Genomic DNA, 126,294 nt, shown 5'->3' with positions numbered 1-126,294 from the left:
CAAAGTTCAGACAGAGGGACAAGGCAGTTAAAACACGGACAGGAAAGTGATGAAGACGCAAGAGGTGGATTTCCCAGCTCAAATGCAGGTCCCCAAAAACCGAACAGACACTCAAACGAATAATGATTGAGAATCTTTCAGAACTGGAGCTTCAGAGTAGTGCTAGCAATGGGTATGGCCAACAAAGATGAACACGCTGAGTATTTAGGAGCAATAAATCTATAAGGAAAAGTGAAACACAGAAAAATACGCAAAGGAAATGAACTGTCTGTTCATTTAGAAATACAAAGAATGTTCCATTTCAACATATGCAGGAAATATATCTTTAAGTGATAAGAAGATGTTGTTTCACTCGTCTGTTGGAAAAAGTGGGAAAATATGATGTCAGTGAGGATATGGGGCAGCGAGACACTTATAGGCTGCTGGCTGGCTAGAGGGCAAACAGAGAGGAACTGGGTAATATGTGTTATACCTGAACATGCACGTACAGGTTATACCTGAACATACACATACATTTATACCCGAACACGCACATGCATGATATACGTCAATATATGTGTACATGTTATACAGGAACGCGTGTGTACACATTATACTGAAACATACACACATGCCACATATGAACATGCACATGTGTGTTATACCCGGATGTGCACATGCATGTTGTACCTGAATGTGTACGGTATACAGGAACATGTGTACATTATATACATGAACACGTGTACATTTACAGGTGAAGATATATGTATACATTATACATGAACATACACATGCATGCTATGCATGAACCTGCATGTATATTTTATACCTGAACATGCACACACATGATCATGACCCAGCGACCTCACCTTGTGGTCTGAGAAACCCACAGACAAGGAGATTGAGTGCATTTCACAGGAGGCAAAGGTTTGCGCAACTTAAGCATCACCTACAGGTAAATGAACAAACTGTGGTCATCTGTTTGCTTCTACAACGAGACCCATATCAATCAAAGTAAAATGCCTGCACACACCAATATGTATGAAATGTTTAAATAGTGACAGAGAAAAAGCACATTTAAAATATATAGGTTTATCTATTAGATCAGTTATATCTCAGTGAAATGAGAGGTCATGACAAGAGAAAAAAAGGACTATTTTACTTTATCTACAAAGTGTTGTATTTTTTAAAAGATACAAATATGGCAGGAGGTAAATGTATTAAACATATATATTTATTGTGCTATTCTCTGTATTTTCCTGTTTAAATACTTTATAACTCAAAATGTTTTAAAGAATTCAATCAATATTATCCTGGCAATAAAAATCTCAAATTTTATGCAATTATTGATTAACTGATTTTAAGTCCCTTTGGTACATCAAAAAGTCCAAAGAGTAATGTTAGATAAGTAATCTATTTCATAACAACCAAAATGTTAACATTATTTTTTCAATGTATGCAGATATATATATATATATACACACACACTAGTAAAAGAGAAAAATGCTAATTGACTGTACCTTCGCTATACACACAGCCAATCAGAGTGAGTATGCAAATCAAACCAACAACATGAAGGTTAATTTGCATATGCAGGCAGAGTAGTGTGAAGCCTGCTATGAGGGGAAGGGCCGTGGCGGAGGGAACTATGGTAGTAGTGCTCCAGACGGAAGTGAGGGCTTGCTAGAGCAGAATGTGCTGGCTCTCTGGCGGCTGGTAGTGAAGCCAGGGGCCTATTCTTGCACCAATATCATGCAACGGGCCTCTAGTATATATAGTGTGTGTGTGTGTGTGTATATATATATATATATATATATATATATAATTATTATTATTATTATAAAAGTAGATTATATTTTTAAAACTATTCCAAGTTTTAAAAGTTCTTTCACTTACAGAAAGTCTTAAAATATTTAGTTCTCTATGTATTTACTGTGCCTCAGTTTGTCCAGGTTTTTGGGGAGTTTTTTTGACATGCTTGTTTTGTTCTCTTTCCACTTTTACATTAAAGTAGTGTGAGGGGACCCTAGCTGGTCTGGCACAGTGGACAGAGACTCCACCAATCAATGGGAAAATATCCTGGGGTGAGGATTAACAAGAACAAAAAGATAGTGTGAGGGCTTTGCATTTAGGTGAATCGAAAACCCCTTTAGCTAAATTTTTCTAAAATGTAAGTTCTTTTATGGAATAGTCACTGAAAAGTAACTCACCACATGAATAGCATCGAATATCTCTTCCAAGACACTGCTCTCAGAGAACTCGCCTGGCCTGGAAGGACTAAAGTCACTTCATCCCCCTCCCCTCTCTGCTTTTCAGTCTCATCATGAAGAACTCGCTGTACTGTGTGAGGAACGAATAATTGCCCGAAACTCTTAGCCTGAGTGACAGACCATTTTTTTTGTTGTAAGATGAGAGTACACACTCCATGTTCCTTGAATGAAAGAATAAGAATTAGGGATCTTTTTCTCTGAAATTAGGTTAGAGCGTTTCTCTCTGGGTTTCAAATCTAACTACTTCTGCTATTGTTTGACTCTCCCTTTCAAAACCAATGAGGGCAATCGGAATCAAGGGGGAGGGTGCTGATTGGGCGTCTGAAATGACTGTCACTCTGTATGACCTGACAAATGTATAACGCTCCAGGCTCAGACCTCCATCTTCAGCTGCTGAATGCATACACAGGTAATTCTAATGTTCCCTTTGATGTATGATTCTTAACTGAAGAGCTAGAGCCATTATGAACCAAGAGGACATAGAAGACTTTTCTATCCAATCGATGGGCCGAGCTAGGCTGGTCTTTGCCCAGTTTTCTTTTCACGTCCTAGTATCTTATCAACTGTCAGCGTGGTGCCCAACAGAATCAGTCAGAGAAGGAAAGGAGAGTCTATTTTCCCAGAAACACTTGTTGTGATCTTCCCTCTTCATCATGCCCCCTTTCACTGTCTGCGTTCAGGCCATCAGCATCTTTTCCACAAACGACTGCACTTTTCTCATCAACCGTGCTTCTTTCCTGCTCTGCAGCCTGATGTCCTCTAACATCTCCAAGGCATCTCTCCTCAAGAAAAAGCCCTGGGTTCAGAGGTCAGAGTATGATCTGAATAGAGTCAGTGTCCTTCTCAGTCTGGTTTTAGTTGGCTATTGCAATATATAATTTTTTTAAATTTTCCTCTCCTCCTCACATCTTTAGGTCCCCATCCTCACCTCCTCAGAGAAAGCAAACGAGTCAAAATGAGGCAGATCTAGCAAGCACTTCCCCGCGCGGTGCTCTTGGCCATGCTGGTCCTGCTGCAGAGTAAGTCCTGTTTCCTTCTCCAGCAGGTAAAATCTGTTTTTTGTGTGTGTGTGTGTGTGTGTGTGTTTTAGTTCCTGTTCAAATAGCACTCTTATTGAACGTTTCTCTGAATACACTGGAAGAAAAAATTTCTCCCTCCTTCACATGAAATCATCTCACAGAACGTTTATGTGACCTGCTGTAGAACTTCGCACGTTGCATTATACTAAGTTGTTGCCTTTTATATCTTTTCTAGAGTCCGGCGTCTAGAGGATGGGCTACTTTATTGCTTCATCCACCCATCCATACGTCCAGTCCACCTTCTTTGAAGACTGCCCCTCGCCAGGCAGCGGTTGTAAGGGCTGGCGGTGGCTTTTAACAGGCTGACGCGCTGTGCGTGCGGAAAGGCAAAACTTTCCGCCAGTGTTGGTTTGCGGAATGAAGCAAGCGCCGCGGGAGGAAACGGCCTGCGGGGAACGCGTTAGGCGAGGACTCCAGGCTGCGGAGGGCAGGCGCCTGGTCCGGGCGATTTCCCCGGTCAGGGCAGGACGGAGTCTGAAATCTAAGGTGGCCGACCAGATGCCCCGCTTTCCAACCCTCTGTCCCGGGCCCCGCGGCGTTTTAAGAAATCGGGACTGCGTTCAGCTTCACGCCGGATAAACGAAACGAAATACACTCCGCGCCCAGCCCACGAAGGCTCGGCCTCTCCCGTGAGTGTGGCACGGGCCACGGGAGGTGAAGGCATTTCGGAGGCCGGAAGACGAAAAGAGAAGTGTCTGCGCCGAGTGTTTCCATCCAGCCCCGCCCCGGGCACAGGGCAGCGGAGTGTGAGCTAACGCCCACGGCTCCCGTGACAGACGAAGCAGTCACCGGCGGCGGGCGTCTCCCTGGGCGCGGCCTCTGAGGGCGGCGGCCTCCCTCCGCGGCCCCGCCGACCCGCGGCCCGCGGATTCCACCCGCTCACACGGCCCGGAAGCGCGGCTCCGCCCGCGGGACGCGCTCGGGCGGCTCCCTGCCTTCCCGCGGTCACCTCACCACCGCCGGCCGGAGCCTCGCGGACGGAGCCCGGTCCCTCGTCTTCCCGCGCGCGCGGACGGCCCGTTGCTAGGTAACCACCTCCAGAGCCTTTGGTATCCCAGAGTCACCAGCCACTTCCGCCTATCCACCAATCAGAGGCCAGGAAATCCGTCACGTGGTCCTAGGGGCGGGACCAGGAGCGCTTCAGGGCCACGGTTGGCTGGTGGAGCCCGCCCTCCTGTCCCTGGTACCCTCCGAGCGCTGGCGGGGAGGGGCGGGGCGCAGGAGGCATGGGAGGGGCCTGGGGAGGTTGGGTGGGGCCTAGCCAGGTGGGGCGGGGCCTAGTCAGGCGGGTTGCGGGCTGGAGGGCGTGGCGTGGCGGGCGGGGCGGGGCCTGGCGGGTGGGGCGTGGCCTGGCGGCGGGGCGGGCCTGGCGGGCGGGGCGGGGCCTGGCGGGCGGGCGGGGCGGGGCCGGGCTTCGGGAGCTGGCCGGCTGCGCCCATCTGGCCGGGGCTGAGTGTGCGGCGGCCGCGGCGGCGCTTCCTCCCGCAGGTAAGGAGCCGCGGGCCGGGCGGCGGGCCGGGATGGCCATCCCGGACCCTGTGGCGTCGCGCAGGCGATGGGTCCTGCGGGCCCTGCAGGGCGCAGACCGGGCTCCGCGCGCTCCCGGGCTGCGCACACGACGGCGTCCGCATCCCAGCCTCGCACCCACCTGGTCAGCGCCCGCGCCGCCGGAGCCCCGCATTCCGGACCTCAGCCCTCAGAGGCGGGGATGCCCGTGCTTTCTGGGTGTGGGCGGGGTCCGGGCCGAGGCCCCCGCTGACCTCCCCTCCGAAGACGGGCTGGATCTTCAGGTGGTACCCAGACAGCGGTCAGGGAAAGGAGACATCCGGGAAGACTGAGAAATGTGAGGGGCATGGGTACCTTGAATTTCATGACAGTACAACAGGTCCTGCCCCCGAAAAGAATCAGACTTTTGCATGCAAATACTGAGCAAAATTGAAGCCGAATTCCCCCCCCCCCTATAGCAATTAAAAGTGATTGATTGGAACGACCTTTAATGATTACTTTGGTCATGTGTCAAAAATAAGGCACCCTTGTTTTTGTAACTCCCATATAGATAGATCTACTCATGGGAGTCTTGAACAAGGGATTGAAGAGAAACACTACATTCCTGAATCTCATTTCTCTGCCCATCTCCGTCGCCCAGGTTACGGGTCCTTGTTGAATATTTTTAAGTAAAAGGTTTCCCTGAGGCTTTGTCTCTCCACAGAGTAAATTCTTTGGGGGTTTCTGCAGCTCTCTGCAGGCCTCCTGGCTCATTATTCCTGCTTGTAAATCTCCAGGGGAAAGTCTGCCCACAGGGAGCCATGATGATGCCCCTGGGCCTGTCCCAGACCCCAGCAGGGCCTCGGCCTTGAGGTTGGCTGGAGGGGCTGCACTGAGGCTGGGGCTGGAGGTTGGCTGGAGGGACGGGCACTGGTGCTGGGGCTGGAGGGGAGGGCACTGGTGCTGCCCTGGGAAAGCTTCCTCTCCTGCTTAGTTCCCGCCCCTGGGCCTGGGGGCAGGAAAGAGGTTTGGCTGTCTCTGCCCTGAGGGAGTCCAGTGGTCTGCCAGTCTTGCTGGCTCTGTGATCTGAAGTTAAATGGGGTCATTGGGTGACTGTGGACTCCACAGCATTCTGGGGACCATGCTTTGGTGAATTGCTTGGAGACTGCTGTTACGATGCTACTTTACTGTCCTTGCGTTACTAGTTCCAGGGAGATTTTTCTAAACTGGAATAAACCAATACCGATTTCCAAAAGCACACATGGAGGGAAAAGAAAATAATGTATTTAAGTGTGCTCTACAGACTTACTCTGTATAAAACAGGTAGCTCAGTATGGTTATTTAAAGAGACCTCATGTCCCCCTGTATGGATACCAATAGAAATACTTAAAGAACTGTGAATATCTCTGGGGGGGGGGAGTATTTATTTAAAAAATTTAAAATTCTTTATTCTTTTTGTTTTTAAAAATTAAAGTCTGATATACCAAATTTTTTTGGTGACACATTAGTCACATAATAACTCCACTGATTAGAAAGCCACAGACTTAATTTAGCTTAGAGAAGAGTGTTTTTGAGTTCCTCTGCTCCGAATAGAGAGATTACCACGGGGAGAAGGTTTTGGTGGTGGTTTTCCATAATCTCCATCTTGTGGCCCTTGGCCTGGGCATAGGGAAGTCAGCCGCAGTTCTTCATTGACTTAGAGAAGAGTAGGAATTGTTTTGTTTTTGCTTGCCTCACCTTCATAGATCCCAGATGTCAGACATGGGTAATTAGGTTGTCACTCGATAAAGTGTGCACCAACTCTCCAAAGGACATAGTTGTATTTGCTTCAGCTCTGTAAAGAAGGCTAATGTGAAATTCAGACAATTTGAAGGCTTTTTCTTCCTTCATCCCAGTATTTATTTGAAATCCGATGAATGCGAGGAAGGTAACAGTCAACCAGATTACTGAATAACCAGTTTACCCAGCCAGTCATGATAATGATGTATAGACAAGCATTACTACTACTTTCTGCAATTGGCAAACTCTCATTCTATATTTTGTTTATCTATTCCATTGCGCAGGCTGAGATATTAAAGTGGAGTTCTGTAGCTTCCAGTCTCTCTTTGAGACAGGGACTTGAGAGTATTGTAATCCACAGAAATCGTATTAGGAGATTGGGAGGGATTTCTTATTTACCCGACTCCTTCTTTTCTTTTGTATCAGAAACATGGATTCCACCAAGAGTTGGTTGGCTCTTTCAGGCTCCGAGGCCAGCCGTGGTCCATGATGACCACATGGGCATTGCTCTCTTCCCGCTGATGAGACTGCTCACCTTGCTGTGAGCAAGAAGTTAGACAGGGATGGCTGCCGAGAACGAGAAATCCCACATCGAATTACTCTGCAGAGAAACAAAGCCTGAAGGAGAACGTTTCTCTTTCTTGAGGTTATTTAAGCTGTTTAAGAAGGACTTGTAACCTTGGTTTTAAAATATGGTGGGGAAATGCTATAAAATGATCAGCTTTGGCCTACACCTTTCTATATATTGAAGGTGAAAATCCCATCATGAATGATTGGGAAGATTGCAACAATTTTCATGCGAAAACATAGGCTGTCCCGTTAGGAGCCTGTTGAGGTTGTTTTCTCTTGATTTCAGAGACTAGACAAATAGAACTGGAGAGAAAAAACTAGGAAGGCCAGACTTTCTAGAAAAGACAACCTAAAACGGTAGGCCCAGGCTCACTTGTCAAAGGGATGTCACATTAGCAGCTACTTGAGTGATACTTTTTTTTAAGCCATAAGGATAACAGTCTTAACTTGTTATTACTTTACATTCACTTACAAAGTATAATTTAGTGGCTTAATTACCTCCCCAAACTCTGCAATTCTATTATATTCTAATGTAAGAAATCCATAAACTAGTATAATGGAAACAAATAGTAATATAAATCTTATGCAACAAGATTATACAAGAGAGAATTTGTCAGTGTTATTTGCCTTTATTGGGATAGTTGATCTTTGTAATGTTTGAGAAAATTCTCAAAAGATGTAAGAAATATTTTTCCATGGAGCATCATTGAATACTTGGTTCATAGATTTGAATGCTCAGTCATGAACAACTCACCATAGAGGCCATTATTTTTCTTATGTGTAGGTTTGTTGTTTTCTTCCAGATTGTCAGCATTTTAAGCTGTAAGCATGTACCAGCATCCCTGTAGGCTCACTTTCAATTACGTATAATAAATTCCATTTCATACTAAACACACAAAAAACTTCCTTTCTAATTGGACAGTAGAAAATAAGTCTCATTACAAAGAGCACTCATGTTTTAGATGCTGTAGGAAAACCTTCATTCCCAATAAAAGCAGCTCCACCAGGAAGATGAAGTCTTGGTTAATAAGAAATAGGTAATATTTTATTTAGTTTGGTCCTTTAAGACAGAACATTATGAATAAGTCATAATGAAAAGTTATGACACATTTTATTTACTTATTTAATCTAGGATAGTTTTCCATTGATTTTTAGAGGGAGTGGAAAGGAGGGAGGGAAGGAGCATCTATATTTCAATAATAGCTATCATTAATTATATCAGTTCATCTTTAGGGGGGATTTTATGTTGGCGAAGGTCATTCTTTCCGACAGGCGGTCTATCAAAGCAGAGTAGCATCTGACCCAATCTAGGCATTGGCCCTGCCTTTGCTGATACAGCCTTTACTTCCCAAAGCTGAGGATTCATTCCAGGCCACTCATCATGGTAGGGCTGCACATATTAAAGACACGTTTGGATAGACTGACTTTATGTGGGCTGCTTTCCATTTTAAAGCTTCCAAGATTTGTATTCCTTTGATTTCCTTTGCTGATTTTTTCCCCCCAACTGACTTGACAACATAATTTTTAACATCCTTTGCCCAGAATATGAAAATGCCAGTTTTAGTGACTGTCAAATGGAAACACGGATTGTCACAGATAGATAAGCATAAAGGTACAGCCTGCTTAAAAATCTCACCAATACAATCCAACTTCCGAAGCAGAGAGTTAGAAGGTGCGGATGCTCAGGTCTTCCTTCCTGAGGACCGGTCCCATGGACAGAGACTGCTTCTTCCTGCCACACTTTATTACAGAAATAATCTGATACCTTATGGCAAGTATTTCCATGTTTGCATGATAACGTCTCTCCTAATGGAATATTTACGTCTAACTTCATAGTTGATGAGTGAACATACGTGATTTTACCCCTTTCTGGTATTTTTGGCTGACGTTCAGAATGTCACACTGAAGGTATATGAGTGACCCTATTGTTCAAGAAAAGTGGATTAGTTCCTCTGCCAAATTAAAACGCATTTCCACATTCCAACTAAGGAGATCCTGTAAGCCTTCGAGCACCCAGAGAAAGCCAGTTCTTTCGTTCAATTCCATAGAATTTTCAGTCTGGTGGTTACCATGTGGGGAGGTATGAGAGTGACTGCAGCTGGACGGTGGCATGCATTCGCTTTGCCACCTCTTTAAGCCAGTTTCGTGGTCCCACATATGATGCCCGAATTTGTGGATCAGATTGGGATTCACACTGGGAGACGTGGCTTATTGTATGGCCCAGACTCCAACTGCTGCAACGACCTTCTCCTCTTCTACTTGCTCCCTAATCCAGGGTTTTAATGTAGCTTAATACTGTGCTTACCCTGACCTATTTTATAATCCAAGCTCTAAAGACATGGGGACCTGACATATGTTGGGAATGCCTCGATAGAGTGCCCTGCCAGACATATGGGAGGGACGCTGCAGAGTGACGGAAATTGAAGAGCTGACTCTCCGCTGGGAGAAATTACCCTTTGCAGAAATCCTCGATTACTTTCCTGTTTCTGGATGAAGTACTCGGCTCTCTGCTTCCCTGTGCACGTGAATCCTCTGGGAATGATGCTGCAAAGCAGGCTGACAGGCCCTGCAATGCTGACCCGCTGGCTTAGTGTTTGATCCAGGAATCTGCGCCCTTGGCCCGTTCCTCTGTGAATTCTGACACAAGAGACGGAGCCCCCACCTGGAGATGCACCGATGTAAAGCCTCAGTCATCCCTGATTACGGTGGTTTTACTTTCTCTGGGAGAAAGTGGTCCTTTAGGGTCGTGGACACCAGACAGAGGAAGAAGACCCCAAGCCAGTGAACGAAAGACGAATGAAAATAAAGTCTTCTCGTTTTCTGCAGTTTCCAGAGTTTTCTAACGAGCACATATTGGTTATGCAATTCCAAAAATATATTGGCATAGCCGTGAGCCTATAGTGTATTCACATTTCAAACACTGGTTTTCAACAAGATGTGGTTAGGGTTTTGATTTTTATTAATACAGGCAACACATTTCTACTAAGAAAATGTACACTGCTTGAAGAGGATAAGGGTTCCACAGATCTACGTGGAGTCTCTGTATCATGATGCCTGTGAGCTTTGAGGACACATTCTGTATGTGTTGACTGATTTTTCTTTCTATTTCTCAGACCTGCCAGCGAGCGTCAGGCCAGGCCTTTGCTTCTGCTGCTCCCTCTGCTTAGCTCTCTGGCGAGATAGCTTTGTGTTTTGCCTCCTCATCTCCAAATATTTGCTCAGAATCAACAATTTAAAAATTATAGTGTTGGCCCTAGCCAATTTGGCTCAGTGGACAGAGCATCGGCCTGCAGACTGAAGGGTCCCCGGTTTGATTCTGGCCAAGGGCACATACCCGGGTTGTGGGCTCGATCTTCAGAAGAGAGCATGCAGGAGGCAGCCAATCAATGATTCTCTCTCATCATTGATGTTTCTCTCTCTCTCTCTCTCTCTCTCTCTCTCTCTCTCTCTCTCTCTCCTCTCCTCTCCTCTCCTCTCCTCTCCTCTCCTCTCCTCTCCTCTCCTCTCCTCTCCTCTCTGAAATCAATAACAATATATACTTGATATTAAAAAAAATTATTATAGTGTCAGCTCTATCTCTGTGATTGCTTACCCTTTTCCCTGGAAAACTATGGAAGGGCAGGCTTTTATCTGCTTGCACAGTTCTTTATCTTCAGTGCCTGACTGGCACATAATTGGTGCTCAATAAGTATTTGTTGAATAAATGAACTGAGGAGTGATTATTATAATTTTAGAAAATATAAATAAATTCTCAACTATTAATTAGCTATTCACCTTATAGTCTGTATTCTTTTAAGTTTCTTTTGTTTTGTTTTTTAATTGTTCCCTTATTGATTAACTTATTACATCTGTGTCCTTATAACCCTGTTGGACCCCCTGCCACTCCCCCACTCATGCCCTCCCCCCTCTCCTGGTGTCTGTGTCCATGCAGGCTCATATGCATGCATACAAGTCCTTTGGTTGATCTCTCCCTCTTACCCTCATCCCTCCCCTGCCTTCCCTCTGAGGTTTGAGCATCTGATCGATGCTTCTCTGTCTCTGGATCTGTTTTGTTCATCAGTATATGTTGTTCCTTATATTCCACACATGAGTGAGATCATGTGACACTTATATTTCTCTGACTGGCTTATTTTGCTTAGCATAATGCTCTCCAGTTTCATCCATGCTGTTGCAAATGGTAAGAATTCCTTCTTTTTTTTTTTTTTTTTACCACAGCATAGTATTCCATTGTGTAGATGCACCACAGCTTTTTAATCCACTCACCTGCTGATGGGCACGTAGGCTGTTTCCAAACCTTAGCTATGGTGAATCGTGCTGCTGGTTTTGAATGTTGATGTGTGTGTCTGTGTGTATAAGATTATGTGTGGTGCCTCTTTGCATTATGTAGGAGTGGGATTAAAATGTTTTACTTATTTTTCCAGAAGGGTATTCCGTTCACCCACAAGCAGTTATTGAAAAGTCTCTTCTTTCCCCAGCTGACGTAATATATCAGTGAACACTATGCGGGGATCTCCTCTGGAATCAAATTCTGTGCCGGTGATCAGCTGTGCAGCCTTGTATCCCGCCACAGTCTGAGCTGCTACAGCTCTGTGGTCAGTATGGTGAGCGAGTACACACACTTTCAGCTTTGCTCCTCTTCTGCAAGATTGCATTGCCTATTCCTGGCCACTTCATCTCTTTATGAAGCTTAGAATCCGCTTATCTGCTCACTCACGCCACACTGACCATTCTGGGATTTGATGTGACAGCACTGACTCTGTAGACTAACATCTCAGAGGATCTGTTTGGTGTGTGGCATTAACAGGCACCCACTGTGGCTGACCATGGCCGTCCTTAAATCCCACAGTGTTGTATTTTGGATCCCAGGTGCACATTCTTTTTTATTTTTTTTGTTAATCCTCACTGAAGGATATTTTTTCATTGATCTTTAGAGAGAGCGGAAGAGAAAGGGAAGAGAGAGAAACATAGATGTGAGAGAAGCACATCGATTGGTTGCTTCTTGCATGCACCCTGACCAGGCTGGGGAAGGAGCTTGCGTCTATAGACACTTATGGCGTGCAGATGGTTAGGATGTAGGCTCAGATGGTTCTTGCTGTAAGGAAAACATTATTAGGTCATTTTCCCCTCCAGCCCCATGACATTACCAGAAGCTCTCCATAGCTTACTCGGTATTTTATATAGGCAAATGCTGTTGGAGAAAATGTAGCATCCACCGCACCTTCCAACCCTAACCCATCATCAATGAAAAGGTGCTTGGTTAGGCTCTTTGGACTTCTTTTGAGAATTTTCATAATTTTATTCATCTTTTCTAGTTGCTCTCAGTGGATGAACTAGAATATATATATACTTGTCCACCATAGCTGGGGACAAGTATATTTATAAATAACAATACATATATTTATTTAATTTGTCTTTATTGTTGAAAATATTACAGATGTCCATGTTTCCTCCTATTGTCTTCCCTCTCCCTCTCCCACCCCCTTCCCAAGCCTTCACCCCACTGTTGTCTGTCCATGGCGTGTGCATATAAGTTCTTTGGTTGGTCTCTTCCCTCCCTGCCCCCACCTTCTCCCTGAGAATCCTCATTCTGTTGCATGCTTCCATGTCTCTGCATCGCTTTTGTTCACAAGGTCTCACTGCTATGTGGAATCTAATGAATAAAAGAAACTGACAAACGAAATGACAATCTTTCAAAAATGATTCAATAGGAATCATTCTGACTACTATTCCAAGCACGCTTTTTAAACCATGTCCCTGCTCTCTAGCTCTTCCTTCTGACATTTTAATGGAGGTTTTGATGTAGGTGGGGTAGGTGAATTGCCCGAATTGCAATGACATACATAGTGCTTTTGACAGCTGCCTTCCACTAATTGCGGTTCCTCCAGAGGAGAGTTATTCCTGATGAGAGGAGGCAGGCAGGCGATCCCGGGTCTGCGGCACCCTGTGCACCACCTTCAGGAGGGAGGGGTACGCTCCCTGTGCCTCTCTCCCAGCCCCATCGTCCCCTCTGACTGTCCCACCAGGGCTCTAGGCCAGTCAGAGGCGGTCAGAGGCAGGGATGGGGAAGAGTGATTCTGGGCCAAGGGGGAAACCTTAAGCAGGCGGTGGTGCCCATCCTGGAATGTCCTCTGTGAGGCTTCAAGCAGGGGGGATTGACAACATTTCTAGAGAGCAAGGAGAGGACTTCTGCAGAGAGGGCCGTGGCCTAGTGATAAACTTGCAGCCATAGGCTGTTCTCACTTACCTCCAGTGACATTCACATGCCACAGAAGTCAGCCCCTCTCTCTCTCTCTCTCTCTCTCTCTCTCTCTCTCTCTCTCTCTCTCTCTCTCTCTCTCTCTTTGTCCTCTCTCTGTCAGAACAGCTAGTTTGCTTTGGGGTATAAGAAATGGAACACTCACATTATTCAGATGGTTTTCTTTTTCCTTTCCACCACCACCCCTCTTCCTTCTCCCTTCCTCTCCCCTTTGCTTCCTTGTTCCTTCCCTGAGGTGCAAGGGTTTGATGAGTTCGGCCAGGACAAGATTACGCAAAACCTGCTGCACAGCAGTGGGTGATGCCTCTAAGCTTTAGGGGGGCTATTTTCTTTTTAAATATATTTTATTAATTTTTTTACAGAGAGGAAGAGAGAGGGTTAGAGAGTTAGAAACATCGATGAGAGAGAATCATTGATCAGCTGCCTCTTGCACACCCTCTACTGGGGATGTGCCCATAACCAAGATATATGCCCTTGACCGGAATCAAACCAGGGACCTTTCAGTCCGCAAGCCAATGCTCCATCCACTGAGCCAAACCGGTTTCGGCTAGGGGGGCTATTTTCAAGATCATCTATCCTCCCAGGACTCCCAAGAAATCTCTTCTTTAACATGGCTAGTAGATAACTTCTTCTGGAAGTGAATAAAACTAAAATAAAGTCAAGTGGGTGTGGTTTTGATTCTCTGCTGAACATCTTAGCACTCCATTCAGTCCTGTGCTGTCTGTAAACCATTTCAGGTGTGAGGTTAGCAGTCAGCTGAGCTGGAAGCAAATAGATCTGTAGGACTGACCTTGTTCTCGTACAGCTGTTAACCTGGAAACTTTCTTCCAGCTGTCTTTTCAAATAGCTGTCTGTCCAACTCCTAAGGGTGACAATGAAACTAATTTTCTGCTTCCTAGTTTGTGTGTTTTTGTGCTAACTCAGTAACTTCAAGTAGAAACTCCCCTGTTTCTTGTAAAGTTAAAGCTAAGATTTTTAAGATAAAAACTGTAAACCAAATAAACTATTTGATACAGCGTTTTCTCAGCTACTATGCAATAACATTATTGTTTTATGTATTTTTTCTTGGTTGCATGTTGGCGTCCATTTTCTGGTTTAGCATGATTTGTACAGACACTGTTCCTTGGAAATCGTTAACTCTGCTGTGACTGAAATGTGTGTGCACGCTCCCTTCTTGTCCTGAGCAGCCTTCCTTGAGGCAGAGCTGGTGAGCTGCGTGGCTGAACCTCATTGTTGTTGCTTTAGGTGCTGCCTTGCGATGCCGAGTGTCCGTTTGCCTTGATTGAGGTAGAAACAGCCTATGGCTTGGATGACTTACATTTCCAGTTGGTTTGAGCAAGATGATTGGTATGAAGGACTGCAAAGAGTAAGCCATATTTATGTTGTAGTTACGATTTTATGCTTTTTTTTTTCTTTTTCTTTTTTTAAATTAATTTCTTTATTGATTAAGGTACCACATATTTGTCCTCAACCCCCCATTCCAATCCCCCATCCCCACCCCCCACTCATGACCCCACCCCTCTATTGTCCTTGACCACTGGTTAGGCTCATATGTATGCACATAAGTCCTTTGGTTGATCTCTCCCTTTTATCCCCACCCTCCCTCTGAGGTCCAACAGTCTGACCCATGGCTCCTTATCTCTGGGTCTGTTCTTGTCCATCAGTCTATCTTGTTCAACATTTCCCCTAGATGAGTGAAATCATGTCCTACTGGAAATATACTTATAAGAATTGAAAATGAGACAAGCAATAATCGTAATGCTTGAAAAGCATATGAATCAGTCTGTAGTGAGCTTCTTTCTGGACCACCAGTTCTTTTAAGACCAAATTTCAATGTCGAACAGTTCCTTATGTGTACATGTCAGCAATGATATTTCAGTTCTGGATGGTGGGCAAATGGTGGTAATGCAGGTCCAACCCTCTCTGGTTTGGTCCTGGGCAACTGGCAGTGATACACAGCTGCTGACTGCTATTATGGTAAGGCGTCATCAGCTACCTATTTCTCATGCAATTGTTTCGTGTTACCACATCATTTACATTATGGACAATTTTGCATTGCCAACTTTTGAGTGCAAGTAAGATGTTTATTTGATAGGTTTAAAAGCAGAGGTACGAAGAAGATATGTGCCAATAATCCTAATTGCACATTGAGGAAAAGGCATTTTTCTATCCTGGTTTAAGATGAATTCCTAGCGTTTTCAGATTTGTCTTTAGGCTTAAATATAAAGTGGGGCAAAAATAGCTTTACAGTTGTTTGTATGGAAAATAAAACAATAGTAAATAATAATAATACAAGAATTCTGTGTTTTGCGTACTCACAACTGTAACCCTACTTTTGACCTACCTTGGATAAACTATAATTCTTTTTAATGAGGTTAATATATAAAAATAGCAATAATTTCAATGAAATGATTTTTCATAGAGAAATGCATTTAATGAATAGATGCATATAATAATATCTATAATAATAATACTATCTATATATATAAAAGCCTAAGCGACCGATCATTCGACCGGTAGCCATGACATGCACTGACCACCAAGGGGCAGACACAGAGGCATAGAATCATGGAACTGACTGATGAAGGGAGGAGCAGAGAGGGAAGGAAGAGCTTAACCAAAGATCTTATATGCATACTAGAGGTCTGGTGCATGGATTCATGCATCCCTGGGGTCCCTTAGTGTAGCCTGCGGGGATCAGGCCAAAACCATCAATCCAACGCCTCCTGCCGTTCCTGCCTGCTCTTCCTGCTCACCCCGGGCCCCATTGTGCCTGCTGCCACCGCCGTTCAGTAGGCTTGCTGCTGCCCTGCTGTGGTCTCCAGGCTGTAGCGGCCATCCGGGCGCCCTGAGTCTGGCGCCCATTGGTTAGCTGAGTGGTGCTCCTGCTGTGAGAGTGCACTGACCATCAGGGGAAAACTTCTGCATTGAGTGTTTGCCCCCTAGTGGTCAGGGCACATCATAGTGACCAGTTGATCGATCCTTTGGTCACTTAGGCTTTTATATATATAGACTAGAGGCCCAGGGTCCCTCGGCCTGGCCTGCAGGGATTGGGTCAAAACTGGCCCCGTGCACAGATTCATGCTCTGGCGGGGTCTCTTGGCCTGGCCTGTGGGGGTCAGGCTGAAACCAGCAGTCTGACAGCCCCCAAGGGTTTGCGAGAGGCCGGGGGATTTGTGCATCGGGCCTCTAGTAATATTATAAAAGGAAATGTCAGAAATGCTCTGAGGAAGAGGGCTATGTTACATTTGATAAATTTTTAGGCAGTTAGTTAAGTTTCAAAAGGATTTGCATTGTTACTATGGAAACTTTGGCATAGTATGTTGAAAATAACTATCCAGATGTATTATTGCAATAGTACAGAACTGCTCTTTAAAAATGCACCTTATCAAAATGGATGTGTTTAGAATAACATGATTTCTCTTAGACTTTTTACCCTTTTAATGGATGAATTATAAATTATTCAAATTAAGGCAATTAATGGAAACATTTTTTCATTAATGAGTGGAACATTTTCCTGTAGTTTCCCCAGGGAGTGTTTAGGGGGTGATCAGGCTGGCAGGCAGAAGCGGTTAGGGGCAATCAGGAAGGCAGGCAGGCAAGCAGTTGGGAGCCCGCAGTCCTGGATTGTGAGAGGGATGTCCGACTGCCCATTTAGATCCAATCCTGGGCAATTGAACATCCCTCGAAGGGTCCCAGATTTGAGACCCCCCACCCTTTTCACAAATTTTGTGCACCGGGCCTCTAGTAAGGATTTAAGTTCTTTGGTTTGTTTCTTCTCGTTTTGCTTAATTATCTCTTTCACTGTAAATCTTCAGCCATTTAAAAGCCTCTTGCCTACTTTTTAGAATTATTTTTCTTCAGCTGTGAACCAAATTGGTAAACAGCTCTGGAGCCAGTTAATATGTAACTCTGGAGAAAACCCCTCAGACTGTGAAAGCTGAGCATTCTGCAGGTTTGAAATTGAGAATTCCAGTCCTACTGCAAATCATAAAATGTTTCCGTTTATGAGTTTAACACATACTCCAAGCCCCCTGGACACACACCCACACACACTGCAAGGCCAGCATCCTTTGTATTATGCCCATGCATTTTAAATGTCATAGTGCATTTCTGATGTTGGAACAGGAGGTTTAGTTTCCAGCACCGTCCATATTTCCTCATTGGGAAGGGACATGAATGGTCATCTAATTTGGGGAAAAGAGTGTCAGAGACCAAGAAAAAAAAATGCTTTTTATGAAAACATGTTTCCCCTTATGGTGTCTCTGGGGCAGCTCATGGAGAGTGTGAGGATTCAAGCCCCTCCTCCCACCCCCAGCTCCGGGCTGCCCTTTGCTGACACCCCGGCCTTTACAGATGAGTTCCTGGTTCTGAGATGTCCCATGACAATAGCTGTTGTAGGCACGGTGTGACCCTAAAATTACCACATTGTCTTCATGAGCGTGAGCTTCTCCCGGCTCAGGTCTCCATCAGCTCTTACCCAGACCTACAGGAGAAAGAAAGATTCTACCCTAAATAATGAAAACGTGCACTTGAAAACTGACTTTTATTTTCTCCAAAAACCCAGCTGTTACTTTTCAGGTGAGGTGTCTGTGCATTTTCACCCTGTATAATCAGCGTGCAGCGTGGCAAACCTGTCAGTGGGTTGTGTTTTAAATATTCACAAGACGCATTTTTGAGTTAAAAATTGTAATGGAGATTCGTGGTGTTTGAAAACTCCCATACAGGCGTGAGTTTGATCTTTAGGGTACCACATTGGCCTTTCCCTAGTACACGTTGATGGGATTCTTGTTTATGGCATATGTACATCTACAGTCTCACAGACACATACGTAAACTTGATTTTAACTTAGTTGTAGCGTTTTATTTTTTTGTCAGGTTATAACTAAATAGCTGTGTTTTAAATGTTATTGTGATCATTTTATTTCATAATACTCCTGCATTTTCAAAAGTGAGCTCTCATAGCATGGAAATAATGAAAGTACACTCATCACTTTGTTTGCGTTTCATACACTTACTGTGCAAAGCATCTTCACTGCAATTACAGTGTGAGTGTGAGTGAGACAGTGTGTGTGACTTTGTGAAAGAGTGTGTGTGTGTGTGTGTGAGTGTTGTATGTGAGTATGAGTATGTGTGTAAATATGTGTCTGAGTGTGTGTGAATGTATGTGAGTGTGTGTGAAGGTGTGTGTGAGTAGTTGTGTGTGTGTGTGTGAGTGTGTGCAAAGGTGAGTGGATGTGTGTGTGCGAAGGTATGTGTGAATGTATGTGAGTGTGTGTAGTGTATGTGTGTGTGAGTGTATGTGAGTGTGAATGTGTGTGAGTGTATGTGAGTGTGTGTGTGAATGTATGTGAGTGTGTGTGTGAGTGTATGTGAGTGTGTGTGTGTTTGAACTAACCTTGTCCTCAGGCTGGGGAAATACACGCCATCCCTCTGCAGGGCGGCGGTTGCCAGGCTATGACACCAGCACTTGGCGTGGTGCGGCAGCTCGGCATTCCTCCTCCCAAAGCCTTTCTCCATCGGGTTCGCCGTGAGCTGCACCGCCCGGTGCTCCAGCTTCCAGTGCACGCTTGTATCTGCCACAAAGATAATAGTTCTGAAGCAACATGTCTCTAGAGCAGACGTGCAGTTCCGTAAGTGGTTCAAATAGAAAATGAAAGGTACTGTAGCATAGAGAGAGACAAGGGGACACTGTTTCTCTGAAGCACATGATCACCTGCCACCTCATGTAAAGTCTGTCTTCGGGCCGGGCTGTGGAACATTCTACGGGATTCCTATTTAACAGGCAGGTGCATGTTTCAGATGGACCGCGGCTGAGCAGGTCTGCTTCCATTCCCCTGGCCGATTCATGCCAACCACAGAGATGACAGAAGCTGTATCTCCTCAGAGACTCTAGGCATCACTTCATAAAGGCTACAGAGTGCTATGTGCCAAATATATCTTATAATAATACTGTCGGAAAATAACCTGGAAGTTTCAAATACTTTCTGATTAAATACATAACTCAGATTTAAAAGTCATAGTATTCATGTTTAATAATTCATCGTTTTTAAATATTTCACTGAAAAGGTTAGATTTTTTAAATAAAATACTTTTTTTAATTTTTTTTTTTCCTATGCAGTATTTTCATGGCTGCTGTGGATGATTATTCAGCTGTGAGTTTAGGAAGGACCTAAGTTGGTGAACCCTGAGACTGAAAGGGCATACAAATTACATGACAAAACAAAATGTTTCTATTCTCTATGAAAATTAAGAAGTAGTAAATTAGGATACACTGATAGTTAAAGTAAAAATATATGAGCATGGATTTCAGAGTAATTTACTTGATTTTAACCCATAAAAATGGAGCTGAGGGGCTTCTAGTTTCTAGTCAGGAGTGTAAGCAGCTCAGAAGTCCTTATTTGGGCCTAAAGCAGTAAAACCCGAAGGAACAGAAAGTGGACAACTCTTCTCATTCACAAGAGATGCGAGGTCACAGGACACTGCGGCCCCCACACCTGCAGCCACGGACAGACAGACAGACCACACTCACACACAGTGTGTGGTCTGCGTCTCGGCCCCCTCCGGCCCCTGTTCCTAGCGAACAGCCTCACAGCCCAGCTCCAGCTCTCCCTGTGCAGTGCAGCTCCAGCTCTCCCTGTGCAACACAGCGTCCAGGTGAAGATGCTGGAGTTCTGTGACAAATGCCACCTTCCTCCCGATGCTGGCCCAGTTTTACATTTGAATTTGATGCCTTGAATGAATTGCCCCTTTTTAAAAATTGGTACATTTTACATAAAAATGTATGCTTATCTTACTTAAAAATCTGTATATTTCTGCCCAGCCGATGTAGCTCAGTAGTTGAGGGCCAACCTAGGAACCAGGAGGTCAGGGTTCGATTCCCGGTCAGGGCACAAGCCCAGGTTGCAGGCTCCATCCCCAGTGTGGGGCGTGCAGGAGGCAGGCGATCCGTGATTCTCTCTCACCATGGATGTCTCTCTCTCTCTCTCTCTCTCTCTCTCTCTCTCTCTCTCTCTCTCTCTCTCTCTCTCTCTCTCTCTCTTCTCTTTCTCTCTTCTCCCTTCCTCTCTGACATCAATAAAAATGTATAAAAGTATCTGTATGTTTCTGCTTGGGAAGCTCCATGCGCCTGGCACCATCAGGGCCTCCCCAGAGGTATCGGAGCGGGGATGTGCACCCTCCACTCCACACAAGGCCTCTCACTCCCCGTGCTCCCCAGCCCCTGGCCCATATCCCTGTCCCGTAGCCTGTGACAGCCTCCTGCTGCCCTGACAGAAGCGGCCTGCCTTGGTGTGCGTAGACACGTGCGGGTTTAACTCTGTTCTCTGCTCATGCCCATCGAGATGGATGGCAATAGCAGAACACTGTTTCAGGGCCGAGAGGTGAGGATGGAGGGAGATGGCGACATACGATGGAGAGGAAGGTCATTTCAGGATGACAGTAACGGACTTTCCCCCCCCCCCCCCCCGTTCTGTCCCCAGGCCAGCATGTCCCGGGTGCGGCAGGTGGGGCTGCTGGCCGCTGGGTGCCAGCCCTGGAACAAGGACGTGTGCGCGGCCAGCGGTGACAGGTTTGCCTACTGCGCAACCCTGGCCATCTACGTGTACCAGGTAGGTAGCCGCCTCCGCCCGGCGTCTCCTCTCATCGGGGCGGGGACCAGGTAAGTGATGAGCCTCTCCCCATTGTCCGGTTCTCACGTTACCGCGCACTCCGGCATCCAGCAGAGTCTCACTCAGTGTTTCCTAAGTGACTTTTTTAAATCCCGAAACACCAACTCATTTCAGTTAAAAGTGGGGGGGAAATGCTGCTTTATTCTCAAGTAAATTTCCTTGCAATTGCTAATAATGTCGTCTATTGAAATTTTGGAAGTAATGGTGTTAATCAATCTAGACACTGATGAGCTTCCCGCAGTGGAGACAGGGTTTTGTGGGGCGCATTTCTCGAACGTATGGCAATGTCAGCCCGGGTCCATCAGCTCGACTGGTTGCAGCAAGTACCAAGGTTGAGGGCTCAGTCCCCAGTCAGGGCACATACATGAACCAACCAGTGAACTCATGACTGAGGGGAACAACAGATCAGTGGAAAGTGCAGCTCCCATAGAACTCACAGTTTCCCACCCACCATCCCCCACATGGAAGACAGCAGCAAGCTCAATATATACAGATATCATATCATAATGAAGCAAATATAATGTTCAAAGTGCGTTATAGATCCATTTTAAAGGTTATAGAAAGACATGGGCCCATTTCTGGGAAGGGGCATGAGGGTTTTTTTTTTTGTGTGTGTGTTTTTTAACATATTTTACTGATTTTCTACAGAGAGGAAGGGAGAGAAATAGAGAGTTAGAAACACCGATGAGAGAGAAGCACCCATCAGCTGCCTCCTGCACACTCCCTGCTGGGGATGTGCCCGCAACCAAGGTACATGCCGTTGGCCGGAATCGAACCTGGGACCCTTCAGTCCGCAGGCCGACACTCTATCCACTGAGCCACGCCTTGGTCAGAAAACAGGTCTCTGAAGAGGTGTTTTTGAACTGGGACTTGGGCAGGGAAAGGGACACCTGTGGGCGAGTAGGGGAGAAGTGCATCATATGGCCCAGGGGCTGCAGGCAGAGGCCCTCCAGCAGAAATGGTTTGGCCATGGTGGAGACACAAGGGCAGAGTGGACCAGGAAGAAAATGCAGCCAAATGATACTGGCCAATAGCAGAAGGTCCCGAGGTAGGGTGTTCAAGATCACATTAGCAGTCAGAATTTTCCTGTGACTGCATGGTTAAACAAAGATTGGGATAATAAGTAACTAACATAGTAATGACCAGTAAAACCCCCAATAACAACGTGAAAAGTTCATTGCATGTTAAAGGAGAAATAATAAAATGACACAATATAATCCCAAATATGTCAACAATGATAAAAAGATCGATTGGCTCACTAATGAATGGCACATTTATGAAGGGAATAGGAAAATTAGGCAATTCCTTTTGTCCATATAAGAACACAGTATATGCCCCCATCCAAAAAAAAAAAAAGATCTAAAATAGGTTCATTGCTTCAAAGACTTTGCACATCTTACTAACCTAATAATGAGAGTCGGTTTATTTAACCTAACTGTTTTTATTTAAATATACGCGAAACATTGCAGCAAAAATGTTTTGAGATGAAGAGTGTGTTCCTCATAAATAGATATAGCTATAAAATATGATAAAAATTCAGTTATGCATATTTTAATGTACATCATTTATTTTTACTTGCTTTTAAAATTGATACATTTCATTTCCATTCTCTCATATTTTTTTTCAAAGTAGTTTCTGTCAGCTGATCGAATATACCCAAAAGTAGACCAAGGCTTGAAAAATGTGTTCATATTTTGTTATGAGAGATCTGCTCATTTTCATCGAGGTAGCTTGTGAAAATGTGGTTGATGGAAAGTGTACGATCTGAAAAGAAGCACTGAAATGTTTTATTTATGTATTTCTTTTAGTTGGATCACCGTTATAATGAATTTAAACTCCACGCAATTATGTCCGAACACAAAAAAACTATCACAGCTCTCTCTTGGTGTCCACATAACCCCGATCTCTTTGCGAGTGGCAGTTCCGATAACTTAGTGATCATTTGGAATGTGGCAGAACAAAAAGTCATTGCTAAGCTCAACCACACAAAAGGTATTTTTGGAGCGCGGATGTGTCATGGAATGGGACATGTGTATTTCAGCGGGCAGAGGGTTTTATTTCGGGGAGCTCAGGCTCTGAAGGAGCCCAGCTCTCTCCCGGTCAGCTGCACAAGGGCCACCACTCACGCCCTGGCTCCTTGCTGTGTGTGTGCGTGTGCACTCAACAGACAGGGAATCCCATGAGAAATGACACTCAGTCCACTGGACCATTAGCACCAGTACATACCACATCACTTTGTTTAAATAAAACACGAACGTCTCCAAAACATAGGGTGTGGGAAAGGTAGTTTACAGATGCTGGTACCTAAACTACCGTGTTTCCCTGAAAATAAGACATCCTCCGAAATTAAGACCTAGCGCATGGAAAGATAAGACATCCCCTGAAAATAAGACCTAGTGTAACTTTGGGAGAAAAAATTAATATAAGACACTGTCTTATTTTCGGAGAAACAGGACATTACACTAGTTAATGACTAATAATATAAGAGTAACTCTGTTTTGCATACTCACAATGTTAACCTACTTTTGCCCCACCCTGTAAATATAAAAATAATTAGATAAGATTTTCTTAATGGGACAATTGGCCTTGCCTAAGCATTGTTCCGTTCCAATCCGAATGCCCTGCTGGACGGGTTTTTGTCCTTCAGGTCAAGGTATTATAGCAGGCCCTGGTTCACACCAGGGGGGCTCAGTGAAGCGAACAGTATCACTATGCTGCTCCTCCCACTACAATCAGACCCTCCCATCATGGTGAGGTTAGGGCACCCTGTCTCCCCGTTAAATGTCACAATAAGGCAGCCTCTTGCTGAGCACCATGTGTAGCTCAGTTAGTGATTATGAATCTGGAAGCTACTGCTGGATATATTTTCCACATTTGGCTTCTCCCCTGAAACATTCTGATGACGACTGTGAGGGAGATCACGGAGAAGTGACAGTGTCACTAACTTTGTCTTGCTTAAGGGTTCTTTATGGCATTCTTTCCCATGTGCAGTGACAATGCTGAGACCCCATAGGCCATGATAGGTCAGCCTTGCTTCCAAAATAATAGTTATGCCCGTTGGAGTCTTCGGATACGTTCAACATATTTCCTTTATTGCTTTTTCCTTGTCTTTCAAATTTAGGCCATTAGGAATGTTGAAAATACTGGTAAAATAAACCAAATTTGTTATGTAAAGTTCATCTTAAAAATATTTGCTGAACCACAACTGGTTTGGCTCAGTGGATAGTGTCGACCTGTGGACTGAAAGGTCCCAAGTTCGATTCCAGTCAAGGACATGTACCTTGGTTGTGGGCACCTCCCCAGTAGGAGGTGTGCAGGAGGGAGCTGATTGATGTTTCTCTCCCATTGATGTTTCTAACTCTCTCTCTCCCTTCCTCTCTGTAAAAAAAAAAAAAAAAAAAAAAAAAAAAAAAAAATCAAAAAATATATATTTAAAAAATTTTTAAATATTTTCCAAACAAGGTTAATTTTCAACTAGAAAAATGTAAGTCTTATTTCCAGTTTCATACATCTTACTGTTTTTACTTGCCACAGCCAGTGAACTTCAGTATTAGTAATTTGCTATAATCTGTGAATTTTTAAAGATATCTGAATATTCAGTGAGCTTCCATTGATGCAAGTAAAACTTGCCCTTAAGGCTTTCCATACATCAGTCCGGAAAGCCAGCTTCCTTTTGGTATAAGCTTTGCGATGTATAAAAGCATGGAGCCCGCTGGTGGCTCAGCTGGTGGCATGTCCCCCATGCACCAAAAGGAAGCAGCCTGGATTCCCTGTTTGGGCACATCCTTCAGTTGCAGGTTCAATCCCTGTTGGGGTGCCCATGGAGCAACCAGTTGATGTTTCTCTCTCTCTCTCTCTCTCTCTCTCTCTCTCTCTCTGCCCTTTCCTCTCTAAAAATCAATAAAAACATATGCTCTGGTGGGAATTTTAAAAAATTATAAAAGCCATCGATTGCCTCAATCAAGATTTTTCATGTTTTTCTAGTCCTGTGTGTTCCTCCAACAACCACAGACCCTCCCAGATTTCCCAGTATTGTTTATTTTAAAATATATATATATTTTATTGATTTTTACAGAGAGGAAGGGAGAGGGATAGAGAGTTAGAAACATCGATGAGAGAGAAACATCGACCAGCTGCCTCCTGTACACCTCCACTGGGAATGTGCCTGCAACCAAGGTGCATGCCCCTATCCAGAATCGAACCTGGGACCTTTCAGTCTGCAGGCCGACACTATCTCCACTGAGCCAAACCAGTATTGTTTATATTAATAAACTATGTGTTTCCCTGGTACTTTAAATCTAGCTTTGTGTGCAGTTAATTTTAAACAGCACAATAAGTACTCCTAAAATTCTGTCCGTGTTTTATGTGACATAAACCAAACATATCACACAGTGTCATTGTTCTCATGAAGTAGTCACACACAGTCTACAGGAGACCATGCTATCGAAATGTTCCGCTCACGTACAGATGAAACTGTGTGTTGTATGAACAGCCAGTATACCCCCTGCTCTGCCACCCGCCACCGGCTGCATCGCCCCCACTCCTGGCTGGAGAGTTTTTCCCTCACCAGCTGCTTGTGCCATGGCTTCCTTTGCCACTGAGTACTGTATTTTCCGGTGTATAAGACGACCCCCCTAATTTTACAGTTAAAACATAGGTTTAGGCCTATATTCACTGTATAAGACTACCCCCCACTTCCGAGGCAACACCAGTTCTTTTTTTAGTTAAATGTTTAATGAATGACCCCCGATTTTCGGTTGACTTTTTTTCGTTTCAAAAGTCGTCTTATACGCTGGAAAATACGGTATACAAATAAAACTCTTCACTCACATTGGCGGAATGATTAACTAATTTTGGTAACAATTTAAATCAAGTGTGCATACCTTTTCTTCTGAAATTTTCAAAGACATAGCAATAAGTTCCTCATGCTATTTCTAAGTATCTTCTTAATTTGAAGATCAAAAACTTTGATATTTTATTTTCAAAGAGTTATTGTGAATATTTTTGGTGACTTTCATTTTAAATAGTTCCCTTGAAAGGGCTTAGATTTTGTTTTTCTCTTTCTTTCTAGAATCCAGGGTAAGCAAAGTAGAAGTTTGCGTGTCAGTTTTTTAATCAATATTAGAACTTCCCCATCCAGCAGTTGAACACAAACCTGCAGTTGTAGTTTTTACTTCATCATTACTTTTTCCCAATAATAAAAAAATTAATTTGAAGGAAAAATGTATTAATTGGTTTAATTTTAAAATGTTAAAATTGTCACCAACTTGAGAAATGTCACAATATGCTGTCAGAAAACAAAACCTTTAATGGTGGATAATTATGTGCCTTACTTATCTCCGAGTCTTGTTGGGAGAACCGAGTGAGTGAGCACAGATAGAGCTCCGAGAAGCACTTCATACGGCAGGCCCCTGCGGAAGAGTTTTCTGTTGTAAGGAGATGGCACTGGTTCCTGCCCCTTGTCTTCCTCACGGCTCTTCTGGAAATGTCCATTCAGGAAGCCAGCATTCTCATGGTTTCTCATGTTCTGTGGTGGTTTGGTCATACAGAGTGTCTCATCCCTTACTGGGGAAATTCTGTATCTGTTAATATACCCTGCAACACATCGTCTTTTTAATTGGCCTCATTTATATATTCACGTATTCCTTCATTTAATACACCTGGTGGAGTTCCCCTTACATGTCCAGCCCTGAACTAGGCATAAGATTTCCAGTTTCTGCCCTTTGGCTCATTACAGACACAGATTGACTTTACGGTCAGCAAACAATGACATAAAATTGTTTATGTCATTTTCTCTTCCTGGGAAATAATGTTCGTCTCATATATTTAAACTCCATGGCTCCTTTAAGATATAGTCTAAATCCCGTTTACTTTCCAGAACAGTAGCCCAGTGGTTCACAAACCCTGTGAAATTCAGTCCCCAGACCCTAATTCCACTTCATCCGATGCCCAGTTTCAGTCTGGTGATTCTGATGTGATTGGCTAGTGTCCCTGTTGGAGGAGTCACCATCCCTGTCTTGAGTCATAAATCCACCATAACCCTTATTTCACTTGGGATCTATTTGGTTGCAGTAACAGTGAGGAGATTTACAATGAGATGTTCGATTTTGTCTTACAGTGTAAAGGGGGCATTTACATACATTATTATATTTTCTTTTTCTCTTTGGTGAAGTAAGTGGTCAGATGATGGTAGTTGTATCCAGCGTATGGATGAGGAGACAAGTTCAGACAGAAAATGACTTGTTCTATTCACCTGAGGGAGAGCTGAGGTTTGATTCTAAACTCCAGATAAGACAGATTGTAGCATGAACTCCATTGTTATGAAATCCTTATAGTAACGTTTAATTTCCTGCATGTCATCCTTGTCTTCCCAGTTTTCACTGAAGATCCTTGAAAGCAAGAATTGTCACTACACTAATTTGTATAGGGAATGCCTAGAGCAGGTCTCACACCCAACAAATTAGTCACAATTAATTGCTCTGTTAAGCACATAGTTTTCTAAAAGAAAGAACTCTATATCCTTCTTGAAATAAGCGTGTAATCATACCGTGTTTCCCCGAAAATAAGACATCCTCCGAAAATAAGACCTACTTACAGGTTTCCCTCTGAGTGAAATATAAGGCATCCCCCGAAAATAAAGCCCCCCTAGGCTAAACATGAGAGATTTGGTCCACTGATTCTGAAAGAAATGGAATCACAAGAAATTCACCAGGAAATTCAGGAATTGGATTGTTATGATGATGTTCCAGAAGATGATGACATGATTGTCATTGAATAAATGAGTAAATTCTTGATACTGTAGGATTCACAGTTTGCCTAGTTTGTGTTGACAACTACCGTACACTGTACCGTATACAGGTAATATATTTCCTTTATTTTCATTTAACAATAAATGTGTACCGTATTCTTCTTCATGGAAAAATAAGACATCCCCTGAAAATAAGACCTAGCGCATCTTTGGGAGCAAAAATTAATATAAGATACTGTCTTATTTTCGGGGAAACAGGGTAGTAGTTGTTTACACCTAACTAGATGCTGCCCTTTCACCGACCAAGTGTCCTCCATATGTCCCCAGTGGCCTCCGGGATCAGTTTAAAAACCCCGTTCCCAAGCCAGGAGGCCAGATGCTTATAAACCACGAGCATGCCCTCCCACGTTGCTGCGGGACTCGCACAGCAGATGCTGCAGTGGCAGTGCTGGCCGGAGCCCCCGCTGTGACGCGTTTCCTCTGTTGCAGGGACGCCCACCTCCCTGAGCTGGTGCTGCCACGCGGGTGAGGCCGTGGCCTTCGCCCCCCGCAGGGGCCCGCTGCTCGTCTGGACCATCGCGGGGCCGGACAGCGGGGTGACCGTGCACCGGGACGCCCACAGCTTCCTGTCCGACATCTGCACCTTCCGGTGGCACCCGCAGCGGAAGGGCAAGGTCGTGTTCGGCCACATGGATGGGAGCCTGTCGCTCTTCCAGCCAGGTGAGGACGCTTCGCTCCCAGTGCTCTTTCCCAGGCGCAGGTCCCCTCTCGGGGACACGGCGGAGAGCCAGCGGGAGCAGGATTCCGATGTTAAAGTAACAGCTGTGCAAATAGTACCCAGCGCCTCACTGACTCCACGGGATCCTGGGAAGCTACAATAATTTACATCCCGGGCCTGGCCAGGCATTCAGCCCAGCTGGGCATGATGCACCCCGAGTCAGTCATGCGCCCCGTAGTTTTGCTTTTTAAGTTAATTCTTTGCTTCTGCACACTCACTCAGAAAACGGCCTAGTGGATGAGGACATGGAGTTGGAATCCTCGATGGGCTCACCGGTCAGAACTATGCTCCCACTGCGTGCAGAATACCATGCGGACGCCCCAGGTTCCCCGCCAGGCCTGTGGTCCTGGGTGAAAAAGACAACTTTTTAGACCCCGTTAGTCCGTAACACTGGTTGAAGGAAAGGGTCTGAACGTGTAGTTTATTTTTTAAATTCGAACGATAACCAAATGTACATAGGAAACTCCCCTGAAGGGGTCCCCCCTCACCACAGAGGCCTGCTGGCACCCAGCAGCGCGCCGGCCTCACCAGCGTCTCTGTGGCCGGGGCTCCTGTTCGCACACCAGGTCGCGTTCTCAGCAACGCCACGGAGACCCCACGCCCTCTGAGGGGACACGGTTCCACCGCTAAGAACCCAGCTAGACTTTCTGCTCGCATGCACACCCAGGGCTTTACGAATCCACGCACGTGTGGTGGAGCGAACGCGAGTAAAGACCCCTGGCGTCCGGACCAAATTAAAATTCAGGGAGCCGTTATTGCCGGCGACTGTTCTGCCTTCCAGATGGGGGTCAGAGAGCAGCCCCAGCCCTTTCTTTGTGCAAGACCCCCTTTTAAGCACATTAGCCACATCCTGTTTGTGCAGAGTAAGCAAACCAAGACAAAACACTTTTTCCCAAATAATGGCAGGGCCATGCTATTGGCCACCATGTTATTCACAGGGTCATCCTGTTCTTCAGAAAGCTCACAGGGTTCTATCTTGCAAGTCTATTTTGTGAGGTGCAAGGGGAAGGGGCCATGAGACAGTATCTCAAGGCCTGGCCTGCTGTCAGCACTGACAACCCTATCTGGGGCACGGTCCACGGCCTCTCTGAAGCACGCTCAGAAATCCCCGTTCTCCAACACACACACGGTTAGAGAAGGTGGCATCTGGCCATGCCTCTCCCTTTGGCGTAGACAGGAGTGAATAGGTCTTGGAAGAAAATGCTGCGTTTGGATTCGGACAAGACACTGGGCTGTGAGTTTGAAGCGTCAGGGCTGCAGCCTGACTACTTAGCGCTCAGCTGCCTGTCCCCGAGGAGCCCTCCCCAGCCCCTTGTGAGTGACCTCCTGGCCCCCAGGGGTTCGGTCTCTGCCTAACCAGACAGAAGGTCTGTCCTCCTGCTCCCGCAGGTGCCACTGCCCAGCTTTCTCTGTTTTAGAAGAAGCAGGTAAGGGAACTATTCATGGAGGACTGCCCACAATAAGGCAGTTCACCCATTATTTTAAACCCGTGGTTTTAAAATGGTGATTAGTAGTGTGTTTCATGTTTGTGTGTGTGTTGGGTGGAGGGGATAAGGGTGGGTAGGTGATCCAGGTGGCTCAACCAGTCTAAGAGCACCACCACCTAGTTCCGTATTACCTGTATTTTAATGTAAAAATTCTCACCTGAATAGATGGTTCCAAGACCCAAAATGTGGGGAAACCACTGCGTTATCCATTTCCAGGTATATTCTTGGACAGAGCCAGCTCATCAGAGAACAGTCTCACCTTCGTAACAGAGCTGTTTTAATTGACTTTACTCTGCTATGGCCCCGAGGAGGGCAGTAATCAAGTTGGTGTTGTTTTATCTGAGAAATGTTGTTGGTGACATTGTCCTCACACAACACTGTGTCCCCGCTGGTAACGCACGGGGGAGAGGCGCTTATTTCCGGTGTCAGTTCCAGGAAACCTCGTGCTTCTCGGAACATTGTTCTGTTTGTCATTTTGTTTTATTTTTATCCTGTTGTGCCACCTTTCATGGTTTTTGTCCTCTTGGCTTCAGCCACCAGATAGATCTCAGAGTCAAAATTTCAGCAGCTCGTTGGTTTATGCATCATCCTCATTATGTTATTTTTCGACCGTAATTCTCCCTTGCCCCAGTTTTTGTCTCTCATACAGAAGTTGTCAACCTCATCTTATCAATTTATCGCATGCATTTGTCCTTATCTGACAACTCAAGGGGCCGGATATTTGTGTAAAAAATTAGGACACAAGTAATAGCAAAATAAATAATAATGTAAACTCGAATGTTATCAGCTGTTATTCTAACGACTGGCTTTACATTTATAGATTAATTTTTCTATCTTTTATAATAAGAATGTTGATATCTGATAGAACGGAAAACAGTGACTATAACCCTTTATCATTTTGACTGTAAGATGGGGCTTTGAAGCAACATGATCTGGATGTTATAACATTTTCGTTGTAAATTTTACCATGTTCTTTGTTGCTTTTTTTTTTCATATCCTCCTGGAACATTTTTAATAAGTCATAGATGCTTTACTAATTTTTATTAGTAAAGTTGTACTTTACTAGTAAAATTAGTAAAGTACAACTTAGCTCCATAAATCACTTTTCTGCCTCTTTTGGCCTTGTAATGACCCACTATGTTAATAGTCATTATTATTTCATAAAATAGCTGTTTGGATGATGTTTATTTGGGGGAAGAAGAAGCAAACAAACTTTCCTTGATGGTTATTGTGAAAATTTGACAAATCCAAGATAAAAGAAATCTCTCGTGCCCTTTCTATGACTATATGTGCACTATCATAGATTCTGACTAAAACAACACCTATTTAAGACCCACCGTGCATTTGCATAATATTATATTCTGATGAAGTTAATGTCAAGGCAGAAGCTGTAAGGTTTTCAATTCATTTCATAACGTCTGACAGAACCAAGGGACTCGCTTTTCTTTGCTTTTATAACCTGAAAGGCTGGATAACTGTGTGCACTGATGACAGAGCTATGGAATCTCTCGGTAGTGTTATTTTTTAAGTAAAATAGGATTTTAAAGTGGAGGGCACGCAGGGATAATTGGGCTCTCTGTGAGGGTGTGGTCTCTGAGTGCAGTTTCACGGCCTTGCTTTGGAGCATGAGAGCGTCCACAGAGTGGATCCCCCCCATGGCCAGTTGTGTAAGTGATTGGAAGGAAAGGAGGATTGTTTGATGGGCCTTGGCTTCATTTACTTTGTTTTTGTGGGGTTCTGTTGTTTGGTTAATCCTCACCCAAGGATATATTTCCATTGACTTTTAGAGAGTGGAAGGAAGGGGAGAGTCAGAGAGAGAAACATCAACATGAGAGAGACACATCGATCAGTTGCCTCCCACATGACCCACAGCCCGGGTTAGGAGTGGAGCCTGCAACCAAGGTACATGCCCTTTGACCAGAATCAAATCCGGGACCCTTCAGTCCGAGGGCCAATGCTAGCCACTGAGCCAGACCAGTGAGAGCGGTCCCTGGCTTCACTGAATTCCCCTTGTTTTGCCCCCTGTGTGTCCAGCTGCCCGGGTTGTAGTGGAGTCAGGAGGGAGTGATGGGTATGACAAAGGTGGGACAAAGAGTGACAATAAATAGAGATGTGCTGCTCATGCTATCTCCGCTGTTCTAAGCACTTTCAGCAACTCATCCACGTAATCTTAAAAAAGACAAAACTCTACAAGGTAGGTGTCGTTATGTTCCCTAAAAACAAACCCTAAGCACACGGAGATGACGTGTCTTGTCCAAGAACATGGAGCCCCTAAGTGGTGGGACTAGGTCGGGCTGGACCCAGAGTCTGTGCTTTTCATCACAACAGGACGTGCTTCCTTCGGGTGAGCCTTGTCCTGTCTGTGCTGTGTCACTTGGTGGAATGGTACTTGATGACAATATCGTGTGTATTCTTGTCTTTTCCTTACAGTGTTTCCGTAACAAATAGGGCCAACCTCCCAGGTACTAGAGATCGCCAACGCAGAGCAGCCCCGTCTGACCTGCGTCACTGGGACAAACCCTGGCTCCCCGCCCTCACATGCCATCAGCAGCTTCTTATTCCCGTGCTGCTGGGGTCCGTGGTGTGAGCGGAGAAAATCAGCACCCTCTCAGTTACTGGCCTTTCTCTGAGGATGCCGTTTAAAGTCACTTTCTTCGTGTCCTAACAGGTAATAAAAGCCAGAGACATGTTCTGAGACCCGACGCTCTGGAAGGGACGGACGAAGAGGACCCGGTCACGGCCCTGGAGTGGGACCCGCTGTCCACGGACTACCTCCTGGTGGCCAGCCTGCACCACGGGATCCGGCTGGTGGACGCCGAGTCGCTCTGCTGCATCACCGCCTTCAGCCTGCCCAGCGCCGCGGCCTGTGTGCAGTGCCTGGCCTGGGTGCCCAGCGCCCCAGGGATGTTCGTCACCGGAGGTGAGTGCGCCCACCCGCCCGCGTGTTAAATGCGAGCGTGTTCTTTAATTCAGTCAGGCAAATAATACCCCTTCATTGGTTACTTCTGTGCAGGACTTGTTAAGATTGCACATGTTATTATTTATTATAGTAAACTAGAGGTCCGGTGCATGGAATTTGTGCATGGGGGGTGTGGGGTGGTCACCTCAGCCCAGCCTGCGCCCTCTCGCAGACCCAGACCCCTCGGGGGATGTCCACCTGCCGGTTTAGACCTGCTCCCCTGAGAGCAGTCAGACATCTCTCTGGCAGCCCAGGAGCCCTTGGGGGATGTCCAGCTGATGGCTTAGCTGCAGTCGGACATCCTTAGTGCTGCCAAGGAGGTGGAAGAGGCTCCTGCCACAGCCACTGCACTCACAGCCATCAGCCCGGCTTGTGGCTGGGCGGAGTTCCCCTTGTGGGAGTGCAGTGACCACCAGGGGGCAGTTCCTGCATTGAGCGTCTGCTCCCTGGTGATCAGTGTGCGTCATAGCAACTGGTCATTCCAAGAGTCAATTTGCATATTACCTTTTTGTTATATAGGAGTGTACAGTCTTATTATTTGAAGAAGGCCCATTAGTAGTGCTAAAAATCTTGCAAGTTGAAGATTCTCTTATTACTCTTAAGTCCGGGCATTTTATATCTCAAGTAAAACTTGTTCACATGATGCTTTTTTCTTGCCTAGATTCTCAAGTAGGCGTTCTACGCATTTGGAATGTTTCGAGAACAACACCGATTGATAATTTCAAACTGAAGAAAACAGGATTTCACTGCTTACATATACTGAATTCTCCACCAAGGAAGAAATGTGAGTAAGAGTATCATCAGAGTCTAATTCCTTAAAATATTGTACCTGCTGCTTCCAAATGAAATGGCTGCTGTGGTGATAGAGGCATATCAGATATGTGCTAACTGAAAAGCCAATTTAAAAATCAGCCTTTGACAATGTCTGTGCTGATGGAACCATGAAAGACACACAAGTTAAGCTTTTCTGTCGGGCCTTACTACCTCTAAATCCTGGGAACCAGGATCTGGAGATGCTGAGACCGGAGAAGTAACATTCTGGAGGCTGAGACGGTGTATATCCTGCAATTCTGTGTGTGTGTGTTTGTGTGTGCGCGCACGCGCGGATATTTGTTTCTTGGTTTAGTTCGGGGGTGGGGAACCTTTTTTTCCACCAAGGACCATTGGATATTTTTAACATCAGTCATGGGCCATACACAATTATCCACTTAAAAGTTAGCCAGCCTGCGGTATTTGGTCAAGTGTTTCATTAACTCGCCCCTATTGCCTAGCCAGGGCCAGATCACATGACTTTTCAGGCCTTATGTGACCCGCGGGCCTTGAGTTCCCCACCACTGGTTTAGCTGCTGTGACTTGCATAACACAGGATGACTGAACTGTCACCAATTCGCTTCTCTCATGTTTGTTTTTGTATTATAAAAGTAGTGCATGTGTATTAGAGGAAAATCACCAAACATGAAGAAGCGCATACCAATCTTGTCATTTGTGAGTAATTCCTTTTAGGGAATCTATTGCTAGACGTCTAGTCTTTTACCCTGTTTTTAAGAATCCAGCCAAGTGTGGAATAAGAAAAATTATGTGAAAATGAAGAGTTTAAAATACAGGCATACCAAATTCTAAAAAAAAAGAAAAAAAAAAGAAAAAGATGGCTTACAGATAGATAAGTACATCAAGGGTATCAAAACCACCCATAATGTCAGTAAATTAAAATGTTATAGCAGTGAGTCATAGACTATATTAGTTTTTACCAAATGGTCAATAAAGCTTCATAGAATCAAATGCCTCTTTTATCAGTAGAAGTTCATTCTAGCCTGGACTTCCTGCCATTTGAATTGATTCTGAGAAATAGCATTATCCAAATGAATGCAATATGGAAGGCGATTATATTTGAATGAAAAAGGGAGCATACTAAAAAGGAGAGAATATCTGGGAAATATTTATCTATATTCCAGTATGTAATTAACATAGGTTGGTCTGATAATTTACAGTGGTAGCATTATTTTGGATTATGTTTGCAAATTCTTGTACTAAGGAAAAACTTCTTGAAAAGAAGACACAGTAGGAGATACAGACTAGGCAGGAAATAACTAAACATGGGGACACATGCAATTGAAAGTTGGAGAAACAGAAGCATATGAACAATGAAAGTAAACATGAGGAGGAAGAGAGAAAATCTAAGATGAAAAATGTACTGCCTGCATGGCTCAGTGGTTGAACATTGACCTAGGAACCAGGAGGTCACAGTTCAATTTCAGGACAGGGAACATGCCTGGGTTGCAGGCTGGATCCCCAGTAGTGGGTGTGTAGGAGGCAGCCGATCTATGATATTTCTCTTTCATCGATATTTCTGTCTCTCTATCCCTCCCCCTTCTCTCTAAAAGTTTATAAGAGCATATTAAAAAAGTAAGTTGTAAAAAAATGTATGTCAGATCATTATGGTTCTTAATTTGGGTGCTAAATTAAAGTGAATTATATAATCTCAAAGATAATTATTTTCATTAGCATAGCAATTACTAGAGAGTTGAGAGCTTTTAAAGAAAAAACTCACATGCATGTGTGTCTGTGTGTGTATGGAAGGGGGAGTAAGCTAATATATCAAGATTTTGAAAGAAAATTCTAATTAAAAAATAAGCGTTCTGCCCTAACCAGTTTGGCTCAGCGGATAGATCCTTGGCCTGCAGACTGAAAGGTCCCAGATTCTATTCCAGTCAAGGACATGTGCCTTGGTTATGGGCACATCCCCAGTAGGAGGTGTGCAAGAAACAGCTGATCAATGTTTCTCTCCCATCGAAGTTTCTAACTCTCTATCCTCTCCCTTCCTCTCTATAAAAAAAATCAATAATATATATATATAAAGCATATAATAAGCATTCTATGCTTTATTCTATGGGGAGATAATAAACCAGATATTCACAGCATATTATGATTCTTCACACACTAATTTTTATCCAGGTTGCTCACCCTGCATTTTATACACCTCTTTTCAAAATAATATCCAATTTTCTATATTAGAGGGTGGGATAATATCTGTACTAAAGGAGTCAGTAGGTTTACAGTTGTGAGTTCTCAAAGCCCAGAGTTTATTCTTATACTAGAGGCCCGGTGCACAAAATTCTTGCATGGTGGGGGGGATGTCCCTCAGTCCAGCCTTCACCCTCTCCAATCTGGAACCCCTTGAGGGATGTCCAATTGCCTGACTGCTCTCTCACAATCCAGGAATGCTGGCTCCCAACTGCTTGCCTGCCTGCCATCCTGATTGCCCCTAACTGCTTCTTCCTGCCAGCCTGATCACCACCTAACCACCCCCCTGCCAGCCTGATTGATGCCTAACTGTTCTCCTGCCAGCCTGCTTTCCCCTAACTGCCCTTTCCTGTAGGCTCAGTCACCCCCAACTTCTCTCCTCTGCTGGCCTGGTCACCCCAAATTGCCCTCCCCTGCAGGCTTGATTGCCTCCAACTTCTCTCCCTTGCAGGCCTGGTGCCTCCCAACTACCCTCCGCTGCTGGCCATCTTGTGGTGGCCATCTTTGTCCAAATGGAGGCAGCCATCTTGTGTGTTGGAGTGATGGTCAATTTGCATACTACTCTTTTATTAGATAGGATAGAGGCCTGGTGCATGGGTGGGGGCCAGCTGGTTTGCCCTGAAGGGTGTTCCAGATCAGGGTGGGGATTCCCTTGGGTCGTGGGGTGGCCTGGGTGAGGGGCCTGTGGTGGTTTGCAGGCCAGCCATGCCCCCTGGTGACCCAAGTGGAGGCCCTGGTATCTGGAATTTATTTATCTTCTATAATTGAAACTTTGTAGCCTTGAGCGGAGGCCTGGGCCAGCCAGCGCAGGCAGGAAGCTTGGCTTTCTCCATCATCAGGGACAACCCAAGCTTCCTGCTTGCTCCAGCTCCGTGGGGCCACCACCATATTTGTTGGGTAAATTTGCATACCTGCTTCTGATTGGTTGGTGAGCATGGCTTGTGGGTGCAGTGGAGGTACAGTCAATTTGCATACTTGTCTTTTATTATATAGGATTATGACTGATTAATTACTGTAGTAGTTATAAACCTCCTTGTCTTTCTCCCCCTTCCCCCCTTCAACTCTCCTCACCCCTGAATTTTGGAAAAACTGTAAAAGTACTCCTGAGGCAGAAATGTGATTATTGCCTGCAGTTCACAGATCCCAGTTCTGGCCAGAGGAAATCAGTCCCTGAGGTGTCATCCACACACAGGAAGCTGCTTCCATAAATGTTTACCTGCTGATCTTTCTCTTTTTCAGTTTCAATCCAGCCTTCCACCCCAAATCACTACACGTCCTCCACGAGCGAGGCACTGCCCCCGGGCCAGGCGTCCTCCCTGCCCCCCGGGCACGCCCTGTGCTGCTTCCTGGATGGCGGTGTGGGCCTGTATGACCTGGGAGCCAGGAAGTGGGACTTCCTGAGGGACATGGTATGTCTGCGGCCGTCCCTTCTCTCACACATGGCACTTACTGTGTGACGCTCATGGTGTTTACTTTTACTTGTATATTAATACTGTTAACATTTATTTTTGTAAAGAATCAGCCTGGCTAGTGTGACTCCGGTGGTTGAACAGCTTTGACCCATGTACCAAGCGGTCATAGATTCGATTCCTTATCAGGGCACATGCCCAAGTTGCTGGCTCAATCCCCAGTAGCCTGCCTGCAGGAGGCAGCCGATCAGTGATTCTCTCTCATTATGGATGTTTCTATCTCTATCTCTCTACCTTCCTCTCTCTCTAGAAATGTATATATTTTTAAAACAAATCATAACATTAGGACTTTGCCCCTGGGGTGGCTGAAACATTTTGGAATGATGTACAAAATGAGGATAAAACTATTAAGAATCTTTAAGCTTTAAACATGAAAGTCCAGGGAACAGCCCTGCCTGCGTATCCTCGTTGCCCTCATGGCTGGCAGTGTTCCTTTGCTGTGTGGACCCCGCCAGCCCCCGTCCAGCACTGGGAATTGCATTGCTGCACCACGTTTTGGAAGCAAAGAGAAAAAGAGAACAACCCTTTCCTAGGAGGAAGGACAAATCCATCTCTGCCAGCTACTCCGGATTCAGTGTTCCCGTCTATGAGTGAGCAAAGCGGATGGATGAAGCATTTCTAAGATTTATTTTCTATTATTCAATCATTATGATTCTGTCATCTTCTTTTCTTTTTTAAAAATGTTTTTATTGATTTTGCAGGGAGAGGAAGGAAGAAGGAGAGAGAGAAACATTGACGATCGGCTGCCTCCTGAGCACCTCCCAGGCCTCTGCCCTGACTGGAATTGAACCGGTGACCTTTGGCTGCAGGGACAATGCTCAAGACCAACTGAGCAGACTGGCCAGGGCTCTTCTGTGCTCTGACCACTCAGCCTCCACACACGATAAAATACAGTCTCGGGGAGGTCTCGCGTTTTTGCTTGGTTTTACTCTATGCTTTATCTCCACCACCTAACACAGGGCCTGGCACATAGCAAGTCTTTATTAAGTTTTGTCGCATGAATGATTCCATGCATAATGAATGAGCGAGCGAGTGACTGTAATCATGCATATTGTGTTGTAATTACTATTTGTCAAGAATCATCCTTCTTAATTTTCCCTTGTTTATTAAATGCCCATTTCCCCCCCACAGGTTTGAATTATACCAATCTAGACATTTAAGACTTATAAATGTTAATTGTTTTTCCCTGGAAAAACTTATAAAGGACTCTACAACTATACTTTCCCTTCTTTAAAAAAAAAAAAAAGAGGTAAATAATCAATAATACTGTTATTTGAAGACTACTTTAATTTTATTCTCAAATAAAAATATGGAACATTAGCAAAAATATTGTTTAACAATGTGTAGCTTAGTTATATAGAAATATTCCTTTTATAGATATTATTTTGATTGGTATTATTTGATTGATATTTTGTAGATATTATTTTGATTGAATTTTCGTTCCCTGTAAGCCTTTCCTTCCATGCAAATGCTTCCCCAGTGTGGGAAATTTCTTCCACATTTCCAATTACCGCCTACTTTTAAAAGAATTATGAAAAGGAAGAGAGAAAAATATAACAAGTGTTTTAAAATTCACATTAATAAGGAAGTTACACAATCTAAGTTCAAAAGACTTTCTATTGAGTGCAAATCCTCGTATTAAAACATGTTTTATTTTAAAACACTATGCTAAATTTATAATTCCATCAAAACTAAGACATTTATTTTTTTATTTATACTTAACCTTTTTTTTAAATTTCTTTATTGATTAAGGAATCACATAATTATCCTCATCCCCCCATTCACATCCCAAACCCCTCCCCACACATGCTCCCACTGCCATGTTGTCCATGACCACTGGTTGGGCTTATATGCATGCACACAAGTCCTTTGGTTGATCTCTCCCCCTTACCCCCATTCTCCCCTGCCTTCCCTCTGAGTTTGACTGTCAAACCTAAAACATTCCTTGATCATAAATTATTTCACTGGATCTTCCCACCTTCAAAGTGCCTGCCAGTCAGCGAAGACTTAGTTTTATCCTCATAAAGTCGCATTGCTAACGCAGACCCAGATGGGGCTGCAGGACAGTCACCAGCACAGTCATCCCACGTGATGCTCTGTGCACCAGGCACCTCCAGGCTTTCACGTTACGTGGCATCCAAACCCCCTTCAGAGGCTTGTGAACAGGTGTCCTTCCACGTGGATGTCAGCTTGATTGAAATGAAGGGAAATGCTTCCATTTCTTCCTTTCACCCCTGCAGTCCTGCTGCTAAGAAGACAAGAAACAGTCACCGCTTAGTCTTGCTATATGATGTTTCCAATGAGATCTGAAAGCTTAGCCCTGAATTAACATTGAAGAAGGCACCTGCAGGCAGGCCCTGCCCTGAGTGACATGAGGATGGGAGTAGCCCCGCCCCTGCCCCTGCCCACCTACCCTCCCTCTCCCCACCACTCCTCTCCCTCTCCCAAGGAGAGGCACCTTGGCCTTGAGGCCCTGGTGTGGTTTCCTGAGGCCAGGCTCTCTGGTCTCACTGCTGGATGCACCTGAGTGTAAAGGCTCCCCTGTACCTTTAGGGCAGGTGTGGGGGGCGGGGAGAGAGCCCGCCTGTCCCTGTGTTAATTCTCCCCAGATCCCGGCCTGCTGTAGTGGCTGCTGCTTTGAGTAGGAGGTGAGGGTCAGTTCCCATCCCCGGCGCTGGGGAGACAGGCATGGCAGCTGGCTGCTTACCTGACTCTCCCCAGGTTCCCACAGGCACCTGGTAACTGACCTCCACTTGCAAGTGTGTGTTTTCACACATCTGCACCTCCCACCACACAGCCTGTGGTGTGTGTGTGTGTGTGTGTGTGTGTGTCTGGGATGCGTGTCACCCTGTCAGGGAAACAGGACTGGAGTTTCAAAGAGTAAACTTGCTAGGAAGCTTTGGGACAGTTTGAAAACTTGGTTAAAAACCAAGCCCAAGCCAGACGCGTCCTCTGTCAGTTGAAGCTGTGAAGTCCTTTCGGAGTGTGTCATTGGCATGAAGGAAGCAATAATTCCACTGAAGGATGTTTTCAGTTTTATCTTGTCTTTTATCATGTTCCCAGCATTACATAATAAATGTTAAGAGTCCATTGCTTTGTAAATTCCTGGCATAGTCCTCTGTGCATGACACGTATTCAGAAAAGATGTGCATTGAATGGCAGCTGAAATTGGGCTTTTGGGCATTTTGGCTTAGTTGCTGACTTAGGGAACTGGGGCTGGATAAATCTGGGTCTGGGCGGTGTGTACAGTCTCAGCATGGGGACGCCCCACAGGGCTGCAGGCTCTGTGTCTCTGCTCGCCCTCACAGGTTTGCACTCATATTTAGAATCTCTGGTCCAGGGTTGCACTTGACTGCACACTGTGGGTTGCTTACCCATCCCCTGGGTTTGCTCAGGGGCTGTGCCTGGTGTGCTGCATTCCTAGGGACACGTGGAGACCATCTTCGACTGCAAGTTCAAGCCCAATGATCCCAACCTCTTGGCGACCGCGTCCTTCGATGGCACCGTGAAGGTGTGGGACGTGGACACACTGACCGCAGTGTACACGTCCCCGGGGAACGAGGGGGTGATCTACTCCCTCTCCTGGGCGCCAGGTAAGGAGCACGCCATTCCAGTGGGGAGGACGATTCAGTGGCCTCCGGACTTTTATTTTCCTTTGAGTTACCTTCTTCCCCTCAATGTCGTCGTCTCCCAAGCGCCAAGCAGAGGCCCCGTAGGAAGGACATATTTGTTGGGTGCGTTTTGGGGAGATTTTCTGAGTGGACTTCCCACATGGACACCTGGATTTCTGGACCCTATGGTATCACGTGACCAAAGGGAAAAGCCACGGTCAGTCAGGCTAATTGGGACCCATCTCATTTGAGTTGCATTTGTATAGGCATGTCTTTAACGATACGGCACCTCTGAGGTGACCATTTTCCTTCACAGTGTTTTGCGAATCAAATACATGAAAGCGTTAAACATTTGCCTTCTAACGTTACAAAATGTGTTTTCTAAGTTACGACGCAGAGTTTTCCCCGATGCAGCTGTTTTGTAAATATGAATGGTTATATGTCAGCACAGTTCACTTGTGACCTTGTGATGAATTCTGTGGATTTTCACATTTAAAAAAAAAAATTTTTTTTTAAAGACTGCTTAGCAAATCTTAAGTCTTTTTCAAAAACGACATGTTTGGGAAGCACGTTTCTGGCAAGCATGTCAGAGAACGCCTGTCACATCGCTTGCCAAGGTGATCTGGATTGCATTGCCGGAGCCACCTCCCAGAACGGTGCCTTCATTTGGGACCTCAAGAAGGGCAGGATGGTGCAGCGCTTTACTGAGGTAAGGAGTTACTTCCTGGTGGCCGAAGAGCCTGTCTTAGGCTGCTCGCATGCTTTGGATCTTACTGTAGTAGAGAATCACCAGGTGGCAGTGTGTTCTCTGGATTGGAACAGAGCCCGGGAGGATGTTTATGTGTTAAAATGAATTCTGAAAAGTCAATCCACCTCCAGTGGCACCAGGTCTTCGCAGGAACCTGAGTCCTCCCGGTTACCTGGGCACTTAGTCCGTGGCCGGAAGAGGCGAACCCACAGCGGGGCCAGGGCACTGCGCCAGGCCTCCCGCTGGTGAGCTGCCCGAACCTGACTCTTCAGCTCTAGGACGGGAAGTCGGTTATGTAGTTCCTTAGTTTCCTTTTTGTCCTCAGGTCCTTCTAGTCCATGACAAGCTCGCAGACCTCTCCACCTTTGGTTTGTGGTGTCACAGATGGTGGTTGGGGTCAGTTGTCACCCAGAGTTGACGGAGTCCCACTCATATTTGGGAAACACACATGATCTCGTGACAGCGAGTTAGATAGGAATCAAGGGAAATGCCACAGAATCTGGGATTGCCTCTTGCTGCTTTGAAATGTCATTCGTTTCAAATGATTGCTGTTAATGTCTATTAAGTATAAATCCTCTATAAAATCATGTATATGTTTGAGGCTTTAAAACCATTTATACTGAAGACTTACCCCCTTTGAGGATCAAGCAGCCTCAATCTCCAGGGGTTGGAGAGCAGGGATTTCCAACACCAGGGGGCAGTGTTGCCCTCAGCAGAGGAGACTCCCACAGAGGCCTGGGCTCAGCTCCTGCCCTTTCTCCATGTAACAGGCACACTCCCCTGGAGCACTGACCTCCCCCCCGCCCCTTCTTCCCCCCCGAGCTAGAACAGCAGCACCCAGTGACAAAGGGAGCAGGAGAAGAAAGGAACCGGAAGAGGAACCCTCAATACCAGGCATTTATTTGCCCCAGGGGTCAGATCTGGTGGGCTGTTAAGGCATCTTGTGACCCACAGTAGCTGTCCATTAGTGCTAGAGCCGCCCCAGCCCCACCCCAGAGCCCAGCACCGTAGCACCGTGTTCCTGTCGCCTGGATCCACCGTGTCTTTCTAGTGAAGACCGGGATCAAATGGCTCGGATCTAGGAGGATAAATGTGGGGGAAATGAGCAACGCCCGCTTGACTTAGCGGTCACCGAGCCTCACACAGGAGCAGCAGGATGTGGGAGGGCCGGGGTACCCGCATGGGGGAGCGGAGCTGGCGGGGGGAGGAGGGGAGAGGAGAGGGAGGGGGGTTAGGGGGCCTGTGCTCCAGGTGACAGGGGTGGACACGACCCCATTTTGTACCCATTTTTGTAAGCCTCCCCCTTGACCTCCAAAAAGGTAAAAACAGCAGCCAGAGGTTGCCTTAGTCAAACGGCCATGAAACAGGTAGAAAGGCATGTTCTCTCCCCTAAAGCAGCCAGCAGCTCAGTGCTTGGAAGATTGAAATGTCTTCCGTCAGTTTTGGAAATGGAGTGTCCCCGTTGAAGGATGACACGCCCATGTATGACATCCCCTGGAGTCTTACAGGTTCTCATCACAGCACTGGGCCTGCGTCCCTTTCCCCGCCCTCAGCCTGAGAGTGCGAACACACAGAAAAATGACGTCCTTTGTTCTAGGAATGACCCTAAGTCTGCTCCGCTTGGCTCCCATAACAGTAAACCTTCGAAGTTGAGAAGAACAGTTGTGGCCACAATGCCTGACTGCCCTGGGGTAGGAGGCAGGCCGTCACCCTCCCTGCAGCCCGGTGTTTGCAGGAGAAGGCGGGGAGCAGAGCTTCATCCACTAGCCCAGTGGTAGGCAAACTCATTGGTCAACAGAGCCAAACATCAGCAGTACAATGACTGACAATTCTTCGGAGAGCCACATTTTTTAAACTTAAACCTCCTCTAACGCCACTTCTTCAAAACAGACTCACCCAGGCCGTGGCATTTTGTGGAAGAGCCACACTCCAGGGGGCAAAGAGCCGCCTGTGGCTCGCGAGCCGCAGTTTGCCGACCACTGCGCTAGGAGCTCAGCAAGCACTTCTGGCTCTTGGCCCGAGTCCACAGAGGAGAGGCAGAAGCCACCCGATCCATGCTCTGAAACAGTGATCCTGGGTGAAGTGTGAGAACGGGCACACTCAGAGTGTGTATTCTCTCCCTGTCGTGGTGTGGCCCCAATGCTTGCATCACCCACAGCCAGCTCCTCGTAGCAAAATCGCTCTTAGACGGAGTAAGCAAATAAGAGAACAAGAGGTGCGTTATTTCTTATTGATAGGTGTTTTGCATTTTTTGAAGCACGGAAACAACGGGATTTTCTGCGTTGCCTGGAGTCACAAAGATTCCAAACGGATAGCGACCTGCAGCGAGGACGGCCTCTGGTGAGTGCTGCCGCCGCTGTCCCGTCCACAGAGCAGCCTTGGGCCCTGCCAGTGTGTCCTGGCAGCTGGACACGCACATCCTGATGAGGTTCACGTGTGCACACCTGTCATCAGTACCATGTAGAAGGCCACACAGGCCTCTGCTGTGTTGCTATGATGCGTCAGTAATAACTATGAAACGATGTTCAAAATAAGAAAAAGAGCCCAGCCAGCATGACTCAGGGGTTGAGCATCAAACCTATGAACCAGGAAGTCACAGTTCGATTCCTGGTCAGGGCCCATGCCCGGGTGGCAGGCTCCATCCCCTGTGTGGGCTGAGCAGGAGGCAGCTGGTCCATGATTCCCTGTCATCATGGATGTTTCTTTTTCTCTCTCTCTCTCCCTCTCCCTTCCTCTCTGAAGTCAATTTTTAAAAAATGAACAATAAATGAGGATGAAAAAGGAACCAGCCTTGGCTGCACAGTGACAGCACTGCCCCAGTAACAACGAAAAGAGAGCGATGGCCTCAATGAGGCATGAAGGGCTTTTCATGAAGAGCCTGCACGTTTCTCCTCAGATGCTGGAGGGGGTGGCGGGTCAGGGTTACAGCAGCTCGGGAGCTACTCAGTGCTCTGGAAAGTTCTTCCCAGTGTGGGAGGTGCTGTCATTTAGGAAAGCATAGGGATAAAGGAGCCCATGTGGGAAAACCCGTTTTATAGAAGCTCGGTTCCCTGACCCCATGTCTCAGAACACGCTTCCTCAATTCGGTTAAGCCTGTGGGGAAGGCAGGTTTCCAAAATATACTATGCCAGGCGGAAGTTGCCTTTGGGCTGAAATAATGTTTTAACCTGAAGATGCCGCTCAGCTGCGGGGGCTGCTGTCTATGCGGTGAGACAGACACGCCTGGTTGCTGGACGGTCGTGATTTGTCCCATCTTCGGTTTTGCTGTGCAAGCACCTGCTTTCTTATTCTCACTTTTTCATTTCAGTGGGAAAGGTAGTGCTTATGGAAACTTAAAAGTTCTTCACCGGGATATTAAAATTCTCGGAAGAAACAATATTAGTGATATTTCCCTTGAAAGAACTGTTTGCAAATTGATACAAACCAAAATAAGAAAGCTGTGCCTACGTGTTTGTTTGTTTTTAAGTTTTACTCTTTATTTTATTATTATTATTTTTTAATATATTTTATTGATTTTTTACAGAGAGGAAGGGAGAGGGATAGAGAGCTAGAAACGTTGATGAGAGGTTGGGGATGTGCCTGCAACCAAGGTCCATGCCCTTGACCGGAATCGAACCCGGGACCTTTCTGTCCACAGACCGACGCCCTATCCACTGAGCCAAACCGGTTTCGGCTGCCAACGTGTTTTTGATGGGGTCACACGTGTGTCCGTTCAGGGCTGTGTTTATCTGATGACGGAGCAGGGGTCACCACCCCACCCTCAGAATTCTGGTGGACCTTACGGTGTCTTAGGGGGGCTGTTCCAGAAACGTTTTAAAGCCTGTAATACATTGGTTTGTACACAACTTACTTTTTTCTTTCTGAAGGAATCAGTGGGCCTTGCATTGTGGTGTCATGTATATGGTATTCCAGGTAAAGCACACAGGGTCCTTTTAGGGAAAGGGGGTCCTTCACATTTCTACTTACATCACTTAGAACATGCAGAGGAATATGACCACATGTACGTCTTGGATTTGGTATGATGGGACATGTCACCAGCATTAGAGAGGAGTTATTTTAAATATAAATTCTGAATCTGAATACCTAGTGCACATGTTAGCTATATCATTATGGTTTACAATAGTTGTATACGTTATGCTTTTCCTCAATAAAATTCTATAAGAAATAATTTCTCACTGAAAATGTATCCCCTTTAATGGGTATACCTAGATTACCATAACCAATAATATGTGAGGTAGATAACATTTACATTGATTACCAAAACCAGTAATATGTGACATAGATAACATTTACATAGATTACCATAACCAGTAATATGTGACGTAGCTTACATTTACCCAGCACGTTCGAATGTGCCCAGCGCTGTGCAGGCAAGGCCCCTCTCCTAACGCTCAGGCTGGACTGAGCCGTCCTCTGTTCCCCTGAACGAAGCACTCACAGGGTCTGTTTCCAGTTAGCACGCTGCTCTCGGTTTCAGCATCATCCGGACCCTGGACGGGAGAGTGCTGCACAAGTACAAGCACCCTGCCGCCGTGTTTGGCTGTGACTGGAGCCAGAACAACAAGTGAGTCTCTCCCCCTGGAACCAGGAATCGTTGCCGCCCTGAGATTTCAATCGCCACCGAGTTCAATGTCACCCCCGGGGAACTCTCCTCACTCTTCAGGCAGCATCCCCTTTGCCTAGCCCCGGCATTGCTTACTGGGTCCAAGTGTCTTTTTATCTCATGGTTTGTCCTTGTAAGACTTAGAAACATCAATTCCCTGCTTTCAGAACAGAATTCCGATGCCTTGGGACAGTGGTCGGCAAACTGCGGCTCTCGAGCCACCTGCGGCTTGCGAGCCGTGGTTTGCTGCTCTGTGGACTAATGAGTTTGCCGACCACTGCCTTAGGATGAAGTGTGTGGCTAACTAATGAAAAATATAAATCAGTCCAATCCAGAGGGCGGCCCCCCAAAGTGTTTACACACACTTGGAATAACTATATAGGCAGTGTTGTTTAAAATGCATGTCATTTCCAAAATTGAGCAGTCAGCTCTCAAAGTGGTACCTTTTTGTAGCTCTGTGTTCTTAGCCAAACACTTTTCAATACACAGATTCCCTGTGTCTGACCAACATAACCGTTCCACACTCTCATCTCTCAGTTTCGTAGGTTTAATAGGCATTTGACAGTTGAAATTAAAACTAGTGATTAATGCAATATGCTTTGATGGCTAAGAAAGGTTTTTCTTTTCAAAAAGTCCTCCATACTTAACTATTACACTTTCTACCAAGCCTGCCTAGTAAATTTCATTTTTTTTAAAGATTTAAAAAAAATACTCTAATTGCTATATTCATATTTTACTTAGCATGTTAGGAGATAAGTAACACCTTGAACTTATAAGTTTATTCATAAGGTATCTCTGAATATTAATTTTGATGTTTATATGTACTCTTTTTAAATGTTTATTATTTCATCTCTAAGATTTTATACTTAAGTCTCTGCATATATATATATATATATATATATATATATATGTATATTTATGCATGTAAATATTGTATTATGCAAACGATATTGAAACCAGCCCCTGTATCAGTGGGCTTGGGCAGATGTAACCAGCACATCTACAGCTCAGCATTCCCGTTGGAAAACTGGTGTGTTTCTTCACATAGGACTGTATAATACAGTTCTTACAGCCCCTGTGACAAAGGGCAGCCCGCAATTCAGGCCAGTGCCCTGTGATGTGGCCTCTTGGCCTCTAGGGTGTGGGAGCTGCTCATGGTGGGTAATGGCCCTTGGGGGGCTGTTCTGTTTGGCCCAGGACCTCACCGTCTGCCTAGGAATCAGTGAGAACCACTGAGTTAGAGCATCTCAAGCCAAGAGAGAATCGGCCGACAGGGCTGTGACCCGCCCTATATGGACAGCCCGTTTGGGAGTGATCCCAGCGGGCCTTCCCAGGGGAGCGGTTTGACCCTGGCCGCCGAGGATTGACCAGAGGGCCCGGCGGGTGTAATTGACAACCTGCTTACCAGCAAGCAAGCACATCCCGTCACTCACCACTGGGACCCGCCCTAAGTACCAGTAGTTCTGAGAAATAGTCAGCAAGTTCTCAATCTGGACATTTTGAAAAAAGAACATACAGAAATAGAAATACTGTTATCTCAGGTCTAAGATGCGTAAAACAAAAATGTAACTGATTAGAAGGGAGCAGTCAGAGAGACACATTGTTGGTATTAGGGCAGTTTCTGCAAATTATGTTTTTACTTGTGTAAGATTTAAGTCTCATGTCACAAAGGAAGCTAAAACTTCTACTGTCCGACGTTAGAACTGTGTGCGTTTTAAAATTATCAGCCACAAGTAACACCACATCTGTCACGTTTTCCTATCTCCACGGGCCACCGACGGCCTTCCAGAGACATGATCGCCACGGGCTGTGAGGACAGAGGCGTGCGCGTCTACTACGTGGCCACCAGCTCGGACCAGCCGCTGAAGGTGTTCAGCGGGCACACGGCCAAGGTCTTCCACGTGCGCTGGTCGCCCCTGCGGGAGGGCATCCTGTGCAGCGGCTCCGATGACGGGTGCGTGGCTTCGATCCGAATTTCCCAGTCCACTTCTGTGACCCAACTGGGGTGGGAATATTTTAACTATGTACTTCACATGTGGGCATTAACAAGTACCTAATTGCATTCAATTTAATTGCATTAATTTTTAAAAAAATCAATATAGTCTTATCTCTGAAGGTGATATCAAACAAAATACTTTAAATATATATAAGAAATGAGCACCCAAAAGTAGATTTTGATACACCTGGGTACATCGTGCTGTCCTAGAATAGGGGGAAAGAAGAAGTCTCTTTCTAGAAAGCAGAAGAGAGATGCCTTAGAGAAATACAAATATATATAATGTGTCTCCTTTATAGCGTCATATAATCTTAGAAGTGTCAGTAGTCTGGTATCATCAGATTGTTATAAGTCTGTGACTAAAACATTAGTATGAATTGTCTAAGCAAAGTTGGAATTTGGAACAGTCTTAGGTTGATTTTTAATTCAAATTTTATTTTAGTAACATTTGCACTTTGTTTAATCAATAGATTCAAGTCATATCATGAATCCAGTTATATTTAAGTTTTGTAATGATCTGAGAGTAATTCCACACTGAATAAGCAACTTATTATACTGACAGAAATGTGGAGGGATGACTTACTGTACTGATATAATCACAAATATGAATTGATTTTTCAGGTAATATCCATTGCCATATAGACAGTATTTTCATGACTTACAAAAAATTTAAGTGCTCTAAAATTTTTGTATCCATGTTATTACTCGTATTTTTCTTTGGTTTTATCTGTTTTGGGTATTTCACTTAAAGCAATACATTCTTTAAACATATAAACTGTGAAATAGAACAGGTAGTATCATTAGCACATGACCAGTAAAAGTCAGGAGAAAAAATACTCTATTGCAGTTCACTAGTGCTGGCCTAATTATTTATTTCCATCTTCTATGAAGAACAGAGTCTTAGCATATCTTGAAACATAAAATGCTTTTGTAATACACTGAGAGTAATCATTGTGCTCCAATAAGAATAGGTTAATATTTCGGGTAGATTATAACTCAGATGGTATTATACCCAGAATGCTCTGTTCCAGGTCTGTTCGAATCTGGGATTATACTCAGGACGCCTGCATCAGTGTTCTCAGCGGGCACTCAGGGCCCGTGCGGGGGCTGGTGTGGAACCCTGAGATCCCGTACCTCCTGGTCTCCGGCAGCTGGGACTACACGGTGCGGGTGTGGGACACCCGCGATGGGACATGCTTGGACACCGTGTCCGATCACGGCGCAGACGTGTATGGTAAAGTGTTTCTCCTGCTTTCACTGTGCCCCTCATGATGCCTGTCATTTCTGAGCAGGATAGTGTTCTTAAGAAGTCTTACACTGTTTCATTTTTAAATAACATTCTCATTAGGAACCATACAGACAAAAAAAAACGTCATCAGAAACTTGCAGAATATAACTTTGGCTTACATTGTGGTGTCTTTACCTGCAGGTGTACTTGTGTTTATACACACACACACACACACACACACACACACACACACACACATATTTATACACACACACACACACACACACATATTTGCATGTATGGCTTGGATTTTTCTTCCTCTCTTACCCTCAGTCCAGAGATTCGTTATACAACAGGAAATCAATAACGAAGTAGATGTAATTGATTTAGCCATTCCTCTACCTCTATTCTAGGATATGTACAGTGGTGTTTTATTTTTTAATATTACTGAGTTAAGCATGGAAAATCACATTTCTTATCCTTTGCTCATCACTTCACTCTCACTTGCTGGGCCCAAGTAGGCCAATTCCGATGGCACCAATGGTTCCTCCTAGGAAGTGCCCCTAACCCAGCCACGTGTGTCCATGTGCTTCAGCCGCGTGGCCTTTTCCCTGAGCAGCGTGGGACTGAGCGTGAGAGGGAACCGCACTTCCGGTCATTTTAAATCGAAAGGGCCCCACCCTTGTGGCTAGACCTTCCATGGAGTCACAGAGGGCCGTGTGCTGTGTCGGTATTAATAAACTGAAATGTGATTCCAGCATTGTCATCCAGGGCCGTTTGCTTTCCCACAACGGTTCCATTTATATCCATCATTCATGGGATATGCTATTATAAATCGTTTATTCCATTCTTACGGTGTTTTCAGTCAAGATAGAAACACTTGCCGAAACCGGTTTGGCTCAGTGGTAGAGCTTTGGTCTGCGGACTGAAAGGTCCCAGGTTCGATTCCGGCCAAGGGCATGTACATTGGTTGCGGGCACATCCCCAGTAGGGGGTGTGCAAGAGGCAGCTGGTCGATGTTTCTCTCTCATTGATATTTCTAGCTCTCTATCTCCCTTCCTCTCTGTAAAATATCAATAAAATATATTTAAAAAAAAAAAAAAAAAAGATAGAAACACTTCTTCAAAAGTGCAATGCTGTGTGCGTTCGCTGAGGCCCGAGTAAATAAAATGTATTTCCAATGTCGACTGCAGTTAAGGCCGTTTCTCCTTCCTTCAGGCTTAACGTGCCATCCCAGCCGCCCCTTCACCATGGCCTCCTGCTCCCGGGACTCCACCGTGAGGCTGTGGTCGCTGGCGCCCCTGATCGCCCCGGTACAGATCAGCATCCTGGCGGACAGGCCCTGGAAGGAGATTGTCGGGAACACTGGTACTGACAGCATGCATGAGTCTGCTTTTTATTTGTACTTATTTACTTACTTACTTTTAAGTGTGTTTTTATTGATTTCAGAGAAGGGAGGGGGAGAGAGAGAGAGAAACTTCAATGCTGAGAATCATTGATCGGCTGCCTCCTGCATGCCCCCCACTGGGAATGGAGCCCACAACCAGGGCATGAGCCCAGGCTGGGAATGGAACCACAACCTCCTGGTTCATAGGTCAACGCTCAACCGCTGAGCCACACCAGCCGGGCCAGCTTTTTATTTTTAAACCTAATCTCCCGACAGCCTTTCCTCACTGCGCGATGTCTGTCCTCAGATGACGCCGTCCTGCCAGGCGCGCCGCCCGTGCTGTGCGGCAAGGTGTCACGGGCCATCAAACAGGACACAGAGAAGCCGGGCGGGCATCCGTGTGGGGAGAAGCTCCGGTGGTTTTCGGAGTGTCTGTCCGTGAGTATGAGCGTTTCCCTCTGCCCGACACGGGTGGTCACAGCCGTGGTTGTGAAGTCATCACGTGTTTGCATGTGTCACGGGTTCAGTGCAGCCCTCTGAACACGCCTGCACGGTGTAAGCAAGCAGGTGAACCCGGAGACGGGCGGTGGGAGGCGGCCTGGCCGTTCCTTCTCATGCTCAGTTCCCTGTGCCTGCTCGGCACGGTGCAGAGGCACCGGCTGCGGGTCTCTCCCTCCAAGCACATCCTTGGCTGTTGACTCCGCGTCCACTGTTAGCCTCCAGGTGGCAGTGACAACCTGTGGGCCTTGGTGGCCGTGATCAAAGGGCAGGATGACAGCTTGCTGCCTCACAACTACTGCAAAGGCATCATGCACCGGAAGCACCTGCTCAAGTTCCGCACGGTGAGTGCAGCGGCAGGCGGGAGGGGCTCGGGCAAAAGGGAGTTGTGCGTTCTCCCTATCCTATCTAATAAAAGGGAAATACGCAGATTGACTGTCACTCCAACACACAAGATGGCTGCCCCTATGTGGTCAAAGATAGCTGCCCCCATGTGGACACAAGATGGCTGCCACGAGGTGGCCAGCATGGGAGAGCAGTTGGGAGGGACCAGGCCTGCAAGGGAAGGCAGTTAGTTGGGGGTGATCAAGCCTGAAAGGAAGGGCAGTTAGCAGTGACCAGGCTGGCAGAGAAGGGAAGCTAGGGGTGATCAGGCCTGCAGGGGAGGGCAGTTGGAGGCAGGGACCAGACCAGCAGGGGAGAGCAGTTAGGGGCAATGAGGCTGGCAGGGGAGGGCAGTTAGAGGTGACCAGATAGGCAGGGGACGGCAGTTGAGGGGGGGAGGACAAGGCTGGCAGGAGGGCAATAAGGGGTGACCAGGCCAGTGGGGGGTGGGGGGGATTGGGGGTGACCAGGCATGAGAGTCTGACTATGAGAGCAGGAATGTCCTGAGAACCGAGAAGGCAGCAGCAGTTCTCCTAAGGCAAACTGCGAGAAACCCCACAGGTCACCTGGACCTGCTTGCAATGCTTCCCATGCACCTGCAACTGGGTGACAGGGATGCGGGGGCCACGCTGGGTCTGGCCTCAGGGGCCCGGCAGGCTGTCTTCTGAGCTGTTTTATTAACCTGATGGTACTGCGGAGATCTCGGTGGATTGTCATGCAGAAGTATTCGTTATCTCATACCTGGGTGACCTGCAGCACCCACCACACACCAGCCCTGGGCCCAGGGAGAAGAACTAGCTTAGGATCACAGTGCAGTGTCCGCGGTGAGCTTCCCTGTCAGCATGGAGGGAACTGTGACAGCTGGACACGTCTGACGGTCGCCGTTCCCTGTTGGCTGTACAGGAGCCAGTCGAGGAAGTCCATCACTTACCGCCTGACAGCGGCCTTCATGACATGAGCCGCCCCATCACTGCTGCATCTTCCCCTCACTGCCTCCGGCCTCGGGCCTGTGTCGCCACCAATAACCCAGGAGCTTTAGGGACAGTGGGAATTCGCCTCTGCCGCCCCCTCCCCCTCCTCAGACCACCCAGGTCCACCCACCCACACTGTGAGAGGCAGCCTCCTTCAGAGAGAAGTGCGGGCTTCAGGTCTGCTTCCCTGGCCGAACGCTTGTCAACTGTGTGTCCATAAGGTGCTCTCACGGGCGGGTGCCTGGCCTGCGCTGATGGCACACAGTTCAGGACAAGGGTCTTTTCTTTGCCCCCAGTCTGAAGCCCAGGAGCTGACCACAGTCAAGATGTCCAAGTTCGGAGGGGGCATCGGCGCGCCGACCACAGAGGAGAGACTGAAGGAGGCCGCGGAGATCCACCTGCGGCTTGGGCAGCTCCAGCGCTACTGCGAACTCATGGTGGAGCTTGGCGAGGTGAGGCCATCGGGGTGAGGTGGAGGCCATCGGGGCGAGGTGAGGCCCATCGGGGGGAGGTGAGGCCCATCGGGGGGAGGTGAGGCCATCAGGGGGAGGTGAGGCCCATCGGGGGAGGTGAGGGCCATCGGGGCGAGATGAGGCCCATCGGGGGGAGGTGAGGCCCATCGGGGGGAGGTGAGGGCCATCGAGGGGAGGTGAGGGCTATTGGGGCGAGGTGGGGGCCATCGGGGTGAGGTGCACAAGTTTAGCCATGCAATGTGTCCTGGTTAGTTGGGGGCTGTGTAGCGGGCCTCTCTCTGGATCTCGCTGGTCCCTGGTCTGTCAGGTGTGGGCCATCACAGTGCGTCCTGGGCTCAGGGACCTGCTAGACAAGGTGAGTACTATAAGGTTAGAAAAACATGTAATCCTTTCACTTACAAGACCTGTTCTTACTGAAAAACCTTGGTGGCATTAATTTAATCTACATTTCAACTTCTTTTTCCCTTTTCCTCCTACTACAGTATAGTTAATTCTCCCTTTAAAATGTATTTAAATTCCCTTTCTTAGGTAACATGATTATAAATTATATAACATTTAAAATGACCTGATTAAATGTTAACATTATTTTTAGGCTAATCACCAGTTTCATAGCCTTACTTGCAGTAGAGCGCTATTCTGAAAAGCCTTAATTAAAATGAAGCTTTGCACCCTATCTGATGGCTCAGTTGTTTGGAGTGTCACCCCATACTCCAGAAAGGTTGTGAGTTAGATTCGCAGTCAGGGCACATACCTAGGTTGTTGGGGTACATAACTCATGGCCGACTGATCGATGTTTCTCTCTCACATTGATGTTTCTCTTTCTCTCCTCCCTCTCCTTCTAAAAATGAATTTAAAAAACATATCCTTGGGTGAGGATTAAAACATTTGTTAAATAAAATGAAGTTTTGATTTAAGTAGTGATCTTTCAGAATATTTTTCCCTCACTTCCCTTCCAGACTTGAATGTAGTGAACTCCATCCTTTGAAGTCACAGTCACAATCGGCCTTGGTTGAGCAATGAGCTTCTTTTTTAGGAGTCTGATATTTTAAATATGAAGACCAGCATTACCAATTGCAAAGGAAGGATTTACAATAAATATAACTTATAAAAATGAGTAAGGAAAGAATAGGAACATATATATTTGTTAAACATAACAGTGGAGTAAAATCTCGGTGCAAATTACTTTGAACGTAGGACATAGAATACCATGGAACAAATTACTCTGGTGTCCTGTTGGACGATGAGTTAATATATTTTCCAAACTAAAAACTCCTTCCCCCGCCATCACTTTCTTTCTCTCTCCCTCTCCCTTTTTCTAGCTCTTGTCTCTCTGTCTGGGACTAGTTCAGGATTTTCCCTGCTAAATGATACAATTTACATATCATTTCATTTTAAAACTAGAGACCTGATGCATGAAATTTGTGCAAGGGGCTCAGCTCTCACAGCTATGGTGGCTTCCTTCAGCCCTTACAGCCCCAGCTTAGTCCAGAAGGTCCTGCAGGAGGTCATTTGGCTGTCCGGTCTAATTAGCATATTAAGCTTTTATTATTATAGACTAGAGGCCTGATGCATGAAATTCGTGTGAGAGTAGGCCTGCCTTCTCCTAGTTGCCAGCACCAGCTTCCCTTGCAGCCTGGGCTTCATTGGGAAGCTCATCCAGAAGGACGTCTTGTCTGATTAGCATATTATGCTTTTATTATATAGGATATGGTAATATACTCTGTGGGATGAATGAGCTAGAAAAGTCACTCTGGAAATGCTGACACTCTAAATACCCTCTAAAATCTCGTTTCACCAATGGGAGTTCATTAAAGAACACGCCTGCTGGGCATGAGACTGTGCGCGGGAACGGCTGTGTTTCTGCTCTTCTCCCTGCTGCAGTGGGACAAGGCCTTGTCCGTGGCCCCGGGCGTCTCGGTGACGTACTGGAGGAAGCTAACGCAGAGGTAAGGCCGTCCGTGCCCCAGAGCCCTTCCAAGCATGTTCGCGTAGGAACAGCAGGGGCAGAGCACAGCAGCTTTTGAGATTCATATTTTATGTTCTTTTAAATGATAACTGATTTCGTGTCCTCTGATACAATAAACTGATCGGTTGCAAGTCATTTTGCTGCCCTTTTGTTTGACCTGCCATCCGATAAAGTCAGTGGAAGGCCAGTTCCCCATGTCAGTTCAGTGGATGGAATGGCAGGTCCACGGACATGCTCACTGGTCACGGTGCTGCTATGGAAAGGTAAGTGGTGAGATTTTCTGAAGGTGCCCAGATGCTTGTGGGATACTTCCTCAAAACAATTTTGCCTTCACCTCAGAAAAAGCTCCTTTTCATTTATCCTTGAAAACTGACGCCAGATTTCCTCTGCTCCGAGGTTCACATGGCAGCCAGGAAATGATCTCTCTCCCCAAGACACCCAAGTCTGCGTTCTACAGACCGGTCATTGCATTTGATTGGCAGTCTCTCTTCCTATTAGTTCCAAAGGCCAATGAGAATACTGTTCCTAATCAGCTGTAACCAAGGAGGTGGGGTCACAGGGTAACAAGAGAGCTGTTGGGAGGAACCCCATTGACCCCGGACATTGGGGGTGGTGAAAGGTGAGCTGGGAAAACAGCATGAAATGCGGCTACTGCTCCTGCCCAAAGGCTGGCCATTGGAATGCAACTTAGTGCAAATGCCAACACCAATTAGATAAACCAGGTTCCTGCTCAACACAGCAGGTGAAGTATTACTAGTGGAAGGAACCAGGCTGGTCTTTGGGAAAGAGAAGCAGAGACAGACAGACAGGCCTGGGTACAATAGAGACAGAGGGACCCCCCCACCCCGGGAACCCTCCGGAATCATCAGCGTCAGGATCCCTGCACCTGTCTGGAACGTCCTGGGTCACTTACAGTACCTCCTTTCCTGATCGTAGTTTATGTGCTGGCATCGCTTTTGTTAATGATTCATAAGCAAGTTGCCTTTAGAAGCTCTCTATTCCTCGTTGTGTTCACGGTACCATTTAAAAGTCTCTTTAACAAAGCAGACGCCCACACATTTATTAATTTATTATTGCAGACACATCACTCCAACCTCTGCCTGTCTTCACATGGCATTATTCTTGAGTGTCCCTGTGCCCTCTTTTTATAAGGACATGCCCCATATCATATTTAGAATCAGTCTTAACCCCTAACCCATTATAACCCTATCTTAATTATATTGACAAAGACCCTATTTTCAAATAAGGTACTACTCACGGATACCATGGGTTAGAATGTCAACATATCTTTTGAGGGACACATTTGAATCCACAACATAAGACTATTTTCTATTCTACTCTATTCTATTCTATTCTATTCTATTCTATTCTATTCTATTCTATTCTATTCATTCCTTCAGAGCTTTATTTAGAGTTTATTATGTGTTAATCACTATGCTAGGCCTATAGAATACTGTTTAATGAGTATTTATATCTGGCATTAAAATGAAACTTTTCATTTTTAATGAGACAGAGGGACCCCTGGCACTGGATCTAGTCTACAACTCACCTTCAGAAAAATATATATCGCTTGTGTAAATAATAAGCTGCACTGATTTTAAGGCCTGGCTCGGTCAGTATATTTAGAATCTGAATACATGTAGTGGTCTAAGGGTAAATAAGTACCTATAGTCTCTATTATTTCAGAAAACCTTTGTCTCCTGTCTATGATTTGATCATAAAATCTGTCTTTTTCCAAAAAGTGATGCACAGGAAAGCTTTTATGACATCTGCCTCCAGGTTTGGGTATTTCAGAAAGCCCAGTCCTGCCGAGGGCCTGGAAACACCTGCATTGTAAAGAGAGAAACTGTTCTCCTTTCGCAGGAGAGCCGACCAGCTGATGCAGGAGGACAAGGACGCCGCCATCCCGTACTGCATGGCCGTGGGCGATGTGAGGAAGCTGGTCCGCTTCTTCATGGCGCGGGGCCAGCTGCAGGAGGCGCTGCTGGTGGCCCAGGTACAGGCGCGGGCACACCGCAGGTGGGGGGGAGAGGGTCCTGCTGACGGAGCGCCGTCTGGACGGACAGAGCCAGGGCCGGCCCGGGTGTGAGTGGCCATGCTGGCCTGGCTTTGGGTCCCCACCTGCCCACACTTCTCGGAACCCGGAGCCTTTGCTCGCCGCTGAACGTTGCATGAGCTTCACCGGCTTTTCCTGGTGACTGAGCGCTGAGGCTTCATGTTCACACAGCAGCGTCACCTGCTTTTCTGTGTGTGTGGTGTTTTTGGTTCTTTCAAATTCTAAGGTGGCTCCACATTCTGGCATAAATTTCAAACACGATTTAGGTATCCTTTGTTCAGAATGCGAGTCTGAAATGTGTCCCTCACCCGCAGTCAGCCAAGGATCACTTAAAGTGACAGAGTGTGCCCAGCCCGGTGCAAGCATCAGCCCTGGGACCGGGCTCATGGGTTCCGTTCTGGTCAGGGGCACAGATCTCAGTGCAGGCTGGACCCCTGGCCCCAGTCGGGAAGGGTGTGGGGAGACAACCAATCTGTGTGTCTCTCTCACATCTCTCTCTCTCTCTCTCTCTCTCTCTCTCTCTCTCTCTCTCTCTCTCTCTCTCTCTCCCTCTCTTCATCTCTTTCCTCCCCCTCTCTCTAAAAATCAATGGGGGAAAAATCCTTGGGTGAGTGAAGGCCCGGGGAGGAGTAGGGAGGAGAGGAGGGCTCAGTGGGGAGGGGAGAAGGGAGCATCTGTAATACTATCCACAGTACAGATTACTCTTTGAGAAGAGTGATGAGTTTTCCTTCCTCTCCAGGCTGCGTGTGAGGGGAACATGCAAACCTGCCGAGCGCCCACCCCGCCTGGGCCCTCGGGGCCGGAGGACGCCCGCGGGGAGGACTTCACCGAGTGAGCCCGCGGTGCCTGGGCCCGTGTTTCTACGGGGTCCCCTTAGGCGCAGTGCAGGGCCCACCGCCCACCCTCCTTTCCCTCAGAGGCGGTGGCTGCTCGGCCCCTGCATTTCCCTCCAGAGGGGGGTCTGCGGCCGCTCCGCCCAGTGCACAGGAATGGCAGCCACGAGGGCAGCCTGGGCGCACCTGAGCTCCCGAAGGCCAGCGGGTCTCCGCGGGGAGACTGCTCGGCCAGCACCCACGTCCTAGCGGGGCCACCTGTGGGAGCAGGGGGTGGGCTCACCATGTTCCCTGTGGCCGGTGCAGACCGTGCCGGTGACCTTGTCATCACCCCGGGCCCGTGTTAGTGACAGAATAACGTGCCAGCCTCTTGCAAAGAAGCCCAAAGAGTCACATATGGAAAAGCAAGAGGATTAGAACTCTCTGCTTCTTCCCTCTCATAATCTCATTGCCCGCCTTCCCCCTCCCCTCAGGACTCCCATTTTAGCCTAGAAAATGGGACGTCGGAGCGGTCAGGACCCTTAACCGGGTAAGGGGTCATCAGGTGCTGGCAGCGCTGTGTTGGGGACCAGTGTGCCCTCTGGTTCTTGGGCGGCTGCCCTCTGCCAGCCGGTCCTGCCTCTGCAGCCCCAACACACCCCCAGGCTGTCCCCCCTGCACTGGGAAAAGTCCCGGTCCCCCTGCAGCTCTTCCCGGTCACCGCCCTGTGGCCCGGTCCTCACTGCGCCCCCCTGTGGCCCTGTCCTCACTGCGCCCCCCTGTGGCCCGGTCCTCACTGTGACCCCTGTGGCCCTGTCCTCACTGCGCCCCCCTGTGGCCCTGTCCTCACTGCGCCCCCCTGTGGCCCTGTCCTCACTGTGTCCGGAGGGGGAATAGACTGAAAAGTAGGCCTTTTCCTCACGTGTGGGGGTCTGTCAGCTCCTCTGCTAAGAAAGACGGCTCCCTGATTCTCCCCGTCCGGCTTCCTCCCTAAGTCAGGTGTCCAGCTGGGTCCCTCCGCTCCGCTCCCCAGCCTGGGACAAAGAGCAGGGGGAGGAGGGGTTCCCCGGGGCGCCTGCTGAGCTAGGCTGTCCCCTTTCCCCCAGGCTCCTGCACATGGCGAGCGCGCAGCTGGCGGAGTGGCACTTCCATGGCGGCCGGGCGGTGCGCGCGGCCTGCTGCCACCTGGCCGTGGACGACGTGGAGGTACAGCGCTGGGGGAAGATGTGGGGAGTGGGGGGATGTGAGGGAAAGGGCTGGTGTCTGAGGGAGTCATAGCCAGGTCTGCATGCTTTCCAAGCCCCCGGGTGACACTCCGCAGACCCGAGCTCTGCCCCCACATTTGTACATCCCATCCTAAGCTCCTATTGCGACGAGCCTCTTGAGGTGTCTGTCACAGGTGAGGAGCAGGAGGTGGTAAAGGATGGATAATGGCTGCACTTGGGCTCTGTCCCTGACGTGTGAAAGAGCTGGTTTCCCTTCAGTGTGTTCTTCACCAGTTACACTCTTAGGGTGACCCCCACTGACCCACTGATGGAACCAGGGCAGTCCGGAGTGCAGATGCAGAATCAGGGTTCCTGGCTCCTGAGAACACTGGCTTCAGGGAGTTTATGAAGCTTTATGAAGCTTTTAAGAATCGACACTGTTTATGAAGCTTTTAAGAATCGACACCTTTGCCCTGCCAGGTGGCTCAGTGGTTGAGCTTTGACCCATGAACCAGGAGGTCACGGTTTGATTCCTAGTCAACAGCACAGGCCCAGGTTGCAGGCTTGATCCCCAGTGTGGGGCATGCAGGAGGCAACCGATCCATGATTCTCTCTCATTACTGATGTCTCTATCTCCCTCTCCCTCCCTATCTGAAATCAATAAAAATTTATTTAAAAAAATAATTTACATTTTTTTAAAATATATTTTTTATTGTTGTTTTTTTTTTTTTACAGAAAGGAAGGAAGAGGAATAGAGAGTTAGAAACATCCATGAGAGAGAAACATTAGTCAGCTGCCTCCTGCACACCCCCTACGGGGCATGTGCCTGCAACCAAAGTACATGCCCTTGACCAGAATCGAACCTGAGACCTTTTAGTCCGCAGGCCGATGCTCTATCTACTGAGCCAAACCAATTAAGGCGATGATTAACATTTTTTTTCTTATACAAACTGAAGGACATATTGAGGACATTGCAGAGAGACTGTTATTAATTATAAAAATATGGGCAAGTGCTCTCAATTCTTAAATTCTAACCTTAGAGAGTATCGCCTGTGTGTCCCTTTATCAACTTTTCCACTTGAAGTTGCAGTCAGGCCTCCATACTGGGTAGAAGTAGTGCAGGGCATTCTGTAAGAGGGACTGAGCGTGAGCCAGTGCCCCGGTGCTTCCTGAGCGGCGGGAACGGGGCGGGAGCGGCCTGCCCCGCCTGCGTCTCTGACCCTAGGCCGTTGTTTCTCCCTGGCTAGCTGGCCATGGCCTCCCTGCTCCGCGGGAACGAGCTGGAGCTGGCGGTCTGCGTGGGCACGGTCCTGGGCGAGGCGGCAGCCCCTGCCACCCACTACGCCCTGGAGTTGTTGGCCAGGAAATGCATGATGACCCCATTGTGGTAAGAGTTTCTAAACATAAAGAATTTTATGGTGATGGCATGCATCTGTTCAGGCTCGCAAGTCGCAGCTGATCGCGTGTTGGGTGTATACAGGGTGTCCTATCTTTTTCTTATTATCAGAAGCTAATATATATTTGATACCTACACTGGACTAGGACAGCACAAAAAGGAAAGCTGCCAGAGAATCTCACTCATGAACATGGATGCAGAAATCTGGAACCAATATTTAGCTAACTGGTCAGTCCTACATAAAAAGAATCAAGGGTAACTTGCCTTTATACCAGAGAAGTGAAGATGGATAACTTTAGAAATGCAATTAATATAATTTACCTCATTAATGGAATAACATAAGAGAAGCATAATATTGTCCCAAAGATACAGGAAGTCATTAAATAACAGTCAGTATTGATGTATAATCATCGTATTAAAATCTCTTAAACGAGGAATAAAAAGAAATGTACTTAATCTGGTAAGGAATATTTGTAAAAACCTACCACAAACATTCTTTGTATCGGTCAGTACCAGGAGGTGCCTTTTCCGAGAGCAGGGATAAACAGTGCAGGGCCTCCTTTTTCAGTGAAAGGGGAGATTGTGAAAGGAAGGGGGTGAGAAGGAAGTAGTGGTTGTGGAATGGAACCTCCCAGGCCCATCGGAAGTAGCCCAGCTGGGGCCCATGGTTCTCCAAGCCCATAGGCGTCAGGAGACAGCCATGTGTGCATCTTAGGACTATCAGGACCGCACATTCCCGCACTGCCAATCCTGCACCCGCTCCTCCTTGTCAGACCCTGTGTCTGGGTTTGAGGTTTGGAAGAGAAAGTCACTTTTCCACTGGAGAGAAATAACAAAGATGATTTCCCGGGGGCTCAGCCCAGGCCATTGCCCTGAACTGGGGCACCGCTGTGGGAGACAGACCCTGGGAAGTGGGGGCGGAGGGTGACCTGGGCTTCCCGGTCCAATGGGCTCCCTCTCCCCTCTGCAGAGCCCTGTCCTCAGGGCCGACCCCCCTCGGTGAGGGAGGGACTTTTAGGAAAGATGCGGCTGTTGCTGTCACTCTGAAGGAGTGTGTTGAATAAAGATAGTTTTAGACTTCAATCTTCTCTCTCACCAAAGTACTCGGCGCCTTGAGACGTTTGGATGAGCTTGTTTGCCAGGACTGTGGCCTCTCCCCGCTGTACGCCCCTTGCACATGCTGTACATGCATTGCACACGCCCCACCTTAAGATGAGCTCTCAGATGGGTCTCCGGCCTCAGCGCGGTGACAGCCAGGGTTCAAGGCCACGTGAACGGCCTCCAGAGCGTGCACTGTCCCCAGGGGCCCAGCCAGTTCTGCTGCTGTAACAAACACCCGGTGGCTTTGAACAGCAGAAAGGCATTTCTCAGGGTTCTGGAAGCTGAGACCTTCAAGACCCAGGCGCTGGCGGACTGGGGGTCTGATGGAGTCGGCCTCCTGGTTAACAGCTGGCATCTTCCTGTGGCCTCGTCTGTGAGGGCACCAGTCCCTTTCCAGCAGCTCTGCCCTCCTGACCTGAGCACCTTCCAAAGGCCTGACCTCCAAGTACCATCTCCTTGGGGGGCTGGTTTCCACGCGTGAATTTGGCGGGGGGCACATGCAGGCTGCAGCAGCCATCACGCTGCCCGCCTCCTAGGGGGGCTCACTCAGGAACACTGTCCACTGCCTTTCCGCCCGCACGTGGGGCTGTCAGTGAGCCGGGCGCCCTGAGCTGTGCTCTGTGACCCCGTGGCTCGGGGGTAGGAGAGCCTCGTTCCCCACCAGCACGCGTGGTCCCCCACACTCCCATCTGTGTCTGTAACGCTGACCCTTGGAGAGACCCAGGCGTCCCTCGGTGGCCAACTGCAGTGGGCAGTCACCTGGTCACCGTGGCTTCCCTCAACCCATCCCGAAGCATGAGGTCTGTTCGGAGAGGTGACTGCCTCCATGCTAACGTCAGCACCCAAGCTAAGGAAACGTGTGTGTGTGTGTGTGTGTGTGTGTGAGAGAGAGAGAGAGAGAGAGAGAGAGATGTGTTTCTGTGAAAGCAACAACACAAAAAAACAAACAGGAATAGATACTGAATTTTAAAAAGTTTTAAAAATTCTTTCAATGGTCTGTATATCAGGTGCTTTTAATATGAAAAAAACAAACAAAAAAAAACCGCCTGTTTCCCCGAAATTCCGGGAGTCCTTCTCGTATATACCCGTCGATGCGTAGATATGTGTGCCGGAAACCTGGCGACGTTCAAATTCCGAAAGAGATGATGCTTATCTGGTTGTTCCCGGGGAACGGGGTCTGTAAGTCCAGTGGCTATTAGCAGTACAGCTCCTCGGATTTTAGAGAGTAATTAAGATAGCAGCAGCATCGCAATAGAATGTGTGTAACTTCCTAACCAAGAACCCTTCACATGTCTGTGTTCTCTGGTTAGAGTTGGCATTGCCTGTCTATGGTATTCATATCCAGAATTGTTTTCCTTCTAGCTTTCCATCTGATGAATACAGGTACCATCCACTTTTATAGAAACTGCTTAATTAAATGTTTATATTCTACCTCTGCAATGATAACAGAAAATCAGACACAACAAATTATCTCTATTGTTGTTTTGTGCTCACTATATTCTTGGTTAAATATCTCCTAATGTTTTAAAAATAGCTCGTTCACACCAATGGCTGATCTAGATTTCTCTGAAGGCTTCACACGGACGGGAAGCAGGGTTTGTCTCAGCCCAAAGCTCACCCCTCCTAATTCACACTTGAAGTATCACCTCTTCTAAAGTCGTGCTGAATGTTTATCAGTTTCTTGAAAGTTGAATAACATCTCAAACTATGAAAATCAGTGTTTTCTCAGTTATGATGCATGCAACCAAAACCCCTTCATACTTTTTTATTTTTTAAAAAATATTTTTATCGGTTTCAGAGAGAGGAAAGGAGAGGGAGAGGGAGATAGAAACATCAATGATGAAAGAGAATCATGGATCAGCTGCCTCCTGCACTCCACCTACTATGGATCAAGCCCACAACCTGGGCCTGTGCCCTGACCAGGAATCAAACTATGACCTCCTGGTTCATAGATTGATGCTCAACCACTGAGCCATGCCAGATAGGCAAACAAAAATATTTTTAATGTAAAGCTGCTGTACCTGCAGTTTTTTACACACTTTAGTTTTAAGTGATTCATTCCATTGATTACATCTTGAAAAATGTAAATCAGAAAACTGCATTTGTGTGCGACTTTCCCTGAAGCTATGGTCAGCAAACTGCGGCTCGTGAGCCACAGGCGGCTCTTTGGCCCCAAGAGTGTGGCTCTTCCACAAAATACCACGGCCTGGGCAAGTCTAGTTTGAAGAAGTGGCATTAGAAGAAGTTTAAGTTTTAAAAGTTTGGCTCTCAAAAGAAGTTTCAAACATTGTCCTGTTGATATTTGGCTCTGTGGACTGATGAGTTTGCCGACCACTGCCTTAACGTTTCACAGGTATGCTGAACGCCCAGCTTCTAACGTAACCTAAGTGCTCCAATGAGTGACAGACACCCTTGTCCACAGCTGGCTAGTGTTCACTTCACAGCCTGTAATTCATTCCAAAGCACAGACCTAATTCAACTCGGTGTGATGAGGCAATTATTACATAGTGACGGAATGAATTGTGAGTTTGTGAAGACTCTGTTCAGAGCTTTAAAGGCCATTTAGAGCCTGGCCAGTGGTGCTGAGTGGTTAGCGTTGGCCCTTGAACCAGGAGGTCAGGGTTTGATTCCCAGATCAAGGCACATGCCTGGTTGTCAGGCTCTGTCCCCAACAGGGGGTGTGCAGGAGGCAGCCGATCCATGATGCTCTCCCTTTCCCTTCCTCTCTCTGAAATCAATAAGAACATGTTTTTAAAAAGAACTGGTTAGGCATTTCATCCCACGTTTTTCCTCCCCACCCTTCAGTCCCTGGGATCTGTGCCAAGAAGCTGACAGTTGAGCAGGAGGTCAGTGCTGTGTGCACCTAGGACTGCCTGGGAGGAATCCTGAGTCTCCTTCCTCCCACATGGCTCTCGTGTTGGGTGTGGTTTTTTTGTTCTCATGGCGTTTCCCCTTTGGTTATGGGACCAGGAATTTGGCCGCGGACCTGCTCCTGATGATTCCCGATAATGAACTTCAGCTGGTGAAGCTCTGTGCCTTCTACCCTGGCTTCGAGGAGGAGATGAAGGACCTCCGTGAGAAGGTAGCTGGGGACTCAGAGTGTGCCTGAGCTCCTGGCAGGTTCAGGGTCAGATCCAGCACTAGTTCCACTCTCACAGCCCAGGCAGTGCCCTCTCCCTCTTTCATTGGGTAATGTGTGATAAATACTGCTGACTCTTGGGCAACATCCCACTTATTATTATTCATTGTTATTGCTATTATTGTCATACCTTAAAGATCGTTTCATAAATATATCTCAGTACAAGTTGTTTTATTCACATCTATTCTGAGCAACTTCCATAAGAAAGAACCATGAAACTGATTTAGTACTCACACTGCTATTCCACCCCTACACGTTTTGGTGGTATTGTCCTCACCCTGGTTATTTTCCAGTGCAAGCTGCCCACCGAGGAAGAGTGCATGCAGCTAGCGGAGACAGCGCACGCAGGGGGCCATGTGTTTGAAGCTGTCAAGTACTACTTGTTAAGTCCAGAGCCTGAAAAAGCCCTTCCTGTTGGTCTTGACTTCGTCAAAGGTGAGTGTTTAGTTGGTAGAGACATTTAACATCTACTCACTTATTTCACATTTTCATTTTCATTCTGCTAACAGCTTTCACATCGAGCACCAGCCACCCCACCTGGAGAAAGCAAAGACAGTGCTGACCACATGGTGTGGGGCCTGGGAGAGGGTCGCTGGGCAAGTACAATAAATGCCTGTGATCTGACCCCAGGGACAGAGAGGATTCGCCAGGAGGGAGCTGATCACGTGGGCTCAGCAGTGGGTGAGCAGACGTGAATACCATTACCTAGAGACTCTTGACTTCGTTCTGTCTTGCCAGAACACATCCGTAGAACAGACTGGACTTTGGATGCCATTCATCCCATTCTTGACCTGCTGAGTTACATTCGTACTGAAAAGCTACTCCTGCACACATGCACCCAGTGAGTACCTTCCCCCAGAATCCATCACTGCAGCCACCTGGTGTTCCATGGTGGCTCTGCGAGTTTTGGTGTTTAGATCAAGAAATAAGATCAGCCGAAACTGGTTTGGCTCAGTGGATAGAGCGTAGGCCTGTGGACTCAAAGGTCCTAGGTTCAATTTCGGTCAAGGGCATGTACCTTGGTTGCGGGAACATCCCCAGTGGGGGGTGTGCAAGAGGCAGCTGATCGATGTTTTTCTCTCATCGATGTTTCTAGCTTTCTATCCCTCTCTCTTCCTCTCTGTAAAATCTCAATAAAATATATTTTTTGAAAAGGAAATAAGATCATCTTAGAAGGACCTGTAGAAAAAAATTACATTTTTATCTGTTGTCGTCTTAAGAAAAAAAATGCAGAGGTCAATTTGTACCAGAAATCATAAATCTTTGTGGCCTCCTTTACTAATAGTGTTTGTATGTTTATGTGTGTATGAACACACACATACACACCAGTTCAAATAGGGCTAATTTAAAGCTTTTGGGTGGCTTTGGACCTCTAAGCCCTGAGGAACTGATGTTTTTATCTGTTAACTCTCCATGTGTGCACAGCATGCTGGGTTGGGGAAGAACTGAAAGGGCTAGCACGTCAGACGTGACGCTGCCCCGGGAAACAGGTGTCATTTAAGGCATGGGTGGGGAACTTTCTCTGCCAGGGCCAGTTGGATATTCATAACCTCATTCGAGGGCCACGTTAAATTATCAGCTTTAAAATTAGCCAGCTCTATTTGGTCAAACATTTAATTAACTCACCCCTCATGCGTTGGCAGGGCCAGGCCAAATGATTTCACGGGCCTCACAAGGCCCGTGGGCCAGAGGTCCCCCGGACCCCTGGTTTAAGGTCACTGTTCCATGTGGCTGAGGTCCCGAGACTGTGGATAATCTGTACTAGCGGCCGTGGGCCGGTCCCTTTTGCTTGATGCCCGTGTGGGAAGGCGAGGCCGTGGCTGCACGCGCGGCAGAGCCCGGGCAGGAGGCGGTGGGTGAGCGGTCCGCGGGCCGGGGATTCCTACCCGGACCCGGGAGCTCCCAGGGAGCGAGCACACGAGGAAGCAGCGGGGCAACGGGGAAGAGCAAGAAGGCGAGGGTGCGATGGCGTCGAAGATCCGTGTTTTGACCCGAATTGTCACAGCATGACGCCAGGCTGAGTTACCGATGAAGGCAACATCCTCGAGTTTAGGACATTTTCCGAACGGAGTGTGCTGTCAGCGTCACCCACTAGAACGGGGAGGCGCCAGTACGGTCACCGCAGAGGAGATGATGGTCCAGACCTCCAGGTCGGGCTTCTCAAACCCAGCCGTCTTCCCCGCAGGGCGCGGAACGAGCTGCTCGTCCTCAGCGGCTACACGGGCGCGCTGCTGGCCGCCAGGAGGCAGTACGCGGGCATCGTCCCCGCGCTCTATGAGTACACGAGGTGAGGGCCTGCGGGGGAGGCGGGCTCCTTCGCCGGGGCCCCCAACACTGCCGCCCGCGTCCCTTTATCCGCTCAGCCTGGCGCTGTCACTCCCCAGGACGGTGGGTCCTGCTGGCGCGGGCCCTGCCGCTTGGCTCAGCTCTGTCCGTGGAGAATGCAGCCGCACCCCTGTCCTCCCCGCTGGCTGACTCTGTCCCTGCTCTCCGGCTCGCTTTCTTACTCCCAACGCTCACTTTAGTGCAGACACACACTGTGCGTACAGCCGCCGGCGTGGCCATCCGTCAGCAGAGCGTGGCTTCTCGAACCGTCCTCCATACGTTATGCAGCTCCTGTGTCCGTCCCTCACTCCTCAGCCTGCCACCAGCCCACAGCTGTGGGCCAGCTAGGACTCGCCAGCACTTACAGGCGAACTGCACAGTGAGCGCACACGCACGCGCGCGCGCGCACACACACCACACACACACACACACACGTTCGAGTACACACATACATTTTTGAACAGTCGTTAACCCTAAAGTTGCAGTTGTCCATTCGCTTTTCTGGTGCCTTTGTCTTCGATGTGAGCGGTTGGTTTCTCTCTCTCGTTGCAGCCAGCTCTTGAAACGTCGGGAGGTGTCTGTGCCTTTGACCATCAGGCGCCTCTCGGAGGAGCTGGAGGCGTGGAGGGCCTGCAGGCAGCCCGTGCCCCCGTGAGTGATCGGACAAAACTCTGGGGAGGGTGGGTATGTATGGGACGGGGGAGGGGGGGGGAGGGGGGGGAGGGGAGGGACCGCAATGGTAAAATATGTACACAGATAATAATTTAATTTAAAAAAAAAAAGTAAAAACAAAAAAAAAGAAGAAGGACTCTGGGTTTGTTTGGCAGATGTTCAGTAATCGCTTACAGTGCCGCCTTTTTTAAAGTCCTTCGTGTTTACTGTAAATTGAGTCTAATGTTGATGTGGCATCATCAATGAAGGGTGCTAAAAAGCCCTCGGGACTGTCTAATCTCAGCCTGAACCATTCTGTGGTTTTGCAAACATGGGAGTGCCATGTGTGTTGACCATACAGATCCTCAGAGGACTCCCCCTGCACGCCAGCTTCCGAGGCACAGAGAAGCGTGCACGCAGCCCTGCTCCGGAGACTGCGGGCCGAGCCGCTCAGAGGCATGGTGGGGCCGGACTACGTGACAGGGTCGCACCTGCCCAGCCATTCCGACGCGCACATCTCCTGTCTCACTGGGCTGAAAATCCAGGTACTGTCTGACGGCAGGCAGAAATAACGCATTTCCATCCTCTTATCTGTGTTGTCATTCTTTGAAATGCAATTCTGAATTAACTGTCATCTGGATGCCTGAGGCCCAGCCAGAAGACCCCCTCAGCTTCCGTGGTTATGCCGACAGTCTCTCTCCGCTTAAAATAACCTCAGAGAGTCCACTGCTGCTGTTGTCATAGTAGGAACCCACGTAACAGGCAAACGATGTGTCTGCTCAGTGACAAATGTTTTAAAGTGCACAGAGATCCTGTCCTCGGGGACAACCCATAAGGGAGACAGTCCACAGTCACCATGACAAACTAGAGGCCCGATGCACGGGAGATTCCTGCGAGAATGAGTCTTCCTTCCTCTGGCTGCCGGCACCGCCTTCACTGCGGCTGGAGCTGCCTTTCCGCCTCCCCACGCTGCCCGGAGGCCCGGAGCAGCTGGGCGGTGCAAATGCCTGCATCCCGCCCTGCCACTCCATCCCTGTGTATGCAAATTAACCTCCCATCGTTGTTGGATTAATTTGCATACTCACTCTGATTATATATATTTTATTGATTTTTTACAGAGTGGAAGGGAGAGGAATAGCGAGTTAAAAACATTGATGAGAGAGAAACATTGATCAGCTGCCTCCTGCACACCTCCTACTGGGAATTTGCCCACAATCGAGGTCCATGCACTTGACCAGAATCAAACCTGGGACTCTTTGGTCTGCAGGCCAGTGGTCTATCCACTGAGCTAAACTGGTTAGGTCATTTGTTGTTGTTGTTGTTTTTGTTTGTTTGTTTTGCATTTAGTTCTTTAGAACTGCCCTTGACATAGGGACTAACTGATATAACTAAATTACAGATCTGCTGGCAAATCACATGTTTGGCGTGATTTTAATTACACACACACACACACACACACACACACACGGTTAGTTCAGAGGTTCTGGCTTGAATAACTTCCCAGCCGTTATGATTAAACATAAAATATGCTTAAGGCTATGATGAGACATATGCCTTTATAAAATGGTAACTTTGCAGTATTTAACAGATTAACACTACCTGTTATCTCTGTTAACACTGCTGAATTGAAAGATCTCAAATTATCAAACTAAATCCTATTTTGAAAGACATCAGAATGTATTTAACAGTAAGATGTTTAATTTTCTCATACTTTTAACATTTGCATTGGATTTATTGGGGTGACAGCAGTTAATGCAATGATATCAGTTCCAGGTTGTACAGTGTTCAGTACATCACTGCATATCGTATTGTGGGTTTGCCACCCAGAGTAAGTCTGTAGTTTTTCATTTCCTGTCAGCACTGTGCAAACATCTCCCGTGGGCTTTCTGTGGGAGGGATTGTCTCTGTTTAAAAACGTGTTGCAGATTTATGCTCCTCTTCTTCCCTCACCTCTCCCCGTGCGCAGGGCCCCGTGTACTTCCTTGAAGACGGGAAATCCGTCATCTCCCTGAACGATGCTCTGATGTGGGCCAAGGTGAACCCCTTCTCGCCTCTAGGGACTGGCATTCGACTCAACCCGTTCTGACGGCAGGCGTTACCCCGGCTTCGCTGTGTCTAGAACACCTTTTATTGGTTCGTATTAACCTTGGTTGCCCACGCGCCCAAGGTTGGGAAGGGGGGAGGGGGAAATATGGAGTAACAGTTGATTTTATTCATTAAGTTCAAGAAGTAAAATATTTATATGTTTTTGAGAAAAACATAGGTGTCTCCTTTATAAAATAAAACAGCCATATTTGGGAGGAAGGGATTATTTGAGTCGTAAAGGACTGAATGAATAATCTAAAAAAGCCCATAAAATGCTCACAACGAGCAGGAGGAACCCAGGTGTTTGCTGTGGAGACATGAAAGGGTGGGACCCTCGGAACAGTGCTTGGATGCAGTACAATCCGACTGACCGTTCGAAGGACCGGGTTTCTCAGGCGTCGATGAGGAAGGTGTGCTGGCCGAGTGTCCACTCACAGACGCCTACCTTGTCTTCTATTGAATGAATAGTCAACCACTGGTTTTAGCTCATCTTTAGTCAAAGTTTACAGTTATAAGTTTAATGTATACCAATAAATAGATACACACTCAACATACTTTATTAATCCTCATCCAAGGGTATTTTTTATTGATTTTTAAAGAGAGAGGAAGGGAGAGAGAAAGAAAAACATTGATGTAAGAGAAGCATACATCCATTGCTACTTTTACACCCCCCGACTAGGGATCAAACCCACAACCTAGGTATGTTCCCAGACCGGGAATCGAACCTGCAGTCTTTTGGTGTTCAGAAGAGACGATGCTCCAACCAGCTGAACCACACAGAGAGACCATTACCAAGGATTCCATCTGAAATTCAAATGTCCAATTGTAAAGGAATAAGCATGAAAAACATTGGGGGTGGGGGAGTAAAAAACAAAATGCGGTGGTATCTGTTTGAGAATTTGCATTTTATGATAATTGACTGTTTTAAGAGACTCGGTCTGTATAGATAATAATTTTCATTAATGCATGTAATATCAACATAATCTCTAGTGGATTTATATCAATATAACTGAATTTATTTGGTGAAATTTAGTTTGAAGTAAATTTCCTGTAAGTAGGATATTAAAATTTTGTATATATATTATGTAAATTCATGATTTTAAAATATTAATTAAAAGAGTAAAGCTATAAGAAAGAAAAGCCTGAGGCATGACCATAAGCAGCTCAGTTGTTCTAGAATTCTGACTTTGAAATCTATGAAATGAATGCATATCAGGAAGAACAGTCCTTTTATACTCAAGTCGCTGTGTAGAATTTGTAATATAGATCTTTTTGTCTAATAATCCTGGTTATTATTTCTAAACTTGTTGCATTTAAAATACTTTAACAATTTTCTTAAACAGCTTCTTAAAACAGAAAACAATATATATTACCTACCTACCACATTGACCACTTCTAATTCATCATTAAATTTCATTTTATTAAAAAATTTAATACTATAAACAAGAATGTTTCTAACTCAGAGATGCAGTAGATAATATAAAGTGTATCTGAGTATTTTTTTTAACCTTTTGTGATAAATATAACTCAGTATTGTTTACTGATTGGCATATGTGTACTAAAATTTCCTTACTTCAAAATGAGTCTAAATCCCAGTATATTTTTCTTTATTTTGTTTTAAATAAAGAAGCCTATCTTTTTTGCTTTAATTCCTTCAAAAGATATCATTGAGTTTAAATTATACATTTATAAACAATCACATTTTGTATTTTAATGAATGCAAAAAATATTTTATGTATAAAATGAGAAAAAATAAACATGTAGCACATGAAGAGAATGGAGAGTAACCCAGGTTCTGTCTGAAATCTAAACTGTGCAGATCAAGTGCAGTTCCGCTATGCTTTGACATCTACCATGTTCTGTACCTTAATATTAATTTTAACTATTAATTCTTTGCAGAATTATAAATGTCATTTGACTATGTCAATCTGTATATATTATTGTACCTTAATATGAAAAAAGTAATTTTTAAAATTTGTAAAAGCATTTTCCATTGTTAGATTTTATATGCATGAAAATCCAATAAATAAGATGAGCTTATTTTACTGTTTGAAGATGTCCATAGCATAGACAAATCATTTTGCATTTTTAAACCCGCCTTTATGAAGGAAGTCTCATGAGACAGTGAATGTTGAAAGCATTGGGAAACATTGTTCTCTCTGACATGACCAGGTGTTTCACGAAATTGCAATATCAAAATTGTGTCCATCGTGTGAAAACCTCTGACTTTCATGTCAATCAGTGAAACATACACATATTTCCACAAGACCATCCAGATGTGCTCAGGGACGCGGTTGCATTCGCAATGACTGCGTGTTGTTGTACCGTGACAGGAAAATTACTTTTTTTTTTGTCTTCAAAGGTATTCTGAATAGATAAATACATCACACGTTGTTTATAAGATCGGGATTTCCTGTTGAGTGCACTCATAAGGCAGGAGTTGTGTTTGTGGCGCACTCCTAGGAAGTGCTCATTGTACCATGTCTGTGAAACATGTGTACTTAAATAAATGGAAAAACGCTTCCATGCTGACTTGAGACAGCAGGTGGCTGTGCATGCAGTTGTCTAGATTGTTATGTGAGTACATGTTCTGGGTCCCCTGGTTGTAGTCAGTACCCATGAGAGCCAGTATGGCCTGGTCCCCGGCAGGCTGAGCATCCGTCTGTCCCGAACACCCCGCTGTCTCCCAGGTCGCTGCAGGGGCAAAGGGCCGAGTGTCCATCAGCAATGGCCCTCCGGGGGCGGGGGGACCTGCAAAAGCCACTCCATGGACATCTGGGGGAGACCCTCCGCCTGCAGGAAACCCTGCCTCCGGGGAACCGCCGAAGAGGAGAGAGGAGGCAGTCTCCCATCTCCCGTGGCCGGGGGAGCATCCTGCCCCTTGATGGACAGGTCCCGCTCCTGAGGCTGCCTGGCTGCGGGAGAGTTCCTTCCTTCCATCAGAGAGCCTCTGGCTGGCGGCCTTCCTCGGGTGTGCCCAGCGGTGGCGTCCGGGCACACGCATCCGGGGGGTCCTCACAGCTCCCCGCTATGACGTTCCCACTGCCCGCACTCACTCACTCACTCACCCAGGTGAGGCCCCTGGACCATTCTCTGACCCCCAGCCTCCGTGGGGCCTGCAGGGGCCAGGCACCTTCCCCAGGCCACGAGGGACTGGCTTTCTCAGGAGGCTGGACGCAGCGTCCGGAGGACAGAGCAGCGTGATTGACTGATTATCCCGATCCGGTCCTTTCTCTGGCTCTTCATCTGACTTCTCTCTAAGCCCTCCCCTGGGGAGCGGCCGGGGTGGGTTAGTGGTGATCGCTTCGACCTGAGATGTGTCCTGAGAGGGTGCAGGCAGCAGGCAGGGAGCCTACGGCTGGTTAAGGCGGGCATTTGGGCTAAGTCCTTTATTCCAAACACCTTCCTGAGAAGTCACCTCTTCCATTGGGGCTTCCTTTACTTTCTTTTACTATGTATGCTCTCCCCCAAAATGTAAGATCAGCCAAGGACGTCTCAGAGGCGGAAACGCTAATGGAACTGCGCCTCCCGCACTGCGGGACCGTGGTGGCGTGTAGCTGGGAACGGACCCGCACCCGGTGGCACTCACACTGTCCTCGGGGCCAGAGGGGCTGGGAACGAGCTGGCGGCCAACAGGAGTGGTGCCAGGTGGAGAAAATGGCCCAGATACGGACATAACATCACCGGAAGGTGAAAGAACCATCCTTTCAGGAGATCCGCCTGCTCTTGTCTCCCTTCAGGAAAGCAGGGGGATGGCAGTCCCCAGAAGGGATGTAGCAGGGGGCATGGCAGGCACCAGGGGGATTAGCAGGGGGGATGGCAGCCACCAGAAGGTATACATAGATGGAAGAAATGGGCTGCTCAACTCCAGAGCCAACTTCTGAGCTGAGCGCTTTGCCTCCCAACAGGGAGGACACTGTTTGTGAGAAATGGTCACAGCCTTTTGTGGGCCTGGGCTAGATGGTCCATGGGCCAATGTGCAACCATCACCGTTCAGAACAAAAGTTCTTGTTCGTAGATGTGCTGTGTGAGTGAACACTGTCAGGCTGCCTGGTAACTCTTCGTGTCTAGTGAGGAAAACGTGACAGAGGACAGTCACCGTCCTGCCACCCTCTCCGAGGAAGCCTGCTGCTCATGGTGGTGAGCATGCCGGCTGCCCTCCACAGCGCCCTGTGCTCGCTCTGCACCATTAACTGCTCTGTGTGCTTTCCACAGGCTGTGGCCCAGTGACAAATGGGTTTTGAATGGAAGTGATAAGAAGAAGCAGCCCGCGTATGGATAAAGGACCACTTTAATTTACTTCTCACTGAAATATAAGCCGGAGGAGGCAGTTCTGTCCCTTTAACATGGCGGCGGCAGCCCGTCTGCAGAAGCAGGAGGTGTTTCCACGGTGGCGTGTCCAGGGCCACGCGGCTCCCTCTCGGGGCTCTGGGCCGCTTCCCGGGGATTGCTCCCCTAATTGCCAGCGTTGCCAATGTTTGCTGGAATATTTAAAAGACAAAACAAACCAAAGTGAAAATCAGTTGTGTGGTCATCAGCTATGTGTGCGGCCACCACCGTTTCTGATATGCCACACGTCCGCACAGCGAAGGCCACAGGCAGAGCTGGGCTCACTCTGATCGTAGCCTTAAACAAACTCTCGGCATGGCACCCACCCCCAGGAGTCGCCAGCGGTGCCTAAAAATACCCGCGGCTCATGTTGATCCCGAGTATGACTCAGCTGCTTTTAAATGTTGCTGCAGAAACAGCCGAGGCCGCTGCGCACGATGCCAGCGCCTGGCTCTGGCACGCACAGAGCACACCCAGAGTTCTGAGCGTCCAGCCCTCCGGTCCCTGCAGGCCACTCATTCCTCCAGGGAGGGTCCTGTCACAACTAAGAAATCTACATTCTTTGTCTACATTCTAGCATTGTTTATGCTAGATATACACTGAATGGCCAGATGATGATGATCTCTGAACACATAATAATCTGGCCACTCAGTGTGTATCCTATAGAATAAAAAAGGCTATTATGCGAATTGTCCCTTGGACCAGCAGGTAGGCCAGCCAACCACCCATGTCCAGGCTGGCCGGACCCCACTCATGCATGAATTCATGCACTGGGCCTCTAATATACAATGAACAAAGCAAAACAAACAAATAAATCCCTCGTCACAGATAAAAAGCTAAAAATGAAACCACAGAAAAAGCACATACGTAGAACAGGAGCAGCCTGTTGCTTTGAAGCCCATGTTTTGGCCCTGTGGCGAGCAACCAGGGCAGAGAAGTGGTCCAGAGTGAGTTCTCCCACGTTCGGCTTGACTTCAAACCGGCCTGTAAAATAGACACACGTCGTTTCTTAGGGATTCACTGTGGCCATTGGCAAAATAAAGCCCCATGATTTAGAAATCCAGCCAATTGTATAATTGTATCCATTTTGTCATAATCCTAAGAGTTCTGTGACTAGGACTTAACCCCCATCTCCTGTATCATTCACCTCCTTCATGCACAAAAGAGTTGCTTTAAAAAGTTACTTTAAGCCCGGCCAGTGTGCCTCAGGGGTTGAGCATGGACCCATGAACCAGGAGGTCTCAGTTCGATGGATTCCCTGTCAGAGCACAGGCTTGGGTTGCAGGCTCCATCCCCAGTGTGGGGAGTCCAGGAGGCAGCCGATCCATGATTTTCTCTCATCGTTGATGTTTCTCTCTCTCTCCCTTCCTCTCTGAAATCAATAAAAATATATTTTTTAAAAATCAAGGACATCATAAGGCAGGAGGGCCATGGCTCCTAAGCAGGAAGGGTAGAGAATGCTGTCATAGAGCATGCTCAGGGGAATGGGAAGGCATTGGTGATATTCTGTTTACAAGGGGGCACACAAGTGTATATGCATTATACACATGCACGTACGATAAGCTTTAGTGTTTGAAGACATACCAAACATCTGAATGAAAAACCCACAGCTCTGTCTCTGCTCCAATTCACAAGTGGAACGAAGAAGACACACAAAGAATGACAGAAGATGGGAGAGCGGACAGGCTGGAGGAAGGACAAATATCTGCCCCACAATGGATTAGGGAGGGAGGCCAGGTTACCGCTCTCCGCTCCTTCCGAGACTAGAGTAAGATGGCTCTTCGGAACACGGGGTTCACAAAAGGGAGAGAAATCCTGATGGCCTGCGCCACCTCACTCCCGAATGGCTTGGGTGCCCAGGTAAGGACGAGGTCTCCCAGCGTCCGCCATCAGGAGATCAGGCTCCCAGGCACAAGGGGTGTCCTGAATAAGGGTGAAAAAAGCCACCACCACCACAAGACGCCATGGGTTGACCCCATAGGCCTGGCCATCTACACACCAACAGCTACTGCAGAATGGACAGCACTGCCCGCAGGCCGGAGAGCAGCTAGGGATCCAGCACTTACACCCCGACGGGCTCTCACACACTCCTGTCCTCCTTGGTCTCCTGAGTGATATGGACACTCTGAACCCCCACAATATTTTACACAAACAGATTCACGTAAAAGGTTTTCTAAAGAGAAACGTGTCTATACACTGGTCACCTATGCTTTCCTCAAAACGAATAAGTTAAAACATAAACCAGCCGGACAAAAACAGTTCATCCCACGGCTTGCATAACAGGGGCATGTTCCCGTTACACTGGTGACCGGAGACGGCAGACACGAGTGTCTTCCCTTCATTCGGGCCAAGAGGAGCATTGTTAGGTGCGGAGGAATTCCGCCGAGGATTTCCAAGGAAAACTTACTTGGGTGCAACTTTCTGCTCAGTTTCCTTTGCAGCATCTGCAAAAGGAAGAGGAAGTCGATTTTCAGCTCATTGCTGAGCGTGCTGGGGTTGCTCATGAGTTCTGACAAGCGGATGTTGTCCTTGATGAACTTGGAGGCCGTGGACCGGGGGAGCAGAGGCAGTTGCATCTGGTAGCTGTAGTCGGTGAAGTTCACGAGGTCATCCTGGATGCTTTGCGTTCTGGAAATAAAATAAATAAATAAATAAATAAATAAATAAATAAATAAATAAAAACACACAAAATACTGTTCACGAGCCCCATTCTGGGAGTGAGATGGGCAGTGCCCCAAGTTTGAGGTGAAGCAGCATTTCCCAGAACCCCCAGCTCACTCACTCCTGGTGCGTCAGCAAGGTGTGCACCTCCTGGATCAGGATTTCCGGCACCCCGGCTTTGCAGTGGATCGTCCCGTAGACCAGTTCTCTGGGCAAGCTGATTTTCTTTTTGGCCAGGAACTGTAATAGAGGGAAGAGAACATTAGCCTCGCGAGAATTCCTATACCAACGTTCAGTCGCTATGGATTCACGTCAATCCCCCTTTTCTCTCTCCACTGATTGTCTCTGCTTCACGTGCTCATTATTAAACGATGTTATTGGGCAAGAGAGCCATGACATCCCACTCGTCTGTGGAGTGAGCGCGTCAATGACCTTTTCTACCTCAGGAAGCAAGCTGCCAACTCGGCAGTATCACCTCCTAGGCCAGTGATACTCATTCGTCAACAGAGCCAGATATCAACAGCACAATGACTGAAATTTCTTGTGAGAGCCAACTTTTTAAAACGTAAACTTCTTCTAGACTCGCCCAGGCTGTGGTATTTTGTGGAAGAGCCACACTCGAAAGACCAAAGAGCCTCATGTGGCTTGAGAGCCGCAGTTTGCTGACCACAGTCCTAGCCTATCACGTCTAAAAACCCAGACCTTTTATTTTTTTTAAATATATTTTATTGATTTTTTTTTTTTACAGAGGAAGAGAAAGGGTTAGAGACCTAGAAACATCGATCAGCCACCTCCAGCACACCTCCCACTGGGGATGTGCCCACAACCAAGGTATCGATACATGCCCTTGATGGGAATCGAACCTAGGACCCTTCAGTCCACAGGCCCATGCTCTATCCACTGAGCCAAACCGGTTTCGATGAAACCCAGACTGTTGAAAGCGCCCACGGAACAAAGCTGTCCCTGGTTGCGAATTTACCTTTTCTAACTGCGCCCAGTTATCCAACTTGACCTTCAAGGAAGTGCCGTTTACAAAGGATGCCAAGCTGAGGTCCCAGGGGTAATGTATGGCGAATATCTCTGCTATCAGGTAGCCATTGGAGAAATCCCTGCTCCTCGGCAGAAAGGACAGGAGATGACATGGAGTCACTTACACTCTGTGCTCCAGTTAACACCGAGCTAACCGTCTGTCCTGACAGCCAGGACCTGGTCTAGTGACTCTGAGGAGCCTCGGCTGTTTTAATACTCTCCGCTCAGTAGTCACCAAAGCACCCTACCTCGGTCAGAATAGGTGTAAAATGTAATGATGGATTGAATGAATGATTTTATGAATGATTGAATGAATGATTGAATAAATGATTGAATGAATGATTGAATGATTGAATGAATGATTGAATGAATGATTGAATGATTGAACGATTGAATGAATGAATGAATGAATGATGAATGAATGATTGAATGAATGATTGAATGAATGATTGAATGATTGAATGATTGAACGATTGAATGAATGAATGATTGAATGAATGATTGAATGAATGATTGAATGAATGATTGAATGAATGAGAAGCTCTATCACCCTGTCCTCAGGCTGCTCCCTAAGGGTGCGGGGGTGTATGTGGGCCCGGGCGGCCTGGAGGAGGCAGGCGCGGGTCCACCTGCGGCCCACCTGCTGATGTTCCTGGGGAAGAAGGTGAGGTCCAGGCTCTGCAGCCAGCGCAGGATGGAGCGGGACAGGCGGGACCGCCGGGGCGGGTGCGGGTAGACCAGGCCCTTCCTAGGCCGCCCCGAGCCCGCCTGGGAGGGCTGCGAGGAGGAGAGGTGAGGCAGCTTGGCCTGGGCTGCCTGTGGCATCTGCAACAGCGCCCTCTTCCCTTTCTTCCTGTGGATGGCTGCCCTGTGGCTTTCTGGGTTTCCATGGCAGCGCCCAGAAAGGGGGCGGGGCCTCTGGGGCGGGGCCTCAATGGGGAGGGCGGGGCCGGCCTGGTGGGAGCTGGGCCTCCTTGCAGGCTTCCTGGGCCTCCTGATTTGGGGATCTGAAGCTCTGCCTTGGGGGGCGTGATCCCTGTGAGAACTGGACGTGGACATGGTCAGGGGAGCTTCAGCCTGGGGTGGGAGTGAGGGGCTTCAGGCTGTGTTCCTATCTGCCCCCTTGAGGTTTACTTTTCATTTTTAAAATATATATGTGTATATACGTATATATACATATATAAAATAAAAATTTTTAAATAAACAAATTTGAAAATTTAAAAACCAAAAAACATATATATAATTTTTTGTCTTTTTTAAGTGTTTTTAATTTCTTTATTAAGGTATTACATATGTGTCCTATCCCCTCCATTCCCCCACATCCCCCCACTCATGCCCTCAGCCAGCTGTTGTCTGAGTCCATTGGTTAGGCTTATATTTTTATTGATTTCCGAGAGAGGAAAGGAGAGGGAAAGAGGGATAGAAACATCAGTGATGAGGGAATCCCTGACAGGCTGCCTCCTGCAGGCCACACTGGGGTGGAGCCTGCGCCCCCAAGCCGGGCGGCAGGGTGGGGTGGACGTTTCACTGTAGGCCTGTGGGTGTCGGCCCAGCGCAGCCTGCTCCAGCCCAGCGGGGTAAGGAGCGGGTGGGAGGCTGAGGGGACAAGGGCAGTGTTGTTTGGAAACTGGAAACCATACAGCTTTCCCTCCCAAACACCGATGGGAAAAAAGGCCTTGGAAATTAAATGTTCAATGTCTGAATGTTTAATAAAATGCTTAACATCGGAATAAAAGTTTAATGTCTAAATGCACCCGTTTCCTTGGTTATTACAGGAAGTGTTATTGTGTAGTATTTGGAAACAATTTGTAGGTTGGATTTTCCCACCTCCTGTGCGTGCCCCAGTGCGTGCAGTTCATTCACTCAGTCTCACCCCGTCCCTCCTGGGTGCCCAGCACCGGTCTTGTCGCTTGGGGTTTATCATGAACAATGTTTCCAGAACCATTTCAGAAGAACAGAAATTTTAAAGGTCTCTCTCCAGCCACAGGAACATATTTGAACACATTTGCTGGGCCTTCTTTCTATTTGTGAAACTCTGAACAAATGATTTTTGATGCAAAACGTCATGATTTGGGAATTTTAAACAAGAAATCCCCCAGGGGTCTCTGGAAGTCAGCAAGAGAACTAAGGAGACAGGAAAATGGGCCTCTGAGTTATTGAAATAGGAGTTACATTATTTTTACCAAAAATGTGATAAATTTTAAAACCTCATCAAAATATGTTCTTCTACTTAACAGAGTTGTAAGCATCTTGATGATCTTATTTTTAAACCCGTAATCTACTCAACTCCGGCCTCGAGGACGAAGGGGACAGACACGGTTTTTCCATGGCACCAGCACAGTTAAAGCAAGAGAATAAAGACGGTATTCACCCTGCAGAGGGCGCTGACTCAGGAGTAGCCTCTTTGACCCAATGCTCCCTCACTCCCGTGTGCTGACAGCTTGGCCTGATTAAGGAGAGTTAGAAGCACCCTCTTAGTGTCTATCCCGGGGGCCCGTTTTTAAGGCCTCTAAGTTGGCTAAGTGGACCCCGCAGTTTAAGGAGCTCTTTCTCTCCCATTTTCGAAAGCCTTGGGCTGCCCTGCTCCCCGAGGTGTGACCAGGGCAGGGCCTCTTTGCCAGGCAGACACGAGGTCCGGTCCCTTCCCCTCGGTCCCGGGAGCACCAGCTGCTGGTGATGCCTGAACCTGGAGGAGGCTGGAGTGATGTGTCAGAAAGCTCTGGAGAGAGACCTCCCCAGGCTGCCCTTGAGGAGGGGCGGCCTTAAAATAGCCCAGCAGGTGGCGAGGTCCTCACCCTCAGGGTGTGTGTGGGGGGGAGGGGTGGCAGCATAACTCCCAGTCCCAGCTGGACCAGATCTCTGCAAGGAGAGGGACTCTCTTTCCCTGGGAACTGTTGTAAGGACAGTGCGGGTGCCACTCAGTGGCTGCCCCGATGAGTCCTCTTTATTTCAAATGAGTACTAGCGGCTCTTTTTTTGAAAATATATTTTTATTGATTTTTATTAGAGAGAGGAAGGGAGAGGGAGAGAGAGATGGAAACATCAAAGATGAGAGAGGAAGTCATTGATCGGCTGCCTCCTGCACGCCCCCACGGGGGATCAAGACCAAAACCCGGGCATGAGCCCTGATTGGGAACCGAACCAGCAACCTTGGTTCCTGGGCCGATGCCCAACCACCGAGTGACACCAGCCGGGCTCCCTGCTGTTTGCTAAGCAGTACTCGTGGTTCGTCTTAATATAAAAATACAGAGAATCATGGCAGACCAAACTAGAAAGGTGAACACATTATTTGAAGACTATAGACCTTTTCAAATACACCATATAAAGAAGAATATTTCCTTTTCACTCAAAAACAAAACCATAAAATGGAGAACTCTGTTTTCCCCTAAGCCGACAGAAGGCTCTATGGAAATAATAACACATAGGTGTGTTAGACATACTATGTCCACAAACAATGACAACGCCTACCTAAAACAGCAGTGCCCTCTAGGACACTTAAAGGTGAAACCGATATTTCCCGCTCCCCTGGGGGGCCCCAGCCACGTCTCCCCCCTCGTGAGCACATTTTAATGTGAAATACGCAGCGTGCGGAGGAAGCAGAGCTGGGACAGTGGGGGCTCGGAGGCTGTTTACTCTCTATCGGTACTGCAGGAAGTTCTGCAGCAGCGTGGGCAGCTGGAGCTGCGGGATGAGGTGCAGGCGCGGCCGTCCGATGCGGCGTCGGATGCAGAGGCGGCACAGCTGGCAGAGGGAGCTGGGCGTGGCTGCAAGAGACAAGCAGGTGTGTGTCCGTTACCTCAAAACACGGATCTCCAGACGTTACAAGGTGCATGAAGTCACACCAGAGAAATCTACAGAGCTTTGTAGCAAACTGGCAGCATGACCCCTGTACCAGGGAATTCATGCAAGCATCTACACTGCCTTCGTACGACCGTGTTAGAATGGAGGTACAATATATTCCGTCCACCTGCTGTAAGGCATGGAAGCCTTCGGGCTAGAAATTGCTCAGCCGGTGTGGCTCGGTGGTTGAGCGTCAACCTATGAACCAGGAGGTCATTGTTTGATTTCAGGTCAGGGTACAAACCAAGGTTGGGGCCTCAATCCCCAGTAGGGGGCATACAGGAGGCAGCCAATCAATGATTCTCTTTCATCATTGATGTTTCTAGCATGTCTCTCTCTCCCTCTCCATTCCTCTCTGCAATCAATAAAAATGTATTAAAAAAAAATAAAACCTCAGAAACAAATTCTGCTTTTTGAAGGAGCTACAGACCAAAGGAGGGCCTGCACTAATTGTTTTTCTCAAATTCGATTTATCGATTAAGCCAAAACCAATTGAATTACTGTGTCTGGGCCGGACTTGGGAGATTTCATCTTGGACCTAAGTCATAAGTGTGGAAGTATTTCCTGGTCATGTTTCTACCCACATTGCAGACGGTGCCCGCCCCCATAAAGTGAGGAGAGTTCCTAAGGGTTTAATTGTAGATATGATACAGAATTACATGATATGTAGGGTCAAAACCGAATCTATTTAACTTAGCCAAAGGAATAGAGGGTTTTGGTTGAATGAAGAAAAAAAAAATTAAGATCATTGTGATTATCTTTTTCATCGATAGAACCTAAGTTAAAAAAGTATTTACTTTCACAAAAAATATTCTAGTTCGCACAGCATTACTGTCTCGCATGCCCTGGGCGGTCTCTGGTCCCCCGGCTCCCTCTCCCCGCAGACACGCCTCCCTGGTCCGGATGCCCACCCTCCCCCTACCTTCGTGCTGCAGCAGCATTCTCTCCACCAGGCTGCTCGACGTGGCCACGTCCACCGGCCGCAGCAGCTCCGTGTTCTTGGCATTGATGTCCGCCCCGAACTCCAGCAGCAGGTAGACAATCTCCGTGCTGGACTGCTGGGCAGCAGCGTGGAGCGGCGTGTCCCAGTATTTGCCTTTCTGTATGTCAGCACCTACGGGGAAATAGGACAACGATGGGGACAAACAGAGATGTTCTAAGGGTCACCTCAGGGCAGGGAGGAAGGGGTGGCAGAAAGGACCTCAGCTCCATTGGCACTGAGTGCCTCACTCATACATATACACGTACATGTACATACATATATGAACATACACATACACGCATACACATACTATATACGAAAGGGGCTACATTCTAACCCTGACAGCTCACAGATGCCTGCATGGTGGGCTTGCAAACTTAGAGACCTAACGTCACCATACAGGATGGCCTGAAATTACACTTTGACTAAAGGCAGTGATAGTGGGCAGTCCTGTCCTAGGCCGGTATCTTCCCTTACAAGGTCAGCCCTCACCTTCTCTGAGCCTATTGTCCTTTTGCATCTGTGATAACATGCCTATGAAAGGTCCGGGCAACGTGCAACTTCCCTTTTCCCAGACCCCTTGGGGCACAACCTCATGTGCTGGGCACCAGGACGGAGACCACAGAGTCCTTCATTGTCCTTGTCATCCTGTTAATTGTTGACTGTTAACTATCCGGTACCCACCTAAGTATGTGTCCATCATTTTATTTTTTATCCAATCCCAGAGACTTCCCCGCTTTGCTTTCTCCCGCCTCCCTAATCCATCACCAGTGGATTTCATGTAACCCACCTATGTCCCTCCTTTGATTGCGATGTATAAAAATAGATGAAAAACTGCCATTCTCTGGAGCACTATCCCAATCTGCTGAGATTCTGCTTCCCAGCAATTGTGGATCGTTTTGCTCAAATAAACTCACAAATTTTCTTTACAGGTTTGAATGATTTTAACATTACACAAATACAAACATACACACATGTACATATACATATAAACATACACACATATACATACACACTTACATAATCTTAAAACTTGGTAGATCTGGATGAAAAATGCACATATTCTTATACTGTCTACTATTCTTCTTTTTGTTAGGTGACATGGTTAAAATATCACCTAACAAAAATAACTTTTAAATTTAAACAGTTCCAACGTTCCTCATATCAGCTATCATCTGTATTGTAAACAGAGCACAATTAGGTTGACACATGTCTACTTGCATCCTGACTGATAGCTCTCAGGAAAATTCAAGAGCTTATTGCTTTTCTTCTTCTCATTTATTTTAAGGCAACAGAGTTCTTTTGTTTCTTGGGAAACTTGTGATTCCAGAGACATAGGCTCTTTGGGTAAAATGTAGTCAGACGTTCCTGTCACTTCTCACTCGTGTAGTTGAAGGCAATAACTGCACACAGGCTCCGAGTCTGTCCCGTGGAAAGGCGCATTCTGTTCCTGCATGCAAATTGTCTTAAGTGCTTCCATTTAAAAATAACTCCTGTGCTAAATCACCTAATGCATTGCCCTTTATCTCCGTGGCGGCCCCTGAATGCATGTCTGATGGAGAAACGCTGTTTAATGAGGTACGGGAGAAGAAGAACCCCATTTTCCAGCGCCTAAGTGGTTACAACACCGAGAAATGTATCGATGAAAATGCATTAGTCCCTTCAGCCCAGCTCCCTGGTCCTGTCTGTCAAACTCCTGTTGGTAAGAAGCAGGGCACTCTAAGCTGGGAGCGGCCCTCCTGCCACGCTCAAGGTGCAATCAATGTAATTGTTTCCAACATTTTAACCTAATGGAAATGTTTAATGGGAACATTGCCTTGCATAACAAAATCTCCATCTGAGAGCATACACACTGCTGGGTGTGTCGGTGTTAGGAGAGAACAGAGCCTGAGCATGGAGGTCTGTCCAGCACTTTTCAGTATTCTTCTACCCATAAAATATTCAATGGAAGTAAAATATTCCCAGCAAAGTAAAGAAAGGTAACGAAGAACACACTCTCCTGGTTATGTAAGCTTATGGGAGACATGGCCCAGAAATAACAATCTGCCAATGATTATTAGCAGAACTTGTGTTATGAGTCTTATTAGTAAAGGGAGTGGAACAGATGGAGACTGCTTGCCAGAAATGAGTAATTTAGCGAAGATACTGTGAGGAACAGTAAGGGGTTACCAAAGACCTGTCAGGATGTATCAGAGTTCAAACGATTGCCATCCTATATAATAAAAGGCTTACATGCAAATAGACTGAATGGCAGAATGATCGGTCACTATGACATGCACTGATCACCAGGGGGCAGATGCTCAATGCAGGAGCTGCTCCCTGGTAGTCAGTGCATTCCCAAGGGGGAGTGCTGCTCAGCCAGAAGCCTTGAGGTGGACTCACAGCTGGCGGGAGCCTCTCTGCCTCCGTGGCAGCACTAAGGATGTCCAGCTGCCTGCTTAGGCCCACTTCTCCCTCCCCGACTGTGAGAGGGCGCAGGCCGGGCTGAGGGATCCCCCACCTCTGGTCCTGAGTGCATGAATCTTGTGCACTGGGCCTCTAGTGAACAATAAAAAGCATAGAAACTTATTTACTTATTTAAACACCGCCATGAGAAGCACTGTGCTGGAGGGAAGAGAGGAGGAGAAAAGAGAGAAACCATACTTAACCAAGCTCCCAGCCCTGGTCCCAAGGTCAGGAGAAGGCTCTCAGGGACTGGAGTTGAACCTTGAGGACCTGTTTGTTTCAACTAATGGGCAGTGTGTCTCTTCAGGTAAGTGAGATGGATGACAGTCTAGGACGGTATGGGAGTTAGGGTCGGTGGGGGTTAAGGAGACAAAGCAGTTAACTATCCCTAGAGTTTCTTTTGATCGTTTTCTTCCCAGATATATTCACATTTAGCAACATTGCATTCAAACGTGAAAATCTGAATGTTATGACCTTTGACCTTTGTAAGTAGAGGGGTTGGAGCTTTGGGGTGAAGTGGAGTTAGCAAGAATGAAGTATTGCCGGAACCAGTTTGGCTCAGTGGTAAAGCGTCCATCTGCGGACTGAAAAGGTCCCGGGTTCGATTCTGGTCAAGGGCATGTACCTTGGTTGCAGGCACATCCCCAGTAGGGGATGTGCAAGAGGCAGCTGGTCAATGTTTCTCTCTCATCGACGTTTCTAGCTCTCTATCCTTCTCCCTTTCTCTCTGTAAAACATCAATAAAATATATATTAAAGAAGAAGAAGAAGAAGAAGAAGAAGAAGAAGAAGAAGAAGAAGAAGAAGAAGAATGAAGTCTTGCAGGGAACAGAGTGAGGAATCTCGGAGGGAAGATGGGGGAGGGTGGGTAGGTGGGAGTTAATCAACCAAAGACCTTGTATGCACATATGCATCAACCATGGACACAGACAGTAGGTGGTGAGTGCCTGGGGCAGGGGATGGGCTGGAGGGTGTCAATGAGGGGAAAAAGGGGACATATGTAATACTTTCAACAATAAAGATTTTTAAAAAATGAGGTTCTTATTTATAGGCTATAGGCCGATATGTGAGAAGCTTAGAAGAAGAACATTTTTTAAATGAGATATAATTTTAAAGCAGCTTATGTAGAGAAACAAGTGGAGCCCTGGCTGAGTAATTCATCAGCTGCTAGAGCATCACCCCCAAATGCCAAGGCTGAGGGCTCCATCCCTGATGGGGCACACACAAGATTCCACCAATGAACGCATAAATTGGTGGAACAGCAGACCTCTCCCTCTCTCTCAAATCAATCAACACTTTTTTTTTTTTTTTTTTTTTTTTTTTTTTTAGGAAAAAGAAATAAGAGCTGTAATACTTGCTTGTGGGTATGGATGGGATGGAAGATGTTTGAAAGGACCTTACCAGCGTAAAGAAGCTTCCGATGCAGTGGAATTGCTGTGACATGCAAGCTACATACAGCGGCGTTCCCAGATGAGGAATGTCTTGGTCAACATCTATGCCCCAGGAGATGAGGATCTGCAGACATTCGTGGTGGCCTGCGGACACACAGCACAGACCCGTTTTCCTCCAGGCCCCTCCCCCACGCACCTGCGCCCACAGCCCCAGCCTGTCAGTCACCACAAGGTCCTTGCAGCCCCGCAGGTGGCCCGCTGGCTGCCCTTGCCACTTGCCCGGAGCTGACCTTTGCTGGCGGCCTCGTGGGCCGGGGAGGGCAGGCAGGACTCCAGCTGCGGCTTGGCTCCGTACTCCAGCAGCAGCTCCGCGCAGCTCGGGCTGCCCTGCGAGCAGGCGTTGAACAACGGCGTCACGCCATCTATGGTGATCGCGTTGACCTGAACCGAACCAAAACCTGAGAGTGAGATTCGGAGGATCGCACGTGATCGACTCGCGGGCTAGTCTAAAGGTGTGGGGATCTGCCCACAGAAATAACTGGGGACACGTGGGTGGTAAATATGACAAAGGGTTGCTTAGCTCAGACACATGGGTAAGGAAAGCTTTACAGCTTCAACAGATACATAGAAAGAGGATATGGTGGATAACTCATAGGAATGAACCTACAATAAAAATGATGAAAAAACTACATACTCACGGATCAAATACACAAAAAATGAATTTAATTGTTAGGTGCTTTTCAATAGGTAAGAAAGTCAACAAACGTGACAGTGATTGATGGAAATGATGACAAAGCCACTTTTCCAGGAGCAGTTTCAATTGAAAATGAAATTTCTGAGGACTTATCTAAAGAAAATCATCCAACTCAGCAGGCGTGGCTCAGTGGTTGAGCATCAATCTATGAACCAGGAGGTGAGTGTTCAGTTCCCAGTCAGGGCATAAGGCCGGGTTGCAGGCTCAATCCTCAGTTTGGGGTGTGCAGGAGACGCCAGCCAATCAACGATTCTCTGTCATCATTGATGTTTCTATTCCTCTCTCCCTCTCCCCTTGTCTCTGACATCAATAAAAAATATTTTTTAAAGAAAATCATTCAAAAGATGGGCAAACATTATAGGCACAAACAAGTTCATCTATTCCTATGGAGAACCACGAAAGCAGGGCACAGCCCATGGAGCACTCCATAGGATGCAGTGTGCTACCCTGCTTTTGCAGTGATTGGGGTTCCTTCTTGGAGTGTGAATGAGAGAAGGCTGGGCAGTTGGAGAGCTTTGTTTTAACCTACTGTCTCTGAGAACCACCAAGAAGGAAAGGGAGGCAGGATGAGAACTCTCGATTTGAGCCCTGGGTTGATGGGAACATTGAACAGGGACTTACATTAGCTCCAGCTTCCAGAAGAGTCCGGGCACAGGCCACATGGTCGCCGAGGCAGGCTTCATGCAGTGGGGTGACATGGTCTATGGTGACGGCGTTTACGTTATAACCCTGGAGGTGACAGGAATCGTTTTGAAAGGTGAGAACAAGTCCTGTCAAGTCATCTCTACAGTGGCCCCTAAAGAGTGATGCTAAAAGCCAAGGAATGCCCGGCAAGGCAGGCTTGTTCAGGGGAAAGGCCAGTCCGAATGCCATGGAGGGCCACCTGAGCTCGTAATTGTGACACCACCTACCCAGGCCAAGTGCCACTTTAAGCCTTTCGCTCAATAGATTCTGCAAGTATGACTGACATTTGCTTAGGTAACTTTTTCTTCCTCTTTAGGAATGGCTGGGGTCGCTGTCGGTTTTTTGGTTTGTTTTGTGGGACTGCAGCCTGTGTAGAAGCTGGCTCAGTTCTTGGGTTGGGCTATAAAATCCCACGTCAGCCCACCCTGGGGGAATGCCCTGGACTGTAGGAATCTACTTTGGGAAGTTCTGGCAGGAAGGGGGCATCTGTGCTGGAGGTGGGTGGCCTTGACTACGGAGTCAGGCTTGGATTGGGAGCCTCGGTCCGTAGGCAGCAATGTCTTTCATGCAGATGAGCCTGTGAGCCGCTAACGCAACGGAGATTAAATGAGAGGACGCAGGGAGAGCAATTATTGTTACGGTGCCCAGCATAGAGGGAAGGTTTGACTTGCTTTTTCAATCACAACGAAACACTTTCAAACCCATTATTCTAATTCAAAGGTCGGCAAACTCATTTGTCAACGGAGCCAAACATCAACAGTACGATGATTGAAATTTCTTTTGAGTGCCAAATTTTTTAAACTTAAACTTCTCCTAACAACACTTCTTCAAAATAGACTCACACAGGCCGTGGTATTTTGTGGAAGAGCCACACTCAAGGGGCCAAAGAGCCGCATGTGGCTTGTGAGCCGCAGTTTGCCGGCCGCAGCTCTAATTAAGCTGAAGATATCAGACTAACGTAATTAACTCTGATTTAGGGTCTGCAGTCCTTTGCCTTCTTGCTGTGGCTGGTAGTTCGCTGTCTGTTGACCATCACGCTAAGCTCCATCCTGAGGAGACTTGTCTGGCCTGATCCCCATGACAGATTGCGGACCACCGAGGTCTGTAATGCCAGAGGGACATGAGGGATCTTAAAACGGAGGCAAGGAAACAATCACCCTCAATCATTGTCCCTGGCAAGTGGCAGTTTTAAGATCCCTTAAATGACCCTTTCAAGCATTCCGAGGCGGCTGGCCAGCCGTCAGAGTTGGAGGAGGGACTGCCCACGGCCACACACTAGGAACCAGGCGATGGAAGCCTCTGGAAGGCGAGACTCCCTAAGGCGCAGGACCTCGTTGCAGCCTCTGGCTCTGCCCAGCAGGGCTGTCGGCAGACATGACACACGGGTCAGGAAATACCCTCAGACTGCCCGCCTCTCTGAGAACTGTGTGACTCTTAGGTGGGAATGACCTCTCTGCAGGGTTTGTCCATGAAGCGATGGAGCAAACAAAACAGCCATGTGATTATCAGAGAAGTGGCCGGGCCCCAGGGGCTTCTCACCCTATATCTTCCCTTTGCAGAGAGCGACAGGGGGGGTGCCAGAGAGGCTGGGGTTCACCTTCAGTGCCAGCCTGGCCTCCAGGTCCCCCGCCCAGGTGCCCTCACCCTGGGCCACAGACACTACTCTCCTTTCGTGGCCCTGGGGGAAACGCCTCTCTCCTGGATGCCTGGAGACCTGGGCAGTGCTGCCTGGTCCGGGTGTCTGCCTGAACCGCGCTGGCAAATCGTTTTCTCTCTTTTTCTCTGCACACTGGCAACTTTTCAAAACCCTCAGGCCGAGCCAGAGTGGTTCTATTTCAGCAGAGCCCTGTGGGTCCCACCTTCCCTCCGGCGAGCGATGGGCAGGCAGGTGGAGGAATGACTGGCCATCGCTCTCACAGGCAGCTCCCCACACGCATCACAAGCTGCCGTGAAGATGCTCTAGGCCAGCGTTTTTCAACCGCTGTTCCGCGGCACACTAGTGTGCCGCGAGATGTTGCCTGGTGTGCCGTAGGTGCAGACAAGACAAGAATTTTATAATTTTTCACTATTTTGTTTACTTAATATTTCATAATAAAGTAATTATAAAATACTTTCTTTGTGTTTATTTGATTCCTATTCAAGAGAATTACTTTATATATAGTCAATATAGGCACAGAGTTAAATTTTTTAACATTTTCTAATGGTGGTGTGCCTCGTGATTTTTTTCATGAAACAAGTGTGCCTTTGCCCAAAAATGGTTGAAAAACACTGCTCTAGGCCAGTGGTTGGCAAACCGCGGCTCGAGAGCCACATGCGGCTCTTTGGCCCCTTGTGTGTGGCTCTTCCACAAAATACCACGTGCAGGCGCACACATACAGTGCAATTGAAACTTCCTGGCCCATGCACAGAAGTCGGTTTTCGGCTCTCAAAAGAAATGTCAATCGTTGTCCTGTTGATACTTGGCTCTGTGGACTAATGAGTTTGCTGACCACTGCTTTAGGTGGCTGGTCTGACAAGCCTTTTTTTGGATATTTTAGGCTGAACTGGATTAGCTGCACACATTGTAGGGCGAAGGATACTTAACGCACTTAATAAATAACACGCGATTCCAATGATTTCCTGCATACGTGCGTCTGTCAGTAAGCATACACTGCACAGGAAACCGGAAATGCTAAGACTTAAGAGCAGACACCAACATATTCATGAAGAGCTTTCAGAGACAGACGAGAAACCTCAGACTTGACCGCTTGGTGAGTTCAACTGAAAAGGCTAAACAGAGTCACGGAGCGGTGTTAGCATTTCCGAGCTGATGACTCTGGGGCTCATGATCTCTGCTCAGGGCCGGGCTGTTTTGAGCACAGGAGACACCTCACCTGGGAGAGGAGGGTCTGCAGAGCCAGGAGGCGGCCTTGGCTCGCTGCTTCGTGGAGAGGTGAGCGGTCTGCCCAGGAACCTGCGGAGAGAAGGCACCAGTCTGAGTCCGGGCGAGCCCCCTGAGCCAGGACCGATCCCGGGGGAGCAGGGACCCCCGACCCAGGGTTCCCACAGGGACAAGGACATGTATCCCTACCACCAGGAAACTGGATTCTCTCCAGGATCCTGACTGGCTGATCCCAAACCCCTCACCTTTGGGATTCTCTCCTTCCAAGACTAGGAGGATTAGGGTCACAAGATTTGCCACCAAAACCAACACACAAAAAACCACCCCTGTCTCATGGTTGTCCAGACAGAACCCCCCAAATTCTGGCTTTGGCACTTTTAGCAGAGAACCAGCTGGACAGACCACCTCCCCATACCCTCCCCAACCTTCACCCCCACTCTGCTGTTTCCCTGCCTTGAGGTGTGAGGGGCTGCAACAAATCAAAATAATGTTATTTAAGCGGGGAGGGGAGGAGGATCTGGGGGAGATAACAGATCAACCGAAGGACTTGTATACATGCATATAAGTACAACCAATGGACATAAAACTATGGGGAGGGAGGGGATATGGGGGAGGGAGGGAGGGGGCAAAAAAAAATCATTAAAATATGTAAAAATAAATAAATAAATAAATTAAAAAAAAAAACCAACAAAATAATGTTATTTATACAACAAATAATTGTAAAATAAACTCTAGTGCAATTTAAACAGTCGCTTAGCTGCTAGTCAGACACACATTGTGGGCAAAGTACGCCGAAAACCTGGCAATGGGTCAGGACAACTATGGGGAAGTCGGCAGGGCACTCATTGTCCTTTAGGCGACACCATGTCGTCTCTGCACATTGTACCTTCGGCAGAGTCCACGTCCGCCTGTGCTTCTGTATTGTGGTTTCACAGCGGGCCTTCCCACCTGCCAGTGAGGTCCAAACCACGCCACTGAATGCGATGTGGGGCACACACCACACGGTGACGGAATGGCACAGTGAATCTACTCTAGAGACGGAAGTCAACAGCCAGTCACCAGCCTTGTTTTTTTGTGTTTTTTTTTGTTAATATATTTTATGGATATTTTACAGAAAGAAAGAAAAAGGGATCGAGAGTTAGAAACATCGATGAGAGAGAATCATCGATCAGCTGCCTCTTGCACACCCCCTACTGGGGAGGTGCCTGCAACCAAGGTACATGCCCTTAACTGGAATCGAACCCGGGACCTTTCAGTCCATAGGCAGACACTCTATCCATTGAGCCAAACCTTTTTTATGACCAGTGATACTTGGGATTTTATTGAGAACACTGCTCCTAATGGGGAGGGGAAGAGTCTTCTATGCACTGGCATTGAGTCATGACTAATGGTAATTACAGCTAATATTGAACAGTGTTCCCCCCGAGAATGAGCTAGTCTAAGCACTGTGTTCGGCCGCTCAGCTAGTTCTCACCACTGGGTCAGGTATACGCAATGATTATGCCTGTCTTACAGGTGAGGCGCTGAGCACTGGAAGGAAGGAAGTCACGTGTAGGGCGTCACATGGCTTCCTCCGGAGCTGAATGAGTCAGACACTGCATTCCCTGGCTTGGGTTTGCTTTCCCTCTAGCAATGTTTCTTGCTCATCCAGAGGATTACTAAGCCAGACAGCCAACTCCTTGAGTTTCCAACGGAAAGAAGAGTTACTGTTGTTAGCTTTTGTGTGTTATTTCTTTTCACAGGCGACGCTCCTGCTATATATTAGAAGCAGGATTGAAATAAATATTGCACACCAGTAACTATCCATTGATAGGACAGAAGTTGGTGGCCAGATAATAATTTATAAGAAACTGGAGCATTGCAAAAGTCTCCATTGGAAATAATATTATTTTCGGGAACATGTTTTGAGTTGTAGCTTTTAAAATGAAATCTGATGCATTGCAAATCATACATTGCCTTGAACAACTTGACTGAGGAGTGAAATTCTGGAGCCCTGGAACATATATCCATTCTCACTGTGAATATTTAAATAAGAAAATTATAGCCCTGCCGGTGTGGCTCACTGATGGAGCATCAACCGGGAACCAAGAGGTCACAGTTCAATTCCCCATCAGGGTACACACCCATGTTGCAAGCTGGATCCCCAGTAGGGGGCGCACAGGAGACAGCCAATCAATGATTCTCTCATTGATGTTTCTATCTCTCTCTCCTTTCCTCTCTGAAACCAATAAAAACACATTTTTTTAAGAGAAAATGTTAATATTCACTTCCCAGAGAGATTGCATATGTATGAAACCACTATGTTCTGTTTATTCAGCAGAGCAGTCGATAGGTGTTGAGTATTCAATGCTTAAGTACGTTTGAATTTAAATGACAAGCTATAATATGTATAAGGATCGTGTGTGCCTTCCTGCATAGGGTCTTCATGGAGTCTGTTACCCTTAGCTCATCTCTAAAAGCTGTGCTGCATTAAATGGGCCCATGGGCCAGCTCTAAGCGTTCTTCCCTCATCAGTAGCTTCAGCGGCAATTCACCAGCTGCCGGGGCGGGAGCGCTGAGAAGGGGCCTTCTGGGATTCATCCTGGGCTCACTGGTTCAGGGAGAACATGAAGACCTTTCGGGGCAGCGAAGTGAGCAATGTGTGCAGCTACGAGGAACCCGGTCTCCTCTTCTGCACACTCGTGTGTTTGTCCATCAAGCGGACGGGGTGGCCCTCTGGCCCCTGTGAGCACCACTTGCTGGTGGGCACAAGATAAAAAAAAAAAAAGAGGGAAAAGGGTCACTTAGAAAATAGGCTACACTCGCCGAAACCGGTCTGGCTCAGCGGCAGAGTGTCGGTCTGTGGACTGAAAGGTCCCAGGTTCGATTCCGGTCAGGGGCATGTACGTTGGTTGCGGGCACAACCCTGGTACAGTGTGTGCAAGAGGCAGCTGGTGGATGTTTCTCTCTCATCGACATTTCTAGCTCTCTATCTCTCTCCCTTCCTCTCTGTAAAAAATCAATAATGATATATTTAAAAAAAAGAAAAAGAAGAAGAAAGAAAAGAAAAGAAAGAAAACAGGCTACGCAAGGACCAACATAGAGAGCAAAGTATATGTATTTCCCACCTACATCCCACTTCCTGGGGTTCCCTTCCAGGACTGCCACATACCTTTCTGTCCCAGTCTGTTATTTTGTTATTTTGTTTGTTTGTTTGTTTTTAAGGCCATTATGGTGGAGGGGAAAAAATGCTGATGCCAGATCTTACTTATGTGTATTTGCTATTATTCCTATTAATATGACCTCCATTGACATGACACGGAAGTTAAATGTCACAGCAATCTGCTGGACAGTGTAGGCAGGTGGTCAGGGACAAAACCACTGAAAACACAGCATGTGGGGGACGAGGGACTCCTCGGCCCACTGGGCAGGGACCAAGCTTAGAAGAAGTAACTGCCAGGTGAGTATTTTCCAGCTGCGCTCAGCCCTGCACACTGCCTGGGGCCCTGCTGTGTGTTATTATTGCTTCCAGCAGGGGCAAGCAAGAGCAGGAGGGGGACAGATGGAAATGGAGCCCAGGAGGAAATGAGAAAGCAGGTGCGGTGGGGCCCAGAAGCTTGGGGAGGAAAAGGATGGCCAGGCAGGGCGGGTGGCCTCCAAGCAGCCATCTAATGGAGGGCCAGTGTCCTCATCCAACGGGCAGCACTGCCTGTGGGGCAGGCTGCCGGGATCAGGAATGAGCTCCGAGGGCCTGCTCTACAAGTAAGTAATGCTGAGCCTCCTGCAACGCAAGCCCAGCCAACAGGGGAGATTTCAATCGGAACTTCAGGGAGCAATCCTTCTCCAAAATGTAAGGAATCTCACGCCATAAATACAACATCTATTTTTAAAATATATTTCTATTGATTTCAGAGAGGAATGGAAAGGGAGAGAGAGAGAAATGTCAATGAGAGAGAATCATTGATTGGCTGCCCTCTGCACGCTGCCCCCCATGTGCCCTCCTGGGGACCGAGCATGCAACCTGGGCATGTGCCCTTGACCGAATTGAACCCTGGGACTCTCCAGTCCACAGGCCGAACGCTCAATCCACTGAGCCAAACCAGCTAGAACAATAACAGCATCTCTCAAGTGAAATGATTTTCAGTGTTATCAACTTAATTAAACACACTGTAATAAGCAATAGCAGGACTTATAAAGGCATTTAAGCTAGCAACAATGGCTACTACATTTTCTTTCCTATAAGCTATAAGAAATAAAGATATACCAATCTATTAAAGGAGTAGTTTACAGAACACAATGCTGTTCAATGAAAAACAAAACACAATGTTTATTGGGTTTTTGTTTGTTTGTTTATTTGTTTGTTGTTTAACTTCTGCTGACTTAACTCCCCAGCAACCCCACCTCATGTACCTCCTTGTAAGTCCTTAGAAGAATTTCTGCAACTAATCTGGACAGAGGTGAGAATCAAAGGGACTATCTCATGTTCCAGTTTCTGTTTTAAACTCGGTCTTCACCCTTCCCCCGCTCCCCCAGAGCCTGAAATTTAGAACTTTTCTAGTCAAATGATCTCAATACTCTCTCATCTTTCCATACAAATATGCTTCCTGCTGGAAAGGTTTGCCAGCTTTCTTAAGATCCAACAAAATAAGATAGCTTCACACACAACCCTTCAACCACTTCACAGCCTTGATGGACTTCAATCCGGTATCTGAGATTTTTTTCGATGTCCGATTGAACTCTTTGGGATAATTCAGTGTGAAATTATTCAGTGTGAAAATCATTTTTACAGACTAGCTGTAAGTTCCAGCCCTCTAATCAAATGCCTGCTGTCACGGCCTCCCTGTCACCACGCAGGAGGTGACTCAGAATAAATTTAGAAACGACACGAGTTCCCAGACATCTGGTATTTAATTTACAGGGAGCGAGCCTGCCCCGATGGGTAAACACCACACCCAGGACAGCAACATTCCCGTCCTGAGACACATGCAGCTTGGGAGGGGGCGGGGGAGAGAGGGGGGAGCCTGCACCCACCTAAGTCGCCGTCTCCCCAGGGCACCTCCAGCCAGCCACTCTCCAGGTAAATCCGACTCATAGCTCCTTTCTCATCAGCATAAAGAAACAAGTGACTGGTCAGGTGCTGGTTCTATTCGGCCATTTTAAGGAACGCTCAGCTCCTTGTAACCTGACCTTCCTCCTCCAAAAAGCAAAGCAGCTTTGGGAAGTCTGACTTATCTCCAAAATGGCCTCCAATGACCACTGCTCTCTGAGAAACCTCCGGCCTAGCCTTCCTGGTTTCCTCAGAGGGTGTGCCCTGCAGAAAATAAAGGGCCGGCGTTTAGATCTCTGCCCCCAGCTGTGATGAAACCAGGTCATTTTTCCGGGACTCTGACCTTTCCCCATCTGAGTCCCCCCCTAGAGGGGTGTAGACATGCCGGAGAGGTAAGGGGCAGGGACATCTTCATAAAGGAAGCAGAGTGCAAACTCCGAATGCATGTTACAGCTCCCTCTGCTACAGAACACACCAACCATCTTCTCCATAGCGGACGTGGGAGCCCAATTACACAGACTCTTGCTAAGACTCTGAATAATCTCATGTTATCTTTCTTTAAAAAAAAAAATATTTTTATTGACTTCAAAGAGAAAGGGAGAGGGAGAGAGAGAAACATCAGTGATGAGAGAATCATTGATAGGCTGCCTCCTGCACACCCCACAAAAGGGATCAAGCCTGCAACCTGGGCGTGTGCCCTGACCGGGAATCGAACCCTGACCCCCTGGTTCATAGGTCGACGCCCAACCACTGAGCCAGGCTGGCAGGGCTCATGCTAGCTTTCTTAATGGAGATCCCCATATATGGATCAGCTGCAGGCTCAACAACTTCCGGCCCATCCCCACTCACACGTTTACAGAAAAACTAAAACCACCAGCATTTGCAGGCCTCTGTTGCTTACTCTTCTGGTGACCAGGTGAAGCAGAAGAGTGGAGCCACAGAAACCCTGGAGGACACGGCTGACTGGGAGGGAAGAAATGTGTTGCCAAAACCTCTCCCCTCAAAGACTGAGACTGACCCTGTCTTTACATTCTCATCACCTCTCTGAAAATTCCCCGAATAAAGCTAGTCAGTATCTGAAACCACCAGATTTTTCTGGGCCCTGGGCCCTTCAGGTATATGTACTGAATTACATGAGCACGCAAGTTACCCTAGCTGATTTCTTGTTCATGGTCTAGAGCACATGTGTCAAACACAAGGCCCGAGGGCCAAATCTGTCCCGCCAGGCCTTGCACCACGCTGTCATCACTGCACTCCGCTGCGTTTCCATCGCAATGACAGTTTATGACTGTTCAGTAAACCATTCGGCTCGCGATTTAGGCTGGATTTTAGATTTTGGCCCCTTCTCTGATTGAGTTCGACACCCCTAGTCTAGAGCAATGGTTGGCAAACTGTGGCTCATAAGCCACATGTGGCTCTTTGGCCCCTTGAGTGTGGCTCTTCCATAAAATACCATGGCCTGGGCGAGTCTATTTTGAAGAAGTGGCATTAGAAGAAGTTTAAGTTTAAAAACTTTGGCTCTCAAAAGAAATTTCAATCGTTGTACTGTTGATATTTGGCTCTGTTGACTAATGAGTTTGCCAACCACCTCTCTAGTCCCATCGATATAAATATCCACTTGTTGATCACTGCAAGTTACATCTCCAGACCAGCTCTCTTCGTTCCATACTTGTGTTTCCAGCTCTAAACTTGTATTTCCACACAGAAACAGGAAAGTCAATTTCACGTGTCCGATGCTGAACGCTCGCTAAAGCTCCCTCCTTTTGGCACAGGGCACCCCCACTCCTCAGGGGCTTCGAGGCCCAAACCTTGTGTGATCAATCGCTAACTTCCCTGCTTCTCATACCCCAGTGAATCCTTCTGCCTCTGCCATTCACACATGACCCTGACTTTGATTATCATCTCATGACATCCACTGCTGCTACCCTCACTCAAGCCACCATTACCACCCCCCCACCCCCACCTCCAACCTACTGCAAAGGCCTCCTGACTGTCTGTGTGTCTGCACCCATGTCCTTCCATCAGTCAGTCCTGAGCACAGGAGCCAGAAAGAATGAGTGGCCTGTCTACTCACCCAGAGTGAAATCCACAGTCCCTGACATGCCCAGTAGGGGTCTCCCCTGGATCCAGGTTCTACCTCTCCCTCCCTCCATCTCCCAGGCTCAGCCATACCTGCATCCCTGCTTTTCCTCAAACACACCACATACCCTTCTGCTCACTCTAACACATGCACACACACACACACACACACACGCTTCCTCCCTGACTTCCGGTCTCCACTGAAATACCATCTTCTGAGAATTCCTCCCTGGACCTCCTGTCATCTTCAGCGAGATGCAGCGACCGTCCAGATCGCTTTTCACTATTTGTTTCCAGTGGTGGATATCAAGGGTTATTGTTTCATGTCACAAAATACAACTCTACAACATTTTAAGAGCTACTATATAAGATTATGAAGCCTTAGCTCTTCATTCCTCTTGACTATGTATATGTAGGAGATTAAATAGATAGGAAATGCCCAAAAGTCAGGGACAATTATCACATTCACAGGAGAACTCTCTAATCCAGTGGTCGCCAACCTTTTGGACCTCACGGACCACCAGTGGTCTGCGGACCACCGGTTGGCGACCACTGCTCTAATCCCCAGCTCTCACCTGGCCTCTTTCACTGGTTTTAGTGGCTGGTACATGAATTCGTATACCAGTGGGATACCTCGGCTTGACCTGTGAGATTGGGCCAAAACTGGCTCTCTAATATTCCCTGAGGGGTCCTGGATTGGGAGAAAGCACAGGCCAGGTCAAAGGACCCCACTGGTGCATGATTGGGACCAGGGAGGGATGTGGGAGGTTGGCCAGCCAGGGAGGAACCATGAGAGGGCTCCAATGCATGTCCAGCCCATATCGCTCAGTCCTGATCAGCCATACCCCAGCAGCAAGCTAACCTACCAGTAGGAGTGTCTGCCCCCTGGTGACCAGTGCATGTCATAGCGAGTAGTTGAGCAGCCTTATCATTATCATATTATGCTTTGATTGGTTGAATAGATGACCAGATGACCTGACACTTAGCATATTAGGCTTTTATTATATAGGATATTTCATTCTATAGGCTTACCATGACCATTTACATTCTCACTAAAAGTGTTGGGGAAAATTTGAAATGAAAGCTAAAGAAAGTTTTCCTTTTTTAAATTTTAAATCAAAGCATGAGACATTTTTACAATAATTTCACTATATTTAAACCATATCAAACTGTGTATATTTTCTTTTCACAAAATTAGATTTTTCACATAATGTTATAGTTTATTTTCAACTTCCTCTGGAATCTATCCTCCTTGAAGATATGTGAGCCTCCCCTAGGTGAATTAATGTAATGCTATTTTAATCACCTCACCCAACTCTGTGACATTGCTCAGACCTGTGGTCACGAGCATATTTAGGTGATTGACTCTTCATTTCAGGAAGGACAGGAAGCTCTTTATTCTACTCTGATTGTCCATCTTCCCTCTGGGCTCAAGGACCTTGAGACTATTCATTACTGTTTTCCAGAACCCAGCACAGAGCCCAGGACACAGTAAGTGTCAATAAACTCCTGCTGAATTGTTAAATTGTCTTCTTTCTAGTACACCACCTTTTATCTAAGCTAATTTGTTCTTAATCTTTACTGATAAATACATCACTAAAAAGTAACTAAAAGGTCCTGGCTGGTGTAGCCAGCGTCTCCTAATGCATCAAAAGGTCACTGGTTCAATTCCCAGACAGGGCACATGTGCAAGTTATGGGCCTGGTCCCCAGTCAAGGTGCATATGGGAGGCCATTGATTGACGTTTCTCTTGCAGATGGGTTTCTCTTTCTCCCTCCCTTCCTCTCTCTAAAATCAATGAAAACCTTTTTTTTTAAGTAATTAAAAGGACATGTAATTTGGGGAGAGAAAAAAGAATCAAGTTGCTTTCTTGGTCTTTTAAATAAATGATAGTAGTTATTCTATTTAAAAATATGCTTGTATATTTTAAAATCCTATATAATAAAACCCTAATATGCAAATTAACTGAATGGTGGAATGACTGGAAGAATGACCTGTTGCTCTGATGCACACTGACCACCAGGGGGCAGATGATCAATGCAGGAGCTGCTTCCTGATGGTCAATGCGTCCTCACTCAGCCAGAAGCTGGGCTCAGGGCTGGCAAGCACAGCAGCGGTGGCAGGAGCCTCTCCCGCTTTCACTGCAGGTAGGTGGTAAGGAGCAAGGGGTTCCAGACTGCCAGAGCTCTGGACTGCGAGAGGGATGTCTGACTGCCAGCAGGCGGACATCCCCTGAGGGGTCCTGGACTGTGAGAGAGTGAAAGGCAGGCTGAGGGACCCTACCCCACACAGTGCAGGAATTTTGTGCACTGGGCCTCTAGTTTTATAATAATTTACATATAGTTTTCAGACTCCAACCATTACAGAGTTTGGGGGGAAGTAGGGTGTCATTTTCATTTCCAACCTTTACATCTACCATTGACTATACTGGTGTTCTACTGAAATGAATCCTTAGGTTGGCCTTTCTAATATCAGCTTCCTCACCTAGCTCCTCTTTGGTACTGTGCCCATTCTCCTCGATACCGTCCATGCTTTCCTACTGTGGAAACTAGTGAGCTTATGTCAGAGCACTTTGAAAAGTTCTACTCGTGTTCTTGCCCACGTCACCCTAGTATGTTCTGGTCCAACTTATTATTTATTTTAAAAAATATTTTTATTGATTTCAGAGAGGAAGGGGGAGAGATAGAAACATCAATGACGAGAGAGAATCATGGCTCGGCTGCCTCCTGCACGCTCTGCACTGGGGATCAAGCCTCAACCTCAGCATGTGCCCTGACCTCCTGATTCAGATGCTCAACCACTGAGCCAGGCCAGCAGGTCTCCGGTCCAATTCAAATGATTCAAAATTTCCGTATTTAATTGCTTGTAAACAGTCTTTTCCTGCTTAGCAGCGCCTTTCCTGACTCCACGCCGCCTGGAAACACCTGCGAAACGGAAAGGCGCGCAGCCCAGGGGCCACAGGTCTGATACGCAAATGCACCTGCGGGTGCGTCTCCCACACTAGCCGGGGCCCAGGTGCCTGCTGCGTATTGCCTGGCGTCTCACCATCTGGCCCTGGAACGCAGCCCGGGGAGGGGCGGGGGCACTTAGTTTTGCAAACACAGCTCCACAGAGTTTATTCCAGGAGCCAGAGACCCGCCGTGGCTGCCACTAACCTTGGCTGGTCAGGAGGCCCCAGCTAGCGTGTCGTTTGGAGGCCCCTTCTTCTCCCGTCTCCAGCCTTCTCTTCGGGGGGGCCTGCTGAGGGCGGCCCCTGTCCCCAGCAGCGTCCCCGGGCATCGCGGGCTGGGCGCGTGGCCGCCACAACCGGGCGGCATAGGAGCAGGTGCCCCAGCGAGAGCACCCCCCGCGGCGGGTGCTGGCTCCCTTCCCCTCCCTCCCGGCCGGCACAGGCCTGCGTGTCACCGGAGAAGGGCCTGACATTGAACTCCGTGCAGAGCCACTGGGAGGTGCGGGGTGGGGGAAGGGCCAGGCCTGCAGGACCGTTTTCTATTTTTAACACTGTAGCCGGAAGTATTTAACTATTTCTGCGATACAGCAAGCAAAAAAGTGTCCACATGCCTTTCCTGGCCGGAAACTGGGCAGAAATGAGAGCTCTGTCCTTTAAGCATGAACGATGCCCACATCAGTGGGGCGTGAAGTGGTAGTGGCTACGGCTGCAGCCAGCACTTCGCAGCCAGAAAGCTCAGAGGCCCTCAGCCACAGTTCCTCCCTCCTCCCTCTTTCCTCCTCCCTCCTTCTCCTCCCCCCTTCCTCCCTTCTCCCCCCTTCCTCCGGGGGAAGAAAGTGTCCGTGATCCAGTCAGCTGGCCACTGGCTCCCGCTTCACCTGGTGAGGGTCTAAGTTTAGAAGTGGCTGCCCTACAAGATCACAGTCTTTTTTTTTTTTTTTTTTTTTTTTGGCACAGCTCAAGATTGTGTGTTTTCTGGAGGTCACTCCTACACCCAAAGACGTCAGCAGGCAGTGTAAGAGCAGCTGAGGGTTCCCATCCTCAGAGGCAGAGGGGAGAGCAGCGGGGAGAGGGCAGGGAAAACCACACACGCGCCTGGCAGGCTCGGCTGGCACGGGAACGGGACCAGGTCCGTGGCCGAGGGGAGCGGGACGGGGCTGGGAGGATTAGCTGAGTCGGTGATCCCGTTACACGGCGCTCACAGCCCAGGCCCGCCCCGAGGGAGACGGCCCCGGCCCATGACCCGTCTTTATCTTTTTTATCACTGTTTTTTAGACTCTGCCTTCTGTGGGCATCTTTGGGAAAGAACATTACAGGAGATTGTCTTCAGAGAACACGCAGGAGAAACAAACATTGTGTGAGTAAAATTATTTCCCATGCACTTCCTGCCAGAGTGGATTGCCAATATTTACCTCCAGGTTATCCCCAATGATACCAAGGAACAAGAGATTGAGCATGCTCCCTCCGCTGTGTGGTTTCCTAAAAGAACGCACAGGGAAGCGGATGCGCTGGGGCGGGGTCATTCGGATGCTGTGATGGGTGAGGAAGGACGCCCGGGGACCTCTGAGTGTGCAGAGAGCCTGGCCGGTGAGCGCAAGTGTGGACGGGACAAGCCGCAGGACAGCGATGGGCCTGATGAGTAGGAAGAGGTTTCAAAGCCGACCAGGATCAGATGAGACGCCAGGGGCACCGATGAACATTGTGTGCCACAGGTGACAAAGGACTGGGAACTGTATGTCAGCGAGGAAGCAGGGGACATTCCATAGACGGGAGGCTGCACGCTGTTACTACCCACGAGGGCTGGCGTGGCAGTGCAGAGCTTGAGGGAAGGCGATGGGAAGCAGAACAGGGTGATTCCCTTCCCCAGGGCCATTCTCTTCCCATTTGAATCAACCCCCGGGAGCTTCTGAGAACTCAGGGCGTGAGCCTGTCTGGCTGCCACTTCACAGAGAGAAAGTGATGGTAAGACTGTCAGGGAAAAGCAGTGGAGATCCTCAGAGAGATGAAGGCTCCTCAGCGGGAAGGAAACCCTGATGTTTTTAGATGCTTCACAGCGGAAAGCTGGAATCAAAGCGGGATTGTGATGCAAATCTACAGAACCATGCAATGCCTCTGAGTGAACGGACTTTTTCAAGAAATTCTGTAAAACCAGAACGTTGGGCCGATCGCCAGCCACAGTTTTAACAGGTGAATTTGGGACACAGGGGTAAAATGTAAGCTTTTTTTTAGTTTACACAGCCAATCACACACGTCAGGAGCTCACTGCTTCCAAAAGCTGGCGTTTAGCTAAACTCAGAGTGAGCAGTCCACAGACACAGACTCCGGAGGGCGTATTTCTTAATCTGGGGACTTCGATCATGAAGTCCCTCCACTGTCAGCAAAAGATCAAGTGGAACAGACCCCTGCTTGGATCTGGGGTGGCAATCTCCCCCACTTATAAACTCTGGAATATTCCAAACATAGAAGCTACCTGCCACCCAGCTCAACAGTTACCAACTTCCAGGGAGTCTGGCTTCATCGGCAACCCATCCCTCTCCCTCTCATCCCTACTCCTTGGATTATTTTGAGCAAATCTCATGATATAGTTTCACCCATAAACAGTTCAGTGTGTATTCTAAAAGTCGAGGACTCTTTCTAATCATAACTGCAATAGGATAATCACACAAAAACCATATTTTTAATATACCCGCTACTACAGGGTGGACATTTTTATTCCCAAAGAGCAGCCCTGTCCTTACACTGCTTCCTGTAATTAGACCTAATGAATAGAACTCTCAAATCCTTTATCTTGGAGCAAAAGTCTGTGTCTATCCCTTTTGTAGAGTGTCTTTTAAAAAATATAAGCCGAAACCGGTTTGGCTCAGTGGATAGAGCATTGGCCTATGGACTGAAAGGTCCCAGGTTCAATTCCGGTCAAGAACATGTACCTTAGCTGTGGGCACATCCCCAGTAAGGGGTGTGCAGGAGGCAACTGATAGATGTTTCTCTCTCATCGATGTTTCTAACTCTCTATTCTTCTCCCTTCCTCTCTGTAAAAAATCAATAAAAATATATATATTTTTTTAAAAAGATCCCCAGTCCTAAAATAAATGAATGTTTAGTGATTCTCCATTACCAAGAGCTCACAAAGAACAAGACAAAACCTTCGCCTGGCATCATCACAAAGATCTTTGCTACCTGTGGGCGCTAAACTCCCGCCGTTGCCGAATCCCATCTGGAACTGGCCATCATTCAGCGCTTGGGTCCTCGTTGCTGCGAGATTCCTTAGGAAGCCATGCGTCTGTGTGACTCTCAGGAATCATTTCTGAGCCCCATTTTTGTACCATGTTATCTCTGATTCTATGTTATTCAAACATGAGTGCCTAGATCTGTTGGCCTAGGGATGGGGACTGAGGAGATGAGGTCTGCGGCAAGCCTGACCTCTGACCTTGGTGTCCTGGGGAAATGGAGCAATTGTTCTCTCACAGTTACCCCGTTTCAAGGGTCACTCACAGCTTACACAGAGGTTGCTGGGAAACTGACAGTGACAGCGTGTGGTCCCTGGGATGTCCCCTTTGAGTGGGAGCTGAGTGGTTGGGAAAGGCCAGGGGGTCTGAGAAATCACTAGAGAAGACAAAACTGGGATCATTGGAAAACCACACAGCTAACATCAGGGCCTCAGCACCGCGGTGAAGAACACGTTATTAGCTTGTACTTTCATTGCCGACATGGAATCAAAGGGGAGGGGCTCCTATTGACGGACATGTGCCTGACCCCAAAGCCCAGGAAACTTCGCACTGAGGAGTAATTCTCCTTCGCTGCTGCTCACAGCTGATTTCTGCCCTACTCAAATGTGTGTAACACAGAGGGCTGACATCTTCTCAGCATGTTTAACATATCTTCCATGATGTTACAAAAGAAACGATGTCCTTGAATTTAGAGTATTTTCAACTATACCAAAAAAAAAAGAGAGAAAAAAAAATCATTTTTTAAAGACACAAACACTAATCCCTATATGTAGAAAGAAAATAATAAAATAAGATTAATTCAAAGTGCCCAAATGCTTAAATCTTGAGACACTAGCATAAATTCTAACTCCTAAGGTATATTCATCTCTCATTGTGTAATAGAAGAATAAGGTGGTGGATGTCATTCATTCATTCATTCATTCACTCATTCATTCCTTCTCAGGTGCCAAGTCACATGTCCTGGGGACACAAAAATGAAAAGAGAGTTGCTGCCCTAAGGAAGCTGAGGCTCCAGGGAGGCATTTTAGAATCGCATGGACCTTGGTCGCTATCTAAGTAAGCTTTGTATATCTGGGGATCAAAGGTTCTCCCGGTCATGACAAACTCAGTAATTGCCATCGAGGGATTATAGCCATGGCCCCATAACCTACTAGAACGATCCACAAAGTGTCTGACGTATGCGTACTTTGATTGTGCAGATGGGAAGCAGGGACCGTGGTCCTCAGGAAGGGGGGACACAACCTTGCGGGAGGCAGTGCGTTTCCATCACTAAGACTGTGTGAAGCCCAAAGCATTCTGAGGAAAAGGAGGCAAAAACAGCCCTGGCTATCGCCATTCCTCTTATCACAGTGTCTTCAAAATCGTTGAGCTGGCGTGTGAAGTGTGAAATGAATGGAAGGCACCAAAATGAAGGCACCCTTGTGTAAGAAAAATAACAAGGAAGATCTACCCAAAGCCATCGATTCTGTTTTTGGAAACAGGATGAGACATCTCTCAGACTCCTGATAATTGTGTATATAGAAGAGCTTATTTAGTACATTAAAAAAAATTCCTAGTTTTATATTTGGACACAATCGATAGACATAAAATATGTTAAACTCTCATGGATGTGACATTTTAAAAATTTTACTCCCATTAGCAATTTAACTGCCTCCGACTTAACAAATCCCAGGAAAGCCACTCTGTGCTTTTAGGAGCCTCAACTGGGCCACAAACCACCAGAGCTGGGACTATATTCTAGGTCAGCCAATTGCTAGACTTGTTACTTTGGGAAAGTCACTTAGTTTCTTGGTGCCTCGATTTCCTTATCAGAAAAATGGAATAACAACCCCACCTCCTAGGATGTCTGTGAGAATCAAATGAATTACTAAACAAATAAGAACAACGCCTGGTGACCAGTGTTTACGGCATTATTCTTACTCATGTGTAATGTAAATATAAATGTGCTAATCATGCTAACTTTAGCAAATCTTGTCTCTCTGTACAGTAGTTAAGTTCAGAAGCAAACTAAAAAGGACTCTCAGGTACTTTAGTTATCCTAAACACCACACCTTCCCGTGGTTCATCAGCAGCACAGTGACGATGGTGTATGTAAAACAGCTCCTGTAGCCTGTAACTTCACTGCTTTGTAACCAAAACACAGCAGATGAGCCAACAAACACAGCCAACAAAGATGAAGCAACAACAACAACAACAACAACAACAGACTAGAAGAGTTACAGACTCAGATGATACATCAACCCTAGCTCATGGTGAGTCTACTGGTTGCAAAGAAAGAAATGCTAGCTGATATATAAAATACTAGAAGCCCAGCATGCAAAATCGTGTGGCCCCACCCACTCGTGCGCGCTCACAGCCCTGCCCACCCACACGTGTCTAGTCACGCATGCAGCCTCCTAGTGACCAGTGTTTGGTCATTAGGGCGTTAGGACCTCTGGGTTTTTATTATATAGATAATGAACCAGCCATTTTCAAGTAAAAGTTATATTTTAGAAAATACTTAAAACATTAGAAATAAAAAATAAAAAAGGGAAGAAGCCACAGATTTCAAATTAATTGAAAGCACAAAGTCTCTTCCTGTTCTGGAAGATTGTGTCAGTGGGGATGAAGGAAGAAGATTTGGACAGTTCCCAAGGGAGTTTTGCTGAGTTGAATCAAATTCAACCCAAGTTGAATCTTAGCTGTTTGTTGCTGGGTAAATGCGTGTTTAACAGACACAGAACTGACGGCAGTCATTAGATGAGCAATAATGCCCATGTCTTGCATTGAAAATGCCTTGATAAATTTAATGGTCACTACCTCTGGGCTGTCCAGTGTTGATGTGAAAGCAGACATAATCCAAGTTGTGACTTCATCCTGCCCATGTTTCCTCCCAAATTTCTCTTATGTCCATGTTCATTAACGTTCAATACCAGCAGCAATGGGTCAGGGGTCTGGACCACGCTACCATCTATTACTGTTACTCACTGTTCTCCCAACAGCCATTCTGGCCATCATCCAACCCCTTTTCTCTGTATTGATTAGGTGGTATGTCAGGGACTTGCTTCACAGTAATCCCCACAGTAACTTTCGCAAGTTTGGTCATGAGCAACTGCCAAAGCAAGGTCGTGTCTCCCAATAGGACATTATCTTTCTGCTCAATCTATGGGCCAGTGTGTTATTTAAGAAGACTTGATGAGAATAGATTTCTTAGAAAGCTACTTCCTCTTGTTAGATTTGGCTTGCTGATATTTTATTTAAGATGTTTGTATCTATATTCATGAGTGAGATTTGATTAATTTTTAAATTCCATTTCCCTTCCTCATCTCTGAAAGTTATACATCATATTTAGTTTTTAAGCACTGTCTGTGCCTAAAATTTTATGCAGATTCGACCTTAAGGGGAGTTAAAATAAGATCAGAGCTATAATCTTGTCTCTGTGAAAGGAATCTCTCCAGTATAAATTGGGACTGACACAGGCCTCCTATGCCAAGCACAAACCCATTGCTGTATGGGACGTCAGAACCTACTTTTGCCCACGGCACAAAATACAAAAACTGCCGCTTCCTTTCTGCCAGGGATCGCTCTAAGGCACCATATCGGATTGAGGTCTGGAACCTTCTTCGGAGAGAAGACCTCACCCCAGTGCAGTGTCTTCCTCTAACTGTGGCCACCTCCTCGATAAATCTCCTTTTTCTCCTACAACCAGGTGCACATCCCCACCTGTGACCTGTCACCTCAGCTAAGGTGGCCCAAGCCTCGCTCCAGCCACTGTCCTCCCGACACTTGGTCCTCCAACCCTGAGCTCTCAGGCATGTCCAGATGGCCCGGCCAGTCCCGCTCACCACCAGGAAGCAATGAGACACCTGTGAGCCATAGACACTTAATCACACACACACCAAGTCCCCAAATGGGTCTTGGCATAAAATGAGTAAAGGGTAAGCCTTCTGCAGACCCTATGATGACAAGTGATGGGCCAGGATATAATAGGGAGGGAGGAAGAATGACGCTGTTCAATCAGATTTTTCTGGGGTAAGCTTTAAAAACGTTGAGGAAAAAAAAGCTCATCTTAAAAAAGACCTCTGCAAACCATCTGTCAGAAATGTGCAGGCCAGCATCGCATGGCCAAGAGCTGTGGACGGGACGCTGAAAGATCGAAAAGCTTAAATCAGTGTCACAGAAGCAGACGTGAGCAGAGAATGTGGCGTGGGCACCTAAGGGCAGCTGCTAGGGAGCCCAGAAGGACACCGCAGACTATCTGGCAGACAGGAGGCTCACCCTGAACCACATGGCAAACCTCACTTTACCCACCAGGGTTGTCGTCACAGGAGGGAAAACCATCAAGAAAGGCAAGACGCGATGGCCATCCCAGCCAGGCGCCCTGTCTTGGCACGGGGAGGGCACCAGGGTTGGGCAGGTGACCTGGGAAGCTTCCGGAGTTGGACCAGGATGGTGCTTAGGCAGCTTCCTGCTTCCCAGCCTCTTAGGAAAGCTTGTCAATAGGCTCTCCTTCTCCCGCTGCAGTGCAGCTCCCAGTGAAGAAAATGCTCATTAACAGAGGCCAGCCCCAAAGACTGAACTGGAGGAGGGCACTAACAGGGAGCAAAGCTCACGCTCTTCTTACCCTGCTCCTCTTTACTCTAAGGTGGTGTTTGGGAGCCCCCTCCCCCCAACGCCCTGACCTCCCAAACCCTGGCATGCAACTCAGACAGGGGCCCATCGCAGAGCAACCTGCACACCATTCTCCCCTTCCCCGACTTGCCTAGCCACAGACGCTTCTTCACCACTAACCCTGAGCTCATGGAAGGTCCTAGCACCACTAACCCTGAGCTCATGGAAGGTCCTAGCACCACTAACCCTGAGCTCATGGAAAGTTTTTGTTTTGCTTTTTGTTTTGTTTTATTTTATTGATGTCAGAGAGGAAGGGAAAGGGAGAGAGAAACATCAGTGATGAGAGAGAATCATTGAGCAGCTGCCTCCTGCAACCTGGGCATGTGCCCTGACTAGGAATTGAACCCAAGGCTCTTCAGTCCATGGGCTGACGCTCTATCCACTGAGCCAAACCCGCTAGGGCCTCGTGGGAGGTTTGATCTCCACTCCCCCTGAGCTCCTGGGAGGTGTGGGCGATGGCAGCAGTGAGGGTGTTTTAGGCGGAGATTTCTCAAGATGGGGCAGGAGAGGGTGTTTGCTCCGCTAGTGAACACCTTGCAGAAGTAGGTCCTGGAGCCGTACTATTGTTTAATGTTTGTTTTTGTTTGCTTGTTTGTTCTCTGTGTGTTTTTTTGTTTTTTGGTTTTGTTTGTTTGTTTGTTTGTTTTTTACTGATTTCAGAGAGGAAAGGAGAGGGAGAGAGAGAGAAAGAAATATCAGTGATGAGAAAGAATCATGGACCGGCTGCCTCCTGCACACCCCCCATGGGGGATGGAGCCTGCAGCCTGGGCCTGGGCCCTGACTGGGAATCGAACCGTGACCTCCTGGTTCACAGGTCCATGATCAACCCTGAGCCACGCCGGCCAGGCTGGCCTTCCCCTCGGAGAAAGGTCTCTGTCCCTCAGCCTGTGCCTGCCCAGCCTTCAGGGGGATGCTCCTTTATGATTGAGGTGGAGATGGACACCTCGTCGTGGATGTGGAGGAGGAAGGCCTCTCTCACGCTCACAGGAAACCGTCCTGACGCTCTCACCACCGAAGGCAGCACTCTGCTCCCCGGTAACACATGCGGCTCAACAGCCTGTGCGGCCTAATGGTCTGGACTGAAGAGAGAAGACAAGGACATTCCATGTGACTCACTCCTTCTGAAAGGGGCCTGGAGTGGGGGGGGAGCAGGGGGCAGTGCTCCTGCAGGCGGCGGGGAGACCCTGCAGACCCCAGCCAGGGGCCCAGATGGTGTAAACCAGTGATGGAGTCCCAGGTTGTCCGAAGATTCTACGAAATAATTCTGCATCCTTATTTCCAGGTATGAACCTGCTTATTCCAGAAGGCTTCTGTTTCTCCCTCCGCAGGAGGAAAGCTTTCTGAGTTGCATCCTGGGAAGAGCTGTGTTTTGCTTCCTGGAGCAGCCAGCTGGCAGAGAGGAGAGGAGGAAATCAGGGAAAATGCCAAATCCCTACACTCAGCTCTGCACTGTAGTGCTGCCCTAGAGGCTTTTGTTTGTTTGTTTTTCCTGTCTTCCTTCAGCTCCACTGGTTAAGGGAGATGAGAGGGGAGGGGAACAGAGGGAGGGGAGGGGGATAAATCTGTTTGGCAGGAGGCAGTGTGGGGCGCAGCCTGCTGGAGGTGAAGTCACTAACAGGCCCTCCCAGGGCTCTCCGGACGCGCTTCAGAAATCCCGGGTGTCCCACAGGAGAGCCACCACCTGCCATCAGACCAGGTTTGCCCAGAAATAGGTTTCTGTCCGAAGAAGTTTTGGCCAGAAGAGTCTCTTAGAAAGAGTAAAATCGTGGAAGAAATTCCTGCAAGTAATGTTAAAGCTCCCGGAAGGGGCCTGGCAGCTGGACGGGCAGGGCTGGCATGCCTGGCTGCTGCTCAAAACATCTGCATGGCAAGCACAGTTTGTGTCTTAAAGACACAGAACCCATGGGTTATTTTCGCTCCAGTTTTTGGAAGATGCTGTCTTTTAAATCCTTTTTAAACAGTTAAAGTTCTGAGTGAAAAGGGCCAGTGGACGGCGGATGGACGGCACAGGGACCTCAGGAGTGCGGGGCCCAGTGTGCCGTCCCCCGGCTCAGCTGGTGTGGCAGACGCAGGGTGGGGAACGTCTGGCCCACGGTTCCTACAAGGCCTGTGAATCATCGGGTCTGGGCCTGCCAAGGCAACTGCAGGTGGGACTCAAAATTCAAAAAATCTAGGAGATGTTTTCATAGCAGCATCTATACTAATAAAAGGGTAATATGCAAATTGGCCATGACGCCCTCACAGTAACAACTGAACAGCAGGCTGCGTGGGAGGATCAGGTCGGCAGGGGGGTTTACGAGGGACTACCAAACGACTGACCAGCAGGCTGCATGGGGTGACCAGGCCAGCAGAGGGGGGCAGTGAAGAGTGACCAGGCTGACAGGGGGTGGGCCATGAAGGGTGACCAGGCTGGCTCAGGGGTGGGGGCAGTGAGGGGTGACCAGGCTGGCTCAGGGGGGGAGGCAGTGAGGGGCAACCCACCGAGGTGTCCTGGATTGGAGAGGGTCCAGGCTGGGCTGAGGGGACCCCTCCCCTGCAAGAATTTCATGCACCGGACCTCTAGTACCTTTATATTAAGTGAATTAGTGAAGCGGATGATGATATCAATATCCAATGGCCCTTGGAAGACAACAGGTCCCCACCCGGAAGAGGGACAGGCCTTGGCTTGAGAAGACAGACTGGGGGGCGGGGCTGTTGGTTAAAGCTCTGCTTCTTCCCATCACTGACTGAACTCGCTGACAGCTTCCTCGCCTCCCTGAGCTTCAGCTCATTCTTAAATTGACATAAACGTAAAAGCAGCCACTCGAACCCCGAAAACATCTCCCTGAAGAGCTCCCTGAGCCGGGCAGAGTGCCGCCTGCTGACGGCCCGTCCCACTGCCAGCCTGCGCTCAGTACTGGTTCTACTTCCACCATCCTCCCTCACCGTGCTGCTCTGTGTGACTGCACCGGGCGTTCTCGCCCTGGTTTTGAACATGTTTAAAGGGCAATATCACATGTGTGGTGTGTTAGTTACCTGCCAGACACGGGGGCACATGGTTTAGGCCATAAATTATATCTCATTTAAACTTGGCAAGGACCCTCTGCAATAACATCACTATCCCCATTTTACAGGTGAGGACACTGAGGGCGACAGACCTTGAACAGCTCTCCTACGATCCCAGGCACGGCTAGAAAGTCTAGAGCCATCACAGAAAAACGTCAGGTGGCTAACCCACCATGTTGTCTGCAAGGTGATTTTAACACTCTGTTTCCCGCTAATTTGAGGTCTCCTATTATTGCTGAGGTTCTTCAATACCCAAGGCAAGGTGTGCGAGTGTGGCTTTAGCACGCATTGTATAGGACATGGCTCTCCACCCCAAGCCACTCTTGTTCTGTGGATCTGAGTAATGAACGACAAGGAGCCACAGCCTCGCTCCGGCCCTGGGTTTTGCCAGGTGGGCTATTTCATCTTGGCTGCAGGGAGAGATGCTCACCAGCATTTTCGTTGATCCCCTTGGCTTTTCAGTTCTTGGGGGCTGGGGCGGGGGTGGGGGGGTCACTATGGGGAAGTGGTCCTTCCTTCTCAGACTCAGTGGGTCTGCGATGCTGGGCACTTGAACTCAAAGGGAACTGGCCTTCTTCCTTTTCCTAAGTCTCCATTCTGGACTGTGGCTCAGGCAGGAAATAGGTCACAAAGCTCCCGCATTCTGAAATTTGTATGTGGGTCATTTCATTCTAAAAACCACCTGCTACTCTACCGGATGGGCGATAGGACTGATCATCTCTCCAGCGACAGAGGGAAAGTCCGGAAACAGAACTCGAGTATCTCCCATCACAATGTGCTTGCTGTGGCCAGGCAGGCAGTGCTGAGGCATCGCCCAATGTCCCCATCGCTGCTCTCCCAGGGAGGCCTCTGCAGAGGAGGAGGAGGGGGGGAGGAGAATGGGGAGGGGGAGGGGGTGGGAGAGGAGGAGGAGGAAGAAGAGGAGGAGGAGGGGGAGGGGAAGAGGGAGGAGGAGGGGGAGGAGGAGGGGGAGGGGAAGAGGGAGGAGGAGGGGGAGGGGGAGGGGGTGGGAGAGGAGGAGGAGGAAGAAGAGGAGGAGGAAGGGGAGGGGCAGAGGAAGGGGGAGGAGGAGGGGGAGGAGGAGGAGGAGGCGGAGGGGGAGGGGGCGGGGAAGAGGGAGGAGGAGGGGGGGGGGGAGGTGGAGGGGGAGGGGAAGAGGAAGGGGGAGGAGGAGGGGGAGGAGGAGGAGGAGGAGGAGGGGGAGGGGGAGGGGAAGAGGGAGGAGGAGAGGGAGGAGGAGGGGGAGGAGGAGGGGGGAGGAGGAGGGGGAGGAGGAGGAGGAGGAGGAGGGAGAGGGGGAGGGGAAGAGGGAGAAGGAGGGGAGGAGGGGGAGGAGGAAGAAGAGGAAGAGGAGGGGGAGGGGAGGAGAAGGGGAAGAGGGAGGGGGAGGAGGAGGGGGAGGGGAAGGAGGGGGAGGGGGAGGGGAAGGAGGGGGAGGAGGAGGAGGGGGAGGGGCTTCCATTAGCCAGTGCAGCTGCCTCCCTGACTCAGCGGGAACTGGGCCAGGTCCTGATGGCCGAGGGCAGGTGTCCCACCCACCGGCCTCCACTGAGTGGCCTGGGCCTCCACCCTCATCTAAACCAAGCTGCGCACTTGGCGATGGAGGAGCCAGAGCTTCTATTTAAGACATGGATGGCATTGGGTTTCACCTTTCAGCTAGTTTGTAGCCTGCCCCCAGGGGGACCCCGCCTCTGGAGAGGGCCTGCGTTCCCGGTTCTGTCCGCTCAGGGAGCAGCGGTGACAGGGACCGAGCTGCCGGGGAGAAAGGGGGAGAAGGAAGCGTCCGGGCCTCTCACTTGTACCCCTGACCCTCCGGAAGGAGCGCTGAAAGGATACTGAGCTGTGACTCATTTCATAGGGGCTCAAATTCTGGAAAGATGCGTGTAACTTACGCTACCTCTGACATAAACTGGACAGTTTTGTTTAAAACCTTATTTTATAGAAAAATTCCTCCTAGCTGAAACCGGTTTGGCTCAGTGGTAGAGCGTCGGTCTGCGGACTGAAGGGTCCCGGGTTCGATTCCGGTCAGGGGCATATACGTTGGTTGCAGGCACATCCCCGGTAGGGGGTGTGCAAGAGGCAGCTGGTTGATGTTTCTCTCTCATTGATGTTTCTAGCTCTCTATCCCTCTCCCTTCCTCTCTGTAAAAAATCAATAAAATATATTTTTTAAAAAATTCTTCCTAAAGCCCAGCTTCGGGAGACCCATCCAAGCCGAGCTGTTCTGTTAGAGGGGGAGGGGCGCCCAGCCTCTTGGCCCCAGGCTCTTCTGGAAAACTCCTAAATCTACTCAGAGGGCCGGTTTTTAAAGCCTGTCCCACAGTAACCAATGGAGAATGATGAGACCGAGAAAAAAAGATCACTCTACTATGTTTATCCTCAACTCCTCAGAGTGCACCTGTTCAGTCACAGTCCCTGGGAGTCCATGTCTGAGCTCCGTCAGCCTCCTCCTGGGATCGGCATTTTTGGGGCATTTTCAGTCTGAGAGCCCATGGCCTGCTGGGTAGCCCTGCTGAGAGCAGGCTGGAGAGAATGGATGATTTGTTTTTGTGCAGCTGGTGAAGAAGAAAGCCAAAGGTCGTCCACATAGCCCTTAGCAAGTCTTCTTCCCTCCTTTCTTCCCTCCCTCCCTCTCTCTCTTTCCTCCTCCCTTTCTTCTTTCCCAAACTTTCTGAGGTGTTTCTGGAGAAAGAGGCATTCCAAATACTCCACCAGCTTTCAAGGACACGTTTTGTCTGTCACGAAGCTAAGCTTTCCTCCCTCCTCGGGCCAGGAAATGAGTGGAATGTTCTAAGACTGTGCGGGAACCCATGGAACTGCCACAGAGCCCCTCTGAGTGTGCACTGTGGGGTCTATGTCACGTAGGCATTCTGTCTCCCCCAAGCCGTGGTTCAGGGGGTTACACCGAGGCTTCGGTAAGGTGCTTACGGTGGTCATCATTAGCTAATGACCCTTCTTTGTAGGTCAAATCCTGGAGAGGCATGAGAAAGCTCTTACTAGGACTATTCCTTTTGGGTGTGTACTGTGAGACGATGTGCGCTTATTTTTCACATTGACACCAACCACAGGACTATGCTTCCTTATCCAAGGTTTATCTTCTTCTTCATCACAGATAAGTCAGGCTTGTTTAGTCCACGTCCCTCACTTCCTCTTTGTCTTTACATTCGGCTTGATTTCATCTTCATTTGCGTGGAACCAAATAGGATCTGTCTTAGAAGTTTAGCTGTAAGTTCCGCCTTCTCCATGAAGTTCCTGATGTTCTCGATGGACTTCGTTAGGAAACCTTCATTGCAGAACTAAACTGCTTACCTAGCACCTTACAAATCTCTACTTGCTTGCTGTTGGGGTGTTTGACATATACAGGGTTTAGCTTCACTCACCTAAGTCTTCTTTTTCTCAAAAAGCAAGTCATATGTCATAAAAAAGTAAATATATATATATATATATATATATATATATATATATGCGCACCTACATACATACAGATCCACAGGCACCTAACTATGAACATGTGTCACATGATATTGTGCCAGGAATAGAGTAGGCAAGTATTTACTGAATTGAATTAAAAACAAAACTCTCAGTTAGGTCCATTAATAAGAAAAAATTGCTTACTTTAATAATTAACCATTTCTTAAAGAGATAGTACATTGAAAAGCAGAAAACTGAGACCTGGTTTTCATTCTTTAACTGTCATTATATAAAAATTTCAGAGTTGTGTATAACAAGGGCATCTATCAATATATACAAAATTCATTCTGAAAAATATCACTGAAACTCTTTTAAGTTTCAAAAAGCTTTGTGGATAAGCAATGGCCATACCTGTTCTTTTCCTAAAATAAATTCTTTTAACAATAAATCTCTGAGGCTTTAAGTAAAGATTTAGGCAGGAGATTTGAGTTAGAAATAATAGTACCAGTAGGTTGGGAGCTGAAAAGTACACAGGAGTGAGAATAGGGAGTTGGGGAGCACTGTGACTAAGGACCAGGCATGCTTATGGGAGAGAGCATGCTTGTTGTTGGCACAGCCTTTATGTAAGAGCCACATCCCAGGCAGAAGCGTTCTTATCTATCCTATCTCCTCTGTGCTCCCACGGCCCCCTCCTTACCCATGCACAATAGCTCTTAGGATGCTTTTAAATGACTTGGTTATCTGTCTGTCTCTCCCACTAGACTATACGCACCTGTAGGAGAGAGTCAGGGGTATGTTTGTATATTTTATCCCTAATGCCCAACACACAGTGCCTTTGACATAAAAGATACACAAGAAAACGCTGTAATAAATGAACAAATAATTGAATGACCAAAAAAAGAAAGAGAAAACAAAAGGCATCCGAAGGTTATTCCCAGGAAAATGGATCTCTTCTCAACTTATCATCAACTATGCCAAGTCCCTTAATTCCACAAATTCATGCAATTCTCCAAATACGGAGGAAGAAGAAAGATATTAACACATGGAAATGACAGCCTTTGCCCCCAGATTCCACGTTACACTCATGCGATAATAATAGTTTCCTCCCCAAAAGTGGCCTGGCATACCTGAACATTAGTCGAGCTTGGGTAAAATGAAAATCTCTTTAAAACATTTTTCTTAGCACTTTTGATTATAACGTTAGGCTTTCGTCATAGAAGAGCCATTCTATTGATCCAAGCTATTTTAGGCAGTGTTCCACCTAAGTGTAGAACATGTGCCCCAAGCTCTCACTTTTTTCATACCTTTCTATAATGAACACCAGGAAAAGAGCCATCCTACAGATTTGCCTCTTGAAATAGCTCACTGCTGAAGTTCTGAGAAATGTTTCTAACATAACTAACCTCATAGCTAATCCACAGAGCACCACCGAACACCACCTGAATGGAGTTCCTGGGAAGCAGGTGTGAGAAATACCCCTGTGTGCCATCTCTGGCATCTGCTGTAGCTTTAAGACCTGGGATGGACTTTACTGATAGAAAAAAAATGACATGACATTATATAAAACTAGAGACCCATTGCACGATATTTGTGCAAGAATAGGCCTTCCTTCCCCTGGCTTCACTTCCAGCCGCCCGGGGAGCCAGCAAGTCTCCACTTCTGACTGAAGTACTGCTCCTCTAGCTCCCTCTGCCACCCCCCTACCCCTCATAGCAGGCATACCCTTCTGACCCTCCATGCCTGCATATGCAAATTAACCCGCCATCTTTGTTGGGTTAATTTGCATGGTCACTCTGATTGGCTGTGGGTGTAGCAGAGGTATGGTCAATTTACATGTTTGTCTCTTATTTGGTAAGATTAGGTAAGATTCCAGTTGCTTTTCCCACCCGGTTCACACTGTTCTCCAAATGACATGCCCTTTGACTTTGGTGACATGCTTACACAGTAGCTAGTTTCCAAGTATCAACAATGGACAGCTTGAGAAAAGCACTGCACACTTCCTGGCAACCCTAGGCCCAAAGTTATTAAATCACAAACACAGATATCCCATTCGATGATGCTACATCTCTCCTGTATTCCACAGAAAGTCTCAGGGATGAAACCCAATCTGGCAGCAAAGCTGGAGCAAATTCACATCGAGAGGTGCGCTTACAACTCAGAGCACAAACGCTACGGACCGATACCAAGACGCAAGTACATGAATTTACAACAAGGACCGCTAGTGTCGGCTGGGCTGATGAAATGCTGGGTCAAACCAGCACATTTTCCTTCTGTGGACAGGTCTGGAGGGAGAGTCAAGTAATAATCAGAGGTGGCTTAGTGATGAAAAGGTGGGACAGAGGGAAAATACATTAAATAAATCAAATGCAAGAACAGGGTTCAGATTCTAGTTGATTTACCCTGATCTTTCTCACCAGAGAGGAGGTGGCTAAGCAGCCAAGGACCCACCTCCCTGGGGTGGCTGGGAACTGCAGATCTGCCTGTGTATCAGTGAATCCCGTGACTGACATATTTTTCTTAAGATAGGTTAAACCAATTCTGGGAGACAGCTCCCTAAGGTAACATTTGCTCCCTCTGCCAATGTTATTCAAAGGAATGGTCAGGTTCATCCATTCTTCCTTTCTCCTTTCTTTAATTTGTATTTCTTGTCATTCTTTTCTATCAGTGCCAGCATCAACAAACAAGCCTCATCTCTTTATGGCAGGGAGCTCCTCAGCTACCTGTCTCAAGCCTGTCCCATTGCCCAACTCCAAAGATCACGGATATATAAATCTATCTTAAATTAGGATTTTATGCATGTGTTTTCCCATTCACCACCCCTCCCCAACTCCTGCGTGCACGCGTGTACACACACATACACACACACACACACATGCGCGCGCGCTCGCCAGAAACTCTCAATGACTCCTATGGCTTTCAAAATTAAGTTCAAATTGCTTAGCCTGCCATTCAAATTCTTTCCATATCAGTGCCCAAGTTATTAACATCGTTTTCTGCTTCATAAACCTTCTACTGCAGTCAAATTCATTGCCTCTTCATAGTCTAGGCTTAAATCCAAGCTTCAGCTCCTTCCTCTGTCAACTCAAGGTCTGCCTCACCATGAATATCTCCGAAAGTCATGACTTGAGACTGGTCTTCCCATTCGCCAGATTCCTTGGTAAGAGTGTACCTGGAAAGTCATTATTATATGCTTATATACTATCTCCTCAATTAGGTGGGAATGGTACCTTTTGTCTTTGTTGTATTCTGTTTCTTTAGTTCCTTGTTATCAGGGGAGCTCAACAAACAAGTGCTTAGAACGGGGGCCTTGTGGGTAAATCTATTGAATTTCCTTCAGAGCCTAAGACAGAACTTGAAAATATTGCCCTTAACTGAGCAGAGGAGCCAGCTACCTCCCGCGGTGTTCTTGGAATATCAGCAGCTCGTGGCTTCTCTGGGGACCTTGGAGTGACTTCGGAAAATCAGTGTACTCCCCGCAGCCTCATTTGCTCTCTGTTTCTACTACTGTTAGTCTCACAGTCAGTCTCAAAGTCCAGGGCTAGCTATAAAAATGGACTAGACCTCTGGTTCATAGCGATTGTCACCAAGACCTTAAACAGCCAGAGCGATTCAGGCGGTAGTTACATAACAAGGTGTGTGGCAAGGAGGTCCCTTCTACTTGATGTGGTGTGGAGAAAAGTCATTGGCACAGAAGATGAAAAGGCAGATTTTAGTTTTATCGGAATAACAACGGGGGCGAGAAGGCCTTGAGCCACGTTAGCCACCATTGAGCTGTGCTGCATTTTCACTCTCGCTGAGTAATCACCCCTGGGTCTCAGGCCTGTTGGGAAAGCGTGTTAGGACCAGCTGACACCTGTGGAGCTCAGAGGGCTGATTCGGGTGAGTCTGAGACACGGGCTACTTCATTTCCTACAGAGCACACTGCTCATGGGGAGGACATCCAGAGGGCTGTCAGCAGGGTCTTCTCTGATTATAAAGGACGTGGAAACACACACACACACGAGCTCCTATTTCACGGAATTTGGCACCCCCACATCAGAAATGTTGGGGAGCCATCTGGCTGAGTCTTGAAAGGAGGAAGAGGAAACCTAATTCAACGTGGAGTAAAGGTGACAAGCTCTCCAAGGAAGGAGCCAATTGCCAGATTAAACAAAGATAATTGAGCCTGATTAGTTAATCATAAAAATATAATCGATATAAAAATAGCGTATTTGTAGTAAATAAAAGAACAAGCTACATTAAGATGAAGAAAATAATAATTTCCTGGGCAAGAAAGAATGAATGCTTAGATGTAGGAGATCAATAAAGTGCTTGCTAGATATCTGATTATCCTTCTAATACAAAAAAATTTTTTTTTAAAAAAAGGAGACTAATTATGCTTCAACTGAATAAAATTAACAATATATTCCGTTACTTAATATATAGATTAATGCAAGATATTGGAAGGCAGAATGTTGTTAAAAAGATCTACCACTAAAAACAACACAAAATAAAAATTGTTAACAACTTACTTATTCTTAGGAAAAGGGTTTTCTATTAGTAAGTGTTAATTTCCTTCTTCCCCTTTTTGGGAAATAATCCTAGAGTTCTCATACATCTTAACACAGACTCGTAAAAAGCAGGGGGCCATTTTGTATATGCCTGTCACACCAGCTTAATCACACTGGGCCCAGGCTGAAGAGAAGATGATGGTTGCTTTTTATTTGCACAAAAATATGTGCAAAAATGAGCTTACATAGCTTCCTCTAAAACCCTTGTTAATTCACTCACACACTCACACACACACACACACACTTATAGCGTTTTAGCCTATATTTTAAGCTTTTACATATGGCAATTCTCGTAATTTGTAGACAAGATTTGATTAGGAATCATGGTAATGAGCGGTAGGTTGCTATGCTAGGACATGTGATCATATCATCTATTTAGTCCTGTATCTGGAAATGAGGTTTTGTTTAAAAATCTAGTCTTCGTGTTTGATGTTTTTAAACAAGATGTTCGGTCTGCCACATTTCCACACTCCACCTGCTCTGAAGCCGGCTGTGGGCACAGGTCAAATGCTGCCTCCTGGCTCTGGGGCCCACCTTCCTCTCCTCCTGGGAGTTGCACCCTGGCAGTTAGGTCCCGCCCACTTCTAATGAGCTCATAAAACCCTCGCTTTGCATAAGAAAACACTTCCTTAGGAAAAATATACTCATGATCTACCTCACACATCAAAAACAGATTTTCGACCTTTATTCAACTTTCCATATACACAGAGGGTAACCTGTGTTTAAAATGAACCATTTTCACAAAATGAAAAACGGAAGCAATCAGATTTTTAAGAGGTCAAGTTCTCCACTCTAAGTGTTCTAGGGAAAAAGTTGCCTTCTATAATTGTGTGGTAGGACATTTCAATTCTGAACATGTCAGTTATGGTAGAGATATCTGGTGATCTAAAATCTGTGCGTGCTTGCCTGACGATTTTCACAACCAGAAATTAACCAAAAGACTTACCATCAGAACTTAAAATATCACCTTGAAACCTGCCCCAAGAACAGATTTGATTGTACAGAGTATCAGACTGGTAGAACATAAGTGGTTTTACAGCCTTTAAAGTCTATGATCCAAACCATGTGTCTCATGTGGTCTCACACTTCCATTTTTACTGGGCGGCGTGGGGGCTGTACTTGGCTGCACACACACACATACACACACACACACACACACACACACACACACACACTTGTTAACTCATGTTCCTATCCTCTCATCATCCCTTTCTTACGAATGGAGCAAAACAACAAGCCACCAGGAACACCACGCCACCCATCCTGCTGATACGCCTTATCCTATAACCGCGTGCTTCATCTCGGGAAAATGGAAGGGGTGGCAAACACATCAGCTCTCAAAATCTCCTCTTCTGAATACAGGCTTCCCCTAGGCCTAAAGCTTTGAACAAAAATCATAAAACTTTGGCTATCCGTTAACGGACCATTCGGGGGAGCCAGAGCCTGTAAAACTCTGATTTTAAAGGTTTAAAGGTTTAAAATAGTTACGCACAGATCAGTGTATGGTTAGTTGACGTATGGGGTACCGCTCCACCCAACAGAGCCACCTCTGCCAGAACAACGTGTGTTTAAAAGTAGGTTCCCATCCATCTGGTTTGCAAAGATGCCTTCCTTCTACTAACTCAGTTCCACAGCAAAGTCCTTTTTTTTTAAACGAAACCATGGAGTTAGCAAACATTTTCCACAACAAGAAGTGTATGACATCCCTCCAGAGGGACCAGGAGAGGAAGATGCTGCTGGGGTGGGACTCCGCGGACCGGAGAGAGGGCACCTACCTGGGCCCGGGGCGGCACCGTAGAACTCAGCTGCGATGCGGGCCGCCTCCTTGCGGTTGCCTTTGACGATGTAGAAGTGGCTGAGGATGGCCAGGCTGATCTTCACGAAAAGCTTGAAGCAGAAGAGGGACAGGATCGTGAAGTAGACATTGGACAGCTGCTGGGCAAAGGGCCGGCCCTCCTCCAGCACCGACATGGCCGCTGGGAATGCGGGCAGCAGGCCACTCAAGTGCCGGTGCCCGGCCGCTGGCCGTTGGGTGCTGGTGCTGGCTGCCCGGCTGCTGGCTACTGGGTGCTAGCTGCTGGGTGCTGGGTGCTGGCTACTGGGTGCTGGCTGCTGGGTGCAGGCTACTGGGTGCTGGCTTCTGAGTGCTAGCTGCTGGCTCCTGGCCGCTGGCTGCCCGGCTGCTGGGTGCTGGGTGCTGGCCGCTGGCTTTCTGGCTGCGAGGTGCTGGCTGCTGGTCGCAGTCCTGTCCGGAGAGACAGCTGGGCCGGCAGCAGTCCTGGGGCCAGAGCTCCTGGCTATTTATACCGTCCACGCCTATTTATACCGTCCACCGGCCCATTGGCCGGACCGGTTCCAGGGGGCCCTGCAAGGCGGGCCCGGCTCAGACTCCTGACTTTCCATCCTGGAAATAAACACATGTCATGTCTCTCAGAACCCGATTCCCAAATCCGGGCTTTGAAATCCACATACACATTGTTGCCTTTTTTTTAATTTTTATTTTTTAGTATGAACACTTTGAAGGCTTTGTGTACTGGGGTTCCTGCACGTGATATTCGGAATAGCTGGTAAAACTGAGTCCGTAAGTCAAGCCTTGAGCATGGTCCTATTTGCGGATCCTGAGCTCAGTCCCCGGGCAGCCCGCAGCTCCATGATCTCAATGAGGACTCATCCAATTAGCCCGTGATGCAGCTTGGACTGATGTCAGAAAAAAAAAAAATTATACATGATTGACTGGAAAGCTATAGAAAAGTAACTTTAGTTTTCATTCAGTGAAAGCTTTTTAAAGCACCTACTATGTGTCAAACATTTCCCTGAATGCTGGGGAGACAAAGAAAAATATATCCTTGCCACACGATCTCAGGGTCTAGAGATGGAGACAGATGAGGCATCAGACCCATCCAGGTGAGGACAGGGTGTGGGGTGCGCCTGGAGGAGCAGCCCCCCCCCCCCCAGTAGGTGAAGACTCCAAAGAATTACGTGGAATCAGGTGTTTGATCTGAACTGTCCAACACCAAGCAAACAATATTCTCTTTAAGCCTGTGATTTTTGTAATCCTTAATTTGATGTATTTTTAGGAATGAAATGCAACTACCAGGGAATCCGTAGACAAGCTATATTTTAAAAATAGAAATAGAGTAAATTATTAAGGACAGTAAGGTAGCATGGCAATCTTTTTGTACATAAGCCAAAAATAATATGACAAAATATAAAGATGGCTATCGTACAGGGAGTTAATGCGCGTGCATTTATATGACCAAGTTCGGGGCCTGTTAATTGAACTGTTTTCCCAATTCCTTCGTGAAGCTCCAGAATAATAAATAAGCCACCCTGGCTGGGTAGCTCAGTGGTCTACAGCGCCATCCCGATACGCCAAGGTTGTGGGTTTGATATCTGGTCAGGGCACATGCAAGAAGCAACCAATGAATGCATCAGTAAGTAGAACAATGTATAGATGTTTCTCTCTCTCTCTCTCTCTCTCTCTCTCTCTCTCTCTCTTTCTCTTTCTCCCTTCCTCTCTCTAAAAACAAACAAACAAACACAATTTAAGAAATCAAAACAGAGTGGCAGATAATAAAACAGTCATGACCAAAGCAGTGGGCCTTCTTGGGATAAAGGAAGGTAGACGGTAGCAGCGACCAGTCATGGTGGCCAGTGTTGGCTGCTTCCCCGCCTTGGTATTTGCCTCTTAGGCTGCGTCTCTCATCTGACTCCCATGGAACATTCCTGAGATGAAGGAGTGGCATCCAGAGCGATAAGGCAGGCCAATGGGTTAGAAAGAAATCGCTGAGCTCTTTCTGCAAAGGTCTTATTCCACAGGCGGAGAGCTAGGCTCAGTGGCCATTCCCGGGGCCCAGTGCCACTGACTTCAAAGCCCTGAAGATAAAGGAACGAGATGCTCCCCTGGCAGCGGCGGTGAGGTCCTGCCAGGGAAGCAGCTGCGTGGCCGGCACCTCCCGTTAGGCCCCCTGGGCGTGGTGAGGGGGACCACAGGCGCCCGGAGCCCTGCGCGGGACAGCTGGCCATTGAGTCACGGCGCCAACTTCCGCCCAGGCGCCCCAGGATTACCAACAAATCCTGCCTCAGTCATGTCTAGGGTTTCACGTGGTCCCCTTTACCAGAAGTGCGATTATCACTGTCCCCACATCAGCCCCTGGGGGCTGGGACTCTTAGGGGCTGGGGACACTTTTACTTCAGTAGGCTGCTGGCCTTGGGCGTCTCCTTTAAGTCCCCATAGCTTCACTACTAGGAACAAAAGATGGTGATATTTAGCCGAAACCGTTTTTTGCTCAGTGGATAGAGCGTCTGGTTGCGGACTGAAGGGTCCCAGGTTCGATTCAAGGGCATGTACCTTGGTTGCAGGCACGTGCCCAGTAGGGGGTATGCAGGACGCAGCTGATTGATGACTCTCTCATCGATGTTTCTAACTCTCTATCTCTCTCCCTTTCTCTCCATAAAAAAAAATCAATAAAATGTACTAAAAAAAAGACTGTGATATTTAGGATATTAGGTCAAGATGCCTGCATTTCCATGTTTTACATGCTCCTTCAGCAACTTTTACCATCTCTAATTCTATTAATCAATACGAACAAAAACTAAATAAAATCACAGGAAGCAAGCTCATCAGATATAAACTAGATGCTGTGATTGTCACATTATAGACCCTCCCAAATGACTTTATTAATTTCCGGAAGCCAATCTTGTTTTACTTGTGGAGAGGTGTAGATGGGGAATCCTGAAGGCTGGTGAATTTTCATTGCTCTGAAAGGTCAGGGCTAATCACTCACTGTTTGGTTGAGACATTGGTAGATGAATCAGCCTCCACCTGTTAGTCCTATGATTGGCTATTATTGGAGTTTCCTGTCTGAGGGATGTGAGTGTATCCCATAATCTTAATAATAGGGGTGGCAAAGCCAGAGGGAGGAGTAGTCCTCTCTTGGGCTTCCGCCTGGCCCCCATCTCCCAAATTACTGCTTTCCTAGTTTCTTTTCAGTTGTGTGCGGCCTTCTCCAAAACCCGAACCCTGAACTGGAACCCTGAACCATGAACCAAGGACATGAAAGGGGTTCCCACAATTAATATGTCAGAGTCACCTGAAACATATTGTGCCCCTCTCTTCCCTACATTTGCATTTTCTTAAAAAATAAAATCTTGGTTAGTAACTTATTGAGATAGAAGTGATTTATTGTGATAAAACTTTACATCATTGAGAGGACATGGTGGAGGGATTTGGTTGATTAGCCAGACTATTCCAACTGTTCTAATCTTCCAATTAGTCAAACCAAAATGGAGCTCGACTATTGTGTTACTGAAATGGGTGATGGGAGGGAGGTTAAAAGCACAGGGAGAAATCAGGGTTGAGTCTCCTGTACTTGTATGCTGCTCCTTTCACATAAATCTTACTTGCCAGCTCTCTCTAGAGGGGTGAGTATCATTGTCTAATTTTAAAGATGAAGAAGTTGGCTTTAGACAGCTTTCGTGACAGAGTTCCTATGAGCAAGTGCATTATTGGAACACAGTTCTGGCTCTGAAATACATGCTCAAATCACTGCTCATCCTTTCTACTTGTAAGCACTTACAATGTGAAGGAGCACATGCATCGAAACAGCCACCCAGATTCCCACCCCCCCCTTCTCTCTCTCTCTCTCTCTCTCTCTCTCTCTCTCTCTCTCTCTCTCTCTCTCTCTCTCTCTCTTGGATCAGCCTGATACTGTATTAATTGGGTACCTAAATGAGTATCTAAAGTCATAGGTCAGGCTATACGTGATGATTCGGTGAGATGGAATCTTGTGTGTGCTCCAGGAATAGACAAAAAGGAAAAAGGATGGGCAGTGACTGGGCGAATACTTTTGTATTCTTCAAAGCTATGAGTTGGTGACTGACTTCCACAGAAACAACAGACAAGAAGGAGACAGAGGGGTCAAAATACAGGGTGGTCAAGAGTTAGTACATTAATAACAATGAGTGTTCAAACCACGATCAAATGATTGAGTAAGAAGAAGAAGAATGAGGATGAAAAATAGAACATTAGATTTGGTCGGAGTAGTTCCCAAGTAACTTTCAACTAAGTATTCTAATAAGATGATGGAGTGAGTGAGACAGGATAGTAAGAAGATAGGAAGATTCCCTGATAAGTGGCATAAGGGGAACAGAAAAAATAATTAAATAAGGCCACACAT

General features: G+C 47.3%; 3 protein-coding genes across 4 annotated transcripts; 1 reads left to right on the top strand and 2 right to left on the bottom strand.

The window, feature by feature from the left end:
• The first annotated feature begins 4,729 nt into the window (after positions 1 to 4,729).
• WDR17 (WD repeat domain 17) lies at positions 4,730 to 71,764 on the top strand. 2 transcript variants are annotated; one of them, XM_045588990.1, is made up of 30 exons: positions 4,730 to 4,816; positions 20,899 to 21,027; positions 22,896 to 23,079; positions 28,325 to 28,555; positions 32,769 to 33,020; positions 33,721 to 33,843; positions 37,320 to 37,489; positions 40,974 to 41,142; positions 41,778 to 41,869; positions 44,166 to 44,248; positions 46,386 to 46,472; positions 48,301 to 48,465; positions 49,539 to 49,741; positions 50,954 to 51,103; positions 51,430 to 51,560; positions 51,839 to 51,964; positions 53,272 to 53,427; positions 55,330 to 55,394; positions 57,278 to 57,410; positions 58,210 to 58,301; positions 59,389 to 59,488; positions 60,735 to 60,874; positions 63,347 to 63,367; positions 64,955 to 65,066; positions 65,417 to 65,558; positions 65,862 to 65,964; positions 67,309 to 67,410; positions 68,001 to 68,099; positions 68,461 to 68,644; positions 70,066 to 71,764. In XM_045588990.1, the coding sequence occupies exons 2-30, from the start codon at positions 20,905 to 20,907 to the stop codon at positions 70,183 to 70,185; spliced, it is 3,858 nt and encodes a 1,285-aa protein (XP_045444946.1). In that variant the 5' UTR covers positions 4,730 to 4,816; positions 20,899 to 20,904; the 3' UTR covers positions 70,186 to 71,764. The 2 variants fall into 2 exon arrangements, with proteins under 2 accessions (XP_045444946.1, XP_045444945.1); XM_045588989.1 differs by lacking the exon at positions 63,347 to 63,367 and adding an exon at positions 14,664 to 14,784 and having other exon boundaries at positions 4,761 to 4,816.
• Positions 71,765 to 73,891: 2,127 nt separating this feature from the next.
• SPATA4 (spermatogenesis associated 4) lies at positions 73,892 to 79,537 on the bottom strand. The gene is made up of 7 exons (XM_036457152.1): positions 79,534 to 79,537; positions 78,844 to 79,081; positions 78,154 to 78,283; positions 77,296 to 77,414; positions 76,921 to 77,141; positions 75,381 to 75,497; positions 73,892 to 74,100 (listed from the first exon to the last, which is right to left on the bottom strand). The coding sequence occupies exons 1-7, from the start codon at positions 79,535 to 79,537 to the stop codon at positions 73,892 to 73,894; spliced, it is 1,038 nt and encodes a 345-aa protein (XP_036313045.1).
• Positions 79,538 to 80,258: 721 nt separating this feature from the next.
• On the bottom strand, positions 80,259 to 122,222 carry ASB5 (ankyrin repeat and SOCS box containing 5). The gene is given in 8 exon segments (XM_036458462.2): positions 80,259 to 81,966; positions 82,965 to 83,156; positions 86,870 to 86,887; positions 86,890 to 87,003; positions 87,150 to 87,300; positions 88,235 to 88,342; positions 91,171 to 91,250; positions 121,891 to 122,222. Coding segments are annotated over 8 exon segments (987 nt in total). The 5' UTR covers positions 122,087 to 122,222; the 3' UTR covers positions 80,259 to 81,838.
• Positions 122,223 to 126,294: the final 4,072 nt, after the last annotated feature.

The sequence above is a fragment of the Pipistrellus kuhlii genome, unplaced genomic scaffold (genome assembly GCF_014108245.1).
Source record: "Pipistrellus kuhlii isolate mPipKuh1 unplaced genomic scaffold, mPipKuh1.p scaffold_m20_p_3, whole genome shotgun sequence".
In the NCBI taxonomy this organism is placed as follows: Eukaryota; Metazoa; Chordata; class Mammalia; order Chiroptera; family Vespertilionidae; genus Pipistrellus; species Pipistrellus kuhlii.
Note: the sequence above shows the minus strand (reverse complement) of the source record. Positions and strands in the feature narration are given on the sequence as shown.

Coding starts and splice junctions, on each gene's coding strand:
- SPATA4 (XM_036457152.1), bottom strand. Junction 77,415..78,153: donor ACTGGGCGCAGTTAGAAAAG/GTAAATTCGCAA, acceptor CCTCTATTACAG/TTCCTGGCCAAAAAGAAAAT. Junction 77,142..77,295: donor ACCTTGCTGACGCACCAGGA/GTGAGTGAGCTG, acceptor TTTTATTTCCAG/AACGCAAAGCATCCAGGATG.
- WDR17 (XM_045588989.1), top strand. CDS start 14,719: ATGGCTTGGATGACTTACATTTCCAGTTGGTTTGAGCAAGATGATTGG. Junction 60,875..64,954: donor TGCATGATGACCCCATTGTG/GTAAGAGTTTCT, acceptor TTATGGGACCAG/GAATTTGGCCGCGGACCTGC. Junction 67,411..68,000: donor GCGCTCTATGAGTACACGAG/GTGAGGGCCTGC, acceptor CTCTCGTTGCAG/CCAGCTCTTGAAACGTCGGG.